Raw genomic sequence first — 144,179 nt, 5'->3', positions numbered from 1 at the left:
ATGCTGATGCTGACACAGAAGCCAAGGACCGGGAGACACCTCGTTCAAGCCTGCTATCACAAGCAGCTACATTATATAACTTCTTTCATAAAAGGAGCAAAAACTTCAAACTCCACTTTAGTTAGTTCTATTCCAGGCCTCACTCTTCAGATAGTTAGCAACCTTGCTCTAAATTCCAGGCTGAATCTACTATCTATAGTTAGGGCAACACTGTAGTTCAAATATTAGAAATCATTATCTTGCCACTTTTTGATGAAAGAGAAAGAAAAGTTTAATTGCGTCTTCCTCCTACTAGCCTGCACAAATAAGCATAGTTTAGAGAGAACTAGTTAGATTTAATAGAATCATTTATTAAGTTCCAGTCATAATATCTGTTGAGATGTATTAAGAGCAATGACTTCGCCTAAGTTTTGAAGAACAAAATGGGTCTTGCAGAACTTCCACTGGAGGTGCTTTGGAAGCAGCTGCCCTTGGCTTTCCGAGGGAATCTATAGGTAGCAAAATGACAGCACTTCTACAGGAAGCATATGTGACAGCAGTTACTGAGGGACCATAAACAGAAAACCTAACAATACCATTTCAACACAAACACGTTTCAAACTGGAATGCAATTTAACCGCAAGATTGACATTAAATGGACATAAGACACAGTCCAAATAAGGTAGATGTAAACACTTGTGCTGATTTCAATATTAGTTTGGAAGACCCTTTTAGTGCATACAAAGAAAATTGGCAGAGAAGGAGATAACAGCAGAGAGAGAGAAATTTAAGCTATTCAATCATTATGAGCATGAAAGAAGAGAGGAATTAAAGAGTAGTGCACCAGAACTCGGCAGCTTTAGCAGTTTGACTACTTTACTGTAAAATACTTCTTGGGCAAGTCTTCCTATACCTAATTCCTCATTTGTAGCCCACACCATCTGTAGTTCATCACCCTATCGTACAGATGAACTATTAACAAGTCAAAGGAGGCTAGACCATCACTAACAGAACAGGAAGTTCAAAAGGACGCAAGTACAAAAGGGAGATACTATTTCCAGTCCTGAAAGTTGGTCTACCTTGACAATACTGTATCTAGTTGAAGATATATAGCTAGTTCAGGTATCGCTAAACCACAGTCAATTGAGCATTGCCTAAAGGAATTATGTCCCCATTTATGTCAGATATATACCTAGCTTTTTTAAGCTCTTTAGACAAGCCTAACAAAAGGTTCCATGAAACAGAAATTTCTTTTTAAGTATCCATTTTGCATTGGTTCATAGAACTGTCTCACCATATGGTTACTCATTATTTTTAAAGATGTATAAGACGCAGAATAGCACACCATTAGAAAACAGTAGAAATACATAGACGATTAAAAGAAAGGCATATGGAGAAAACATGAACAGAAAAGCCGGAGGAAAGGAGAAATGCAAAATAATCAACACAGACAGATCCTATGTGATTTCAAGAGCTGACTATAATCTTGTAGACACAAAACTCTTGCAGTACCACTGTCTAGCTGTGCATACTCATTTTGAGAGTAAAAGTGTTAGCACAGCATAATTTTAACAATTAAGCCATGTGTGTCCCTTCATTTTTATTTTTAAATTGTACAGAATACAAAGATTTGTGTTGCATAAATACATTCTGAATAGGCTGCTTAATTGGTACTGTAAGTCTAATACATCAGCTGCCTGGGGATCTGGAGAACAGCCAAGCATCCTCAGTTCAGCATGTACACTAGCTCTGTCTGTTCTTTTTGTAGCATAAAGGGACTTCAGCTGCTATACCTTACAGATACGATTAATGCACCTTCTGTGAAATTTGCCTTATAAAACCCTTCCCCAGTCCATTACAGCTGATTTTCATTTTAGCAAATGGTTTAACACTTAAAAGAGCAGATCAGTTCTTCACAAAATTCTGGATTGAAAAGCAGCCTGTACAAAACATTCAGTTTCCTTTCAAAGCAAAGAGCAGAAGTCCAGCGACTACTGAAATACCTATCTTAAGCCTTTGCATGAGTATGACGGCATTTCTGATCGTTCATAGCAAGGATATCACACACACATTCCTGGTCTTCACTTTTTCCAGTCATCTGCGAGCGCTCTGGAGTTTAATCCTTAATTTGGTCATGACTGGGTTAGATAATATAAAAGCAGAGCAGCAGCAAAACTACTTAGAAAACTAATTGATGTTCAACACTGTTTTAAGTCACATTTCTAGAAGCCCCTGACCAGGCAGCTATTTCATGCAAAGCTATCTCTGAATTCTACCTGTACAATTCTAATCTCCAAATTAAGACTATGACTAATTTTTGCATATTCCAGGCATAGCTCCTCCAGCAATAGAAATTGGAAGTATTTGGTTAGCTGAGACAACTCCTGCCTTATTATTTGTCCTGTCTTATATTTTTCTATCCTCCAAATTTTTTTTTTTTAATTAAAAATTTTTTAAAAGATCACTCTGAATTGTGACTATTTACCAGTCCTTCCCAGACTGGCATGACCAATGATGTTATGGGACATTTGCTCTTTATTCCATCGATCAAGCATTTCATGAAGTTCTGAGAATAACTGAATTCTGGACAAACCCAAGATGGGCCCGAGTTGAAGTGCTTTTCCATATGATAGTAAATCTCTGATAAGTACTCTTTGAGTATGTTTGTAGCAAAAACATTGAAGCTTTAAAATTCAGACCTTGGAACTCAGTAGAACTTGCCCTGAATGCCAGTCAAAAATTTTTAGCTCTCCCAGATGGTAAGATACTTGGCTCTTTATCCCATAGTGATTTATTTTATTAGCATTATGTGAGAAGTACAGGGCGACTAAAGACTTCTTTGTCATTTATACTCCTAAACAAAGGCAATAATTCTGTTTCTCCTCAACTAGAAAGGAGAGATGCCACATGAAGCCAGTGATCAGATAATATATGTTTTAGCACTGTCTGCAAGTTACCTTTTTCCTATCAGATTTCTTTACAAATGAAGCTGTGTTACAGCTTCTATTTTGCAAAAGCTTAAATTTAAACATGCATATGCTGAGAACATTCCCAATACCACAGTGGGTAACAATGCATTACAGTGTGTCAGGTAAAGCTGAAACAGCTTGATAGGATCTTTGGAAAACAAACGGAATAGCACAGGTTTATGACAAGGCAGAATTTCATCCTCTGTGTGTATATATATTAAAAAAAAAACAAATCTGATCACACAAACAACTTTTTCCTGTTTATTTTCCTAAAGTAGTAATTAGCGTAAGTATTCCTGAAAGGTGAATTTTGGATTCAAGTACTTTAAATATTTGTCAAAGGTAACTTCTAATTATATTATGGATTTGTGTGAAATACTTAGATTCAATTGAAGAAGACAAACAACATTTTCTGTAATTAATCATTACAGTTTAAATACTGATGTCAGAATATTAGATATTTACAAGGCCCTGCTCATTGACTTTCAAATACAAAATTTGCAAACAATTGTAATGAAGAAATCAATTCCAGAATTATATAGTATTTCATGAACAGTAATGCTTTCAAAGTATGACCATGTATTTGTAAGAACTTTTTTTTTTTTTTTTTTTTAAATATAACTGATGTACCCAGCATGGCTTCAAAGTGACCCACTGGCAAAAGGCCCATGTGCTTGAATATTAAGTACTAGGAGAAGGCTTTATAAAACATGAACACCACTGCAAAACTATATGCTTCACTGGATTTTAAAAACTGTACGCTGTCCTAGAATTTACATTAATACAGTAGCTTAATTAAAGCCTCGTTAACAAGTATCACATGTAAGTACTGTGACTTGTACAGAATTTAATTTAGAGCTATTCAGAAATACCAGCTGCAAGAAACAGTGTATTTTCTTACAAAAATCCTGCCAAAGGGCTTGTGAGAAAATCTGCGTACTCTTATGGATAGTAATAGGCATTTCCAATTTCTGAACCAAAGGATGAACCTGCAGAAACTGTTAATCAGTCTTCTACCTGATCCTATTACAAATATTTATCATCATGTGAATACTCTGAACTCTATTTTGCTTTTGAGACATCTAAAAATGAACTGTTCAGTTTTAAATGTATCAAATAGCAAAATACTGGCATGTTTTTCAGTTTTACTTGAACAGTGTATTCTATGAGAACAAATATTTTTCCTGCGGCACTTCATGTTTTCCTCGGTTTGTATACAGGTTGGCATGCTCTGCATCACAACTGTTTCACAAACAGGAAACAATGAAATTCATTTACTAAATTATCAAACTGTTGTTTATATAGGAAAATAACTTACCTTGCAAACCTGACTTATGAACAACTGTTCATTCTAGAGATCTGGCAAGTGTAAAATTGCTGTTACAGAACTACAGGGTTTGAGCAGCAAGCTGCTGTTACAAATAAGTATGTACGGCAAGCCAAAATACTAAGAAACAACACCCAATATTGAAGGAGGCCATGTAAATAAGCAACTCTTATTTTAAAAGAGCAATTCTTCTATGACTATTGATAAAGTGTTAGAGTACTTCAATATTGTAACAAGTGCCCTACAGATTATCATTTCAGCTGCAGTTCAAAACAGTAATAAGTTTGTCCCGGCCATAGACAAACTAGCCTTACTCTTCTCCAATTTTTCTGCCTAATCACCTCATATGTAAGGATTGAATAGAGTAATATTCACTTTAGTGAGTACAGCTACCAAAATTTTCAAGCTTAGACACCTACATTAGACAACCAAATCCATTTTCAGGCATCAGAATAAACAACTGGATTTTCCAGTGAATTGGTCACCTGCACATCTCCCCCACAAAACCCAAGAACTGAAGCCACTTCCTGCACTCTGTCTCTTCGGTATCCAGTAAATTGCCTACTAACTTGTAGTTTCAGCATAATGTTTTTCATATCATATGCTGAGGAGCCAGAAATGAATCAGCCTGACTTACAGGTAGTCTTTCAGGATGTCAATTAAGCAAAAAAAATCAGGCACTTGCTTTGACTAGAATATACACAAAGTCCCCTAATGAAATCGAAAGAGTGAACAGAGGTATTCATCAAGTTACTATTCCATGTTGTGTTATAGCCACTTTAAACTGATGAGACAGGTGGCATACGGTATCAACCATTCCCAGGGTTTTGCAGTTATGTTTATGAAAGGTTAACAGCAGGCACTAATACGAGTATCATGACTCTTTTCAGGCAGTAGGTGAAACCTTGAAGAAAAAGTGGCTCTGTCTTCACAAAAGTGACCTGACCTTTGCTTTGGTGGGTTTTTACTCTGCAAGAAAAAAGCACTGCATGCTTTCCTATGCATCCTTTCTAGCTGAGAAACTATTTTGTTCTAGCATTCAGCACGAAAGGACTACATTTTATGAAAGTCAAATAGCATGTTATTAGTGCTAGCGAATGATAGCTCCACACCTCATACAAGAAACAAGCCTCAGACTTGTAATATGTCATACGAATCATGAAAAGAACAAATACGTAATTGGCCAAGAACCTTTGATATGCTTAGCAATTAGAAATAACTTCTCACCGAATAAAATATATTTAAATGAATTTTACAGTCCTTTGCAGTTCTTTGGATATCAAAGGAATCACAAATCCAGCATGCTTATGATTTATTACACTTTTGCTATGAGAATTTCTTGCAGCATGCAAAGAACTCTTTGTAGGGTAACTGTGATGTGTTGCACAAATAAGCTAACATAACATTGACCTGATAATTGAAAAAAATCTGTTCTAAAAATGCAATAGTAAGTACATGTTTTTACCTGCAATTGCTGATGAAATGTTTCTGAAACTTAGTTTATTGTAAGCAAGTGTTTTCTGTTGGACACAGAATACAGTGCTAGTCAGAGTAATTCTTATCATACAACGCAGCAGTAAAAAACTCCTTTTGTTTATAGGCTTTTAAGTATTTCAATATATTTAAGTCTAGTGTAAAATGCTGCTTTCATGGAGCCAGATCCTGCAGTCTTCGCACAGCTAAAACTTTGATAGCTTTGCGAGTGTAATAGTACAAACATGTCTGGGATCCTCGCACAATACCGTTCTGCTATTATGCTTTATGTATATGCTCAGATAGCCTCTCTCCCTTGCAGGAGTATGAGAGATCAAAAGAAACCTGTGTGAACTTGAGAAGATAAATACACTTTTTAAAATAAAGACAGTATGGCTTTAAAGAGAATATGGCACACAATGCTAGCGCATTTGGTGCTTGGCTAATGCATTACAATTAAATGATGTTAAAATATTCAACCTTCTCTTGAATAATTACAATGTACTAAGTGAATTTTAAGAAAGTGAAGTTCAAAAAAAATCTTTACAGAAATTTCAATAACATTTACCTTTTTCCAGAGACCTGTAGCAATGTCTATGATGGCAGTATTTGGCTCCTTATAGCCTGTAAGTGAAAGAAACTGTTTAGATGATATAAACTGCTTTTTTTTTTTTTAAGTGTTACTAGAAGTATAAACACTTTGGGCCCAATCCTACAGGTTACTTTTCAAATTTAACTTCAGGGAGAGTTTGCCTCAGTGAATAAACTGCAAGGATCTGCGCTTTATTTGCCCAAACGGCTTGAATTTACCTTTCACGGGGGAAAAAAAGTGCATTTCAGCTGTCAACTTTCGGGTAGCTACAACCCAGTAGCAGCTGAACGAAGGGAGGGAAGCCATCCCGCAGCTCCTTGCCCTGTGGAGACCGACCCCGCGCTGCCGAGCGCGCAAACCCTTCGGCCGGCAGCGAGGCGCCGCGAGGCCCGGCCAGAGCGAGGCCGCGCCGCCATCCCGCCAACCTCGCCGGGGCGGCGCCTGCCGGCCGCGCTTACACCCCAGCGGCGTGGTGCGTTCACGGCTTCACTGATTTTTATTTTTATTATTTTGTTCTTTTTTTTTTTTTTTTTTAACAACAGTGTTTGGGTGGTCTCCTTTCAGCCAAGCTTCGCTTCCAGCTCTTAACACCAGCACTTGCCGCGGGGGCTGCTCGGGGCTGTGATTGCGTAACCTGACACGCGCCGTTGTTGATTTCGCTGTTGTAGGGCAAAGGCGCTAGGGCGGCCGATAAGGCTGTTGCCATGGTGATGAAGGAGCTTCCGAGGGAGGAGTCCGCGGAGGAAAAGCCCCTCCTTACTATGACATCACAGGTGGGCGGACCGCTGCGCTCTGAGGCGGCAGCTGACATATGTTGAAGCTGACAGAAGGCCGTTGCGGCGGCACCGAGGCGGTAACGGCTCCGGCCTGACCGAGCGGGCTGCTGCCGCTCGAGCAGAGGCAAAACAAAACAAAAACGAACAAAAAAAGCCTTCCCCCTAAAAATGCCACCCACCAAAATTGAGGGGGAAAAATAATAATAATAAAAAGAACAAACTCATCTGCTCTTTAGCTTTCCAAATTGGTGTATTTTAGTTTTAGTGATTCTACTTGAATTTTTCTGCTAGATCTCAAGTAACTATATTTCATCACAAGTAACTATTATTTCATCACTGAGTAAGATGGAAAAAATAGCTTGTGGTAAATAACTTAATCACTCGCTTTCTTTTTTTAAAAGATGTTTTGACCTGAAAATTTAACAAAAACGCATTTTTTCCCTAAAAAAAGTGATTTGTAGAAAGCACAGTATACATATGTCAGTTACCAGGTTATCTAAAAACTGATTTAAAGTGTCAATTATTATTCATGCTGTCAGTATTCATGCAACTTAAGTATTCATTTATGGTGCATATATAAAATAAGAAACCACTTTATAGGAGTATCATTTTAAATATTTCAAATGCCTTTAAGTTTTCACTAGGTTTTCACCCCTGTTGCAAGTTGGAATTTTTATTTTGCACACCTCATTGTCTTCATTTTTACAAATTCAGTCAATGAAAGGACATAACTTCATCATACTGAACTTTATAGCGTTAGAGTAACCATCAAGCGTTAGATGGTTTCATCAGTTTATTGAAGACACCAGCTGAGGCACTGCTGTAAAATACAGTGGTTCCATCTCACTGCAAAAGTTGATTTTATTCCCTGCTGTTGCTATAATATATATGAATTTGTTTCTCAAGTAAGTGCTGTAAGAGACTACAGTGACACTATCATTCAGTACTTCCGATTTGGATAATTCAAGAAAAGTTATTATTTGTATAGCAATAGCCATTTACTTAGTTTACTGGTTAATATTTAGCACACATGTTATTCCTATGTGACAGTAGGTTTAACAGAAGTAATTTCACCACATGGTTATTCTTACATGAGAGTCTTCAACAAGACCTACGGTCCTGTTTTATTCTTTTGACACTTTAGGATAAACACTACTTTACTTTTTGAAACTATTTATGATGCACAGAATGCCAGCACATACTTGTCTTATAGAATAGACAAAATATACTGTGCTCATACAACAGAATGGTAAATACTATTTCTATACTTTGGAAGCCAGGTCTGGCAATTTCCTCCTCAACCCCTGTTGAACACCATGTTCCACTTGTGGTGAACTCTAATGTCTATAAAGTCATTGCACAAAGGAAAAGGATGCTCTTTAATGCCTCATTTCTAATTGCATACTAGAGTGGTTGATGAACAATTAGAAACCAGCATGAGATATGCACCCCTCCCTCCCCCCACCCAAAAAAAATAATAACTGCAAAACTTCCATTGGCTTCCTCGGGGCCAGGAGTTTGGCCTGGACTCATTACATGTTTGATGCACCATTTGTAGTGGTTGTCTGTCAGTTTATTCAGCAATAGTCTATGATAAAAAAAGTAAAATGCTTGTGTCTGTTAGTGTAATTTCTTCCACTAAACACAAGTACCTACTCCCCTGCTATGCACCAAAGGGGTGCAGAAGCCAAAAAGCAAGCAGAATCAAGGGAAAAAGTGAGTATTTTCCATAGTCATCTCTGCATCATGTATGTGCGATGTGCAGTTGTACAACCATATTGCATACATCATTCATATCCTAATTGTCTGACTGTGGTGTGGTTTTAAGATGCTGTTTCCTTAGTATGTCTGTGAAAACCTTGTGTCAAGATCCTTCATTCAGAATAGCACACTGCTGTATTGCAATATACATTTAGTCATCGCCAGTCTTTGTCTCAGTTGTTTACATGATGAAACAGATGGATGTGGTTGCAGCTCAGAGTGCAATATGCAGGTTCCAAATTGGCTAGAAACGAGCTTCCCAAGCCAGATCAAATTAGGTCATCTGAATAAGGCCTGGTCTTTCCAAAGTGATCATCACCACTGAACCCAGTAGAGGCATGCGATATTTACATAAATTGCATCTCTTTGGAAGTAATTAAATACATTAGGCATCTATGTTGTGTCACCTCTCAGTAGAGCTAACAAGGATTTTGCAAGTAAAATGCAAGGATCAAGCCCCAAGAGAAGAATATTTACTTTTAGAGAAGCAAATAATGTGAAATCTCCTATTACCAAAGCCTTTGCTGAATGGAGAACTTACAGCATCTGAATATGGAAGCAGACTCCACAGGAAACATAAGTGGAATCTGAGGTACAAAGAAGAGAGGCTAAATCCTTGTTTTCTGTGAGAAAGAGTCATAATGTATGGAGGCCCCTGAAGGCAATTTTTAAGTGATGTCTTTCTCTTCCTCTGTAAAATATTATAAGTATATCCAACACAGAACAAGTCATATATATATATTCACATTTTATTATGCTCCTAGCTGAGCTCCACTTGTAAAATATGACGCTTGTTTGTTGACACAAACACTATGAATTAAGTTTTGGTGAAATTTCCAATTCACAAGTTATTTATATCATCTGGAATTATTTTATATAATCATACATGGATGGAAGTCTTTAGATAGCATGAACCAGAAAAGCCCTGCAGACTCCAGTGGGGTTATGCTGATATATGGCAACTGGGAATCTTGACTATTATTCCAACATAAACAAGTATACTACAATAAGCAGAGGCATTTTCTTGGTAATTTAATATGCATTTCATTATTTTCTGTGACTATCTCAATTATTTTCAATGACTGTCACTTTATTGGTATAAAAAAAGGCATTCAGTAGTTGCCAAATTTAATGCATCAAGCATCAGTACGGAGTGGGCTTTCAGTACTAATAGGATTTTGTAGAATATAACTCTACACTATGTTGCTGTCTCCTTTATCTTGTTAAGATAATTCAGAAGAGACAGAGACAAATGAAAAAGGGTACTTCTGATATGAATAGAACCTAGATAAAGAGAAAGAAAGTTTACTGAAAGTTCAAAGATTAACAGAAAGTTAATCTGTGGAAAAAAATATACTGCTAACTGAAGCTAAGGTATGAGAAAGTTGTGCATGAAAGGATTTGAATTCCAAAGAAAGATTTCATTTTAACCCTCTTTGCATCTTCTTTGCGTTTCTCAGCAGGAAAAATGCTCACTTGAGAATTATTATCTAATAAGAATTTTAAAGCTAAATATTCCCTGAAGTCAAAGTTTAATTGTACAGTCAGCTATGAAATTCCCAATTTACTACAGGTCAGTGCACTTCAAAAGATCTGATTCAGTGAAGTACTTTGATGCACACTTGAAGTTTAAAACATGATGAACTGCTTTATTGAGCAGGGAAAAAAAAGTTTAAGTGCTTTGCCCATCTGATTTTAAACAAATAGCTCTCAGAGTGTCATGAGATTTATTTGTCCTGGATTCATCACACCTAATTTAGATGTCTCAGAGTACATAAATTGAGAGCTTAGTCATGGTAGGATCCCTATAATGATAACAGAAAGGCAAGACCTGCAGAAGGTGATTCATGTCCAAGATGGTCCCATGGCAAATATACCCTCTGGGATATGGAAGTCCATGAAAAATGGACCCATAGGAAGAATAAATGCAAATTATTTCTTGAAAGCTATCCCCTCTGTTCTGTTTACATCTGAAAAATGAGAACTGCCTACTTCAAATTTATATGAAGTACACAGATATTGCTCAGAATACTGTTTTGATACTGACTGAATAAAGTTTAAGTTGTTATTGTAATTCATTTTAGAACTTGAACTGGAAAATAGGAACTTGGGAAGTCAAAATTAAGTTATTAGTAGAAAAAGAATGTGCTGAAATAGATCCTTTCCAATGAAAAATACAGGTGACAGAAATTTTCCAGTAAAGATGTTTCATGATTATACCCCAATTAACTCAGATACTTTTTCCTTATTAAAAGAAAAAGACTATGCATAATCTATCCATGAGACATTACATATCATTAATGGGAACAACTTTCTTGGAAGAAAACAACTTAATTTACATGCCATTGGTTGATGCAGGCACATTTATATTCGCTCAAGGCTTATAAGAAAGACACAAACATTTCCAGTGTACATTTCCTGTGAGACTCGGGTGATCTGTCAAATGCTTCCTTTCAACTTCATTAAGGAAGCAGAATAAAAGCAGCCAAGCTTCAGCTCCCATTGGGGCCAGCAGGTTTTATGACGTGTGTGTCAAGGGCTCACTGTCTGAATTGAATTGCATAATCATGATTTTCCATCTAAAAGTTAATAGTTGTATTTGTTCCCAATCAATCATGTCCTCAATAAGCTTCTTAGCATTAGACTTAGAGTCCACCCTGTAAGTGTTTACTAAATAACATTAGAACAGAATGGCAGAAAGTTGTAGTCAATATAGTTGCTTCCCTTCTCTTTTATACCAATATAAAACAAAAGATAACTCCATTTCATCTAATAGATATACATCAGTGTAAAAAAAAACCTAAAAAAAGGCATAAAATCATGCCTACTGTAGATAATGATAATTAACTTTGGACTACACTGATTCACTTTACATCCAATCTGCCCTCCATAGACAGTGGTAGTTTCCCCACTGATTTTAGCAGGGCTAGTCCTATGATCATATTTTTATATTCTTTTTAAGGATTAATGATTATAGAAAATATCATTAATGAATTTCTCAAATCAGTCTACTTCTATTTATTATAAAAGGTTTAATTAGTTTAGCAGAGACCACTTAAGTATTAGTCAAGTCTATCTTCCCATCTGTTAATTAAAAATGGGTAAATACAAGGAGAGTAAAAAAGAAAATACAAATTATGTAAATGGATCCTTAGCAGTACAAGTATTAATTGATTCTTTATCTCCAAGTTAAATACTGTTCAACATTTTTATTATTGCATTTAGGGCAGTATATATCATTTCAGCAGGAATGTTCTTATGAGAATAAAGAAAGTTGCCTTGACAATATGTTAAAAAGTCAGAAACTGGCTGCTTGCCTGAAGTTAAACAGATTTATCTGCCCCATAAACTAAATAGATTTTTCCATGAAAAAACAGTTATTTTAAATTACCATGAAAATTGACAGTGGATTTTTTCCATAAAATAAAAAAGTAACCATATTGTTTTAAAACCATGTTTTAAAGTGCCCTACTGTTCCATAGGCACAGAAAGATTTGGACAAACAATTCATTATAATACATTATGCTAACTTAACCCTGCTTTTTATTCATGAACTATTTGTGAATAGGAGCCCATTTGCAGAGAGACTGTAGATTCTTCATTCATAACAAATACTCTAGGTAAAAATATACTATCCTTTGAAAGGTTTGCAAACCATGTACCCACAATTGCCCTATTCAACAAACCTTGCTATTTGTACAATGAAACTGTTCTACCGCACACTAAGTTCTGCAAATGCGCACACAGCTTTCAAGTTTCAAGCTTTTCAAGCTGCAAAAACATTTCAAAGCAAACACACATGCAGTGACATAACCCTACGGAGAAAGGCTGTATAACTTAGCAGGAAGTTGTGACTTGCTCCTATGACTGCCCACAGTAATGCATCCAAAAAACCCCACAGCCTTATTCTAGATATACTGTGCTTTGAAAGAAAACCCACAGAAAGGACAGGAGAATCAAGGCAATTTGAAAGAAGTTACAGCCTATGTACAGAAGTACAGCAAGGGTACAGTAAGACGACTTTTGTTGCCTGGGAAGTTGGCACAGGGCATTTTCAGCACAGCTGCAAATTAGTAGGAATGACATGAGCTTTACAAAAGGGACATTTTGTGATAAGCCATAGTATTTTTGACACTGTTTAATTCTTCTCCATCTTTACAGTCTTCACACTGCTATAGCATGAAAATCTGGGCTTAAAAATAAGCAGCACTAGCGCATCTTTCCTCTAAATTGCCATTTGATTATGAACCATTCTCAAAATAGTACATAAAGCTATATATAATCCACCAGTGCAGAAATTCTCAGATTTATCTATGGATCACTGGCAGTTCACACAGCATTTTACATGCAACTCAGTTCTGTGTGCTGATTGTCATCTTTACTTTCAGAAGATGAAAAGTATTAGCAAGTTCTAAAAGCATTAAATGATTTTTTACTATTTTATGAGAAATAACTACAGTGGCCCTAGAGATGTGATAAGATTATAAAGAGTATACACAACATGAGTGAGAAAAGGACTCCTCTAGTTTTCATCCTCTGAACCTTACTTAAAAGCATCTGAGAACTGTGGTTCCCCAAGTTGGACTTCCTCTTCAGTGGGAGTTTCCACACAATGAATGATGCAGAAACTAGAATCTATCCACATGAGTAACCACTTGTCCTCTGTGGGTACTATCATGAGGTTTCTGACCCTCCAGGTCTCCCTCAGTATAAGCTACTCCAGTTCAGGGCTTTCTCAACAGATAATACTGGATTCTGTAGCCTTCCCATTTGGCAAGACTGTCCCAACCTGCATTTACTCAGCTTAAGCATGAAATTTATTAATCATTCAGTTAACTAGTAGGCCATTTTAGGAGACTAGGTATTTAGGAGACTAGGTATTTTCATAAACTACTTTATTAGTATTACAGAAATGACTTATTTTGTCATTTCTTAGTGACTATATTACTTCAAGGATATCTAAGCATTCTCAAGGCTTAGTTAATTTTGTCTTTGAACACCCTTGTAGGTTAATTCTCCAGTTTAGATAAGGGGAAGGGGTGAGGCTAAGACAAAATCCACATGGTGACACCACAGAGGTAATATATGACCACGTTAGGGGAGGGGAGAGAGGGGAAGAAAAAAGGCAGGAGGCACATCTCCTGACTTTTGATAAACAGCTTTTAATTCAAATGTGTGTAAAACATGTAGATGTTAATGCAAAAGACAGACTTACAGTAAGTCATGCTTTCATATGACTAGTAAAGGCCAGACTGTCAGTCACTGCTTTGTCAAAATGTGACAGCAAGAGCAACTTCTCCTTCTCCTATGGCTCTGATCCAGCAAGGCACTTAAGCATATGCTTAACCTTGAGTTTTGCAGGACATGCTTAAGTGCTCTGCTGGAATGAGGCCAAAATGCAGGAGCCAGATACAACTGCAGTTTCTGTGTTGGGGTACTGCTCCCTTTTAGTTTCCATAGGGAGACCAAGAGCAACAGGGGGGAAGAGTTGGTGAACTGTGAGATATTAAGTTGCCCATCACAGCTTCACACTAATCTGCAGTTACAGAGATGGGATGCAACTGTGACACAGCAATCATGGCAATAGTTCTCACCAATCAGTGCAACTACCATTAATGGAGATGCAACATAAGCACATTATCATTTAAGCTTGACTTAGGTGACAAGCATAGGTTTTAAACAACACAGCTGGCATGTGAATTTAGATATCCAATATAGCGTCTATAGTAATCTTCCCTCAACTTCTCTGCCTTCACACAAGTAATTGGTCAGTTGTTAACATTAAGCCTCAGGGGATCACTTACCTTGTGTGATTTTAGGGATGATATTGTCACCTCTGATTCATAGGACACTACACACACCTCCTGCCACTTAGCAACAAAGTACCAGTTACCACCTGCCACTGGAGACCAGTCTTCACAGATGCAGCAACACCATACTGCTCTTTGCAGGAGAGTGAAATGAGTTGTCTCAGTTTTAGAGCTTCCCATAAGTCATATTGGGTGAAAGTCACTTATGCTGTATGCCCTGTATATTGATTCTCTGTTCTCATGAGAACCAAATATTTGGCTGGCATGCCAGTTTTGTTTGGACATAAATTCATATTAGAGTGATAGAAAAGAATTATGACCCTGGCACAGGAAGGATGCAAAAAGGTCAAGCAGTGATCACACTAAACAGCAGCCAATAATGGGGGGGTTAACTATGAAATACTTATAGACCTATTAGAAAAGTGGGTGAGAAAAACATACCTCATGCAATCTGAGCTTTAGCACTAGATTAGTGGGGTTTTTGTTTGGTTGGGTTTTTTTAAAGAAGTTCCTTTTCCAAGCCTACCTCAGTGAGCAGAAAGGAAGGTATTCCAATTCTTATCCTGCCAAGATAACAACCCATAGATGGGCCTGGAAGGCTAGCATATCTAGAAGTAGTTATATTTTATAGAACAAGAACCTCAGTCTGTGGTTGTGATTCCCATTTATCAGTCTCCAGAAATAGCTAGTTAGTGGAAATGAATTCACAGTGTGTGCCAGATACGTATGGAGAAGCTATCTATCAAGAAAACATTGCTATATATCATACAAATCAGTTACTGATTGAAGTTAATTCATGCTTTAGGAGATACCTCCGATTCAGAAGAGCAGTGCAGCACTGACAAACCAGTTAAACCAATTAACTTACCTGCTTGTCTTTGTCTCATACTAGCCACAGAAAAGCTCCTCGGAGCAGGGTTCAAAGATGCAATTTCTTCACTAGAAAATCTGAGTTAACAAGTTCCTGCTTTCTCCCATGCTGACAATTCATTACTACACTATGAGCTTTTTAAGTTGGATCAAGTGACTGATCCAGTTAGTAGCCCAACCACATAACTGTTCACACCAGCACACTGCTGGGCAGAGGTGCAGCCCCAGAACCAGTGCCCTGGAGCAGCCTTACTACTCAATCAATCACAAATGGATGACCCAATAGCAGTGTGGGGCTTCCTGAATTAATTCCTTGAGTAGCTCAATCAGCTTCAGGTGATAAAATGGGTGGAATCCAATCCAGCCTGGCTTTCATGCCTAATTACATCTAAATTTTAGGTGCCAGCTGAACCAGCCTTACTAAAATAAGTTCCACATATAGTCAATGGGAAAGCTAGGTGCCTTTGAAAGCCTCCTCAGGGAGAGCCTAAATTAGGCAGGCAGGATCTCCCTCTAGAGACACTTTTATAAGCATCTACCTCTCCGTATTGACAATGGAAAGAATTTAGGCACTTAATTTTAGAGAACTAGTTCACTATGTGCTCAAAACATAGGTGCTAATTAGCTGCCTGTGTCTGACTGAACCCCCCCAATATAGCTTCCAAGTCATGTAGCTTAAAAGCTATTATGTAATGCCCTACTAACATTTAAAATATAAAAAAAAAAAAAAAGAAAAAGCAGTATGTATTCTGCACTGCAAACAGACCAAGAGTCAGGAATAGAATAAGAGAGGATTTAAGAAGGTGATGTCAGGACCATACCTTACTCGCAGCTTCAGCATCTCCTGGTATTCGCCATGGCATAACCCCAGTGCTGGAGGAACAGCAAGCGGGCAAAACGCCTGTAGCCACGAGCAAGGCCAGTTGTTGAGGCCAAACACAACAAACTGCAGCTGTGACACTCACTAAGGAGCTGCTCTTCTTGACCCATTGCCCGAGCACCAGGGACGCTCCAGCACCTAACAGCCCGAGTTCCTCTGTGCAAACACTTCACAGCAGAGCCTTGCCAACACATTTTTTTTTTTTTTTAAAGTCAGGCTACTGCCTAGATGCTCCATCACTCTCTTATTACCATGCAAATTGTACATTACGAACAAAGCAGAAATGAAGCCATACTGGCTGCTTAATACCTGCAGGGTCTCACATTCTCCCTCACACAGGGAAACGCAAACACTAAAAGCAGCACCACAAGAGGCACCTGTGTTAAAACCACAAAGCAAAGGCCTCAGGGCTGAGCAGAAACCCAGTTTCTGGGGGAGGGCAGAGCTGCCACCACAGCCCCAGGAGCAGCCCCAGGGCCCTGAGCCGGCCGAGGAGAGGCCCTAGGGACAGGCCCAACAGGTCACCAGGAGGGGCTTGGCCACGCAAGGTGCTCCTGCAGGGGGACAACATGGCCATGGTGACTGCAGGGGGGAGGAGAGAGGTGCTGGGCAGGTGACCAGGGGAAGCCACAGCCAGGCTGGGCGCTGGCTAAAGGGAAGAAAACCCCCTCTCCCAACCACCGCTGCTCCTCTTCCACAGCAGGGCCTCCCCTCCTGCCCCAGCACACCCACAGCTTGATTTTTGACCCCAAACCAGTCACTCCAGACCCTTCCCTCAGGCTGGCACCTACCCCAGCAGCCCTGTGCCCCCCTCAGGCCAAGCACCAGAGGGGGAAACCACAGAGAGACACCTCCCTCCATAGCAGCAGCCCCAAGGCCATGGCTCACCCCAGCACTGGAGAAGGGAGAGCCCAGCAGCACAGCCCCTAGGGTGACAGGTAATAAGCCCTCGTAGAGGTAAATGCACACAGCTGGGGACAGGCCCCGCCGGGGCAGGGGGCACGGGGAGCAGCTGTGGGGCCGCCCGTGGGGCACTGAGGGGGAGCCGCGCCAGGGCACTGCCGCTGCCACCCTTGCTGCGGGGCTGATGCCCGGCCCTTCCCTCAGGGCTCGGCCAAACCCTCCTCCTTTCGAGGATATCTAAGCAGCGGGGCTGTCATCGGCCTCCAGGGGACATTTCTTAACAGCCAGCGTCTCTCTCAAAGCACCCAAATCCGCAGTTACGCTTCTAGGGATGGAAGAGTACGACAGCACCGCTTAGGCGAGATGCAGCGCTGTTTTCTGTCGCGCTGCCTGGTGGCAAAGGGCAGCTACATAAGACAATAGCAGAAACCAGCTACAAAAATTCATTTGAATCTGAAAGGATGGCTTTTATATTATCGTTGAGACTTTGCAGATGTATTAGCAGCAGCGAGTATCACCCCCTATAAAATTTTCACTATCCTTCCGTTAAAGGAGTGTATTTTAATTAAAATGGATTTATAAAGAAAAATTAAGTTCTTAGAGACATTATGAGAACTTATGGCACTCCCCAGCTAAATTTAGTATTCGGAAGCCAATAATTTCTCAGACGCGGCCTGCCCAGCTCGGCAATATTGCGCGCACCGGCGCCGTGCGGCGATGGCGCCCGCGTCCCCCAGCCCCGCGCGATGCTGCGCGGCTCTCTGCAGCTCCCCGCGCTCCTCTGGTCCGCCACGGTGATGCTGCGCAGCCGTGCAGTGGTGCCAGCCTTGATTCATGAATGTTTTAAAGCGTTCTCCGATATTCATCCTGAAAGGTGCTTGAGAACCATAAATTATTGCTTTAATATAGATAATAGTTTTCATCTCATGAATGTTTTATAACGCTGCTCCAAATTCATGCCTGATATAGCTCTAATAACTTAAGTGGAGTTAAAGCAGGGATAAATTTGTCCCAAAGTATGAGGCAGTGAAATGGCATTCGAAGCGTGAGGCGGAGGGCTCCCTGCATGGCATCGCGTACGCACCGCAGCCAGAAACCTGCCCCGCTGCCCGCTTACCTACACCAAAAAGATCAGCTTGTGGCATTCTTTAAACTCTCCGAGGTCTGATATGTTGTGAAATGCCTGCTTCATGTCAAAAATATGTATCTAGTATGTCATATTGCTATACATATGCAGGTGGTATTTACTAAGAATTAGTAGACTTGATCTATTTTTTACTTGATGTAATTTTTATCTGTTTTGCCCCAGATATTTCAGTTGAAAGCAGATTATTTTTCCCAGGAATAATCCTTATACTAAGACATTCCTACAACTTTGAGTTGTTAGTCGGGGAGCATAGTGCAGAGAATTGGAAGGGATCCTCTGGGCCACAGTCCACTTCTCAAAGGCAACCACATCATAAAAAGCCATGTAGAAAGCTTATCGAACACCATTTTACACAGTTAGGCTTTCTGACCCCCTGCCCTAAAAGAAGACTGTTCATACACTTCACTGCTATGGAAGTTAGACAGATTCATGTAATTTCCAGGCAAAATCTATTCATGGCCAGTTTATATAATTTTGTTCCTGTGCCAGCCTTCTTCAATAGTTGAAAAAGTTTTTCTGAAGTGTCGTTTAACCTCTGCTGTCCTTTTATGTATACATGAAGAAGAATTATATTCCTACTCAGTCTTCATTTTGTTAGCTTAAACAAGTCCATGTGTTTCAGTCTCCCTGTGTAACGGGCTCTCTATTCATCTCATCATCTGTGTGGCCCATCTCCGAGAAGTTTAGTGGGTATATTCACAGAGTGAGTGGGCCAGAGACAATCTATTTGTTTTCTAATTAAACAAAAATGATGCAAATGCAGCAGAAAGATGAAACAACTTAGTGAAAATTAAATCTTGGTATTTGCTGGCAAAACTTATAATGAAGAAGTGGAAAACGCCATCAATCTTCCAGTTTGATGGCAAAAGTTTATCAAGGGACTGTGAGCAATGCACGACCAGTACCAAACTAATGAAGGCCTCTTGCTGACCAGATCTTCCTTACATAAACAACATAATAAAGAAATGACTGGGGAGGTGGCAGCCAGCTGTGAGAAAAAGAAATATTTGCCAGATATCTACTACTTAATATTACAGATGAACCTTGGAGAAATTCAGATCTATTTGGATTATAGTCCTTTCCCCATCCATGATTCTGATCCTCAGCATCACTGCTGCTCCTCCCAGAGTTTATCCTCTCACCCTCCCAAGAGATTTACAATAAACTGCCTCTCCAGTTGGTCTTCAGATCTTCTATTCTTTGCTGTCTCCAATTAGTGAACTTGGCTGTTTTGGTTCTCTTAATCCTTCTTCCCTCCCTTCTCCCCCCATTCTTTCTTATTAAAAAAAAGTCCCATGGAATGTAATGGGAAACTTGAGAAGCATCCAAATCCTACACGATAATCTCTCCTATAGCACCCTTAAAGATACAGAAACAACAGTAGTATTTCTTATGAAGTTTTTATATTTACAATGATTCCTATAAAACCTCTGCTTTTATTCCTCCCAAATGGCAGAGGACTTTTCTTTAATATCACAAAATAAATCACTGAAGATCCAGCTGATCTAGTGGCTTTCACAGTCTTTCTGCTGGATGTTATGTTCACCAAGATACGTAACTTCACCATTGCAAAAGTCCAGCAGCTGTCATTGATGCTAGTTCCTACAATATGATGAGTAAATGCAAGAGGGAGAATGTATTGGTGTAATTTTGGCTGATTTATGAAGCTGATCACAGAGAAAGAACATTTAAACTATTAAGAGTAATTTGGATAATGATTAGCTAGGCGTCCACCTTCATTTTTTTCACCGATAGAAATGATTAAAATACTATCACCAAATTGTAGTTAGAAAAATACATACGTGGAGTATGCAGAGACATACTAGGTCCTCATAAGTCTTAAATATCAATATTAGATAAAAGTATACCTCTGGAGATAATGTGGGCAAGCAGAGCCACCTTTAATGCAAATCAAAGGTGTGCCGCTGGTAGAAACACAATTTCCAATCAAACATTGAGATGTACCAGATTTAGCAAGTAACTTCTGGGTTTTGAATGAGACATGAGGCTGAGTGATTAATTTGGAAAGAGTTAAAAAACCACATGATTAATTCCTTTGTAATGTGCATCCGCATTCTGGTTTCAGCATATGCAGAATTTGAGTTTGGGAAGCTGCATCACTGCCAGGTTTCTGAAGGAAGTGCCCCCATTTGCACGTTCCGCTACACACAGTTGGGCAAGCAATCACTCATCTGTCTTCCATGTTACTCATGTAAATTGCTATTTCAGTGCAAAAATATAAAGTTCTAGGCCTCTGAATGACTGCACGTATTATATAATCAGCTGGCTTTAGGTACCAGCATAAATGTTTGACACACCAAAATAATGTACATGCTCCTTTTTATTTCAACAGCTCCACTATTTACTAGGGACTTTGTAATACAAAAAACAAGTGCCTAACATCACTGAATGTAATCTCTTTTGCTGTAATATGTTTAGAGGCAACCCTGGCATAGCTAAATGCCTATTAACAGAGGTCAAATGAGGATGAGTTTTGCCAGCATCCTAAATTTAAAAGTTCAACTGAGAGAAAATTTTGAAAATTCAGCAGAGGAAAAGCAGAGAGAAGGGAAGGGAGAGGAGGAGGAGAGGAGAGAAGATAAAAGTAAAGCTGAAAGAGTTCCAGATAAAAGAAACAGAAGGAGGGAAAACACGTTTTCCCATTACTAAAGATAGAGTAAATGCAGGCCACACCGTCAGATGTCATCCAGCAATGTCAGCTTAGGCCTTGATCCTCCAAACAAACAGGGATAGATTGCAGAGAAGGTACTTTCATTTTGGAGACTATTTTGCTGTTTTGTCTTTTTAATCCCTAATATGTGAAATAATAGCCTGTAATGTAGAGATTCCTTTTAGGTAGCAGAAAATCAACACATTCATGCAATTACAATGAAAAGGAAAACTGCTCATAAATACAAAGTCTTCACGCAGTCAGAACTCATCCAGGAAGTTCATGAATTCACCAGGGTCCATCCACTGTCATTCATATGTCTTTGCATTGCAGAGAAGTGTCTTATGTCTCAGCGGGTTATTGTTTAATGGGCTAATGCACATCTTCTGGATGAAAGGGTGCTGTGGAAGTTCTGTGGAGGAGTATGTTACAGGTGAAAAAATGAGTACTTCCAAATACTAAAAAAAGCCCTGCTTAGTCTCTTGGTGATAGAGAAGGCCAACTTCACCCATTGATTTGAAGGGAATTATATCAGGCCTTGAATATTTTAGCCCATAAGCAATACTATATATATGCTATAGAAGAACCGCCTTGCTGCTTTATTTTTGTGCAGTTTGTAAAATTGGAATATAATTTTGCCCAAAAAGAGCAACTGAAGTTTTTTATTTTGAGCACAGAGCTATTTGTACATCTCCTAATTGATGCAACATCTTACTCTCTCACACAACCAAAAATAAAGCACATCATATTGTAAGAAAATGTTTTATTTTTTTAAATATTGCTTTAAATTCTGCATCCCAACAATGCTCTTTGACTCTGTAATTTTTTGTTGCTAGCTGGTGAATGAGCAACAAGAAAGTAGACCCCTTCTGAGCCCCTCCATTGATGACTTTCTCTGTGAAACTAAACCAGAAGCTGTTGCAAGGCCTGTAACATCAAATACAGCAGGTAACCAAAATTCTTTATTATCCCTCAATAAGGAGAAATAATTTCAGTTTCATCTTAGTTCTGGTACTTTTTGTCAAGTGATTTCTTTTGGTCTCTTAAAAAGATTTGTTACTATTTTCACAAAATTACAAGCTGGTCTTAAATTATGACTTGACTAATCTATTACTAGAAAAACTTTGTTCATTATCTTTGAATGCAGATCTGTTGAGATCCAAATCACATGTTTTCTAGCAGATCTCCAGTGCTGAGAAAAAGGGAACCTGTTGAAGTTCAACAGGGAGAACATACCAGCTCAGCAAATCCTCAGTCTGTTGTTTTCACAAAATTTTAACCCATGGGTAAGCTACATTTAGGTCAATTTTTAACTGGACTCATTCCTTATTTTAGAAAGATTTGCTTTAATGAAAAATTGGACGAGATGTCAGGGGACGGAGAATAGCTATCAAAAGAATTTATCCAGGCTACATTCCTTTCCCCACTGAAAAGAATACATTTATTGCTGGTTTCAGAGGTTTTAATCGCGAAAAGATCTAACAAATTTCTTAGCTGCTTTGTGATTTGGTGAGATAGTAGAACAGAAATAAAAAGGAAGAGAAAATCCTGAATGCATTCTGAATTCAGAAAGGTATATTGTCTTTTAGAAGTGTTTTTAGAAATTGGCCTCCTCTGTTGAGCGTTTGTGCCAAGGTAATCAAAGCAGTTGAGCTGGTCAACTGAGAAACAATATAGGTAATAGCACTGTTATGTTCTATGGCTATCTCATAAAACTTGACTTGTTAGAAGCCATTTAATTAAAATCTATATAGATGCAAATTTTTAAAATGAATAATTATCAGTGGTATGATTATCTTCCCATCTAATTAATATGCGTCTCAAGCAAAATGCAGGTTTTAATAACAAAAAGTGGAACATTGAATTAAATGAAGAATTGTAAATACTATTTTTCTTTTGATTTAACTAAAGATACTACAGGGATGAATATAAATACTTCAGGTCATTTAAGACTTGTATTCATTGTAAAAAAATTTAAGTATCTGTAGCTCCTATACCTGCCTTGAATATCTATCAGATTTGGGGGTGGTTAATCACATTTTTAATAACAAAATTAAACTTTGTTGTTCTATGAAGATTGGTGAAGTTCAGTGATTTACCAAGAACACAGATAAAGCACTGCAAGTGATTATACAAAATGATCCGTCAAAAACACCCACCCTATAGGCTGATAAAAAAGGAAAGGAGTTTTGCTATGTTTTATGAGCTAAATCATTTTAAATGTTACTTTTTAAACAACTAGCAAATGAAAAAATCAGACTGAAGCATGCCTTATATACTGATATAGTCCTATAATAGAGATATCAATAGAATTTATTACCGTATCTGTCAATGTTTATCCCCCAAAAGACAAAAAGCAACAAGCAACAACAGTAGAAACAATTACTAAGCACACTGTTATTCCTTTTTGACCTAAACCTAGGCAAATTTGGGGCAATTCAGACTGTTTCCTGGAAGAGAAAATTATGTTATAGTCTTCTGTGCTATAGTCTTTTGTTATTTCTTGGGCATGTCCTGTTAATTATAAAAATATTTAGTGTCGTGTTTCTTTCAATACAGCAAAAGTCTTTGCTGTCACAATCTCAAGCCCCTTCCAGTCAGGCTGTAGACTCACAGCTCTCTCCTTCTAAGGATCATTTTCGGAGCACTAGGTCTGACCGTGTTTGCAGCTTTTCTAGCATGACTGCTTCTTCCTCGCCTTTCATGTATTTTCTGCCTCTCATACAGACACTCTCCAGAAAATCGTGACATGTATTGCTCTTTGCCACCTTTTAACCCATGGGCAAACGCTACTTAGGTCTTGCTTTCTCCAGTTCCTTTCTTAACTATGGAAAGATTAATTTGCATTAACTCTGCAATTTGTTTTGTCCAGCAACATGTTCCAGTATTTGTGGTGGAGTCTGCTTCTATATACAGTTCTCTTACATTAACGACAGAAAACACATTTTAGACTATGATTTTTAGAGCAGCATAAAAGAGGCCAATTTCTCAATGAACTGACGAGAGCTAAGCATCCAAATCTGCTCTGTAGTTTTTAAGCTTTGTCCAGAAACACTGAGAACACAAATATCATATCATTTTTACCATAAATGAATAGTTCTAGGACACTAAGATGAGTTGCATAAGTAGGACAAGAAAGATTAGTTCAGAACATTATTTTTTTCAGGAAGATTTTTTTTAAAAGATATTTAAAATGGTTGTTTAATGAAAATAAGCATAATTTAGCATCTCTGAAAAACATTTTTGAATGTGAAATGTTAGAGACAGCTGTCCATTCCTCAATTTTTTTCCATAATGGCATGTGGTACATCAGTAGTGTCCTAAGCAGCTGTTACCACTACCTGATAAGCTATTAAGACTAAATCATACTTTATCTGCAAGCTCAGTTTTACCAGAAACTCTCCCATCATAAGAAAAGCTGTGGACTAAGAGTTTCAAAAGTGACTAGTTATTTGCGGTATCTAAGAAGATGTCTTAAGACAGCCTGATTTTCAGAGGGAAAGCCTTTTATGCAAATCAAGTTTTTTTAAACTGAATCAAGCTAAGCACCTAAAATTACTAGTCATATTTGAATATGCTAGCCATCATCTTTAGTCAGGAAATAAACACTTACTATAGTCAAATGCAGATATATTAACTTAGTAATTTCTTTTCCAATTAAAATATAGATTAACAAATGTAAGCTATTTGAATTAAAGCAACATTGAATTCTAACATTTTGTCTCTAAGTGTTATCAACAGCTTTGGATCTCTTGGATCTTAGTGAACCTGTCTTACAAACCCAAAACAAAGCAAAGAAATCAGAGAATGCATCAAGAGGTGAAGGCTTAAAAGCTTCAACCCACAGAAAGAAGACAGACAATTCTGACCTTATCAAAGTGGATACTGAGCAGAAAGTCCAGACTGTTAGAGTTTCAGACAAGTCTTCACTAGATTTAGGTAAGAGTGTAGTTATTTTATCAGTGCTACCCAGCCTTGCTTAGCACAAATTCCTCCTTGTTACTATCACAAAATAACAAGAAAGACCAGAATTTTCATTTCATCACACTTTAGCAGGGAGTGTAAACTTTGTTCCACATTGTAAACCACTGTCATTGTAAGCACATTTTGCCAACAGCTTGAAAATTCTACTGTTGGGGATAACGTAAAGGATACTTGGGGAAGAATATCTATTTACTATTTTTGATACATTTTACTACAAATTTAACACACTTCTCTCCTGAAGATGTATCTTCTTTCATCATTTCTATGTCTTTGTCATTATAGCTATTAAGTTAAACATGCATATAAGGATTTGCATGCCACCTGAATGGCTTCTCTCAAAAAAAGAATTTAAGCATGGTCAATAAAATGGTAGAAGAATCTATAGAGGTATCATGAGAAGCTGGAATAGGACCCAAATCAGAGGCAGCTCACATTGGGTGTCCTTTTCAGAACTGCAGATGTCAAAAATACACATTGTATTTGTAATATAGTGCTTTATCTAGACATACCAGAGAAAAAAAATTCCATTCTTGACAGAAGAGCTATGTTCATACAGACTGAAAAAAAAAAAAAAAAGCCAGCACAACTCAGTATCCTGCCAAGCACCATCCACAGATGAGCTTTGGAAAAGGTGAATTTAATTCAGTTACATCCAAACTGAATTACTTGCATTTCAAGTGAGAAATTTGCAAGGTAAATATAATTTATATCAAGGTAGCAAAATTTCCATTCATCAGCACAGAAATTATTTTAGAGAACTTTATTTTCAGACAGGAGCTGAACATCTGATTTTTGCAAAGCAAGGCAGACATATGACTGAATAATATCAGTTGCCTACACAGTCATTTTACATGGTAGTCACTAGAAGAAGCTACATTTTTACAAATTGACCTAATTTTTTTAATTAGAAAATTAAAAATGTCAAATATTATCACAGAGCTATTATAATTTTATCAACAGATATAAATTATATATAAACCACTGGCTTTAAGTCAAGAGTTCCAGTCATATTCTGACTATGAATGCTTTATTTTATGGCCATTAAAATCTAGATTCAGAAAAATGATGCTAATTCTCAAGTATTTTCAGAGCATTTCTGCTAGAAAGCTGTACAACATTCTTGTGGATTGGACCTTGATTAAAACATTCTTTCAAAACTTAGCTTCACAATTTCCTCTACAACCTACATTTAACAGAAGAGAGAAAATTCTCTGCAGTAGATTCTTTAACAGATTTATGTCTTCTTTTCCTGTTTTTCAGTTCATGTTCAGACACGGCTAGAGAAATGGGATGAGGTGAATTTTCATGGAGACAGGAGCAGCAAGGGCCACCCATCTACAGAACGAACATCATCATCCAGAGCTCCATCAAAAGAGCTTTTATGGTACAACATTTTGCTTTCCTTACAAAAATATTTCTAGTCCAGCTCGCTTAATTCACAGAAATGATAGCTTTATGGCAAGTCATAATGTTATTAAATCTGTTATGATTACATTAACAGTGTTCAGGCAGACATTTTAGACTATGTTATAAGCAAGTGCACCATAAGATGACATTTTCCCAGCAATTTTTAAAGATTTGAAAAGTAGCATGTGCAATTACTAAACAAATGGTGGTGAGAATTCTACAGACAGATACAATGATCTAAAAACAACTAGAAAAATGTGAGTAAAATGGGTAAAATAGGTACTTGGCAGTGATTTGTCCATCACTGGCTGTCCAGTGCAAATTCTTTGACACCAAGAGGGCAGAAGTTACTGGACGAGGCACGAGAAAATATCCAAGCCAAATACTACCTCTCTCACAACGTTCAGCTGAAGTCGCAGATGGTATAAATGAGGGAAGAACTGGGCTTTGCCTTTCAGAACAGTTCATGCATTGCTTAATTCTGCTGCCTTCTTGGTGTGTAAGCTACAGTCATTCACTGCATTATTCATGAGCATAACTAGCATTAGCATTGTCATACTCTTGAACCAGTTTTCTGACCAACTGATGCTGAGCCTGTATTTTGCCCTGCCTTTTACTGAGTGTTTCATTAGCTTCGAGCTTTGCGCAAGAGTTTTGGTCAGTTAACCTGATTGTTCTACAGGGTTTCATTTTCTAAGAAGGAAGAATACTAGGATATTGTGCCACAAAGAAGTGCATGAGCCAAGTTGAAGTCAGGTATTATGGTGATTGATTCTCAGACACTGACTCCTGTTATGGTCTTGTGATGTTGCCTAACGTTTGTGTGCCTCATTCTCCTTTGCTAAAAATTGAAGTATAGTGGCACAGGCAAAGTCTCCAATCCATTATACTAGTTTCATACCAATAGACATCCAGGGCTCTACTGGTGAATCAGGCCCAACTCTGTTCTGTTGTATTGACTAGTGTCTGCTCAGGACTGAAAAGCATAGCAGTGGGAATACTGAGAAAGGTGCAGGCACTTTTGACATCTGCAAGTTAAAGAATTCAGCTAAAAAATAGCCCAATTAGTCAGTGTATGCTTATGAAACTGGTAGACAGAAGGCAGTGTTTTTAGCACGCAATGATGAATATGTAATGCATTATTTATAGGTCCACGGAAAACAGATCACAGTCTGAGCTGACTAATGTCAAGAGTGCCTTGGATTCTGATTCAACATCAGACTTAGAACTAGCACCTGCAACACAGGTAAGACAATTTAGCAGATTCAGGAACATAAAAAAAGCAAATGGGAACTGTCCCACTGGCTAACTATTCACATTCTGGAATAACTATTTAAGGGATATTTTCAGGATCATCAGTTAAAAGACTCATACAGCTGAATCTTCACACAGCTTCCCAATTAAGATTTTAGAAGCTGAAATAACTGTGTCAGCATCTCAGTATTCAGTATTTAATGCTGCAGTGAACTGTGACCCTCCTGTACAGAGAGAAAGACTTCAAACTAGAATTTGCATCTTCTTTCCCTTCCTCCAGTTCTGAAATTCTAACCTCTAATGGTTCCCTCTCCTTGTTAGATACATTTTCTCAAGGTCTCTTGGTCAACCAGGAATCCCCAGAATTGGGAAACTGCTAAGGAATACAGGAAGGAATCCTTAGGCCAGTGCTCATTAGCAGTTCATCTCCACAGGTGGAGTGGCAGTGTGGTCACATGAATTTCTCCTGCTAAAAAAGCACCTCTAATATGGTGGGCTGCAGGCTGAAGGTTTGTAGATTTTCCCAATTTTGGTGTCATATGGTATATTGGACAGGACTTTCTAGAAGTGATTATTTAAAGATTTATGGTGATATATATATATATATATATACGCACACATACATACAGATATGTGTGTGTACAAACATACATTTATATCTGCATTCACATAGTTCAGGTTGCTTATACACCCTCTTTTCTGGCATATCCTGCTTTTTATTTCTTAACTGAACAATTTCAAGTTCAGTCAATGCCATTGGCAAGGGGGAGAGAAAGTTTTTTGGTGGATTCAGTTTTAGTTGAAAATAATTTTCTTCTCCTCCACCACTATTTTTAGGCCTGGACTTCAAAACTTTTCTGTCAGATGGAAAATCAGGAAATTAATGGAAATTAATAGCCCCATTTTGAAAATGGAGGAATGAGACACCAATATTCTGAGTGTCTTTCCTGAGATCATGTGGCAGGTTTTGCAGAAATAGAAAATAGAACCCAGTTCTCAGGATTCATTCCTGTGTTTTGGTTAGGGAATAATCCTCCTTTCCTTCCCTGCTGTCTCTACATTACAAACAGGATTTTTTTTTCCCCTTTGGAAGTCCTAACACTTGTTCTAATGCATGAAATCTTCTGTTTCTGTACAGTAGATTTATACATCTTAGTAATGGAAAAAAAAACTATTTCATAGTACAGTCCATTTCCATGGACACCATGTTTTCACATGCTTTGTCCAGCTTATTTTTAGGTACCCCTAAACCCTTTTTAGGAGGATATTCCTCAGCCTAGTAAATCTAAATGTCAGGAAGTTTATGTTCAACCTAGATGTGTGTAAATCAAGCGGACAGTCACAGAATTTAATTGCTGTGGCATTCTGTAAATGCAATTGCAAATCTATATAATGTCTCTACTTTATAGGGTCTCTTACCTATTTATCTTCCAGTAGAATAACTGCATAAGCAAAAATCTCCATTTTTAATTCAGAATAGGTTCAGTCAGTTCAGACTCCATACTGTTTTGTAAAATGGTTGGTATATCAAGATAAAAAAATGTTAAGTTGAATTGACCAACTTGAAACAGAAGTGGAGTATAAAATTCTTACCTATTGGCCAGGTATATTTTATGTTTTGTTTTCTTTTATCATTTCTCATAAGCAGCACTTTTTTCAATCTTGTGATCCACTCAAGTCATGAAACATTGTTGAACTGTTAATTAGCGGTGCAAACAATTGACTTGAGGACCACCTTCTGAGACCACCTTCTTATTCTTGATAGTTTACCAAGAAATTTAGTATTTTCAACCAGCTTATGCTTGAACTGTCAAAGTTGTCACTTCCTAACAACCAGGCTCATCTGTCTTGATAGAATTCTTAATAGCCTGCTTGTAAAAGAAATCACATTCAAGCTTTTATCAAAGCATACATTTTCCATATTTTGTCCTCTATAGATCTTGTCTACCTCATTCAAGGGTAATCTTCACATATGCAACAGATCCCGCCATACCCTAAAGCTTTCAGCTTGTAAAACTTGCTGCAGTTTGTCATCAGCAGTTTCTGAGACAATCAATCACCTTCATCATTCATCTTTGACATGTAGCTTTATGTTCCTCAAAGTGAAATGCTAAGTAAGTGGTTCCAGTTTTCCCATTGTCATTAAAGTCATGCAATCTTCTTAACTAAATCCTGTGTTTACCTGCATTTGTACCAATACAAAATTACAAAAGCAAGCTTTGAATTAATAAGGAAAAAATGTATTTGAAGGCTGGAATGGGCAGTAGCAAGGTAGCTGTCATTGAATGTGGCCTTCTTCCTTCTCAATATTCTGCTCACAGCATATGCTACCCAATATTAACTTTTAAAATGTATTGGCCAAGTGTCTTTGTTGTTCCTGTTATTGGTCATCCTGGCAAGTTCCTTTTTACAGTTTTATTGGCATTGAGATATCCTGGAGTGTTTGGGGTTTCTTGAAGATTTATTTTCTCTTTGATAATTACAAACTGCAGTGGTAGATAATGTTTTTAATATGTTCAATTGTGCATGCATAAATTCTGCTCATGTTTGCACACGCTAAATACAATTTCAAACTTGGGCCTCTCACTCAAGGTATTCTAGGTATTTTATTGTGCACTCGGAGTGCATATATAGACACCCTGCCATACTAAAAAAATGTACCTAATTCTGATATCTCAACACTCTTAGGCCAAGATATAGCCCAAAGCTTGTAAATCTTGGAAAACTGTAGTTTCGCACAGCAATATTTAGACTGCATAATTTATTCTCCACTTTTCCCAAATAGCTATAATAAGACTAATGGGCCCAGCTCTTCTTGGATGTGCCAATTACTCTAACAAAATGAGGAGTTACTAGGGAGAGATTTAGCTCATTATTTGAAAACCTGCTCAAAAGTTAAGACTACAATTTAAGCCTCTCACCAACAGTTAAGGTCCAACAGCACATAAGCAGACAACAAGTGCAGGAAAGTGTGCGCAAATGCATTGGAATGGAAGATTTTGTCCCTGAAGACAGCAGCCAGTGATCAGCTACAGCACCTCCGCTGTAGAGTGGTGAGCATATCAAACCGCAGCGTACGCAGACTGTCCATGCCTCCGACATACCCATTCCACCCTGACCCATACCCCACCTTGGGCTCCCCTTAGCAGATGTGGCTGCAGAGTCCCGCTCCATCACCAGCTGGAGAGACGAAGTTCTTCAGTGCTGGCACTCCATTCCCATCCCCTCTCTTCCTGCACTAGTGAAAGGCAGCATGCCTGTTATATGCGGGGTCTTTCATTTCTGGATATCACAACTCAGAATATGACTCTGCATTGTCTGTATGTGAATGCAGTTTATGGGGGTTCTGTCAATAACATCTTTTTCCCCTCTGGCTGAAGGCAGGTGTGCATTTAATGGAGGAGAAGGTGTATTTGCGTGGGGATTATGGGGGGAGAATGTGTGTGCTCCAACAGGTGGCAGAGGAAAGGACGTCTGCGCTTCTTTCTCCTCTTCCCTTTTTCCCTTCCACTGCCTCAGCGAGGTCACCCTCCCCTTCTAGAGACTAATCAGTCTGAAAACAATGATTTACAGTATTGTCTTTGACCTAAGGAAATTACAATCACTGGAAACGAAAGATTCAAAAGTTGAGGTAATCAAACATTTTACAAGAGTCAACTCATAAATAACGAAAAGGCTAGGAACATAATTAATGTCTGTCAACACAGTTTTGTGTCAAGAAAACTCAAATTCATTCTTTGGTCAGATTACAAGTTCGGCTGATAAATGTTGCTGTGTGAGCTTCTGCAAGATGTTTGACTTAGCACACCATATTCTGATTTTAAAATTAGCACCATACAGTATGAATAAAGCAGTGTTAAATGAATTAAAACTGGCTAACTTAAGTTCTCAAGAAGAACAGTGATTTGCCAGGTATCATAATCATATGGGGGTTTCTTCTGTGAATCCAAAGAGAAACTGTGACCTTCAATATTAGTGAGCTGAAAGTAGATATGTCAATAAATACATAAGTCATTCCTGATAAAATTTGCACATGACACAAAAGTTGAATGAAAAAAATGTACACAAGGGAGACATAAAAATGACCTGGTGATCGAGACACCTGTATAAATACATATTTTAATACAGTCACTTGAAAAGTCATGCATTTCGGAGTGAGAATGCAGGCTCTACATACAACAGTACGCTGGAAGGCAGTTCTGGCAAGGATCTATGGCTCATAGTACACAGGGATGTCAACATGAGCTCCCTGTGCAATACGGTAACAAGAAGAGCATCTACAAACATGCAAAATCAGTAGATCATATGTATCTATACAGGAGACTTCTGTATACAGTATAGACAAGATGGATACTGGAATACAGTGTTCACTTTTGCTGTCTGTATTGTAAAATGGCTATAAAAATTAAAGAGGGTGAGTAAAAATGCCACAAAAAAGGTTGAAATCTGAATAAAATGCCTCATAATGAGATATTTAAGGTCTCAGTTTCTTTAGGTCATTAAAAGACAACTAAAAGCTGATTTCAGTCATTAGTATATTTGCACAGAGAAAATAACAGGTACTAAAAAGTGCTTTAAACTACTGGAGAAAGAACAAGAATTGATAGCTGGAAACAGAGGCCAGAGAAGTTAAAAGTAATAAGGGAAGCAAGGAGGGCAATTAAACAAATTTCCAAACAAGGTGATAAGATGACGGTCTCTTGATAATTTTAAATTAAATCCAGGCACCTTTCTCAATGACATATATTCCAGACAACCTCAGCTCACTCTCTGTGGAATGTCAGTTCGCTCGTATAGATGTCTGAGTGACAAATCCAGTTGTGTGATATACAGACAAATTGACTGTTTGAACCAGTCATCTCTTCCGCCCTAAATTCTATTAATCAGTAAAGTATGGGGTTTGTGTACAGGGATTGCTTTTTAACACATTTTCAATGACAACCTGAAATCTCCTACTGCCTTTTTCAAAAGAAAAAAAAATACATTTGCCAAACAACATAGAACACTGGTGGTAGACGTGAAAACAGAAGCAATATATCCTGCCTCCTCGGTGTGGACCTTCCCTCAAACCCTATGTTTCATGCCACTTTGCAAGTCCAGAAGCCAGCACAGAACATAAAACAACGCACAGGGTGCCCCTCTTTACCAAACGCTTCCCACAGAATTTGTGCTGTGCTGCTCTATACTAACCCTATGTTTGCTCAACCCAATATACATTTCATTCATTAATGTCTACCTGAGAACCTCAAGATTCAGGAACAAAACAGACACTTTAGGGCTAGACTGAAAAAGGAATGTCATCTTTCTAATTTAATAAAGTGTATGCACACCCAGACATGCATGTTCTGACCAGGCCTTGTACGTTATTTATATGAACACCTAGGAATGTGCAACAGGGCACATTCCAACACTTGCAGATACAGCCCAATGCATTTGAAGTGAGAAAAATTATTCCTTTTAGGAATATGGTTCATTGTAATTGAATATTATAAGTATAGTCATCAGAAATATAATGACATAAATTAATGCAATTGAGACCATGGGCAGGCAAATGGCTAATGAGCTTAACCTCTGACAAACAGAAGGGAAGAGATTAGCAGGCAGAGCTGTATTTCGCAAGGCTAGGCCACTTTGTGCTTTTCCCTGCCATCACTGAACACTGGTTTTGTACTGTGCCTTTTGTGCAAAAAGCGTAAATAAAATGCTTTAAATAAAAGAGTAGGGAGAAACTGGTTATGTGCTTCCAATGGGAATGACTGAAAGTAAGGCACAGAAGAGAGCTACTGATTGTAAAAAAGAATGATTTGTCCCTCCAGTGAAATTCATAACAAATCTGGCTCTCCAATGTGATCTCAAGCTAGAATCTGGAAGAGAAACACAAAATGTACAGGGAAAATGAGATGCTTTCTTCTTGGAGCATAGTGAATGGAATGCATTGCCACAGTCAAAATGCAGTAATAGAAACAATCAAGGTGAAATTTTTAACAAAATAGCCAGCTATTCCCTTTTTAGACCAACTCCTGCACTGTCTTTTCTTGGATAGCTCTTTAGCTGTCTTTGACATATCTGAATTTTGAGGGAAAAGAAAACTCTAGAGAAGATAAATTACTCTGCTGACCATAAGGAATGATATCTGCTACAACGTGAGAGACAGTTCAGAGGAATTCATGCAGGGACAGAGCTAGCTTTGCCCAAGATGAGAGCCACTTTGGGCTCTAGAGAATTAGGGTAGGAAATAACTCAGAAATTTGGAATAGGGTGTATAATCCTTTTCTGATTTATTCTTTTCTTCTTTTTTTTTTTAGGCACGATCAACTAAGGAGCAGCGCTGGGGAGGGCCTCTCCTCTCTAGAAATCACTCTTTGGAGGAGGAATTCGAAAGAGCAAAGGCAGCTGTTGAGGTATTACTTTGGGTTTTTTTTTTCATTTTCAGCTAATGTTCAATGGATTTCATATTCATCTTGCAGCACAAGTAGAAGAGAAAGCTGGAACTAGATTATTCAAAGCACAGAAAAAGATACATTTCATGCAGTTACTCATTTAAAATAGCAGTTTCTCCCTTAACAAAAAATAGAACCTTAGCTATAAATAGAGATGAGCCAGAACCAATTCTATAAGCTAGATTTTGTCTTGCTGTAGTGGGTGAAGAAAAATTCCCCATAAATGTAAGTACTTCCAAACTCAGTATGTGAGTGAACAAAATCTTTTCCCTGTGACTGAATGTGCACAGTCAGTTATTTCAGCTCAGGATAGGCAGAACTGGAATCTGAACTCAGAGGCACACCAAGTCTTTCCATCCACATTGAAACTGGAATTCAGAATCATTTATAAACAGAATAATTACTTGCTTTAATGGGTGAGTAAATGCATCTACAGCAGTAACCATGCACCAATGCATTTTTATAATGGTATAAAGTTAAGCACAGAAGTATTCTCTTTTCCAGACAGATGGATTTAGTTCAAAAAGGTGCAGGTATTCTGCTAGTTCTCCTATTGCAATTCTGTTTTTACCCTAACTTGTACTTTTCTAACATAAAAAAAGCCTCTCGAGTGTTGTTCTATACCACCACTGCCAATTGAAATCCTGAGTCTAGAGACAAGGTGGCTTACAGTTTTTTTGACAGAAGCCAGTAAAGATATAGATACAACCACTGATCCTGAGCATACTGTCATCTCTGGGGTTCAGTCAGTAACCCCGTCGCCACAAACAGCCAAGACAGCTGCATCCCACTGAGGACAAAATCCAGGCTGAAGTACACAACAGCCACTGAAATAAGTTTTTTAATAGGAAGGATGTAGCTGTGACATTGCCTCCTCAAACATAATTATTTTTAGTGTGTCCTGCAGCCTCACTAGCTTCCAAACATCTAAGAAACTTTGGGGAAGTTTGGGTTTAGATATAAATTTTAGTGGGTGTATCTTAATCCTGCTCTAACTCGAGATTTACACTATTGTAATTCTAGTGTTGTCAGTTGAATTATTTATTTTAGATGAATATTTGTTTACTGAAAACAAAAGTAGGCCCAAATCATATGCTGGCTTCTAACTAGAAATGGAACTCCTCATTTAAGAAATTAATTTGCAGGGTTTGTTCATAATGTGATAAAGTAAGACTGTGGGGTTTCTACCATTATTTCATAGAACCCTGCTACTTGTAAAACAGTTCTTGTCTTGGCTTACAAGGCTAAAATGAACACAATCAGTAATAAGTGAGCTGTTTTATAAACTGTACTCTGAATGCATTTCTCTTGTATTTTTTGAGTGCATCCATTTTCCTGGTCAAATAGATTCTTTATAAACAACTGCTTGTGATGCACAATAGGTTTGACGTTGCACATCATATACATTTGCTACTGGCAGGAAAGGAGAGACTTGCTTTCCGATTGCCACTGTTTAAAATTCTCTAGATGTTCCTAATCGCACTGCAGACTGATCCTTAAGGTAGGACACGTTGTGCTGTAATCTGTGATTCAGGCACAGGGAATTTGATCATGAACATTATCCGCGTTACAGTTAGTGGTTAAGCAAGTGGTGTCAGTACTCTTGCAATGGGCAGAAACTACGCGTAATGCAAAGTTCCTAGACATTCAACAGAAAGAAAAATATGTTAAGGCTAATAACAGATTACAAGACATTACTGAATTTCTTTACAGAGTAAAGTAAGGAGAGGAATATATTGTAAAACAAGCCTGCACATTAAAAAGGTCACTCTGAGGCAACAAAGACAGATTATTAAGATGCTTTAATGTAGTCTGGAAAACAGCTATTAAAAAGAATCTAATTAAATGTTTCCCTAACTGTGTAGCTGGCAGTCTAAGTAATTCCTTCTGCTTAAAATAGAAACTTGTACCAGGTAGTTAAAATGTAAAGGAAAGGATGCTTCAAGACCTTATAGAGCAGTTATTTTCATTTGCATATGAAAAGAATTGAAATTTCATCCTAGCCAAAATGCAGTGGTAAGAAAGCTAGAGTGATTGAAATAAATTGTAGCCCATCTCAGAAAGATTAGTGCTTTCTTAAGAAGAGAATGGATACAGTTCAAAAATTCATCTTTTAGGCTTTGGATGTTTCTGTTATATTCTTCAATTGAGAAAGCTCCAAGTGGTAAGATTAGCCAGAAAACTGATCAGGAAAAGGAAGCAAATCTCAGGTTCTTTGTGGCCTATTTTGAAAGGAATTAATTAACAATTCAGTAAATTAAGATGCCAAACTATCCTCCACCCAATATTCACTTTAGAGCTTTGGGAATGGTCTTAAGATGTCAAACCCTGAGATTAATGAAGATCTGTGAGGTAATTTTTTCTTAAGAAGGCTTAAAGATATTTATGCCATTGGGGAATCTTTAAAGAATAAAGAGGTAAGTAATTTAGCTTTATTACTAGAGAGGGTCCAGATTCATTTGCAATGATTGGGTCCTCGCAGACGTGGCTATTTTTTCTGTCCTGCTAGAAACTAAATTTGATTGTTGCATTGTCCATTTGCTCTATATGTGAGGAAAGCTCAGATAGCCTGAAATCTTCATGATTTCCAAGTATCATAACAAATATGTTTTAAAATAATCTTTATAATAATTAGCTGTGTTTTTACCTCTACAATTGTTATTTTTGAATTTTTAAAAATTGCCACGGCAGGGAGTCAGATCCACAAAAATCTCTAGCTATATTCTGTTAAAATGATTGCTTCACCCTCCACTCTCCAATTGTTAATGAGTTAGAATAAATAAAAATGAAACCAGGACAGTGCAAAAACTCCAAATGAAAAATTTCCCTGCTGTAGAGATTAGGTCATATATGCCACGCTATTTTGCAGGTTTATAGAAAAGAAACTTCAAGCCGTCCATCTCGGCATCATTTTATATACAACGCAATGTCACATGAGCCCTCTGCAGTATAATATACTGTTATGAAGCATCAGAACATATTACAGCTAAATTACGTGACAATAGAGGGAGGAAGATAGGATTAAATTATTTTAGCTTAGGGAAACATAGTCCAAAACCATCAGCTTTGTGGTTTACATTAATATTTGTTAGAATCCTTTCCATAAGTATGATATTCCAGTCTCACTATTTCTACCTCCCTGTTGGATCTTCTCAAGAGTGCCTAAATCACATTTTAAATTGGGACCTAAGAGCTTGAGTCATTTGGATGCATCTTACTTGGCATTCTCTATAAAATCACAATGGGGATCTTTGTCTTGATATAAATTTGTTATATCTGAACTTTACTAAAGATGAATACTTCAAATTTTGTTTTGAGAAAATACCAGCTAAGAAAACTTTATGTAGCTAGCACACAAATATAATTCTTTTTGCGTCTTTCACATGAAAGAGTATGTTGATGCAGTAATTCATGGGGGAAAAAATAAAACAACCATGGAACCTTTGTTTTTTCTGCATGGGTCAAGAAGGAACATTGCAAATTAATTTCTAGCAATACAGGACTGCCAAAATTCTAATCTAAAAATGATGAAAACAACAGGTAAGTTTAGAAATTACCCATCAATATTCAGAAAGTGCCCCCTCTTCATTGCATCCTAGGAAATAAACAGCCTGGGAATATTTTGCCTCCCTTTTGTTTAACTGTTTCAGCATATTTTTCAATGCTAACAAGAGTAAAAATAGCCTCTTCCACAAAAGGCAGAATATTATGCATGTAAGGAGTCAGATGGTAAGAAACATTTTTCGTGGTTGTCATTCCATTTAAATGCTACAGATGATCCGAGAATGTGTTAAATGTGTTCAACTGCTCTGAAACCTTTTGGTATGGCCAAAGTAATTCATCACCATTAAGACAGCAGAAGCATTGAAATGAAGTAATTGGCACCAGTCACATCGCAAAAAGAGTTAGAATTAGATCTAGGAGTCTTGACCCAGAGCCAGATTTTCAGAAGTACTCAATATTAATTTAAGCCACTTGCTCCTGAAGTCAATGGTAAAACTGCCACTAATGTCAGTTGAAAAAGACTTAGCCCTTTAACAAAGACTGCCTGACATTTATGGTCCTCTTCTTCATGAACATTAAAATGCTCTGCTATTAACATTGTTAATTGTCATGGAAATATTATGGCATTTTATCAGGTGCCGTAACTGAGCATGACCCAGCCGTTCAATGCAGCTTTGCCTTCCCAGTTTCAGAAACCCGTATCCTGGCACAGTAAGAGGTGTGGAACTTACTTATCAGGTGCCAGGACCCCATATGCCACATGTATTTAGGAAGCTGTACCTGGTGCAGGAGTCCTAAACTGGAAGAGAACCTGCAGTCCTCCTCTGCACATTGGAAGTGTCTCTCCTAATCAGTCCCTGCACTGAGAAAAGGTACAGTCCCCAACTACAGACTTTCACAGCAGGTCCTATCCTGTCAGGTGACTGGACATACACCGGAGCTTCTAGATCCTGTACCTGTGATCCTGTGATCTAGTACATAGGATCTTCCATGTCACACCTTCAGAAAACAGAGGTATGAATACAACCCTATTCGTATCAGCATCACAGACACATTTATTTCTCTGGTAGCGTAGTCTGATGAAATTCTGAGAGATTTTCAAGAGAAAGTGCATACTATGATATGCTTCTGTATTCCTTTTTTTCCAAATGCCTCCATTATGACTGCGTGCTGTATGGATGTAGATAAGCTTATGTTTCAACCAATACAAATTCCCAAATGTTCTCTTGAAACCCTACAACAGGAAGAAGAAGGAGAAAACAAGAGTTACTTAACACAGGGTTATGCCATAGAGATATCTCAACGCTTTAGCTGGTATTACATAATAATTAAATATTCTGCACTGTACATTTGTCTAAGGTAAAAACATTCTATTAGTCACCATAAACTTGGTAAGGTAGATAAGAGAGACATAATTTCACTAGCTTCCGATTAATAAGAAGATGAGTAAGCTATAACGCACTTTTTATTAGTATCTAAGAGTCAAGGGCTTGGTCTTCCACAACACCGTAAAAGGAGACGTCAGACCACTGAACTCCCCTAGCCTTTGCTCTTTGGTATCAAGGCCATCAACAGTTCAGGTTCAGTTGTGGGAAACAGCCCTCCACACATTTCCATGACAACTACACCTTTGAGGGTTTATCATAAGACGAAAAGCAAAACCAAAACCACACGAACTACACACAAGGTCTATGCAAGGCTCGCTTCCTTCCCTGGCAGTCACATATGGGACTCAACCCCATTTGGCCCAAACAGGAAAATCTCTAGTCATAGTTAGAAAATAACAGTTGGGTCCTAGCACTTGAGTATAGGCCTTACAGCAAAGCTGGTCGTCTCCCCATTATATTTTCCCTCCACTTTTGACTCACCATAAATAGACATTAGGCATGGCTGCTTGAATCTGTAGTAATTAATTAACCTTCTAAGTAGGGTATGCACACCGTGAGCTTCTGTATGAGTTATAAACATGTAATTAAACAGCAGAATTTGGCCCATTCATCTTAAGACCTAAAAAAAATTATTATATGCTTACTTATTATGTGCAAAAATAGAAGGCAAGTGATTTAATGTTTCCCAGACAGTGGGTCATATAAGTGATTTTTGCAGGAAAAAAAAGAAAGCAAAAATTCTAATATAAATATCAAAGAATGGACATGTTTATCCATTAGTTCTAGGAGTTACTCCATTTAAAAAGGCATTTTTAATTAATTCTAAGTAGTTATATTAGTCTGTGGGAAAGGGAAATTTCCACTCCTTGACCTCATCCTGAATCTCAAAATTACTCCTAGTAAAAACACAGTCAAATAACCCTTTTTCAACACAGTGCAGACTTGCACTGAATACAAAATAATTCATGGAGACATTTGTTGGACAATATCGTCTGAGGGATTCAAATGCCTCTGGTCATGGCTGATAAGAGTAAAAGGGAGCAATCTGAATCATAATTCTGGTCTTTTCAATCCCTAAATAGATGTTTCACTACAACCTCAGAACTATTTAAAAGGTTGTATTTCCTTCAAATTTGGAATGAAAACAAATTTTGAAACCTCAGAAGCTGTTGTGCAACAGAGTTATTATCTGCTGCTCACTTCTGCTCACATTATTATGAAAAGAAGAGTATAATCTCCTCTCCAGGAGTGAATGATTCACAGTAGTTTTCTGAGTCACAGAGGAACACAGCAGGTACCTTCACATATCCCGTAATTGAATAATACAGAGAAGTCGGAGTGTCCTAGAAGGAAGTGCTGGCTATCAGCAGGCGGATGATACAGTAAGAGCACAGGAGAAATGCTTGTTGGGTTCCTGGAGAGGGGGTGCACATTGCCGTTTTTAAACAGCTTTGTGATTTACAACAATTGCACCTAATGTTTGTGAGTGAAAGTCCTCCTAACCCTTTACACGAAGTCTCAGATACTCTCACTGCCAACTCGTTCTGGATCTGTTAATGGTCTGTGCTTTCCTTTCCCTGAGCGCCTAAGAAGGAGGGTTGTGGCAAGTCATGCAATCACAGATACGCTCTTGTGCTTGAAATGATGCTGGGCGGTGGAGTAATAGCACAGAGTGATCAGTCTTGTAGTGAAGATTCAGACAAAACTATCTGGACCAGTTTCTAATACCTTTAAGTCATTTTGATTAGTATCTTTCTCTCAAATTGTTCTGTCTAAACCTCAGTGGAATTATTTGTGCTATTAAGTATCTTTGATATAGGTAAGGTGAGAACCTATGTCTTCAGTGGCATCAGTTCACTGAAGTCCTGGCCGTCCCCTTGCAGGCCCTTTGCAAAGGCTCAGAGCGCTGAGCATACATGCTTCTGTAGAACTACTTTTCTGTGCTTATGCCAACACATGGAGGCTGAAAAAATAGCACCTGAACTTGGATTCCCCCATCTTGGTTTTTGTTGGCCTGTTTCTGCTTCTTGGCATCATTTTCTAGCAAACACAGTGGTTCCCTCATTCTGGTTGATACATGTCCTAAATCTCATTCTTATTTCATTATTTCTGTGTCTTTCCTATATGTATTTTTTCCCTTTTGTCCTTGAGCTCAACGTTATCAGTACTGTACTATTTATGAGCTCTTACAGCTTCCTCTCACCATTATACAGTATATGATGCAATATTAGGATTTCTCCGTTCTGTCAAAAGGCCTTGTTTGCACTAATGCTTTGTCATTTCTCTTTTACATAGTTGAAAATGATGCTGAGTCTACCAAAGTGGGATACTGGTTGTCTTTTAAACTGTTTTATCTGTTGTTATTCCTTAGCATGTGTGCTTAGTTGATTTCTTTTCTCTCTTTTTTTTTTTTTGGAAGAGAACTAACAGCATTCATTTCCTTCAAATTTTATGTAACAATTTACTGTTAGAGTCAATGAGATGCAGTGTAAGCTGCTGCAAATCCCACTTCCCATAGAACATATGCTCTCTCTGAGATAAAGGGCTTTATGTTAAAGAAACACATAACAATGTAAGAGACAAAATTTAGTTATATAGAATTCCAAATTTGTGCTGTAGTATTTCAGGCAGTATGATTATTCATAGAATGAATACTGCTTCGCTAGAATCAGACCACTGGTAAAAATAAGTTAAAAGCTTACTAGGTTTTTAAAGTTTCATTGTTGATTTTCTTCCTCTTTTCTCTTTTTCTTCTAGTCAGACACAGAATTTTGGGATAAGATGCAAGCAGAATGGGAAGAAATGGCTCGCAGGAACTGGATTTCAGAGAACCAGGAAACACCAGGGCAAGTCACCATCTCAACCATTGAGAAGGTAACAGAGTTTTTTAATACAGCACATCCTTGCCATATTTAGATGAGCCACTCAGCTATTCAAGGGAACCCAGGAAAGTCTTCCCAGACATGGAAGCTAACTTTTGTCCAAGAGTTCGGCCTCTTTAAAAGTGCCTATGAGAAGGGTGGATTTAAAAGACTTTACCACAGTGAGAATGTATTTAGACTTGCATTCTCTCTGACTGAATTTGGCCATAAAGATCACAAAGGAAACTGCTGGATACGGGGCACTTTTGAAGATAGGCACTTAAGTAAGAGGACCAACTACTAAAAAATCTGGTCTGGAAAGTTCAAACACTGCCAAGGATAAAAACGATAGAGAGTCTGTCTCTCTCCTTCATTCCCTCTATTGTATGTTTTAATTTGACTTATATTATGTAGTTGATATTAATGTACACCCTTCACTTTGCAGTGGCAGAAAGGAAACTTTGCTGTCCTAATAGATATTTTGACCTATGAGCGAGCCGTTATTAGGCTAACATTTGCATTGATTTCTTTCCCCAAAAACACATTGTCTGAAAGCACATCCTTTTCAGATATATCTGACTGGACCTCTTTATCCAGCCCAAAATGGATCAGTACCTCACAACTGAGTAAAATTTAAAGGAATCCCAAAATAAATTCAGGGGCTTGCAAAACTGTTCTATATTTTGGAAGTTAATTGAAGGTTTCAGGATACTGACTGAACAGACATCAGGTTACAAGCCCCATAGGGTAACCCCCTGATGCATGTTTTTCACCATCAAATCCAGTGTACTGAGCACATGCAGTCAGTGTGAGTTGTTGCCATTAGCTTTGATGGGAGCAGGACAGCCTGACACATGAGTATCAGTAAGTGTAACTTCAGAGCTAAAGTAAAGAGACGAGTAATGTAAATGTCCAGTGACGCTGCCTGACGTGAATGATTTTTAAAAATTTTAAATTTAAATTTCATAGAGTAGTTCCTTCCTTCTTCATACAACAAAGGATCTTTACATCCAGGTGGAAAACAATGAGTCATTTAATTTTACAGAGTTGTCATTCCTTGCTACAGCGCTTCATCATGGGTCTATTAACTCTCTTCTCCAGGGCTATTATTTTCATACTGAAAATCCTTTCAAAGACTGGCCTGGTGCTTTTGAGGAAGGACTGAAAAAAATGAAAGAAGGGGACCTGCCAGTTACAATCTTATACCTGGAGGCTGCCATCCTACAAGAACCCAATGATGCAGAGGTAGTCACTCTTGTGCCTTTTATTCACAAAGCAAAAGGGGACTCCCTTTAGCATGCAGCGATGGAATAGTTTCATGGCCTAAACCTGTGATAGTCATGAGTGAATGAAACAGACTGAACAGCAGTGGTGGTTTTGGAATAGCATATGCCTTGAAATAAATTAAGGAGAGCTCTTAATATGATGAGACTCTGTTTTTGAAACTGTAGGAATTCCAAGTTCTCATTTAAAAGCTTTCAAAATGGACAATATTTCAAGCTTTTCATTCTTTTCCTGATGTTTTCAAACTATCTATTAAACGCTTACTGAAAAGATGAACATCTTTGATTTAACAAGAATGCTGACAAATTTTTTAAAGTTGCATCAGTTTCCAATACTGATGTTTTCAATGGGTGTATATTTAAAGTCTGTTCTCTGTGAAACCTGAAAAATATTTACAGTATGTGTATCTAGATCTCTTTGAATCTATTGCTACACTAAAATAAGCAGCAGCATTTTGAAAAGCAGAGGTAATTCTCAGACCCTCTAGAATCCCTTAGACCTGTACAACAAAATAATTGTTCATCATTTTCTGCAAAAGTCTAGTGACAGCAGAATCCACTTTAAATGTACAGTAACGCATTTGAGAAACCAGTATGTCTTCTTACACTGAGAGGATGCCTTTGCATCCATTGCTTATGAATGTTGTGAAGCCCAAAGATACTCAAAAACGGCACTGATTTGTACTGTTGGTATGCTTGCAATAGAAATCTATATTTAGCCAGTGCTGGCCAGATCTGCTACTTTATTCACCCCACTGTTTAACAGTGGTATTAGTCTGTAACTCTGCTTGCACTTGGGTACGTATAACAAATAATACAGTGATGATTATTTTTGCAGGCCTGGCAGTTCCTGGGCATAACGCAGGCAGAGAATGAAAATGAGCAGGCAGCCATTGTCGCCCTCCAAAGGTAGATGAAGATAATTGCTAAATAAGGGGTCTGATCAGTAATTAGGTAATGGAAGCCTATGTATATTTAACCTCACACTTGCCTTGTAACTTCAAGCATTTACTTAACTAAGGAAAGCATTGACACAGGTATAGAAATCTCCACAGTGACTTCAGAGGCACGAATATTTGTATTTATATATTTAATCTATGCAATATTTAATCTAAAAATTTAATTAGATGCACAAAAGTTACATGGCCTGACAAACATGAATTAGGCATAATGCAAATAAAGTGCCTTTTCAATATTCTAGCCACTTGGCATATTTTCCATCGTCTGTCCTTTAATCAAGAAGTTTCTTAATTGGAATGAACTCCTTTCAGCTGCTGAATACTAAACTGAGAACATTTTTAGGTTGATAGAGATGTAAAGATCATGGTAGGCTTGTATGTAAAACGTCAGTTCCAAATTATCAGTATTATTATTACCTTACTGTAGTGGGTGTTCATGTTTCCACTTGAACAAAGTACCCTCTCCAAATTTAATTGCATTAGCAATTTAACCATCAAGTCATTTCGCCTAAGGATACTTCAATTACTATAACTCATTTATATGTAACTTATTAGTTTACCTGGATAGGAATCCAAGGGATTGTCTGATTTGGGGCTTGCTCATCCCCACCGTTTTAAAACAAGCAACAGTAATATTCACAAAATAGGCTAGATTCTGTTCTCAGTTAACGGTGTATAGCTGGAGAAAGACTACTGGAGTTGACTGGCTCTAGCTTTATCAAAGAATAATTGAGAATTCAGCATGACTGAGAAGATCAATAGGAATGGAAGAGATTTTGTCTTCAAAATACCTTTTCGTATAGCTGAAAGTCTTTAATTAAATTGTTCAACTTGAGTTTACACAAAGCTGCTCTTCGTGTACGGGGCAGATACTATAAAAATGAATCTACCCATGTTTACTATAAAAATGAATCTGCCCAACCAAAAGGATGAGAATAAAACCTGTGTACATATGTTTATGTATGTGTGTGCTTACACACAAGTGTGTGCATGCAAGTGCATGTGAGTGTGTAACACACTTACCACATAAAAATAAGACCAAGTCCCTTCTTTGAAAGCATGACTGGGTAGATCTTATCTGTGTGAGTGATTTTTGGAAGAATTCAAGAGTTGTGTGTGGCTAAAAAAATCCCTCAAAATATTTTTATTTTCTGCCTAGGTGCTTGGAGCTACAGCCAAACAACCTAAAAGCTCTGATGGCACTCGCTGTAAGTTATACTAACACTGGCCATCAACAAGAGGCCTATCAAGCTCTAAGAAACTGGATAAAGCAAAATCCAAAATACAAGTATATAGTGAAAAGCAAAAAAGGGTCCCCAGCACTTACCAGGAGAATGTCTAAGACATCAGATGAAAGGTAAATGCAGCATAAATCCTGATGGTGGAAACTTTAATGACATCACTAGAAGCAATTTTATGTGCTGTGCCCTTACCCCGTAGAAGTCCAGCCTGTTCCCTTTGGCAGAAACTCAAAGACTCAGTTGGTAGCAGCAGCCAACACAGGACATTTGGTTTAGGAACTGCTGGCTGTATGTTGTACCACCCCTGGAATTTAAAAAGAATTACAGCTAAAAAAGAGATGCTTCCCCTCAACTCCCATCATTTTCCTCTGATCCCACTTAGCCTGTCCACTGCCTCTGCGTTCCCACATCCTCACTCTTCTTCCACTTCCAAATCTGTGCTATGCCTGTATCCTGCTCTGTGTGTGTTTGCTCTTCCTATGATTCACCATATTGCCTGTATCCCAGCCTAGCCACTGGAATCCAGGAATAGCTGTTCTGCGGTGGGCCATGGCTTCAGTCTCACTAGCAATATTGGGAAGTAGCATCTGCTTGTTTAAAAGCCATTTCAGTTCTAAGCAAAGAGGCAGCGTAGTCATTTTTTCTGACCTCAGCCTAGCATACTGTAATAGGAGCTGGCAGCCATTTTAAATAACAAAAACAATTCATGAGTTGGCAGCCTTTCCTCATGTTTTCATAAGACCAATAAATAAGTATCTCAGAATTGTGAGATGCATAATAAAGTCACTAAAGGCATAAACACCATTCATAGACCCAAAATGCTGGGATTATCTCACGGCATGTCATTCGGAAGACAGGCCTTATATTTTACCCTTATCACTAACAAGCCTTGGGTTGACAAGATCATTTAGAATAAGCAAAAATAAAATATGCAAGTTTTGCTTAATTGCTAAGTGTGTTATTCTGCTTTGGCCTCATCAAAAACTGGTGTCAGTGGGAAGATTTTATGAAGCCTGTAGTGGGAACAGAAGCCTTAAATTTTGTCATCTTTCCTCAGGGGTCTTGGCTAGTCACTCTATCTGTGCCTTTTGAGAATGATTACTATTTTAGCTACTCCCGAATCCTTTTACATCTAGGAACTCATCCAGTTTTAATAGCTTTCATAAGCCTTTATGTTATCTTGCCTGGATTCATAGTTGCACTTTGACTTTACCATATAGGTAAACTCTGATATTCTGCAAATGAGTTTACAACAGCAGCTGAAAGTAAATCTGTGCCATACTGATAGTGAAGAAGCTTATTTTCAAATTTTAAGAGTGTATTACTGCTGATACATCCAGTGCAAGGATTTTAATTTCTGGCTATGCAATCAATATTGCAACATTTGCAAAGAACGGTAAGATGCAGCTTGATATTATTTTTCACCCTTGTCTAGCTCATTACTTGAAGAAGTAAAGGATTTGTACCTGGAGGCGGCTCACCAGAATGGTGATATGATAGACCCTGACTTGCAGACAGGACTTGGAGTTCTTTTCCACCTGAATGGAGAATTTAACAGAGCAATAGATGCATTTAGTGCTGCTTTAACTGTTCGGCCAGAGGTAATTTTATGCTTTTATGTTTTTAAGAGTTTAGTTTTACAGGCTGTTTTCTGTCTCCTCTCTTGAACAGGCCAATATTAATGAGATGTCACTTCAGCCATTAAAATTTTAACACCTGAAATAGAAATGTTAATCACAAGACAGTCCCATTTATAACAGATTTATGCATGTCCAAGTTTTAGCTGTGTGCTGATTAATTGTGCTCGTTATATGGCGCTGTCTATAATCATGAATCAGACCTTCACATTCCATGTCAATTAGGAGAAGATACTATTATTTTCTGCACTCTTCCTTACTTTGAGGAAGAAAAAAAAAAGCTATTATGTCCCTGCTTGACACCTACAGTAGAAAACTCTCATTTTCTCACCAGGACTATACATTATGGAACCGACTTGGAGCAACTTTGGCAAATGGGGATCGAAGTGAAGAAGCTGTTGAGGCCTATACACGTGCTTTAGAAATACAGCCTGGCTTCATTAGGTCCAGATACAATTTAGGGATAAGTTGCATCAACCTAGGAGCATACAGGTAAGTTACAAAAATGTATAAACAAAAAAGTCAGGGGTCATATAAACATCTACGAAGTGAAAACTCATTTTCTAGCTAGAGCTATCTATGAGGCTATATTCTGATTTTTTGTCTTCATCTCAACTATTGCAAAAATTTTGAATGATATTTTACAAAGCAATGATGTTTTTCTCAAATCCACTAAGAAAGCAACGATACTTTTCTCAGATCCACACATTCTGTTTAATGGAACTACATAATTTCTATTAAAAACAGATGAATCTCTCATTCAGGAAGCTGCTTAAGTAGTTTTTTAGCTCTAAGTGCAAGTACTCTTATTATAATCAGTGGGATTATTCTCACACTTAAAGTTAGTCCTGTGCTTAGGAACTTTTCCGAAAGAAAATTTGAGTGTCCATCCTTAGGAGGGAAACTTCAGTTAAATTGTTTCAAGTATCTAATCCTCTGAAAGACACTTTTAATACGTCCCTCAGGAATCAAGGATGATATTCCAGGCCTCTATAAGAAGGGTCCCAAGTGACAGTTAAGATGAAGGGGAACTATACAGCAGTAAGAACAATTTCCCCAGACGTATGAATAGACTGAGCTCTGCATTGCTACAAGCCCTTTTTCTAACAAACAATAAGCAATAACAGTTTGTCCACTCGTTTAAGGCAAATCAGACAAGAATAACACAAAGAGACTGCAATGAACTGCCTTGTAAAATAATGTATTTGATTTTAGCATGGTATTTTAGAAAGCTTTACACCAGTCTTTAAGCATATTATCTTGCATGTTTCTTTTTTCTTCTTCCCTGCAGAGAGGCTGTCAGCAATTTTCTCACTGCTCTCAGTTTGCAAAGAAAGAGCAGGAACCAACAGCAGGTTCCCCATCCTGCTCTATCAGGCAATATCTGGGCAGCACTCCGAATTGCTCTGTCTATGATGGACCAACCAGAACTATTTCAAGCTGCCAATGTGGGTGATCTAGACATTCTGTTAAGAGCTTTTAACCTAGAGCCGTAATAAAAAATATCCACAAAGTGATTAAGTTGTATTAGGAACTAGAGAACTCTTCTATGACTTATCTCAAAATGACCACGTTTTCCAAAAGATCATGGCTGTAGATCGGTAGGGGGAATTCTCCTGGACATGACTCAAAAAGGAGAAGTTCAAAAGCACAAAATATTGTAAATAGGTTCAAAGTCAAACGATTGAAATGGATTGCAGCTAATCTGACAAAGCCCTGAACTAGATGACGCAGTCATTTCTGAAGAATCTTCATCCCATGCAAGCTATATCGCTATGTATACACACAGCTATACAAAGAAAAATATATTAGGAACAAACCTAGATAATCGTTCTTGCACATTAGAATGGTGAGCAACGCATCCAAGGAATCTGCTTAGTAGCTCATTGCACTATGCTGACGCCACTTTTCGCTACCACAGGGATTCCCTATCCTTTGGTTTCTTTCTTGAAAAGTCTTCTCAAGGTCCATCTTTAAGATAGCTCTGAAAATAAATGCATGTAAAATGGATGCATTTTGTTTTGACTATATTTATTAGTTGGCAGTCAACAAGAGCTTTGCTTCTGAAGGTTCCTTGATTGAATCTGGGCCCAATTCTGCAGGCTCATAGTGTTGCAAACTACGTGGGATGTAACAAGAACATTGTACATGGAGGTCTCATGGGATTAGACCATTTACTTACCGGAAGGACAAATGTTGCAAGCAGAAGCAGTAATTTGCACTAAAATTTTTGTTGTTTAAACCAGCTATCTCCGATCTTGGAAAGAGTATGTCTTCTACAAAGGCGCTTGTAGCAGGATCTGCACCAGTCTATGTACTTATGCACTTTAATCTTTCTTTCTGTAAAATAATGCTATGCTTTTATTTTTATTTTAATTAGTAACAACAAAATATACAGGATAGCCTTGTTGGCATAGAGGACCAAATACCATTTCCTGAAATGCGATTATAAGGTTTTCAATATGTTTTAAAAAATGCAGATACAAATAATATCTCTTGGAAAGACTATTTTATTATGCATCTACCTGGTATGGCACACATACATGCTGTATGTGAATTATATCATTTCAAAAGATAATAAGCCTGCAGATTTCTATTACAAATAAAGAAAAACTTCACAGGAATCAATGCCTGCAGACCATGCTCAAGGGAAAATTTTCCCTGAAAAGAAAAGATTGGTCTATATACGGATTGTAGGACTGGGACTAAGATTTGATCCTTTTTGCTCTTATGGCAAGCTGTAGCAAAACTCTCAGTGACCTCCATGATAGCAAACCAAATCCTTATCCAAATCCATCAGTATTTGTAGCTGCCTCCCCCCCCACAAAAAAAATCTTAGTTTAGCTGGATTGGATGAATGGCAAACGGTATTTGGGTGGCAGAGTGAGGGTGGAGAATGCACTGCCTCATGATGAAGGAATCGATTTGGGTGTAGTGCAAACATGTTTAGTTCAAGGTGAATGTGTTAGTCAAAGAAAGGAATAGAAAATTTTCAGGAGTTAATTTTCAGTTGCTGTTATTTTAATAAGTTGCTGATATTATTCCTAAATAGTGAAAGAAAAAAATTTAATTGAACAGCGAATGTTTTGGTACACAGTCAGGAATGTAACATACAGGGTATGTACTGGAATGTGTTAAAGTGGGAAAAACAGCACATTTCCTACAAGCAGCATAAAGAAAAAAAAATCAGTCCAATTATCTGTATCAAAAAGAAAAATCCAAATGCACAAATCACAGAGAAAGAAACTCTGGGGGAATTAGGCAGTTTCACCAGTACAAATCTAAAGTTTCTTGCAGCTGTATGTTATTTTGAGCAACCACTTAAAGGAAACTTGCATGTAAGATAGTCTAATCACTGCATCTAATCACCAAGTGTAATTTGTCAAATAAAAATAATCAATTCTCATTAAAATAAAAGGCTTACCCGTCACCCCCTTCCACAGAACAGAGGTGCTGAAACAGCTCCAGGAATTTTTGAATAGTGCTTTTTTAATTCATTGTCAATATATATTCCTATTTATCTATCAAGCACATAACGGAGTCCTGCAGTGTTTCCCTAAGGACTGGATATCAAGGACTGAGACTGGGAATGTCATTTTAGCTGAAGCGGGCTTGCTGTATGCATATCTGCTGACAACAGTTTGCTCTTTTGCTTTGACAGCGATGTGTGATGACAGTCCTGTATTGATAAGGCAGAGCAGAAGGTGCAGTGCAATTGAATCTGGAAAAGTGATAAGAGAGAAAGGAGGCAGCTTTGAGAAGAGGCTGTAAAGCAAAGGCATATGTGCTTAGATTTTGCTTGATGCCCTGCCATCACAAATGTTCTTCTAGAATATCCTCTGTGCTATGGTGTAGGATAATTAGTGCTTATCCGGAGGATTTAGATGTTCAAGAGCTTTATTTCTGTGCCTCTCAAATCAACAAACTTCACTGCTTGACTTGTCAGAGTCAGAATGACCATGGACACGCGTAATACGGATGACAGTTCACTAAACCTATTTTTCTCCAGAATGTGTATGAGTAATGTGGCAATTTTGTTAGATATCACTCGGACCCGGCATTAAAATCTAACGTAACTCCTAGCCCTGCAAAAAGAACAGACAAAGTAGGTAGCTCTCAATTTATCCCGGGATGCGCTGCTCAGAACTGCATGCATCTGCTAACACGTGCACACCAACATTACTGGTACCAGCAGAATTGCCTGCATAAACCCAGAAAAAAATCACTGGGGCTAAACTCTGCCTCCCAAGGGTATCCTCAGGCCTCCAAATTCATCCCAAGCACAGCAGGTCTGCCGCACAGGGGCCAGGCGATGAAAAGCCTGTCAAAAGAGCTTGTGCAGACCCTGGGAGATTATCCCATCTTTCTCTCCCGTTTTAGATAGTCTGTAGCCAGTTAACCACAGACTGCTGACCAAGGTGTTGTGCAAGGGAAAGACTAGAGCAGACTTAGGCTCAAAGGGAAGGGTGGCACACCTCCTCCTGCTCCGCTAGACACCAGGTCAGGCCCGGTTTGTGCAGGAGAGCGGCTGGTGACTGAGCTCTCCACACAAATAGGACAGGCTTGCTTATGCTAAGTAGTCCTTGGTAATCCTGGGGACACTGCTGTGTATGCTTCAATATCCTGGTTTTTTACCTTCTTCCTTAAGCCCCTACTGCCAAGCACTGTCAGTACAGAAGGCAGGATTAGATCTTGCTTTGGTCTTACCCCCTCATGGTGTTTCTTACGTATTCAGTGGCAAGGATGTGTGTTTGCCTGTAACAGCAAGAGGAAACCTGTGAGGAGGCTGGAGCATATTAACACCCTGAAGAGGAAAAGCATCTACTTGTACTTGTAACCAGGCACGAGGTAGGATAAATAAGCAGGGTGCTGAACTGTAGCAGATTGAGCCTATGAGTGACAGACAGGAAATCTGGGTCCTGTTCTCAGTGCTCCCTTGGAGCTCAACCAAGTCGCAGTCTCCTTCCGTCCCCGACTTGCCCAGGTGCGCAAGGAAGGAAGAAGGGGAAGTAACAGCCATTGCATGCGATGGCTCTATATGAGAGCAGAGTAATTCTGTCATCTCACAGACCATTCGTGTGGGTGAGGTTGCCCCTTCTGTAAATTCAGAGAAGGTGAAACACGACAACTGTGCAACTGCTCAGGAGTAAGTAAGGAAGCAGTTTTGCACTGCAACTAGCAATTTCAGCAGAAAAGAGAACCTAAGACATTTCAGGATTAGGACTGTACAGTATGCATGTGATACCAAATGAAAGGGCTGCAATGGTTTATCATCATCTCCCCATCCTGCTTCCCCTTCTTGTTACTCCCCTCTTTCTCTAGAAGTGACTTATCACTTCCAGGTAATTGATTCCAGGTTGTTGAGTCTTTCTTCTATTTTATATATTTAATGCAGTTAAAAATGCTTTCCTAACCCCAGCTTTCCTAACCCTCTCCTCTGCAAAGCTTTATGAATATTTATGACCTGTAAGTCTGATCCATCAAGCTGCTGAACACTCAAATCCTGCAGACTTCACAGGAGTGTTCAGCACTTTGCATGATCGGATCATGTGCATGCATTCAGTTACCGGATCAGGGCTGACCTCTGAGAGCATTGCTCATGCTGAACAGCCACTGGATATGGAATAAGACTTCTCAATGAAAGAAAGCAATGAGCAAAGCTCATTTCTTGCTGATCTCTTTAAACTGCAATGACTAAATTCCTTGTTGCAAGAGACTGGTTTATGTCAGTTTAAAATATCAATTTGATTTTTAGGTAAACACATACACATAAATGTATCTAATGGTATTTTCTTAATATCTGCTAAATCACAGCAGTTGTAAAAATATTGAGGGGGAGGTTCAAATAACACAAAACCTCACATATGACAATACTGCATGCAACTATATTAACAAATAACCATATTGAAATATTAACCCAAAGCATGGTGTAATACTACTTGCATATACATTTATGGAATGCATGCATAAGGCCCACACATAGGGTATTCTTAAACTATTGATTGGTATTTTCTATGGGATATTTAAAAAGCACTTTGCATCTTCTAAACACAAAACTGGAATTGTTCATGTTATGTAGATCAACATAGAGCACTTTTTAAATCCCATCCTTCTGTTGTGGATTTCATGCTTTCTTCAGGTGTTTAATTAATGACAGAAATCCATAGTAATAGCTTTTGCAGACATGTTTTGAATATCCTCTTAAGAACTAAGAAGATGAATATATGCAGCTTTCACAACGAAGCTGGGTTTTTGGCTTTTCACATTCTCTTCACAAGCCTAAACCAGATGTCACCAAACCAGAGAAAAAGATGCCAAGAACCATCGAAACAGATAGCTATTGTTTTGGTCTACATGTACCACAGCCAAGCTTTGCAAATTTGTCCACTAGCTCTGAAGGTGGCTAAGTGTCCAGCTATCCTGTTTGAAATACGCAGACCTTAAACTTCACAGGATCTGAGTAACTGCTGCATCCGCTTGTTTTGCTGATGCTTCGCTCAGCTGAAAGCTCAGAACATGAAGTTAGGCACTAAGAGCTAACACGTCACTTGAGAAAACCTGGGCCTGCCTGTCAGATGGAGAGGAGGACGCTGACAACACCAACAGATCAGCTGGGTGATGCCATGAACATCTGTAGCGCAAAGGCCTTCAGAACCCCAAAGCGAGTGTTACAGGCGTAACAACTTACAACGTTACTGCATCATTGCCTGCTGGAGCCAGTGAGAATCGGACTGAATCACAGATTGGTTGTAGATCTGTCTCATCTCAATGTGCATCTGCAAAATGACACACTAGTTACTTAGCATGAATAACCTGCACAGCTGACAAATGGAGGATTCTAGTCACCCATGCTCTCAGCTTAGCAGTCTGTACAGTGAATTTATATCATAAATGTTTATAAGATACAATACTGAGTATTCACAGATAGAAGCGATACACAAAACGCACTGCACGTTGTGAAAAAAAAACTGGTGGGTATGCAATACAGTATTATCTGCTACTCAAACCTCATCTAGACTAGAAATCAGATTTCTATATAATAGTTTTATTACTGGACTGTTAAAATATATCAGAAAAAAAAGAAAGAAAAAAAAAAGAAAGAAAAAAAAGAAAGAAAAAAAAGAGGAGTACCGCACATGAAGAGACCACTGATGCTTTGAACAACCCTAGACAAAATGAGAAAGAATCCACAGAAGGATGAAAAGTCTCAACACACAAAGCAATAGGTGCTAGGCAGGGGGGAGAGACAGTCAAAAGGAACCTAAAGTTTCCTAAAATCAGCTGTAATTTTACAAACGCTTGCACATGTGACATCCCATTGAGCAAGCTTGCATGGTCAAGACTTAATGTGCTTTGATCTTTTTTCCCTTTCCACATTTATAGAATGGCCCTGACATTGGCTAAATCTTTAATTTAAAGAGCCTTTTTAATATCAGTAACCTATTGTAAATTCAGAAAAATCAAAACATTTATATATATTTTATATATCAGAGTATAACATATCTAGAATAAACTAAAATATATAGTTTTGAAAGGCAGTCTGTGCAGCTTCTTCTATATGCTGTAAACTGTTTGAAAACCTTTGCAGTCTTGCATCAGCTTCCTTGGCTTTATTTTTAAGCCAACATACAGGAAAGAAGAGATCATAGGGTTTGCAAAGACTTTTGCCCAGGCCATCCAAAAAGCCCTGTTCCTGCAAAGACTCGCACTGCTCACTTAACTTTACCCGCTGAATAGTCCCTGAAGTTAAGTGTTCGCGCAAGGCTTAGCAGCAAGCGGGCAGCGGATGGAGAGGTGGGAGTTCGGCCCTACGCTCGAATGTTTACATTCCGTTTTAAAGGTTCATATTGACCCAGACTGACAATCTGCGTCTGTAAGTACATACGGAGCAAAAGATTAGTTTCTTACAGCAGGTAACTTCGCCTCTGTATATTTAGTGCATTATCAGCTGTATATAATATTAAACACAGACCTGCAGTTTACCGATGCTTTAATTTGATGTTTCCTTGCACTGCTCTTTAAAATAACCTGTTTCCTCAGAAATGAACTATGTGCATATTGGATGTGTTAAATTTATTAAGCTTATAGATTACTATTTGCAGAGCACCACAGTTCATGTAGTATTTTTGTACTGTAATGGCGGCATGCCTTCCTTTGGGTTTCCAGTGTGGGTTCTTTTCCACATATTAAACTGTATTTATTTACCTGTATTTATAACTGTGCAATTTTTAAATATGTTTTAAAAATAAACTTTGTCTGTGGCTTCAAATATTTCAAAATTTCTTTTGGATTTTAAGATGGTTTTGACTATAATTACTTAAAATGAAAGGAGGGACCTACATCTCTAAGTGAAATAAAGGATTTTTTTAATATGAGGTCTTCTTTCCTATTCTTTATGAAATAGATGTGCTTCTGTGCTTAAAAATTAAACCCAGAAGAAGCTTCTTCCTTATCAGCAGATTTTTTTAATAAACCCATCAAGTTACTCTGAGGTGTTTCCTTTTTTAATCACTTATTTTTATTCCAACAGCACACTGATCAATTATGCATACAGCTGGAATTTATACCAGCTGAGGACTGGCTCAAACAATTTTGCACATACACTTCATAGGAGGAAAAAGGAAAAGTCTATCAGATTTTTTCCTGCAGATCAGGTAACTGCACACTTAAAACAGAAGTAATATTACAATACATCTTTCTGAAAAAATGAAAAATGAAGTCAATTTTCAGTGACTGACAGACTTGCAAAGAAAAGTCAAATGTAAAATTATAAATGTAAAATGCAAAATAAGGAAATCAAGCCCATACTGTGGAATTTGAATGCAAGAACTTCAGAATCTTGCTCTTCACAATGTCAGGAAAGTATTTCTTCAAGAAAACATGCAATTTCATTTATTCTGATATGAGAAAGAGCTTTTCTTTGTAACTACATCCTGTCTAGTGCAAGCTAACACAGAAAATCCAGGGACTTCAAAAGAAAAAGTCAGAGAGATTCAGGGCCTTATTCTAAACGTTCATAAAAGTATTTTGCACCATTATTCAAGCAAGTTCCCATATCCCTTAGGGGCAGTTAGCTAGTGGTGACTTCAGGTTTGGCGTTCGTGCAAAGACGTGGAAGTGCTGAGAGAGCAGGCGTGACATCTTTTTCGGGCCTTTGCTACGGGGCACTGGGAGCACAGACACGAGACAAGAAGGGGAGAGAAGATTCAGATGTGCCACTGTGGACAGAGCAGGGAGCAACCAGTGAGGGGCTGTGACAACTCCAGCAAAGGGCTACTGAGAAAGCAAGCCAAAGTGGAGATGGGTCTGGGGCCTGATACCCTCAGTGGACACGTGGGTCTGTCCAGAAAAAAAAATAGCAGATACAGTCACGCTGTGCCTGTCGAAAGAAAGCCCTGTCAGAAAAGCTAATAGGAATTGCTGCCTATGGCTTTAACTAAAACAGCCGCTCCTAAAGCAGAAAAGGCAACAGGAGCTAAAAACATACTACACCTGAGGATGCAAGTAATCGTGCTTGACAGTGGCGTATTTTGCCCAGAGACGTTAAGGTTAGTTTAGTTCATGCTGCTCAAATGTGCCAGCAAAGAAGTAGCAGTAACGTCCATTAGTTATTTGCTCCGTAGTGAGCATGAACCAGGAACACGGTATGTTGTCCTGAAGGCAAATGAATGGAGCGGTTGGAAAGAAAGCATTAGTGCCAAATGCTATGTACAAAGCGCTGCTCAAATAAATCACTGGGAAGGACAGTGGTAAAGTCGTCTGAAAATATAATCACCTACTCCACACAGGCTGTCAGCTGTACGCTATCTTTCTTCGATATTTTTACGGCACTCACCTTCCCTCATCGTAGCACCAATGCCTCACTTACTCACATTACACTTGCAGCACACCTGAGACACAGCGCTGCTATTTTCTGTTTTAGTGAGGGGGAACAGCACAAAGCTGGATGGGAAATGACAACGCTCTTCTACATCAATGTTGTCGACTCATGTTTTTCCAAGAACATCAACTGGCTTAAAAGTTGCAAACAAAAAATTCATTTCAGTTTAAATCCTATTTTATAGTTTTGCCATGTTTTATATTCACTCAGGGTTGGGGTGTTTTGCATCCATAGAGTTACCATGAGTCACGAGAAACCAAGAATCTCACAAAAATTTTTGCTCCCTGTGCAGGTCTTTTATTAAAATACCAAATACCATAACAACTGAAAGTAAGAAAAGAGGCAGCATCAAAACATTCTCACTCTATTCTTCTTAAGGTTGGACAGAAAAGAAAGAGGCAAAAATCTACACAATCACAAGATGTGTAAATATTTCTTTTTAATTTAAAACAGTTGCAACAATGTCATTCACAACCTTTCTCATCTCAAACACTCTCCAAATTGTTAACAGTGCTTCAAGCAAACAATTCTGAATGGTGCAAAATCAACTTGTACAGACACTTCCAGGATACAACAGTAAAACCTCAGAAAACTGAAAGGAAATCAGAAACTGATCTCAGTCATTAACGGAGGAGGGGGGATGGAAAGAGAATAAAAAGTTTTATCCAGTTACATATTTTGCATAGTCTTTCAATGCATGAAAAGAGCAAAGAAAATAAGGATGGCTGCCACCAGGACGGAAAACAAAAGGAATGAATTGGAGATACTTCTAAAACACTCTAATGAGCTCCAGTTGCATCCAGACCCAGAATTTGCATGACAGCTCAGGAAGGCTGCCTGAACTAAAGAAACTAGACTGATTCCGGTTTAGGTTGTACCAATGTAAGTCAGGAGTTATACTACTGAACCCAGCAGAATCACAAGTGATAGGAGTCCAAAAACATCCGGATTTGTTTTAAACAATAGCTTTGAATAAATTAAAATATGATCCTAATTATATTTTAGCTAGGAAGATTAAAAAGGACTCTGTGTCTACATGTGTTTTGGAGAGCAGAGACTGTGGCTCAGAATGAGGCTCTACTGGAAATCCAGCGTGCAGTGAGAAACGGGAAGAGAAATGGAAAGAAAGAGGAAATGTTGCTGAGTTTTTCTTCCTTCCACTCTCCTAACCTAAAATGCGTCACACAAAAATGTAAAATCAGTCCTAGAAATAAGTGCATTATTTGCTGTCAGCCCCTGGATTGCCATAGTTTTCAGGCGAGATTGTCTCAAACAGCTCACAGTGATCTTTCCCCCCCCATCCTTTTTTGGGAAGAAGCTCAAAGTACACCCAAAACTCTCTTACACTCATTGCAGTAGCCAGACACATGGAGATTCCTGTCAGCTATTGCTCAGGTTGCGCACTAAGGCCTGGCCCAGCACAGTCAGGCACATACAACTTCTGGCATAGAAAGTAATCCCAGCCTCAGATATTACTCATCTCTCCATTACAGCCTGTTTTACTGTGAATTCTGCAGGCCCCAAAAAACCCCAAAACAAAAAATAAAAACCTCTTTCCTAAGTTAGGCTGAAGAGTCAGGAGGTGCATCCTGCTCCCCCAGAGCTGCTGATGTTCTTCACCCATATCCCATCACAAGAGTGAAATGACTCAACTGGTCATTTGATAAAGGAGGGAAGCTGTGACTTTGGGAGATTAAAAAAAAAAAAGATCCTCAAACAGATGATTTTCAAGTACCACATTTTAAAAAAATCTGTAAGTCTTTCCTCTAGACTGCTCCCTGCACTTCTGACCCGCCTGCTAGCTTAGGCTGGTGGTACTCTAGAGTGCTGAAGTCACCTACCACTGCCAGATAACGGCCTTCCCCTTTAGTTTACCTTTTCCAGCTTATTACCTGCCAGCTTTCTAAGCGTGCCTGACATTAACTGAAATCAACAGCAGTCCCACAGCCACTCAGTTTCAGCATGTACCTGACTCTGTTTGGAAGAGTCCAAGCTCCATCCTTAATCCTGTGAGACCAGCCACGCTTCCAGGTGAATAATGAACACAGGAACAACTCTGTTGCCTTTTACTTACCCACAGTCTCTGAATAAAGCGTAATGGTCACCAGATAGTTTGTAAATAGCCCTTTAAGTTCATGAGGCAAGAAGGAGGCTGTTGTGTTGAACTTCCTTGGAATATAACTGGGCATTAAAAAAAAAGAGAGAGAGAGAGGCCTTTGAACTTCTTTACCGCCAGGAAAAAAAAAGTACAAATAAAGCTATATAAAAGTCTTTCTCTTCACTTTAAATACAAGAAATGTCACCACACAATTTGCTAATCCCACTTTCTCAAATGTGGCACTTCTTGGTGAAAGATACAAATACTAAAAAACCTGGAAGAAGGAGAAAATTTGCCAGCAGCTTTTATTTTGTCCAGAACTGGTGGCTCGGAAATTACAAGGCAGCTGAATCGCACAGGAGCCACTTATCAATGTGCTGAACACCATTCCTGAGCGTCAGTAGATACAGGCAGCTTTCCCAGCAATTCGGCACCATTGACACTCTACAGAATCATTGCACTAGAATTTCTCTCATCATCTTCTAAGATCAGAGTCCAATTTAAAAAAAACAACAAAAAAAACCCTACTGTGTTTTTCTGCTCTGCACGAGGCTGTATGGCCAGAGGGAGAACTCTCCCCCTCCCACCCCCCAAAGTTGGAAAAAATAAAATGCCTTACTCTTAACCAGATTTTTGAGTTCTCTTTTGTAGTGTGTAGCTGCCTGGATTTTGCTATTAAACTTGCAGGCTTTCACTGCAGAGAAGATGTAATTACGCCTCCCTGCCTCTCTCGCACTCTGTAAGGAGAATTTTTTTTTTTTTTTGACTGTTCCAGTTTATTTTGAGGGTTCAGTAAAATTATGTGAGGTAACTCCACCAACTGCCTCTAAGCAGTAGCCAACACACTGTGAACCTTTGGGGTTTTTTTGGAATCATGAAATGTTTCACCTTTACCACTGTATTTTTTTCCAGAATAAATGTTTTTAATTACAATTTGAAAACCCACAGATATACTCTTCCCTGTGATATCAACCAAAACAAACCAAACGAAAAAAATAGGGCAGGAAAGGCCAGCTCCTACCTACCCACCCCTTCTTCCCTGCCAAAGAAAATACAAACACCCTTATAGAAGGTGCCTGTTGAAGAGGTCATATTATTGGTGTTTGCAAGTTTCCACAAAGCTGAAATATCATTACAAGGCATAGTTTTTGTTTCTTTAAAAGGGGAAAGGGTGGAGAATCAATAAATCAGCAATTTTACTAAGCAACATCTCCCACTCATGGTTCAAACTTAAAGATATAAGCCACCTTTGGTGGAAAGCAGAATTATACTGCAAGTACTTTGCCAGGGAGTTGATTTCAGTAGGAGTGTCAATGTTTTAGATGCAAATTTCCCCGCAACAAATAGTGGGACACTAATACCATCGTTAGCTCCTTCAGCAGAAAATAAATTTAAGTAATAGTCTTGCTCTTCCTGAGCTGTATGCATTTACTTTTAAAGTCAGTGCTTCTTTTAGCCATTTGTAATCCCGAATCTGTTGGAAGAAGTTATAAGAGCAAAACAAACATTCAAGAGAAGATGGAGAAACCTTCCTCTGTAAAAATGAAATCCACTATTTCTCTTTGGCAGAAAACATACATGTCACTGACAGGAGATCACTTCCATCTCCATTATGTTGTTAAGTTTAGGCATCGAAAATGCAAAACAAAACACTACATGACTGATTTCCAACAGAGAGAGCTATAGTCAACTTTTCTTATTGTAATGAAAATAATATCTCATATGAGACATATTCTGCTTTGAAGAAGAGTCACAGATCCCCTCCCTTTCACTTCATATGGGATATGATTTCCCTAAGTGGTCTGGACTCTGATTGAAAGCAGGGGCTCCCAGTTACCACGGACACAAGTATTTCTTCAAGGCCTTCAAAGGACACACGGACTGAACAGGCAAGAGTTGGGCTGAACCGACTTGTTTCTGTTCAATTCTGAAACATGTTTTCTCCACACGCTAGCTGCAGACTATGCCAGTAATCTACATGGTCTTCAAGGTATCCTTTAAAGTGTATAAATTTAAAACAACCTATTGTACATCTCCTAATAGAAATCTTCCCTCTAATACTTAAGAAGGCATCCATTGACTGTTCTTAAATAAACTATAAATATCCCATGTTTTCCTTTGCTTTTTGGCAGTCCAAAGGCTAGTTTTTTTGTTGGTTTTAGATTTTATCTTTTCTTGAACGTTTTTTGGCAGGTTAAAAAGGCTATGGCTTCATAAGGCCAGGTAATAGATCTGAGGTCTAACTTGGTATCCTGTGATAAAAATAAATGTAGCCCAGGTCTTTGGGAGGTCGTTCTGAGGCACAGACTCTAAGGTCATTGTAGATCACCCATCTGAAACAAAAACAAGATTAATTAAATTCCACATGTATAAAAATCATCAAGAGTTTATCAGGGACTTCTCAGACCCAAACTTCAAGGAGCTTAAAATCTAAATTTAGGTATCACAACAAGAACAAAAGGACAGAGAAACAGCTGAAGCAGGTTTGCCTGCAGAGTCAGCAATTGAAAAGGAAGAGTGATGTACAGAGGGATGTGTAGTTAGGGTTTAAATGAAGGAAAATCAAGGATCCCCAGTGCCAAACAATAGGAACATATCAAAACCACAGCCAAGATCTGTGTACCAGCCAAAATCCACAGTACTAGTGTTACTGGTACTAATATCAGTCCACAGTTTGTGGGTTCCTATTGATAGGGAGTGATAGAAAGTTGGGGGAAGCTCAAATAAACAAAGCCAGGTACAAAACAGACGCCCCAAAGTGAGGGGAACAGTTTTGGGATAGCAAGCATAGGAGAGCCAATGATACGTATCAGCACAGACCTTGGCATAATTAATGCAGACTCAGTACATAAGCAATCAATAACAAAATCAATCTCCCTTCAAAATATTCATAACCTTCATTTCACTGGTGGGAAATGTATACATGGTAACAACACGCGTGTTTACTCCGCAGTGCAGAACACCCTGCTCTACATAGATGCACATTACATAGAAAGCATTTGCTCATCTTTGTATTTCTCTCCAAATTCCACTCACCTTCCTTCTTTTTTGAGATGACAAACATAGTGGCCACTCATTGTGGATGTTCCCATGTGGCTGATGAACCCAAACAGCTCATATCCTGTTTAACAAATACAAATGAGAGCATAAGTCTTTCATTGCTGATGCTGCAACATGGAGCCAGGGAAACCCTTTTCTTTCTAAAACTAGAGAAACACCTGAGCACTTCTAAATCAGACTCTGCACCTCCACAGTTTACACTGCTGAGCTTTATGTACTTTACATAGCACTCAGATTCACTGTCAAACATTAACACACCCAAATCAAACCCACACAGATCTATGCACATACAGCAGGGCTGTGATCACAGACACTGCTACAAGAGAGAAAACAGCAGCGATTCATTCCCAGTTCACAGAGAGCACCACCACATAAAGTGCCAGATATGGTGTTCATTCTGCACACAGATTAGCTGTGTTTATGAATGCGATCACAAGTCCCCTATAAATCAAACAAAAATGGAAGTGCTAACCTTCATCAGCCCTTAAGAGAGAGGACAGGAAAGAAACCTCTTCCTTTAGTAAGAGGACAATTTTTGTGCTCAGATCTCTGGAGAACTCAGCATTCGTTCTTGCTCCCCACCCATTCATAACATTCACCAAGATTACCACTGAGAGTAAAAGGGTACCTTCTTTCAGGGTACTGCATAAGGACAGAGGCCTGGATTTTGGTGGAGAGGGTATTCTGGAGCCATTTTACAGTATCGTGTTGGTTATCAGGATTTCAGGCACTCAATAAATGGTCTCAGTCTATAAAGGCTAAGTACCATAAAAAATAATTATTCCAAATCTTTATTACCTAATGATAAATAATGTTTCCCATGTCTCCAAGAGACTTAAGGTTGATCTTTATAATGTCAGAAACAAAGAAATGAGCATTCCTATATAATAATAGCAACCACAGAAACAAAATCAAATTGCTTGTTAATAATTTTTGGGAGACTATTAAGGCCAAGATAGTTTAGGGACAAGTGTGGAACATACACACTACAGTTATTAGAATAGGTGACTAAAGACACTTCAAAAAACATAGTTATGTATTATCTTTATCCTAGCTTAACCACTCTGCTGTTGTATTGTAGTGCATTTAGATCTACAACAGGTTTTTCGCCTACTTCACAGCTTTGACTGCTGTACAAAAGCCCCATCTTGTGGTTTGTTGAGCAGCAGTAGTAGTAAGAGCTATGACTTGCGATCTCAGAGAAAAAACATCACCCAAAAGTACATGAACATATGCAGGATACAAATTATACCTGCCATATGTAAACTGTGGAATTTGGTTCAAGGGATTATCAAATCCCCCATCAGACCACAGGAGGACACACACTCAGGTGATCTGTAACAGCAGTGTTTTTATCTTTGGGATGTTCAACCTTAAAGGAATTCAGCACTCTAGGGTTTTTTTTGTCCTTCTTTTATCTTATATCAATAGAAGAAAAATTAAAGCTAGAGCAGGACAGACTCTTATGCCGTGGCAACAAGAAATTTGAGCTCAGGTTGTACAACAAATCCAGGGAAACAGTTTTCTGAGCTAACACAGCCCACAGAGTGTAGCAACCCCATAGAGTCAGACTCAGCTTCAGAACTGGAGTATATTTACTGGGAGTAAATTGTCTGGGTCATGTCCAAAAAACACAAGGACTACCTTCAAAACTGAAGGGAGTTCTATGAATGGTATAAGTGTGATATAACAGCATGATAATCAATGATAAGCTGAAGGAGAACTTACTTCCAGGCCCATCTTTGATCCTGGATTCCTCTGACCCTGTCGCTGCGAGGATGTTGGCATTAACATTATTCTCCATATCCATCATGTCCAAAGCAGACTCGCTTTCTTCCTCAGGCTCAGGGTGGCTGAAGATCCATTCCAGTGCGCGCTCCAAATTGTTGTTCTGTGAGTCAAACAAGCAAAAGAGCAGCCTTTAATACCTTCTCTAGCATCATGCTACCACTTATATACCGGTCTCTGAACAGAATAAGGACCATGTTCAACAGCACTTGAAACATATAAGGCATATACTCTACCTCCATGGAAAGAGTATTCAGCATCGCACTCTGAAAAAGCTTGACAGATGGAAATGAAATCCTCCCACAACTATTCCCCATGGCCCCCGGGTTTGCATCCTCAACATATATAGTCCTTAGGCAGCCAGGACATTTCTCAACAGATGGTAGAAAAATGTAAGTCCTCCTCACTTTCCCCTCCACATTTTAATATTCATGTGAAACACATAAGCCACTCTTCCCCCAACCTAACCCAACCAAGTTGGGCATCCTGCTTTTCCAGAATGGTTCCATGTGCATCATCCACTATCTGGATTTGACTTTCATATGTGTATTTCACAGGCTCCAATATGCAAATGTGCAAAGCATATCATATGAAACAAAACCTAAATGCTCCCAATAACTCATGGAACTCACTGTCGTCTTCAGTGCTTGAATTGCTACATTTCTTTGGAAGCCCATGGAAACGATAATGGCAACCATCTCTTCGGGAGGTTGGTTATCTAGTCCAACAGCTCCTAAACCAGTCACTCCAGTGGAAGCAACCCCTCCAAAAGCAGATACGGCCAATGGTTCCGCAAAATCTGGAACAAATAAACATTCATTATTTCATTCTTTTATCTCACTGAATTGAAAATTCAGCAACCAACACACAAACAAACAACAAACAAGACCTCAAAAGCAGCCCTGAAATCAATGTAGAGTTCATTTCGCTGGCCCAGTTGGAACTTTGGTGTGTGGACAGTCTTAAAAACAGCAAGATGAACATGGACATTACAAAGTATCTAGGTGGACATTCTCTCACTGAGCAGGCTGGAACAGCTCAGCACATGACAAAAGTGAAACTGCGGCAAAGTAGCAAAGATTGATGTGGAAGCAATGACAAGACCAGAATAGTAGACAACCCACCTGATACACATATAGATGTAAAATGAACTCTAAGTCCATAGCTGAAGTGATGTGTCAGTGAAGCCAAGGTCATACTCCTTCTGCATTTTTACAAGCAACACAAAAGCACACACTGAAATGCAACCTCAACCAAATCCAGAGTTCCCTGGAGATGGAGTGCTCAGGTATGCTCAGTACTGAATCACTGGTTCAAACTCTGCATGGATAAGATGCAGGAAGGGTAGACTACATAGCAGCCCTGTCCATCAGTAGATGGACAACCAAATTGGGCTTGTTCTAAGTACAACATGAATGCTCTGAGTCTGAGCTAGGGAAGGCTGATACGAAAGAAAAGCATCTGGGCCACAAGACTCTGTGTACTCACAATCGGTCACATTTGCAGCACAGACCTAACCAAAGGGTGGAAAACAGAGAGCTGGCCTACACCATCAGTGAGGACAGGAGACACTACTTCTGATGTAACTTTGGTTTGTTATCCTTTTCTAGGCAAAGGATGCCAAATAATGGTCAAGATCTGCATATCCTAGGAGCAGCTGAGGACATACCATTCACATCTCCAGGTTTCTTGGGGCAGGGAAGGGTACCATCATTTATCTGTCACACATTATAAAACTTTTACTTGCTGCCAAGATGCAGAACCAGGAGTTACCTTACAACTTCTGACCACTGACCTGGTTCTTCCATGTGTGCAATGATCCAGTTGAAAGCCACTTCAGCACCCAGGTTGCCCGTATAATATACAGCTTTCCGACATGCTTCCAAAGGAAAACCCATCTCTGCCAGTTGCATAACTGCAGACTCATCAATATCTAAAGCTGCAAGAAAGGACGCGAAATAAAAAAAGTCTAATTCCATCTATTTTATAGTATTTCTCATTGTCATTCATGGTGCCATATGTTACATTACATACTGATTGGATTTGTTTTAGTACTGTAATAAACCAACACTCATTAGAAAGCAGCCTTGTGCAAAGCATTGTAGTTTTTTTTATGAATTTACTGATAATCTTTTGTCTCAGTAATTTATCCAGATCCCTAAACCTTGATGAATTCTTAGAGGACTTTATTTATACAAATAAATATTTTATTTATACAAATAAATAGTTTATTTATACAAAACTCACCACTGGATTTCAAGAGGGTGGATATGTTAGGTACTGACCTTATCTAGAGGTGGGAGCCAAAAGCAATCACCTCTCAAAGGCAGGATCTTGCAGGTAAGAGAAACAACAGCTGCTGGATCTAGCAGTCTCCAGTTGAACTTCATCTCTGAGTGACGGGCTGACAGCTTCAGCTGAGATCAGAGTTCAGAAGGAGCCAGGATCAAGCAGCTGTGATCCCCAGAACTGCAAGACTCCACTGATCAGCAGCATCTTGCAGATGATGACCCATAGCTCCTGCTCAGGCCTGCTCTGCTTTGAACACCAGCAGAAACTCGGCCAGTCCTTCTCCCCAGGAGAGGTGGTACCCCCCCTCTGTCACACAGCACCGCATTTCAACATGGTCTCTCTTCTGGGGCTTTTAGCTTAGAGCAGTATTTCTTCCACTGACTCTGCTGACACTTGGAAAAATCAATTTGTCCCGACAGCAATGCCGATACTATGGAGCACTATTACAAGGATGCTCCCAGTGTTCTCACTCTCTCTGTCTCTCTCTCATTGATAAATTGCCATTGGAAGCAGTGCAGAAAACATCCTGTGCAGAAATACTGCTGGTAAGAATAAAAGTTGCCAACATTGCAAATATTAGAAAGACACATTACAGATATCTGCAACCCTCACCACTAAAAACGCGGCAAAAAACATACTAACAGCAACAGGAGAAGGACCAGATTACATTTTAGACTCCATTTAGACTCCAGCATAAATCATTACATATACGCTACTGACTTTTTGCCCTAAGCGAAAGGCAGCTATTGCTCATGCTCTGCAACTATTTTCAGATACAGAGTTCTGATGTATGTATGCTTATAGCCATTGACACTAACAGCAAAGCACAGAACACCACCACTGCAATACAGAGAAAAAAAAGCAACGTTAACCATAAAATAGTATCTTTGCTGTTTAATAGTTAATTTAAAATTATTGTGAAATGATCATCCAAATCTCCTTAGAGCAGGACAGATATGCATGACAACTAATAAATCATAGATACACGGGTTTTCTTTTCTCATTAAGATCCACTTGGAAAGGACTTGATGGTTAAGATAAAGTGCACTATTTCTTCTGTCTGGGAATTAGCAGAGTACCAGAGTCAAAGGGGTGTTTCATGAGGTAACTTGCCCTTTTTGTACAGCAGCTCCAGCTGCTTCACCCTACAAATCACAACTGAAATAAGTTTCTGCTAAAATCCCGATAACGTCAATTTAGAAGTATAGCAGAGTCAGAAATGAAAGTTAAAATCAAATCTTTTCTCTTCAGCTAAAGTTTAGATAAAACATGAAGGAGTTTTCAAGCCTAGAGAGGTACTACTTGGCATTCAACATACTTAGCCAACTATTAATTTAAGGATCCATCCAAAGTCCAATGGAGTTAGCAGAAACCTTTCTATTAACTTCAGTCTCATCTTACATATGTGTAAATAAATTTAACTTTTAAATCTAAAAAGAAACCTACTTGCTACAGATAAAGGTATAGGCATAGAATAATAGTGTCTTTCTTCCAATAAATGACTGTAAATTTGCAGTTAAAATATAATCAAAACCTGTATGTGAGTTAGCATCTTCCAATCTGCTAATAACTATTTTGTTATACATAAGTATATTAGATTTCATATTCAAAACAACTACAGATAGAGCAACAGGCCATATTTTGGCAACTGATGCTACTACAGATTCTTAGGAGTCCAGCACACACGCAAGCAAATGCTGACCAAGTACAAACGCCAAGTGCCATTTAGAAGCATGCAAGCAAAGCTTCATGCATCTCTATGCAGACAGAGTAGCCATTAACTGAGCAAAAGCAAGGCAATTTGTTTAAGCAGCTGAAATGTCAGTGTCAGAAAAATGATATACATACACTCCATGAAATGGTTCATCATATGATCTGAAAATTGAGAAAGGAAAAAAAAGGGGGGGGGGAGTAAAGTGACTTAAGTGAAGGCTGAGAAGATTCATATGAGAGAGAACAAAATCTGTATTTTTAAGTCATAGAAACATTTGATCTCACACAGGCAGTGCATGAACATCCTTACAGCCCTGATGTTTTGCCCTGAATAAGACTGGGGATATTTCTGCCCAGTAATTTCCCTAACTCAGCTCAGAGCAAAGCAACGCTGGTACAATAAACCGGTAGGAAATAAGAGTTGATGACTGACCTAAAACAACTTAAGCAAGAATCCATTTAAATGAGGTACTATCATCCATGCACTTAAACTAAAACTAGGTCAGTCTATTGAGCAAGAGGTTTAAAGGAAGAATGGGCCTTGGTAAGGAACTACAGATGAGGGACAAAAAAACCTTCAGAGAGCTGAATTTTTGCATAGCCTTTGGTCTGACACACAGTTTCAGGCACTGGTTTTCTTTCACAGGCATAAAGCTTGATACGGTGCCACCACTATTATAAATATCCAAGTAAATGGGGCATTCATGTCACGAGAATAATTGCACGACTTTGGTATCCTACTAAATATTGAGGCACCCAAACTTAAGTCATCTGGAGGATATTGTAAAGACCTGGCTCTAAGGTCACTGTATAAAAATGTGATTTTACTAGCTGCAAAATATTTCATTGTCCAGAGAAATCCAGGGAACGAGGAAGGAAGAAATTCTAATATTCTTTGTTCTGAACATTAGTGTAAAAGAAATAGCGTTTAAGAAAAAAACAGCATGGTATGTTAATCACTCATTCTTTCTGCTTTATAACCATTTTAGTCAGGTGTTTAACATCAGCTCCTTGAGGCAGGGCTTTTTTTAATGGGCTGTACAGCCCTATGCACATCCAGAGAAGTGAACCACGCACACACAGCTGCTAGGTCATACTGCAAACAATTTTTGAAATTTTAAATGAATAACATTTTGAATCTTAATCTATGCCCAGACAGCTGTTTTATTAAACTGTACTCCTTTGTGCATTAAATTTCACGGTACTGTAAATTAATCTGTTCAGCAGAAAAGCTATGTTGTTCCACCTTGAACCACAGTGTTTCATGTGATCCAAGCCAACTTCGAGACAGAACAGAAGACCATCTGCTCAGAACTATATTAAAATCCTACAGCAAATACCTTAATACCTGACAGATTTTACAAGTCCTTCAGACCAGGAAGGATCACATTCTGTACACAAGGGAGTGACATGAGCTGATTTAGCTACAGTACCACTTAGACTATTTTATCATCAGGTTTTAGAAAAATTTTAGCACAAAAGTGCTCTTAAGGTAATAGCAAATTAGTAACACCTCCTAAGAAATGAGTAGGTTAAAGCTCCACTCCACTTCTGACACCTATCATGAGACCCAGCGCAGGGTTCTGAGATGAAGTTATTTGCACCAGGCTTTGGGAAGTGCACAATGACTTTACTGAAAGGGAACCATGAACACGCTCTGAAAGTCAATGCTGTCTAAATGTGGCTGATTTTCATAAACCTAGAGGTCTTCAGACTCTTCTCTACCCATTTAAGTCCTAGACACCAATAAAGGTTCAATAAGGATGAGCACAAGGACTTCATCCTTAAGAAAGAATAATCATCCATGCAAATAGGAGCTATGGAGTAATTCTGTATGTAAAGATAAAAAAAATTAAACGCAGTGCAAGCTGATCTCCACTGAACAGCATCATGGTGTTGCACCACGACAAGGCGAGATAAGTAGGAAACTACAGCCAGCAAAGCAAGTGAAACAATCTAGTTCACAAAATATGATTTTTATCTTCGGACACAGCAATTTCCAACATGTACGGACTACTTGGAGAGAGGCCAAAGCAACAACAACAATCATAAATCCTGAAAACATCATCCAAACTGCAAAGCTGGAAGAACTAGGGTTGTTAAGTAGAGAAGAAAAGGCTGTGGGGAGATGTAACAGTGTTCAATTACAGAAGTGTGGAACTGCTTTTTATCTGCAGCTCTGAAGGGTAAAGATGAAAGGAATCAGTATGTGCTAGAGGGAGAGAGGATAAACGGTGAGATCAGGAGAACAGAAGTCAGTACCTTTGGGATCATCAGGAATGATAATGGGAGGAGCAACATCTGGAAGTTCCTCCTCTCCAGGCTGGAGACCCATGGCCCTTAGGTGGTTGATGTCCAGTATGTCTGGCATCTCTATAGAAACATCTACAAAAGTAGAGAAACAGGCTAATGTTATGAATCCAGCAAAATGACCACATAGCACAAACCCACCCCTTCAGAGAGAGGACTCTGACTCACAAGCTATAAACACAGTCAGGATTCTCCTTCTGAAAACAGTTATTTGAGAAGTTTCGAATGCTAAAGCACAATTTAACTAGAAGGCCAGACTACATAAACCTGTCTTTTAACTCCACACACCTGAAGGTTTAGTTTAATCTAAAATAATCTCAACTTAAAATAAAGATAAAGAAGAAAATGATGACTCAGACCAGGTCCTCATTATAGATGTATGTATATAGACATGTATAGGTGTTATAGGATATCTTGGACAGAATAGGAAAAAGGTAAGCATAAAAGGCACATACCAAGCTTTTTGGGTACCCAGTCAAGGCCAAAGGTGAACTTCTTTATCTGTACCACTAAGTACTCAGGAAATGAAGCAAAACGAGAAGTTCTGGGAAGCACCAGAAATAAAATTCAGTGAAGCAAAGCAACAAAAATCTCAACAAATATATATTTCAATACCTCATGCACACTGAGATGAGTAACTTTATGCCTGAGTAAGATGAATGGTGATGGATTTTATAAACATAAGTGAGAACCTAAATTTCACAAAAGAGTATGTTTTCAAGTACAGTGAAGTACACTACCAGTAGTTGCTTTCTATACATTCATGTTCTGAATGTCAGCCCAAGCCCTCGCGGAAGTTCTGCTTATAGAAAGAGCATAGAAAACAACTGTAAATAGTAAATTAAACTTGTTTACAGAAGTTGTTCCAAAGTTGAATGTTGGGAAGTAAATTTTGAATGACATATTGGCATGGGCATGGGCTTAAAAAGGAGCTTGTACAGAATGTAACAACAATGAAATCTGCATTTTTTTTTAAATTGTCTTTCTAATAACAGTAACATTGTCCATGAGTTATTAGTCCATCTATAAAGCACTTACTCAAAGAGAACAAAGGTGTCATTTTTTCATATGAAAGTGCTATATAAAATATCTACATGATATTGTTACTGAACTACTTTGATATTTACCCAAATAGGGGATGACTTCTGAGTATAAAGGGACCTCTGATTTTTGCCTACTTTGTGAAGAGGTGAGAATTAATCTTGAACATAATGTAACGTTATGTGTACCCCATTATCCATGCTGACATTTTTCCAGATTTAGACTCCTGCACCCTTCCTTCTACCTACCATTTGCATACACCACCCTTTTTTCTAATTAACTTTACACTGAATAAAATAAGGTAAATGCATCACTAATATAATCCCTTCCTTCCATAATATTTTCTAAAGATTTTCTAGAACTTTCCAGCTAAATTCTAGCTAGTTTCTAGCTAAACTTTCTAAAACTTTCTAGCTAAATTCTAGTTAACTCCACCTTGCAATTTTAGTAAATGTATGATCTGCAGCAGAAAATTTTGAATGTTAAACAAGACAGACAGTTCTTCTTTATCTTTGAATGCATTTAAAGACCATGGGGATGAGGAAGAGCTAAACTACAAACTAATCCTGGATCTATTTAAATATTAGAATATTCTTGCAGCATACACATTTACAGTTAATACACAAAACCTTTAGAATTCTGCTGCATTCTCTCTGCCAATTTCTCTGCATTCTCTCTGTCCCTATTTTCAATACAATGTCATCAGTGAAACTGTACGCTAAGAGAGCAGTGAGTCACTGATATGTAAAGTGAGCTAAAAATACCTAAGTACCTAGCCACAGCAAACCAATTGCAGAGCCCAGTTTTCAACCACACCTTGCTGTGGAACTATAAAAGCAGAACCCAATAAGGGACTAACTCTTAGTCCCACCAAGAAATATTGCCCCTGAAAATTGCACTGAGCTCTACCTGCTGTCCTATCTCTTCTTAATGCTTTCTAAACATTTCTAAGTCCAAGATGCTCTTGGTTATGTCTTTTATCTACCTGAATATAAACACATCAGGTATGTTCCTTCTTTTATATGTCCATCTTGTACCATGGCACCATACAAGTTACAGCAATCAAGTTTAACAGATGCAACCAAGCACTGTAGCATGCAGAGGTGGATAGGCTGAAATCCACACATAATATATAATGTAAAACATAATAAAAACATAAACAAAGTTTTCAGTATAGTGTGTCGCAAATGCAAAAATCTCCATCCATCTAAAGAAGCTGCTTACACAAGAACTACAACTTCTGTTCACTTCACCCTGTTCTGTCTCCATTCAATGCCCTTCAGCATTTTTAGTCAAAGGATGACATCAAGAGACCAAGCACAGAGATCCAGACTATGTATTTTACAGCACAATACAGAGCTCTAGCACTAGCTAATACATGGTATCCGATTTTAAAATGCGGGCAGACAATTAAGTCACAAGATACCAGACCATATCACCCCTCGGAGTTTGACAGTTGAGAACAATTTAGTTCCTGCTCAGCTGGTCATTACGACTCTCGTCAAGGTTGACCTGCACATAATGCTTATAAGCCCCAGCACTAACAGAATCCCGTAGCCTGCTGTGCCTTTGGCTATTCCTCACTGCATTGTGTCCAGGTGGCAAGATAAGCACAGAGCACTACTATACAGGTTTTTAACAGGCAGCCAGACACTTACTTAACTCCTGCAGATTTTGCTTGAAGAGCACTGCTCCAGAAGTCGTCTACATTGTTTGGTTCAGAAAAGGCCTGCAGACACGCGCTAAATGGGACCTTGGCACGGACAAGCTCTGGTGGGGCTCTCCTAGCAGCTTCTGCTTCTCGCCTCTTCAGTTCATAGGCTATTAATTCATCTGAGAAACATACATGACACTAAAAGCTAAATGAACACTGTCATGGCTATGATGCACCTCTCTGCAGTGTTAGTTTTACAGGTTTTAGAAGTACAAAGTCCTACCTACCAATAAAAACTTCTACATGGCTCTAGCTGGGCATCAAAGCTTTTTGTCTATATTGGGGTCAGGGAGCCACACTTGAAACCGCTCTTTAAGGTTTCTGTTCACGGTGAAAACACACAACTGGAAATACTTGGGGACGGGTTATTAAAACCTTGCCATGATAACCACAATCCTGTATTAATAGTAATACCACCAACCCACTTTATCAGCTCAATCTGCCCTGGAAAATTATTGCTGTCCATCTCTGCTATCTGGCATTCTAGACAGGACAGGGTTTTGTATGATCTAGATAGTGTCCCGATACTGGCAAGATGAGCAGCATCATATGGTAAATTCATAAACTGATATAACTCCTGAGCTATGACCTGGAAATAACACACTCTTTTATAAGCAAGAAAACCATCATGGAAACTGATGAAAAAAGAACGAGAAATTCTCCAAAACTTAAACTTTCAAATCAAAATGGTCTCTTTTAAATGTATCAGCCAGTTCAAAGAGTTATGGGTGAGGTGAAAAGCAGTAGGGGAATTGTCTGCCTTGTGCCATTTCAGAGGTTCTGATCAAATTATCAGAATAGTTCCTCTTGTCTTTAAAAATTTATTAAACAATAGAGGTTATGAAGGAAACGAGGCAGCCAGGATAATTTCCAGATCCTATCCCCCTTCTAGTGCTCATCTGATATCCCCTTCACTTCCACATCAAGCATACATTTATTATCTTGGCCGGTAAGACTCTTCACAACTTCACCACCAACTGCATAAACAACCAACATCTGTCAGTTCCTCCCTCCCTCCCTCTTCCAAGTCTCCTAACCTTCCTCAGCCACCTTCTCCTTTAAAAACAATTATGTGCTCTCAGGCAGCTCACATGCATGAAAAAACATTCCTGTACATAAAATAGATGTTTGCCACTTCATCCTCCTTCCCACCTCTCCTAAAGCTCACAATACTCAGTTTGTGCACCTTGGCTTTATAGATGACAAACTAGCTATACCTCCTCTTCTCTATTTATCACAAAACCAGAAAGCTTATAATCTATCTCTAACACACACAAAGCAGGTTTTTTACAATATTCATTGGCTAGTATGTTCAGTTCCTTCTTCTATTCCTTAAGGGAAAAAAAAAAATATATATATATATATTTTAATACTGGTTCACTGTCCAGAACAAAGGGGATCTAATCCTAACCGGGACCTTTGGGTGCATGTGTGCACGCACATGTGCACATGCACACACACACACAAAGCAAAATAAATAACGTTTGCTAATAAATGTATTGCTCAAACCACAAGCGGTGTGGCACATCCCCAGGTCAAATCTGGGTTAAGTTTTGTAATCACAAGTCTCTGACATCTTATCACACAAATTGCTACAATTCTTGGTGATACATTCTGGAGTGGTGACTCTTCCAATGATCCCACAGTTTTCAGAAGAAATCTGTCCAAAAATTTGCCAACAGTATCCAGGTAGAATCCTGTTTTCCAACAAATATAAGCAGGGACTCTAAAGCCATAAACTGATATGTGCTAAAAATTACACTTAAAAGCCCAACAAAATAACCTTCCTCCCAGATTAGTTCACTGGCTTGATTTACCACATGGCCCTGAACCATTGTATCTGTATAAAGAAACCTCATAAGAGTAAGGGTAAGAACTTCATACACTTTGCCACCAACAAGCACATTCAGGAGGCCACAACCTCATTCTCTCATAGTTGAGAGTCACCAGAAACTCAGTCAACGGACCTGTTCTTTTCCTTTACCTTTATTTGTGGCTGCCTCCATGGCAACTGGTAATTGCATGATATAGTCCACCCTCTCAGTGTAGCGGACCTTTCTGGACTGGCAGCATTGTGTGCGTTCTTCCACCAGGAACCGGAAAACATCACTGGGGTTTTCTGAACCAACAGGATTCCTCTGAAGGGAACAGTAGAGTCAGTCACTCGAGTGGTGATCATTCATACGAACAGAGAATCCAAAGCATGCTGGTTGTTTATGGTGAGCACAGAGACACCATCCTTGCACCCACACCTGACAGCTCAGCTTGCACTTTTTTTCATGCAGGATTCCTGCACCCACAGATAATCCCACTGAAATCCCCAGCGTCCATGTATGCAGCAGTATCTTTCTACGCATAGTAACTTGCAGGGTGTAGACCTAACAAATCTGATCAACTGAGCGAACAAGGTGAACAGAAGATGGTAGGAAGATGGCAGGTTATAACAAAGAGAGAGAGCTCAGTTAAATACCATGGAGCATCCTTTTAGCAAATACAATTGCTCCTAGCACTCTGAACCTGCACTGAAACAGAACAAGCAACGTGTAGTTAATTACCAAATGGAAATGTCATACAAATAATACAGCTCCTCTTTATTGTTCATGTTAGTGTCTGCTTATCAGGCAAAAAGCTGAAAAATGTTTCCCAACAACCCTATAATCAGTACATGGGTTTTTGGAATGCGGAACATTATGCATGCAAATGTGAATAACTTCATCCAGAATGTATCACATGAATAAACAACCTTGAGTCTTGGGCAAATGGGAAAAGGAAGGAGGAAGGATGGACAAGAAAAAAAATGCTTTAAATCAGAATCAGATATCTCTGTAAACTTTCTTTTCAGGAAGACAGAATTAAAATTCACAGAACTGGGTCTTTTGCATACAGCATTGAGCTGAAACTCAGTGGAACTAACGTTTTATACAGAAATATTCAGCTAACGAATAGGCGCTGCTTTCGGCAGGGGAGTCCTTCCTCCTGTAATGACTCAATGACATATAGCTGGCATTTGCAAAGGAGCTGGACATGGTGACTACTTTGCTCCTGATGACGATATAAATTTGGAATAATAATACCTGATCCATTTAATATTCCAAGACAGAATTTGTTGGTAAACACATGGACAGCACGTAATCATAAACTGAACAGCAATTTAAGAGGACAATCACATATTTTTAAGTCTTATAGCTTGTTCAGTGATGCTTGACTTTTCTATACCTCTTGCAGTTTTATCAGCAGCATTGGCCCTGTGTGTGGTCATGCAAGGGTCTGAAGTAATGAGAAGAGAGAATAAAAAAAAATGGTTTCTAAACCAAAATACATTTAAATTGGTGCAATTTTCTATATATGCAAAGCTATTAAAAAAAAAGTCATTCACATAATATCTCAGTCCACATTACCTAATACCATATTACCTAATATAAGCAGACAAGAAGAAGCAATTATCCAGATTGTCTCACCTCTACTAGATTTATAAGATGAAGGAAAAATTCCTGTGCGTCTTGTTGTCTATTAGAGGAAAATTCTGGGTGACCTTTACTTATAAAAGCCTTAAACATTCGGGGAGATATTCCATTGTGTTGAGGCTAAAAATAAATGAAAGAAAGAGAAACCTTTTTAAGAAGTATTTTTATTCATTCCTGGACCAAATAACCGAAAGTCACTCCACTAGATCTATCTGTGGCCCATTTCTGGCACTAGAGAAATGGTAGCTTCAGTTTCATCTGGATTTCCATTTTAATAAAAATGAAAAGGGTTCTGAAACATGATTTGGGCGCTTTATGTTTTTTGAATTATTTCCTGCAGCTTTCACTCTATCTGATTTTTCTATGGCATTTGCGAGTTAAAAGAGGTCACTGAAGATTTGCTAAGGGACAGTAGTTTTCCGAAAGGCCACATGACTATACTGTTTGCTAACATTTGACATTCCTTTCAGACCTCTGTTCATCTTTTAAAGTATGTGGGCATTGAAGCACTTTGATCTATCAGCTAGCAGCTTTACTCAGGACAAAAACCTTTCCAGCAATCTCTAAAGAATCAAGCAGAGAGCAACTAATGTGCACAGCATGCATTTGCACATGGGTAGTTAAGAACAGACATGAATTTGCTGTTTGCAGGTGTTGCTCATGTTTAAGGACCAGAACATACTGCCTTTAGCCATTCAGTAGGAAGGATTTACTCCAGTAGGAAACTATGCCAAATCAGAAAATATCTAGCTTGCAAGAGAGTCCTTGCTTTGACTTTCTCATTCTTTACCCATGCCACATTAAGGAGCTTTATTTTTTCTTTTTCTCTTAAATTGCATCCTCAAGAATGCACTGGATAATATCACTTTTAAATACCACTTTTGAAATGGTCAGAACCCTTAATTTGGATTTGCCCTCATCCTCCATAAGAATAATTTCCAAAACAGTCCAAGCAGAAGTGTAGCCTTTATGTTAGGTCAGAGGGTTGGCGGTTAAATACTAAGCCAACCTCAGTCCTCACTGCAGTTGCACTATCATCCCAGTATAAAAATAGAAAAAGCAGCATGAAATGGAAGGCACATAAAGCACACACTGAAAGATCTAAATTTTATTCTTGGTTTCACCAGGGTAAGGTAGTTCTCAATCAATGGAAATCAGAAGCAGATTTTCAGTCTCAATGCTTTTTCAACTTCTGGCAATACACCAGCAACCTCATTAGGCTAAGATGTTCTTTAAAGGCCCTGTAGAGACACAGAGTTGCAGTACTGCTTGCATAAAGAGATGTTCTAGGGATTTCTGAATGTTGGGTTATGTATCACTTCAGTGTCCTCAATTGCCTTTCATCACAGCTAGGACTGGGGAGAGAAATACTAAGAACAACTCAAATTACTATATACCTGGCCTCTTTCTATGTCAGAAGCAAGGACACTGCAAGGTGGCACATTTGCCCTGACGTCTAATGCAATGTGTTTGGAGTTAAGTCATGTTTACATCTCTACACCTTTTATTCAGCCATTTGAGCAGGAAGAACAGAAATGTGCCGCGTGTAAGAATCACACCCTTCATAACCTTTTCCACCTGAAGGGCATGAAAATAAGAGAAGAAGTGGTAAAGCTCTAAACAGAAAATCAAGTCCTAGATAAAGACTCTTGAAGCTTTGAGCCTGCTTTATGTTAAAGTGGGTCCAGGAAAACTGCTGCCATTCCCAAACTGAACTCCTGTGCTGAAAAGAAGATTTTAGCTCCCCACAGAACCAAGAATATTTATAGAATACCTAGCATAAATTCCCCATCAACAGTTGCAAAACAGTTTAGCTAAATATAGACTGTGCTGGACCACTGCAGATCTCACATGAATGCTTTTACAGGCAACAACTCCCCAAAACTTTGGATGAAATCCAAAGAACCAGAGAGCGAGAGAACTTCTTTGCACATAGGAGGGGAAAAAAAAAGTAAAAGAATAAAAATAAAATGAATAATTGATTTTACAGACACAAAGCAGAAGCACTTGAAAATGGTGAAGGCCTAAAATTCCATGCAATTTTATTTATTATAAATGTCAGTACAACTATCTGGATGGTAAAATACAATCTGTATGTATATCAGCACTATTGTGGAGAAAAGTTCCTAATTTTGCAAGTCCAGAGTGAAGAAGGCAGGAAATATCTATACTTGAACTTTTCTAAATAAATCTTCAATACAGTAAGAATGAAAGCAGTGAAAGCTGTTTCAAACCCTAATACATGTTACTAATTGCTTGATAAGGAAGTTATCTGATGCATGTAACTACAACTTAATTGAACTGAAATTATGAACAATACAAGTATTCTCAGATGCCAGTAGATGGCTACTACTAACTGCCTGGCAGAGATTTATACTACCTGTCATTAAAAAGTTCTCAGTACTTCATTACATATTGCTAGTAGTCACTGCTGGGGTAAACATTAAGGTGTAGTTTTATTCTAAGGGTTTATTTTCCTGAGCTTCCAGTGTATTATTCTTCACTGATATCCTGTATGTGTTTACAAAGCAGGCCAGACTATACATAATTTAATGTGAGGAGTCTGTTGAAAGCTATCCCACCATTCCTTAGTGGCAGTGATTCACTGATGGTTTTAAACTTTATTTAAAGGAAACACGAGCAGGATTCCTCAGTTTCTCCAGAACAATGAATAGCTATGGTGCAAAGCAATTGCTCAAGAGACATGGGGCTTTCATCTGTGTACCAGATGATCTTTGTCCAAAATCTCCCTGGTATTCTAATTTTAGAAGGAGAAATCCCTGTATCAATAACTGATGAAGGTAGAGTAAAATATCAATTTCCATGGAAACTATCACCATGTTTCTGTGATAGAAGTGTGCACAACTTTTACTGTCTCTAAAAATATAACTTGGTATCAAAGATACTTTTTCCATGAAAAAAAGCTCTTTTCTACATACAGTATTTTCAATATTGGTTATTAGTTGACCTCTCCTTTCCAAATATTCCATCTTTGGAATCTTTGGTTTGACTTCACGTGCTGCCTGGGGTCACAGTACCAGACGTCGGCAAGGACACAGGTACAATCTAGCACCTATTTTTCCAGCATCCCTCTAAACAAAATGTTTTGAGGTAGATAGTAAAACAACTCTAAAATCAACAAATTCACCTGGGTGGATAACACTGTCCCAGTAACTAATGTTTTGCTTAAATGCATCACTAGAGGGAAAACAAAGGCAAATTCATAAGTAGCAGAGTTTAAACAGAGGGGTGAAACCTGAATTAACGTTATTCTCGCTCTGCAAAGGCAGGGGAAATGTACAACAACTCGCAAGAGAGGAAACTTTTCCACCACACCACTAAGCTGCTGACATCTTTTCTTCACAAAAGTGAGCAAGAAGAGGTAAAAAGATAAACCAGGCAATGAAGCAGGCCCCATGAACTTTGTGGACACAAATAGATCGGTTGTGTCTTGGTCAAAAACTATCCTTACTGTTAAAATCAAAAGACTGGAGGGCAAAGAGAACATGAATACGCTTCCTGATGATTACAAGTATTCATTGCTGAAGGAGGAAAAAACCATAGATAAATGAAGATACAGGTCTATGGATGCTACAATGCCAAACACACATTTTGAAGCATAAGAAAACCAGGCAACTTTCATGCTGCAGAACAGCACAAAAGCAATACTAAGATTAAAAACCAACAATACTGGTGTTTCTGAAGCTATATATCAACCAGATACTGAGCCAAATATCTGTTCTGCTGCAAAATTACTGCCAATTACAGCAAAAACAGAAGGACAGCCTCCTATTGGTAGCACTCATTATGACAGAGAAACAAAATCCTTTATTATACAAACATGGGAAAAAAATTTCTTTCCTCACCCAGTTCCTCTCTCCTTTGTGTATGGCACCTTAGCTACACGATACTTCCCTCAGTCTATCTTTGTTCTGAAACTGCCTGTTCTCAGAAAGCTGATTCCAAGTTTTTTCTGTTGTGAATTATTACAAATCAGGAAATATATACTTTTCCCCCCCCCAGGATGTCCAGCAATTAGAGTTTCAATTTGTATCCAAAACCACACCTGCTACCGTGTTTTCAGGTTAGATCCCACAGGTACAGATAGGCTTCTGCAAGATTTTTGTACCATGAAATAATACTCGAACTGATCCCCAGTGGATTTGGCTCTGAATGGCACCTCCTTCACAGGCATGAAAAACTCCGGCACCACTAAATTCTATGCTATCTGGAAAGCTTCTCCTGAAATCAGGTGGAATTTTGTCAGACACTTCACTGGAGACAGCTTCTTTAGGTCTTTATATTTCTTTTGGGAACTCAGGATTTAGAAGTTTGCTTCTGAATACTCAGGACTCTCTAAACAACGTGCTTTTGTCCCTCAGAGAAGACCAACATAAGTTATGAGTTCTGTGAACTTTTGCACTTATCGCTGGAGCAGCAGAATACTTTAATAGCAGAACCAATGGTTGCCTTAATGCTTTGCACAAATAGCCCCTGACTAATATATTCCTGACTAGAATCCTGCACATTCCACCTTGCTAAGCATCCCATGCTGGATCCACCCGTGCTCTCCGATGCCCAGCACCTGTTCCCTTTTCTCGGGATATCACTTTTACCTAGTTACCAGGCTGCACAAGCTCATTCAAATACCTTGTGTTCTTCTTTCATCACCTGCTCAATAAGCTCAGATTTCACGGGTGGCTTAGAGTACTGGCCTGAAAGGAGGCCATGTCCCAATTTAGCCCTGTAGGGAAGAGAAGGGAAAGAGAGGGGGAAAAAATAAAAATAAAAATCAAACACATAGGAGATAAAACAGAAAATAAGAGAAGATATTCTTCCAGGGAAAAAAGAAATTTACTGTGTTTGACCTCCTGAGAAAACATCTTTATCTGCAATTAAGGAGGCAGGGCTTCACACTGCACCCTATGCCAGATCTCACTTGCTGAGATGCTCTTTTGTCCTGCCATTACATTATTTAGATTCTATTTAACTTGACAGATTAAATCATTGAAAAGCGTCACTTACATCTGAGTGTTGAAATCTTGTGTTGGATCAAGTGGGGAGTAGTCAAATATTCTTGGAAGGTTTCCCACATACCTGGACAGCAAGAACAAAGCAGAAACATTCAAATATCACAGTGAGATTTACTCAGGGATACCCTAACAGATATTGCAGTGATATTTCAGCAAGCTCCCACTGTGCTGGCAAGTCAAACTTTGCATCACGGCAATGACTTAATCTAGCCCTAGTGAGTGTTTCTATCATGGAAAAATCATAGTAAAGAAGCCAGGAAGTGGACATTTAAGTTTTGTTTATTCGCTTCTAGCCAGAGAGAAAGCAAATGAACTGTTATTCATCTGAGATTTAAATTCTACTCCATGATCTGATCTATTCTCTCAGTTCTCCATCTCTAAGCATTTCTCTGCCTCAAAGGGGATAACTAGATAACAAACTTACTTTTAGCAGCTTCCATTCCAATGAATGTTATTTACCATAATTAAGCCTCTAAACATCTTCATGAAATAATTACAGGATGGTGAAAAGCAGAGATACTAAGAGGTTTTGCTCAAAACCACAGAACTGGGTTGAGAACCAAGGTACTTCCCAGTCCTAACTAACTTTGCCAACTAAATTCCAAATTTACATCAGGACCAAAATACAAAGAAAAGTTTCTATTGAGCAACTTCCTGAGAGAAATGAAGGCTAACGCCTGACAACAAACACTGAAGTATCTATTGTCTTAGTCAGTTTTCCAAAAAGCAAAGTTTTTAGTAGCCCTTTTTATCTGAGCTTTGCTTCATTTCAGCACAACAGGCTAGCTAGGCAGGGCCATGTTGAAAGAAGGCATCTAAGTTCTACTGGATCCATCTTTCATTAAGGATCTCCACTGCTGTATTGATAGTAAATGCTCCAGGCAACTCTAAGGATCATGCTACAGTAAACAACCTCCCTTAGTAAAGTCCATCCTGATGCTTTTTTCTAAAATGGAGGTATAAAAGCTGGCACTTAATGAGTCTACAGGCTGTGCTCCATATGGCTAACAAAGTAAACAAAACCAGGTTTTCTACCTCTTCTTTTCCAGAAGGCAATTGCTACATGAAAACCTGGGAGGCCTTCCAAGATCTAAAAGCATTACTTCCAGAACACACACTACTTCATTGTGGAATAAAAGAACACTCTGAATGTTATTGCAAACCATAGACTGTCCTTCAAAAAAAGGCTTCTCTCCTTGGAGTGATCAGTGTTCAGCTTTGATTGATAAGAATATTTTATTTTCTTCTGTTGTGCCTGTGATGAATGACAGGCAGACACAAGCAAAAATGCTTTTATTCTTTTTCTTTTTTAATTATTCAGCAGAAGAATATGCTTACGCTACCCTTCTTATGAAATGAGATTTTTTTAATACAAATTTTAATCAAAAATGCCTCTAGCTGATATACTTTCCCTCTTCTTAGCCATGCCTGTATGCAAAAAGTGCATTGTTTTACATTAGCATGAATCAATATTAACATGGTTGTACCAATATAATATGTTTGCATGAATGACACTGTATGAATAGAATTTGTATTCTTGCAGCTATATGAAGGCATGGGCCAGTCGGGGAAAAAAAAAACAAAAAACAAAAAAAACCCCAACCACAACACTAGCTGATGTGATACTGATCTATAAATAAAAAACAGGGACAGGGCAATTCAGTTTGCAAGGTGGCATATGATTCCCCACCACTGAAACCAAAGCAAGTTTTGATTTCCAAAGCAGATGGGGTTTTGAGCTCCAACCTTTTCCATAACAGAACAATACAATCACTACTTCTAAGTGGTCACTGAACTAACAGAAAGAGATCTGTTTGCAGGAGAGGTAAGAATTAAAATACCATTTTGCTCAGAAAAACAGAGATTGGGGAATGCAGAAGTTGGTAACAAAAGCTGTCTTGGAACTACTTACGCTCGCTGGAACTCTGGGATGCTGAAAATGGCTTGCATGACAGCATTGAGGTAGCAGCTATTTCCAAGGTTCTTCATGCCAGTGTATCCTGGGCCATACATGGGCTTGAGTTTCATGCCAGCTTCCTGAATTACTTCCCATTCAGAGACTCTTGGTTTGATGTCATTATCTCTTAGCCCATTCTCTGTCTGAAAGCAACAAGAATGTTCTCTTAAAAAAAAAAGAAAAACACACCTTCAGCCACAATTATTATGATGCTACTATCATTATCACCAACTTTGTGATCTATATTCTAGAAAAGAGCAGCCAAATCAATGGGGAAAGGGAAGTAAATGCCCCACGTAGGGGAAGAGAGCAGGACCAGAACACTGGCAGCTTGCTCTTCCAGCACTGCCCTGTCTGTACAATTAGCTCTTTACTGCAGAGCACTGGGTCTTTGAGTGTTTCTAGTTGGGACCTCAGCCCCAGTGGGGAGTCCCTCTTCTCTCAGGGTTGTGAACTCAAACCTCAGCATTAAAAACACTTCATTTTTTCAGGTTTTGTATTCCATTCACAATGGCCAGGAATAGCTGTTCCTCCAGCAAATGGTCCAAGCAAATAAAAAAAATGAAAGCTGGAGATCCAAGAACTCTTCCCTTCATTCACATGGGAAAGCCCAAATTTGCGATGTTGAAGTTTCTCCCATTCAAAGCTCAGCCTTCAGCTTGTATGGACACAGCTTGTTGGTACAGGTCACTATCCTGTCACTTACTGCTAGCACTACTACACGCCTTCAAGCTGAAGGAGCCCTATTTGCAACAAATAGGACCCTGTTTGCCCAAGCCCCTTTCTGGTACACCATACCATAGTCCACACTGCCTTCTAGACTGAGGGACAGTATGTATATTTGGGGTTTGTAATATATTTATTAACAAGACCTACATTTAAATTTATGATTTGATATAAATAACCTTGCAATCATGTTTTTACTTATCCATTACTTAGCTTATTTTTGCCTAAGACCTTTTCTGTTTACACATGCAATAGACTTTCTTCCATGAACTGTATCACTCACTAATTAAATATTTCAGATATTCTTCTCTAATTGAATGAGTTCTCTCATCTTTGAAGAAAATGGTACATAACACACTACAAGCGAAGCATGTAAACTACAGACTACAAACTCTTTTGGAAGGCAATTTTCAGATTTGGGTTTTAGGATTCACTCTGTATCAGGGCACAGAGAATAAGACATGGACAGACTGGTAGAACTCTTTATAAAACTAAATACCATCATAACAGTCTCTTGTAATCACACAAATATAAGCTACAGGTATGACCTTTCTGCTGTCCCCACCCCACCCCCATCTAGAAGAGTGAACAACAATCTAAATAAAAGATGGATTTCATACCACTTGCATCTGCAGCATATCAATTCCAAAATGTGCCAAATGTTTTGCTATATGCGGATCTAAAACCGGCTCCTCTTCATCAAAGGAATAGACATCTACAAAAGCAAAGAAAAGTAGATGACAACTTGCACCAAATGTTATCCCTTATCTTTGATAACCAACATTGCATTCTCAGTACAAGAGCACCTTTACAAAATGCCTTACTCACATTTGCCAGGTTCGGTTAGGATCTGCAGAAAAATGCACGCATACAGACCCGTACAGCTTAGTAAGTACCTTAAATTTCCACACCTCAACTACTCTCCTTAAAAGGAATTACATTCCCTTGACGAGCGAGCGACACCCCCATAGATTAAAACCTAAGTCTAAGAATATTTACAATTATTACAGTATTTTTCCCCCCAAAATAAGTAGGGCAAACAAGGAACGGCGCACACAACGTTCTCAGATACGTGGCTACATTTTGATTATGGCAACAAGAAATTCTGAGTTGTTATGGAGCTATCAGATACACGCTGACACATTAAAACTGTTGGTATATGAAGCCAACTGACTACTGCCAACGGTATTTTAATTTCTATTACAGCTCAAGGAATCCTCTTATGCCCTTTTTCTGTGGAGATGCAGGAAGAATTGAGAAATGCCTGCAAATTCAAGTGATTGATAGGTTCTTTATTAGCAATAACTTGGACTTGGAAGATTGATCTCACTGATAGAGCGAAAGGCTGGTTTGGTGACTGGGGTGTCTTACTTTATTGCATGGGAGATTGGGGTTTCAGTTCTACCTCTATCAGAGGTCCTTATGGCCTTAGGTAAACTCGCAAAGAAGATTTGGCAGGGCTAAGTTCAAACTGAGGAAAGAAGTAATATATCCAGTGATGATGTTTTCCTTAGGAAACCAAGTTTAATAAATCCAACAGAAGGACAAAAAGAAGAGAAGAACTCATTTCAGTGTTAACCAAGCAAGTCCCATCATGAAGCTGAGTCCAGAGCAGTTTTCACCTACTCGAGCATATAATAATAAAGCTGCAGGCATCATGCATGTACACGAGTGATAAGATATGCACAAGTGAGACCTGAACAGGCCTTTCATCTTCTCTCTTCTCTGCCTTCTTCCTCTGCAGTGTATGACCAGACTTCCCTGCTCTCGTTTCCCCTCATACCAAAACCCAGAATCCCCTGCCCCTCTGCCAGTCTATCTGCACTTCTCTCAGCCAAGTTTTCTTCATGCCCGGTGGAGTATCACATTGTAACCCTGCCACATATGACTAGTCCTAGCTTGACAGAGAAACCTGAGCCAGAAGAAAGGATTAATAAGCTGGGGAGAAGAGAGCAAGAACCCAGACAAAGGCTGTTCACAGCATAAATACCACTTTTGAAGAGTCCTCATCTTGCCCTCTCCTGGCAGCTACAGACCTTGGCTATGACTCAGCCCATCACCTGTATAAGACTCTAACTAGAAGGCAGTGTCCTTGAAGAGTGCTAGTATCAAACCCCATGCTGAAATGACAGGCTGAGGGTTAGCCCGTGTTCTAGGACGTAACGCAACTTTTAAAGTTTACTGGCCCTATGAAAAACATTCAATCTCTCAAACCAAGGAATGGTGCTCATGAGTCATGCTGCCAGCTGCTGATTAGCCATCGCTCCCTCTATTAACGGATGTCCTGGGTGACCTGCCCGGCATGCATGTGGCTGTAGCTGCACATCTGCTGGAATTCCATTGTATGGTAGCAAGTGTTCCCAGAAGACACTACAGGTCATCCATACACAAGAGCTCACAACATTCCCATAGTCTTCTGATGAGGTCACTGCACGGCCAAAAAACCCTGCAAAGTTCAAACACCTATCAGAGTGAGATTACACATCAACTGATCTTGGGTGACCGCCTTTAACATGGAAGCTTGGATTTTATTTTTCCTTAGCTCTGGCAACTGAAGACAGAGCAACCATCTGAGACTGCTGGCCCAGAGCAACAGAAATGGAACACAAGATACACATTAATCTTTGCTCAATCCCTGCTTTTGTGTCATATACTTTAATACATTCATCTGTGTGGGCAACTTAACCTCATGAGAGAGAGAAGAATCCACCTATTTCAAAAAAATCAGAGAGCAGCTAATTAAAGCAAGAACATAAGAGCCCCAAAGACAGGTCTGGAGTGCTTTGATACAGACTCTGGTAGATACAGCATGTAGACAGGTCGGCAAATGTAATGAACAAAACCTGGTATCACATCCGTGGGAAAGGGAAGGGGGAGAGAGGAACAGAAGAAAAAAAACACAGTGTATTATTAAACAGAGAATAATTACTACCATGGTACGAAAAGAAAAATGACATTGTAAAGCACACAATGCTATCTGTACATCCTTTTCTTCCAGAGTTCAAGATTTATGCCTATTCTGGCTGTATAGGCATCACTCCGTTCCACTTAAAATAAAAGAGGCAACGGTAGGACTGTCCCTTAAGAAACAAGTTCCCCAGGATCCCCCAAAGAATCTGACAATTGCTGAGACTGGCATTCACAAAGCAACTCATTGAAGTATCTCTTCGATAGGGCCTCCTACTTCCAACCCTTGTTCTATTCTTTAGTCCTCAAACCAGTTTCAGACATGTGACCTCAAAACAACTTGAAAAGAAATCTAGTGGCATTGTCAAGAGAGCTAGGAGGGTAGCAGTCTGCCATGAAGTACTCAAATTAGAGAAGTATGCAACTTTTCTGGCAACTTTTCTGGCAACTTTTCTGACTCTCTTGTGCATTTTGTCTGAGATCCCAGACTGGAAGCTAGAAGTTCGGGTTCAATTTCTGAGCTGGTCCCAGATCTATTTGTTGACAAAAGGCTAAATAATGGGGCTAATGCCCCAGAACCTTTCACAATTTATGCAACACAGATTTCCTGAGAAAAGATGAAAAGTTCTCCCGCCTATGCCGCTGCTCGCTCTGTGCATAAGTAGTGTAGGAATAAGTGGAGTATTGCCAACACCTTTTTTGCCTTCTCACTGGTGTGAAAAAAGAATAAGTCAGCAGAAGGTCTAACATTTATTACTCCTCTACCCTCACCTCTTCACCCCCAGCCCAGGGAAGCAGGAAGCAGACAGACTTTGAGTCACATTCAGCCATGGAGCTTCTTTTCTGAGGCTCATCTGTCATCCAGCCCTATAGAGCAGTTATGATTACCATTGCAATATAGATCAGAGAGAGCAATTACTGAAAAGGAAATGAGGAGAGGTGGGGGAAGGGAGTCTTTTCTATAGGGAAACAAAGTTAACGTCATCCAGAACAAGAACAAAGGCCTGTGGAGAACAGCTGCTGCCCCCCATTCAGAGGGAAGGATGACAGCCTGTCCTTTGTTATCCCAAAGGCCACCTAGGACAGGAAGCAGCTGATAAGTGGGAGGCAGAAGGGGAACAGCCATAGGAAACAAGTACGCCTGCTAAAGATGCCAAAAATCCCATTGAAACAAACACTAAAGAATATTCTGTTTCTTTTCTAGATGAGTTTGAAATCTGCAGCTGGGTAAATCCTAAATACCTTCAATATTTGAGAGATTCAGACAGAAATCATCCAAGACTGAGCTCACACAAGGAAGCAATATTTCATCTGGGAGAGAAGAGAATGAATTTTGCTCAATGATTCTGTGGCACAGCTGGGTGAATCTGACTACAGTATCTTTTCCCTGAAACTCACTAAGACTTAAAAGATGAAAAATCCTCACTGATGCGTATAAAAAAGAGGCTGCTCCAAACAGCTCTTTTTCATCCATATGGCCACGAGCACTAGAAAACAAATATAATCATGGTATCTGTTCTTCTGCTTTTTTATTACTCCTTAGAGTAATGAGCTCCTTAGCGCTGCAGAAAAGGATCTCTTTGCTTATGACTTTTTCAGCTCATGTTTATGCTCTGCCTAATCCTCACACACCATAATTCTCTCCACAGTGACACTGTAGAATGTCATGCTTGGCATACGCAAACACGGATACTTCTATAGCTTTTTTCCCTCTTAGAATCTTCAGGCTTTTTACAAACGAGCATCACAGCAGCCCCATGAAGATGAGCATTCATTAGACTGAACAAAATGTTACTGAACCAACAAGGAAAAATGGCATGATTTCCATAACAAAACAAAAAAGAAAAGAAAAGAAAAGAAAAAACACACACCACAAACAGACATGCTGATAAGAATGGAGTTTTCTGCCTGTTACTCTGCTGTTACTTCTGTGTTACATAAGATTGAACCATTTGCCCTAATTTGCATAGCAAATGTAGCAGAATTGAAAAATATTGGTTCTCAAGACTCTAGTGTTTCAGAACACCATTCTTCCCAATCTATTATGGATCTACCATTAGACAAAACCAAAAACCCATTTGCATCATATATAAAACAGGAGGAGTGGAGTATGTAAAAAAGGCAAGGGCTTTGGCTTTCTCCAAATGGAGTGTGCTCCCCCCCTCCCCAGGATTCACGAAGTCATGGAGTTTCCTTTCCATATCAGACTCTCAAATATTTACACTGGAGGCACAAATCCACTTGATAATGGATATACACCATTAGTGTCATGCACAAAAGATACCCCATCTCAGAACCTGCCAGGCAGCTGACCTGCTCCGTCAGGAGTGATGGTTCCCAACTTGACTGCCAGGGGATACCCCATCTCCTTGTAGTGTTCCAGTGCATGACCGTTTCCCCCACTGCCATCAAAGAACCACTTCCCACACAGCACTGAACCATCTGTCAGGTTTAGCCACAGATTTTCCCGCAGGTCACATTTTGAGCACTTCCAACCACTGTAAGAGAAAACAAGGAAAAAAAATAAGTAATAAGTAAGGCATGAACCAGTCCTGCATTCCCAAATCATTACGGCAGGTCAAATCAAACATACATGCCCAGCCAAGAGGCATGTAAGAAAATTGTTGGCCGAGTTGTTGGCTTTAATTCTTTTATTCTGGACTGCGCTGGCCAGCCTACAATGAACAAACCTTGCTACCCTCACCTGGGGGGAATTCTAACACCATTGTCTAACTGTACAAGTGTCTTGGCATGTTTAGATGCCTGTAGTTCTTCTTCCCAGGAGTCAGGGTCCTGCTTCCTGTAGGGTGATTTTGCGCTGAGGAGTGCATCACAAGCTATTGTCACCTGGAAAACAAAGATATGTTAAACTCGAAATCTAATACAATTCAGTGACTGGACAGAAGCTGGCGCTCAGTCCACTTGCTAAACACATACATAACTGGATATCAGTAGAATATTTATATGCTTAAATATGCAAGTATTCTGCTAGATTGCAGTTATTACCATTATTATTATAGCAGGAGAGCAAGCACAACAAAACATGCTGTGTGACTTTCCCTGGGACAAGCTGGCATCACATTAAGGGTAGGAATAAAGGATGTAAAAGAAAATCCAAGAAATAAAGACAGAACAGACTTTTTAAAATGCCGGTCCCTCTATTAAAGCTGGTAAGGAGAGGCCCTTATGTAAAAACAAGCATAACACACAAAAAAACAAAAGACAATCTGGTTAAAAATGGAAGTGAGAGACAATTACTATCATCAGCTTCACACACTCACTGACCAGAGCTGGTAACTCTTCTATGTTTGGTAATGAGATTTCATAGTGATCAGGAAATATAACAAGCTTCGCTTCATCTTCATATTCAAAGTCATCACTGCTTAGATCACCATTTGTCTCTAGATCTGGAAAACAAGACGTGAAACATTAGGAGATGGTCCCAAGATCAAGGTTCCTAAACCATGGCAGCGGTACAACTATGAAGCATCGCCTGCCTGACAGCCGTCTGGAAGCTGACACTGTCAGTAATTTTTTCTGGCCAGAATGTTTGTGAAATCCTGACCCATGCTAAAACGTGACCACTTCTGCCAGGGGGTGTGCCAAGGACCAAAACGATCTTCTTAATCTAAACCCCATTCACAAGCACGTTTGGTCTGGCCCCTCTCCAAGCACAAGCATTGTTGCACTTTGGGCAGCATCTAACAAAATTCTGCTCATTTTGGACAAAATCAGGATGCAAGACTGTTGTGCTTTTTACCCAGGACCTTGAATCACTTTACAATTTGGAGACAAGGTCACACTACCTAAGCCTAAATTGCAGAAAAAGGACGATGCACTTCTGTTTTGGCTCCCCATATTGTCCAGATCACAGATTTGGCTGAAATATGCTTGGGCTCCCAACCAGCTTGTACCTCTGGCCCTTCCTCTCATGAAGTTGGCTGTGGTCATGTTCCCACATGCCACCCATAGTCTCAAGCAGTTAGAGCAAGTACAGTTATACCAGCATTATCTCAGTCTTGCCAACTCCACTCTGTAACCAGGGTAACTATATCTGTTATAACAATATGAACTCATAAAACTTTCCTTTGAAGATCAGACTTAGTGTTTGTGAGTACTCTTATTCCAGTGTGAGGATGATTTTCTCACTTAAATACAAGCCTTGCTCAAGCAACATTAGCTAAAGTGGAGAACATTCTTGTCCAGTAAGAAGTCCACCCAGAAAGAGGCCAGGAAGGTATACAAATAAAACATATGGCTAGTGTTTACATCTCAGGCTTTATCAAAAACATAACTATCCCATATGGACATGACTGAGTTAATAAAAATCTTGCTCAGTTTCTCCCAGGACAACTGAAGAAGTTAAAACCAAACATGCATATGCTGTACCAGGCACATTTCACAAGATTCAACCACAAGGAGAGACAGACTGGGCAAGGATGGGAGCATCCAGGAAAGTAGGAACTACCATATTCCTATATACCAGACAGTCACTGGTAGAAGAAAGTTTGACCAAGAAAGAAAATGAATTAGCAATAGCTAAAGCTGGCCCTAATTTGCACTCCAAGCACATGCATATACTTAACAAGCGATTCAATACTAAACAAGCATTGGCAGCAACCACTGTACCCATGGAATGTTTGAAAACTCAAATGTATATTCTGGAGTGAAGTGAAGATTCAGGAAACTAAGCTTTCTATTTATTCACAGAACAGTAACAGTATGAACAGCCCAAGTGATAAAATAACTATATTAAATATAAAAAAAAAAATTAACTTGACCTGGAAAGATCACCTCTTGAGAAGAACATAGACCAGTTTCCATTCAATTCTTGACCTACCTGCTGCACCAGTCACTCCTGAGGGGTGACAACACCCACCATCAGTGACTTTTGGTGACATGACCTCTTGCTCAACAGCGACTGACCAAATGTCCCTCCCACCAGCTGAGTCCAGACACCAAGGCAACAATTTTTTTTTATACCGAAAGCACAGCGTTTATAAAGAAGAAAAATTAACTTGTTACTAATTCCCTGAATCACACTTCTTTGCATAAGGATCCTTTCCCTAACTGCAGCCTAATACAAATAACCACCAACCTTGCTTTCCTTCAGGCTTCTTTCACAATTTGTATTACAATCTTGTGCTTTGAAAAAAGGAGAGAATCTCAACAGATGCAGTTCTTCCAGCCTGCATCTGAAAGCTCTTTTGCATGTTTTCAAGCTGCTGATACATATGGCAACACATCACACAGAGGTTTCACACAGTGCCCAGAAATTTGATGGTGGCCAGCACAGCAAATCTGAAAATACTGACTACCATCTAAATATGACAGAGGTTTCATTTCATGCAGGTTCCTCAAATAGGATAAAAACTCAGTGTATATCCAGACAGGCTTAAAGGCAGCAAATGCCTCTTCCAGGTCTTGCAGTCACACACTTTGCTCAGCCACCAGAGGGAACCTGAGGACAGCTCACATCAGCCATTAATTGTTATTGGTAGACACGTGTAAGGCTCACTGGTATTTTTATTGCCTTATAATATTGGTATCATAAGTTTTTAGTATATTCAATCAGCTATATAAAAGCAGCAGCGATATAGGTTCAAGATTCAGACACACACTTCACTTCATCTCATAAGCTGGATAATGACAGTAGTGACTTTATTGCTACTGACCTGACCTGAGTTTGAACCAGTGATCCAGAGATGAAAGACTGGGTATCCTATTAGCAAGCATCCTCTGCCATTTAAGGACATCACACACTTAGGAGCATCCAGCCTTTTGTGTGCAAAGGGAAGAGAAGGAAAGTTCCTTTTTACCTCTTCAGGCTTCATACCATTCAGATTATTAGAAAAGTAGAAAATGATGCCCTCTCAGCATAGCCATTCCGGATGTCTGACACACCAATATGGCAGCATCACAGTTCTTATTTTAAAGAAAGATACACACAGCATTATAACAGTTCCAGAAAAAGACATGAGGATTCAACTGGCAATTCCACTTTTAAAAGCAACCATGCAAAGTTGGTACATTTCCACTCCATACACCTACTCCCTCTGAATCAGAATTACAAGAACCAATGCATTTTGGCAATTAGCACTCTGAATATACTTAATTTTTCAGAGTTCAAATCCAGTACATAAGACTGGAAGGGACTTCTAAGGTCACTGACTCAAATCTCTTCATACAGCAGACAACCACATAAATTAATCCCTTTTGCGGACTGTCAGACAGACCCCTTAATGATGTCAAGTTGAGAACCCTAAAAACGCTACTCATTCTTTCAGATCTTGGCCTCTATGTGCTGAGAGCCCCAGCTGCTAAGTTTAGTTAGAAGTTCTACCTGCATTCTATTCACTGCACCTCTGCAAGGGCCAACAGAGCCAAGAAAGCATGAGCTTAGATATAATGAATAGAAACAGATACCTTTAACAGTAGGCAATGGAGTCCACACTAAGTGAGGCAGAGGTTCACCCCAAAGCCACTATCACTGGCCACCACGTGTTGTCTGCAGAGAGTTTCAAACTTGGATTTTAAAACTAGAGTGGAGTTTGAGAGAGGAACAAGAGTAACCATGGGAAAGAGGGACAGGGGGAGATTTACTTTAACTTGCAAAACAAAAATGCAATTGAAAATGACTATAACACAAGTAGCATTGAATACTATGAAGCTTCACTGTGCTTCACACATGGCTGTTTCCTGGACAAGGTTGACCTTCCAAGATGCCAAGGCACTGTGTGTAAAGGAATCCAATAATGGCTTTACTTCAGTTCTGAGACCTCAGACTGCTGCAATACAACCAACTGGTTTGCAATCTTTTTAAAGAGCTGACAGCTTGGTGGTGAATGTCCACATGATAATGTTCCCCTTCTAGGCGACTAGGAGCTCTACAGTGCCGAGTCAGAGTCCCAAGCAAACGCTGTGGTCACTAAAACAAAGTGTCCATAGGCCATAAGTGTTGTGTTGGGAGGCCAGGACAACAGGGAAAGCAAAATAACAGACACATTAAAACGGAGGCTGGACTGACGTTATTTTGGGCAAGCAGTCAGTAGAGTAAATTTCCTCCACAGATGACTTTAGTGACAGCGAGAAGTGCACTGCTGCTGGACTGACTGAAAACAGCAGCTGGAGGTGTAAGACAGAGTACTGCAAACCAACCTGCTGGTGGGGAAGAGACAGCGTGAACATGCCCAGATCAGATTTAGACAAGTTACCAACTGACTGCACTAATAATAGTGGCACAAGGAGATTCCAGACAGGACCCCCAAACAGGATTTCCTGTCCACGTGGATGTGTATGTCTGTGAAAGGGAACACAAATGTGAAAATTGAATGAGGATGTTGACTAACAAGCCTGCAACTAATTTTGAAACCCTAGAAAGTCATCTGAGGAATTTGGGCTTGACCCTGCTCTCACTGAAAGCAATGGACAAATTTGTATTGATGTGAAAGTGGAGGATTGGGTCTTTAAATCAAATCATTTCTTCCTGAAGCCTCTAAATCACCATAATTCCAGCAGCACTTTGTAAACTATAAGCTATTCAGTTTACATGTCTTCAGTCACATCTAAAAAAACCCAACCTCATTAGAGGAACTATAAAAACAAAGAAGATAAATAATAAATAAACTTTATAGCCATAACATTCTCATTTATGGAGAAAGGAAAAGCAATACTCACTAACAGGATCACTTGCATCATTCACTATATGTAGGATCACATTCATCTTGCTACTCTCCGAAGCATTAATATGCTGTTCTTATTACTAGATAGGTACCTCACCCTTTGGGTTTCTAGCACAGTCATACATTAAACAAGGAAAACTGAACCACCAAGCTTAAAATTCTTAACTGTTTTGCTAGCAACATTAGGTTTTGTTAATCTAGCCTACTTTCCACAGCTCCACTTAAAACAGCAAACTGCTAAGACTCCATTCGTGTGAGGTCTCTGCTCACCCTTCTCAAGCTCAGCTCAACTCAAGCTTAGACGGCAAAACCAGAAAGCAACAGGTTCACTCGTGTTCTAACCAGTTCCACTGTTACTGTTGTAACAATGTGCCACACCACTGGCACAACTTTATCGGGCTAAGATTTAAAAATATTGCCAGAAAGCACTCAAATCAGCCTAAATCACTATTTTTTCACTCACAGATTTGTCCCTACTCTATATGTGCTTACTTGCATAAACATAAACTACCAGTGATGAAAGTCCTCTTCGGAAGCTTGGAAAACAAAAACATCCCTACTGAAAAGAGGGTTCTGCCTCTGGCTACTATTAGAGCTAGGAGAGCTAAGTGGAGCTTTGGTAAGATCCAGTATGGCCACTCTTTCAAATGGTCTTTACACTTCGAGTTACAGTTGTAGGTATAACTGGATTCACTGCCGTAGGCAGGCAGGCGCATCCAAGAAAAGCTCAGCAAGTTTACATGTTCTTCCAGGCTCGCTAAGTGAAAGTTTGCTCTTCCTTTCTGAGGTCTTCTCTGTGACAAGCCATGTGTCATGGATACTGTTCCTCACTGACACTCCTTTCACCACCAATTACCATCCTCAAGATCTGCTGGCAGAGTTGTTCATCCGAGTACTTCAAAACAGTTAATTCATGATCTAAGTTAGCTCTGCCTTTGCTCAAAACTGAGCTCGCACAGATTGCTCCCCCAGCAGATACAGTTATGGTAACTGATCTGGAAGAAGACATCTGTCCACAGCTAAGTTTTATGACAGCCACCTTACCAGCTCTGTTTAGCCTAGAGTCCAGTCCCTGGCACGGGTCAATAGGCACCCAGGAAGAGGGTATTAGAACAGGGCAAACATGTAGCGATTCTTCCCTAGGTGTGTACCTCCTAGCTTCCAGCCATCTATCTGTAGCTCAGGGACTTCTCATACCACTAGTTGTATCTATGTCATTGTGTCAGAGTCATTTCCAGAACTTTACATCATGAACTAGTCAAGTGCTTTTAAACTTCATTTATATTTTCATTTATATTCATACTCATTTATATTTTAGCATCTAAAACATTATGTGGTGATGAATTCCACAATTTAATTACTTGTTACAGGAAAAGGTACTTCCTCTGCTTGTTTTCCTTGCTGTCAGATAATTTTATTAGGAGACACCTAATTTTTGCAGTATGAGAAATAATAATATTCTTTCCCTATTCACTTTCTCCAGGCTGCTCATGATTTTTACACATCTCCATCATATTTTCTCCCTTCAGTCTTCTCTTTCTCCAGTCTGAAAAGTCAGACAGAGAGCCTTTTATCAGCTAGAAGCTATTCCACATCTCTCACCTTGTTGCCCTTCTCTGTTCCTTTCCTAGTTATGCTAAGATTTTTCTGGTTGTGGGAGTTTTTGTTGTTTTTTTGGAGAGAAAGAGAGAGAGTGAGAGAAAGCAAGAGCGTGTGCAAGACAGACTGCACGCGACAGATACTGCATACACCTCTGGTTACTCTGTTCAAAACACAGGCTCACTTCTCATTTATAAAGCAGAATAATAGAAAACAAAATAGAAAACATCACTCTATTCCTAATGTTTCATTTGATTTTTTGCTGCTGCTAACTACTGAGCTGGTATTTTCAGAGAACTATCGACACCGAGTCTCAAGACTACTTTTCCAAACAATAACAGCTAATTTAGACCCCATCACTGGGCACACACAAAGAGCTTCTCCTCTTGCATGTCATGTTTTGCATTTTTCAACATTTACTTCATCTATTGTTTAGTTACTCAGTAGCACACATTAAAAAGCACTTTTAGATTTATCTCCTGGATATTTTGATATCAATCATCAAAATCTGTCACCTCATTTTTCAATCACTTTCCATATCATTTATGATCACATTAATTCTTCATCATTACAATATTATGAAGGTCTTCACTGATAGCTTCTGGCGGTAGCAGGTCCAGGGGCACCCTGCTTTCTACTGTGAGAAGTGGGCCTCCACTCCCATCAATACAAGGATCTTCCCTCTTATTTCAAAAAACAGCAACAACAACAAAAAACATAGTTTGTTCTGTAATTGCTCTTATCCATGGATACATATCCATGTATCAAAGTATTCTAGCAGACCTGGAAACATTAGTTCACTTTGTAAAAGCCACAATGCTTTTTTTCCATTCTGTCATATTTATACAACTTTCTATTAGTTCTGCTCCTTACTTTTTCTTCCAGATATGAATATGAAGTTTAATATGAAAATTAAACTTACTGATGACACTTTTCCTGGTCCCATCATGCCCTTTTTCAAAACCACTGTCACATTTACCATACTGTAGCTGATTTGAGCAAGAGGTTACATACCACAGAAAGCCATCCAGCAATTTCTTATCTGAGCTGCTTCAAAAGCGATGTGGAATACTATCTGGTCCTATCAATTAATTTCTTTTCACTTTACATATTTGATCTAAAACTTCTTTGCATGATAGTCGCACATATTGACAAGCACAAAATAGCTTTAAACTTCCTAGCGTAGGTAACAAAGCAATGAGGATACTACTCCATGCGCTTTGGTGCAGACAGTCTGCTTTACATACCACCCCAAATCCCCAGAAAGCCAGGACAATCTGAGCTAAAGTTACCAGATCCCCACTGCCTCGCAATACCTGAACAAGCTAGATTAAAGACAATTTACACATTTCTACCTACAATGTTGTTATGCCTCCTGATTACAACACAGAACTCCTACAGATAACAGTCTCCACCCTTCTCCAAAAAAAATCTCACACACACACACTTCACTATGGATCTGTCAATATTTGGCAAAAAATAAAGCTTACAGTGTGACTCAACCAGCCTGTGTTTCTATTGTATTTGCGGGATAGCAGCAGTGCTGGAAATCAATCAATGAGCATCCAAAAGATGTTTTCCTAATACCTAAGAGATTGAAAGGGGTTTAATAGCCTTAATAGCCTTACATCAAAGAGGATTATAAGCAGCAATGCAACAAATGCCCAAGCTGGACTGACTTTGAACACAAAGCTTAATTCTCTGGGCCTTCAGGGATTTATTCAGATGGAGACACCTAGAAACACAGTGATGTTAAAGTTACCATTGAACATTGCCTATTCTTGTCTAACGAAGTAAACCCTAAATGGCATGTATATATATGGGCTGATGACAGCCAGCTTAGTGCAAACCTCTATCACAGATCTCCAAGGTCACAGTGAGAAAGAGAAAGCTAAAAAGTTCAGTTCAGTTGAGAAGACAGGCAGTTCTGAACCAGTGAGGAAGCAGCCCTGTAGAGAGGGCCAGTGGGTTAAGAGATGAGATAACAAATTTTGCTAATCGCCTCTGCTGTCGCTTGCAACTCAGTCAACATAGCTGACTGCCATGTGCTTTCATTTCCTCAAATATGAGTAGTCAGGAATAATTCTTCACTCATTTCTTTAAGTATGGCAAAAAAAAAAAAAAACAGATCCAAAGTACTGGATACAGAGCATTTGGATACGTTGGAAATACTACCTCAAGGACCAGTGCAGACAGTTGATACCATTTTACTTCCAGGCAGCAGGGATTACAGAGAGGACTACAGCAGAACAGATCAGATGAGATAAATTTTCACAAATGCATCAGATTCCAGAAGTCCTGGATTAAATAGCGACAGTTCAGTGGGCTAAATCCATCCCAGTGAAACTGCACTGCCTTCATAAATTAACTGGGACCAAGACAGTTGAAACTACTGCACCAGATCTACTCAGTGGGAGCAAAATGTTCATGTACAAGGATGGAATTTAAGAACTCCTCCAATACGGCGTATCAGAGACACGAAGCCACGTACAATGCGTGCTGGTATACCACAATGAGCCTCAAAGGTATGCAGTAAATCAGCAAGAATAAAGTTGACTGTGTTTTTGCACTTCTTGTTTACACTCACGTTGCTAACACTATACAACCATTGCTGCATTGCAGCCAGCTTTGTTTTTGAATCAACCAATAATTGTCCAGTGAGAAACATTATTTTTGATATAAACTAATAGTAAACGGCATTTAGAACCAGCATTTGTCAATTCACTCCTCATTAAATGGTTTCTTCCTACAAAAAGAGTTTCATCTGTTTATGACCCATCTTACTAAGACTTCTCTTCTCTAAGCTCTCCTCGCAAAACTTACTCCAGACGTTAACAACAACAACAATTTAATCAATCACAATCTGCAAGGGCTTCTTAGGGACACATTCCACAGATCAAAGCAATTCCAATGAGAGGCCATGCTATTGTTCCCCCCTAGCCATAAGAGCTGGCAATTGTAATGAAAATATTTAACCTCTTCGTCACCAGAAGAAAAATTCACTTATTTGCTGTTGGTACAGAAAGAATAAACAATGTAAGACTCAGAAAACTACCACAAGGGGTGGGATGAGGGAGGATACAGGCATTGCAGCAAGTTCCCCCATACATATCTATGAGGCCCTCAGGTTTTCTAGACAATCTGAATCAACTGATATCAAAGAAAACCAGGTTTTGATGAAAGAGATACATCAAGAAAACTATGCTTTCTGTAAAGTGAGGGGATAATGGTGGACATAACAGAATAGGAACTCATAAAAGAGGGAGGTGATATACGTACTGCTGCATTCATCACAGGAGAGACCAGAACAATCACTTAAGAGCGTTTACCTGTGTAATAACGTCAGTGAAGTGAAAACAACCCTTCCTGTGAACAGCTGCTGAGCAGAACAGTGCCACACTGGGGCCCTGCTATATCGAAGCATTAAGTACAGATAAATGTTTTAATAAAAAGGTGTTATGTGAATATTATAAACAGAGGGAAGGGACAGAACTAATCAAAAAGCATCTATCAAGCTTTAAACTGCTGGAGGATAGTTGAGGGGCCAATTTAGCTTAAAATAAATGTTTCATTAATATGTACATTTATTTCCAAATACACATCAAAATTCCTAAGAATTACTTATTGCTTGGACAAACTTTAAAAACTAAAATGAAAAAGGAAAAAAAAACTCAGAAAAAGAAAACCCACAAGGAGCCCCAAAGCCAGACACAATGGTGAACAGAACCCAAGTACGCATGCAGACAGGGTCAGGAAGGGATTGTGCAAAAGCAGCTGTTCACAATACCTAAAAATAGCTTAGCATTCCTCCTTTTTGGTAAAGCTCCACCAGATGCCCCTGGTACCTTCTGGAAAAGAGAAAGAGACAATTAAAAATCCATCAAGTGAAACAAAAGTGAATCAGTCACAACTCCACACCTTCACCATTTCTGAGAGGCAAAACAGATCTGTTCATGATCCCTCTGTTAAATGACAGCCCTTACTGAGAAAGAATGCAAATTCTCTTCATTCACCTCTGACAAGGAGACTCGACTCATCGCTGCTTGCCACCCTTAAGGAGTGAGAAAGTAAGCCACCATCCGAATCCTTTCACTTTCCTCTACTAGCAATTAAGCAGAGCATGTCTAATGGTGACTGCTGTCCTGTTATCAAGATGGGACATGGAGTATCACTCAGACCTCCCACCACCGGATGCCTACAGTATTTCTTAATGACTAAAGCTAGAAAAAAAGAAAAAAAAGAAATTGGAATAAAAGATTCAATATTCCATAACAATTTTCAGTATGACCACTTCACTGTGATCCCTTAGCTCAGCTAATTTTCTTCTATCCAGAAAAAAAATCCCTGTCAGTCAGAATCTAAGCCTGCTTCCATTAATATCAATCCAAGTTATGACCATGCTCTGTTAGTATTAGAGAGTATGGAGGAAACCTGGCAAAACCCAAGCAACAGTTCAGGGGGGATTATTTTTTTTTTAATATAGTTAAACTACACATCAAGAGATAGTAACTTCCCACACATTCCACTGACACTCATTTTCAAGCATCAATTTCTCAGTTCCAAATAGCTCAGATTACTGGGTAAAATGATAGTAGCTGAACAAACGTATAAGTCAATGCACTCACTATTACATGTTGTCTATTTAAGCTGTTCATTAACATGCGTTATTAAATCAAATCACTAAATAACCTCTGTAGCTATAATGTCAACATGATTTATTATATAGTCTATAATGTCAGTGTAAGTGGTGAGGTTGTTAGGTGACTTTTTTTTTTTTTTTTTTGATAATATTGGGATACAACAGGTGGAGAGAAACCAGCCAAGAACCTGTCAGCCTAGGGAAAGTTCATGTTTGCCTCTGCTCTTCGGTAGGTGAAACGGTCACATATTTTGGGTGGTTCCCTTCACCACATAAATAAAGCTTTGGCCAAAGCAAACTGCTTGAATCATCAGTAAGGTCTTGTAGGCCATAGGAAATTTTTCCATTCTTAGAAAGAGCAGATGCCAACTAATACTCCTTGGCTGCACTTAAGAACAAAACCTATTATCCCTACAGATGAACCCTATGGAAAGGGAGTCAGGGATGCAATGCCAGCAATAAAAAAAATACATCATTTTCCTCAGTGAAGTGAAAAATAACAAAACATTCTTTTTTTTTTTTTTTAAATACTACTGGAATTTAACAAGTGGAAAGAGATTAGCCAAGCAATCTGTTCTTATTCTAAAATAGCAGCATCAAGATACAGTACAAACTGAGTATAAATACAAAAATATTATAATACACACATCCCCAAGATCAGAACTTCATAACTAAGAAATATTGTTTCCAATACTGGGAAGCTCCATTTGAATTTTGATGACTCCAAGCAGAATGTTAGGAAAGTCATTAAGACCAGAAGTCTCAAAGAAGCAGCATTCACATGGAGTGTTTCTATCACTGATAGCCTAACATTAAATGCTTCAGCTTGATTTTCCAAATTGCTGAATATTTCTAAACTAGAGCTGCAGATGCCCAATATTCCTGAAAAAATCAGGACCTAACAGTTTTTGCCTCAGTTTCTCCACCTCTCAGACAGCACTGAACATGTTCCTCATTCAGTTAGAATTCAAAATTCTTTTGTAACAGATGTGACACATGCAGCAAACGGGAGTCTGCACAATGCATCAGCTTTGGCATTAGATTCCGTTTGTGATGTTTCTCATACAAGGTGTCAGTTGTCCTATTTTACATTTCCATAATCTGCATCGACTGCTAAGTTTTTAAAACACAACTGTCATTGTATGATATCCGGGAACCCACCACTGCAGTAAATTTCATACTACTCTGTCCAGTGTTTTCAACAGGGCCTGAGGTATCACTATAGCACCAAGCTAAACCTCCACCCTGGGCTGAATACTACTGGGCAGTCATATACAACAGTCATATACTATAGCAGAGTGGCTGATTTCAAAATTCTGAAAAGTGAAATTCTCCAAAAAAAATCCATTTTGTTGATTTAGTTAAGGATTTTACCAGAGGGTGCTCCATAACTTGCTCTAGCAGACATTTCTGATGACTGAGCAGATGTCCCTGGTGCTGATCTGCTGCTGGCAGACACTGTAGCTCTACTTATGCCAATGGATTGAAGATCTGACCCTTGTTTTCTAATTAAATTGTGCCAGGATACATAACTGACATTTATTCCAAACACCTTTGGAAGCAAACAAGGATTTCTGCAGCAATGCACTGTGTTCTGCAAGCACGATGCCAAGGGAACCACAAGCTAAAACAGCAGCCTGGCCAAAAGAATTCTAAGACAGTACATCCAATGCCTTTGGCTTTACTGTATCATACACCATCAAAAGCTTGGCTTAAAAAAACAAAACTACAGTGTAGCATGTGCCAGACCCTTCATAAGACTGTTTCAGTGAAGGCCTGATGTTTCACATTGCTCAGAAGAAAACTTGGATAGTGAGTAAGAAGCAATAGTCATGGTAATCAAAATCCAGAGCTAACATATGAGGAATCCTATCTATGGCCCATGTTAGATGACAAAATCATCACCCGTACTGTATAGTCAGAACCTCTTCCACACCATGTGATCCAGTGCACCAGCGTATCCCTCCCCCCCTCCCCCCAAACACACACATCCTGCCCCTCTGCTACATCACAATTCACAAGAAGAAAAATAGCATCCACTGAACTAGTTCAATCAAAGGTGTACTCTGAACTGAACAACTATCAGTATATTTGTTTCTCCCTTTTGGACTTCTTCAGTCAAATCCTTACCCAGGAAAGGGTTTTCTGAGGCCTCATTTTAATCCCAGTTTACTTTAAAATTGAAAATTCCCAGGTCACTTTGGATGACCAATGCTGGAAGAAATTTACATACAAGGAACCCTGACATGATTTCTGCCCACCTGTCTCTAGTCAGAGATATCATCCTTCAAGAGTGCTAAATTCAGAACTATTGCTAAAACTAGACTAGGTTCTACGAGAACTTACAGTTAACAATGTGAAGGAAATGTAGTTATCACTCTTACAAGGAGAGGCAATTCTAAAATATAACAAACACCACCACCAACTCCAACCTGGGGGACATGTCATCTGCCTCACCATAACTCATCAGACAAAATATGAATAGTCATCCACCAGAAATAAATTAAGTCATCCGGGCACCAGGGCCTTCATCACCCAGGGGAATCACTGCTGTAGAATGAAAAACAGGAAATAGTCTGTCCCGCTCTGAGCAGCTATTTTAGGCCCTCTAACTGGCCAAAAGACACAGAGCTCACAGGAGAATGAACCAGAAGCAAACTCAGTGCCTTCCATATAGCTCAGATCAGAAGTCTTTAAGAGCTTTTCAAAGACACCAGACAAATCACAGAGAAACAGATGTTATGAAACACTGGTTATAAATTACTGTTAATATGCAGTGACATTATGGAAGAACAGTGAACAGGAAGTTTGTACGTATACATCCATGTGTGGGAGGGTGTAACACTGTCCGCAGGCAATGTCTGGATCTAGAATCCAGTATCAGTTTAAGCTGAGTTTTAAATCACAGGCCAGGCTGGGATTAAGGCTCGTGATTTAAATCCTAGGATGAAAAGAAATCCTGACACCTTGAGCTGAAACGTCACATAAAAAAAGCCTCAGAAGCTTCCAGCCAAATCTGAACCAAAACCAGTAAATCTACACTTCAAAGGCAGGTTGCTAAAAAGTATTTAGTTACATACAATATGTATACAATACGCGGAAGCATGTAGTAAAGAATCAGTAGAAGTGGGGCAATTACCTGCATCTTTGGGCAACAAGCTGCCTTTAAGAACTGGTCCTTTAGAGCTTGTGATTCAGCACAGAAGTGAAATTATATGATGCGTTGGGATCCAAGAACCTGAATCTGACAGCCAACCCCAAATACAAGCATGTTCAGTTCTGTCATTCAAAATTTGGTCTATATCCAAAATGCGTCATCTAAACAAGCAAAAGAGACCCAAGAACTGCCTGGGGTAGTCAGTTGGGAAACCACAAATCTCACCTCTATCACATGTCGTTTCAGATGCATATATACACACTGTCCTGTTTTCCGGTAATGCCTTTCAATGTGTTCCCTTCCAAATCCCAGAAACGTGTTCATGCACACATAGAGACCTCCTTCAGAATCCTAAAAGGAATGACACAAACAGTTACAGCAGAGAAGGAAGTGAACAGGATAGGAAGGGATCAGCAAGCAGAAAAATCAAAGAATTGCAGACCCTGCCTGCAATCAACCAAGAACTTAAAACATGACTTTCATAGCACAGAACAGCGTTTACATTATCAGCCCTCTAAGAACCTTCCACACCCTATCACAGCACATAGCAACTCATTGAAATGGGTTACTTTAAAGCTACAGACTAGTGAGTATCCAAACTGGAGGTCTAAAGTTGGTCTTGAAAAATTCCACTTGATTGCCCAATCCATGAGGGAACTGTAAGCATGGAAAATTGTAAGGCATAGAAACAATGAAGCATAAACATTTTTTTGAAATAGCAAAGCTTTTGGGGGCCACTTGATTGCAAGAATAACATTCCAAATTGGAAGCGGTGCAGAACTGGTGGTTCAGAACCGGATTCAGGCACAACTTCTGCTGTTGATCACAATCTTATCTGAGAAAAGTAGATCTCACAAGTGACCTCATGGCTCTTAGAACTGGGTAACAAGGAAATCGGCAAGTATTTGGGAAACATTTTTCAGTACCTATCAGAGATTTGCTCTACCCATGCAATCAGAGTGCTTGGAGGCAAGGGCACTACAAAGGAAATGTAAAGATACATATTCCTGGTATTGATTACAAAGGCTGACATTCTGGTAACATAACCTGGCAGGAGTCCCATTACTTTTTGCTCCCCCAAAAGCTGGGTGTTGATGGGTTTGCATCACTGCCAGACCTCTCCTACATCATTCAGACTGCCAGGAGGACATTCAGTCACATGGCCCATAGGTGTTGGATCAATTTTTCAAGCCCTCTTTAGTGCACATTGTTTTGAAGAGATGGTGCATAACAAAGAATGGGCTTTTTAGAAGCACTGTGACCTTCCTTCTATTGTGAACTTTTTTGTGCTGTTGGATGGTACAGAACACCCCATGTTCAATTCACCAAGAACAACATGAGCTGAACTCATCTATAGGCACCTTAGGGGAAAAAAAAAAAATCAGGATCTCCATAACAAGTCACCAATAGTTTCTAAAAGACATTTGTTAGGAACGTACATGCAATTATGTATTGATTGAGAATTGTTACAGCAACAATTGCATATAGAGGCAGATCCTATACAGCAAAAAACAGTGATCAAAACTGTAGTTAGGAAATGTAAACACCAAATTACTTTATAAACCATCTGATTAACCAAAGGTCACTCAAAGGCTCACAGAAGAGCGCAAGTCACCAGATGTATGCAAAACCAACAACTTTGACAGGGTACTTTCCCACACTGTGACACATAAAAGATACTTAAAAGTCAGGTATACCTTTCTCCAAAGTTTTGGAAGGCAGCAGTCTCTACTCTACTTCTGACCCCAGCCAGTCCCCTCTCTCAGAGTGAGCACAGAGCTGCCCATCCTGCCATGGCAGACATCACATGAATTAGGCTCTCTCCTATCCTGTGGACTGGAACAAGTAGCAGAGGACAGGCAGATCTCCACCACTTTCCTAACCAGCGCCTTATTCACAGGTCCCTTCTCTTCCAGAAAAGGAGGCTGAAGGGCTGATTGTGTTAAGCAGTTCTTGCTCATTTAAGAGCAGACACAAATCAGCTGAGGCCTGACAAGTCTCTCCTCTCCCAATACTGCCCCAAAAATCAGGTTTGAATGTGCCGCTCTAAACCCAGTTAATTCTCCCCAACTCTTTTTAAACACTGTACTGAGTATATTTACTGACTGTAAAACTTGAAGAAATCTGAACTTCAAGCTGACCTGCCACCTTCATCCATACATGAATGCTATTTTTTAAGACATGCTCATTTGTATCAACACTACTAAAGGACTGAAGAACTGGCTCTTAAACACCAGCAAATACTGGTACTTCTGCAGTGGCAAGCAGAAGCCACGGACCTGGAGAACAGAACAAGAACCAGCAGAGCTGGGAGAGGACAGGAAAGAAGGAGAGATCAGAGAACGATATTTGATTGCAAGACTAGAAAATATCCCAGTCTCTTCTGGTTTTCTTAATGTGAGCCAAAACAGATGAGCTCTGGCTTTTCAGATTTAGCTGAATGACAAACACATAATGAACCACGCAGCCCTTGCTTTACCTACCTCAAAAGGACAAAAAGTTGAACTGAGCATTTCAGGATTCAAATCTGTGAACTGAAGCAAGTGTTTAGAGTGTATGTCATTCAAACTTAACATATACCGTGAAGTCATTCAATCAGCATCTAGATATTACGATGGTCTCTCCACAGAGCAAATAATAAACTCTCTAGCCATCTCATTTCTGATCCACATAACACCCAAGATTCTATTTAAAAAACAATTCCTTTAAATTGGAAATCCTCTAAGCCTTCAGAACAAGGCCACTATCTACAATTGTGCTCAAAAGTAATAAAGCACTTAAAAGAAAATTCCACATCTGGTATTTAAAATGTACATAATATACAATAATGTTTAAAATACAGCCTGTGTATTTTAAACAAGTCCACACACTCTTACACAGATTTATCTAGTTTAAGGCCAGTAACACCTTGGCTCTCTGCTTTTACATCCTGTATTCCAAACCATCATGTATTATCTCTTTCTCTGAAAAAGTCAAGGATGTTTCCTCTACAAGAAAATCCTGTAGATATCCAGCCTATACTAAAAAAAAAAAAAAAACAACCTGTATTGTCAGTCTAGGGATCTCAGGAACTTTGTTTACAATTTTGTTTTCTTAGAGACCATTCTCTCTTTCTTTGGAGGGAACCCAAGACAGGACAGAACTTTTTTCTGATAAGCAGCCTATGACAACAATCTGACACTTTCAGTATACAAGCTAAATGTAGAATCTGAGTAAGTTGGTTGTGGTTACTAACAAAACAGTTATTTCTCCTGGAGAGAGCAAGCAGGCTATTCTTTCACCCAACCTGCAAAGAAGTGGACACAACATTCAAAAGCCTAAAAGGTCACAGCAAAACGGGGCAAAGGCTCTCCCCCATGTAAAAAAGCCACCCTTGCATAAGGCTGCAAAAAAGATTACACGCCTGTTTGGTGCTCAAAGCACACTTGACTGTGATCTAAGACAGGCTTTGTGCTGGTGAATTTAACTCAACTGAGAACACAACCAGTTCTGGAAGGAACAGTATTTCTACATAGCTGTAGCATGTAAATCTTTGTAACTGATGCTCATTTTAAAAGTGCGTGAATGTTTATGCTGGAGAAAGCTAACATATCCAAAGCACCAAAGACCCTATTTTATAGCAGAAAAATATAACCTCATGTCCTGAGAGACAGAAGTAGGAATTTTAGCATTTTCTTCTCTCTCGCCTCAGCATGTAGTGGGCTTAGTATGAAGTTTAGGACAGAGCAATATATGGACATTGTTTTCTCTTACTGCTCCAGTCTCAAGGCATTATTAGGACAGAAGCTTGTACTTACTGCTCCGGCTACAGGCCATAATCCCTACGCAGAAGGCCCATCCACTCAAGAGTAGACTGGTCTTCTTACCCTCCAAGCAGAAGAAAACATGATTGCTCTTCACTGCATTTCTTCCTGTTTTTTGCTGCTTAGATAGTCCCAGCCACAGTATGCCTAGTGCTTTATTAATAGGGAGACATACTGTCCACACCACAGAGGAAAGTATTTTAAAAAAAAAAAATCGGCTCTTTTTACTTATTTAGATAATATTTTATGCTTTGCAAAGCTAGGAGGAGGAAGCAAAGGGACAAGGAATCCACAGAGACAAAATGCTGGAATGAGACAGTCACTTCCTCCCAGGCCTTGAAGGGAAAAACAGAGCAAGGAAGCTGGTGGATGAGAGATCTGGCAAACACAAACACCAGTCCACAATGAAACTGAGTGAGATCAACATCTCACTTCACACAAGTTCATGGCACCAGACACCAAGAGCTTTCAAACACTACTAACCTGATCTAGATTTGAACTTATAACCTGTATCCCGTTACCAATCCCCAAGTCATTTAGTCCCCTCAGGGAAATATAGGGTTTAGCAGTTTCAGTTCCTGATGTGGCTCAGACAATAATGAATTTATAAAAGATCTATTGTGGTGATGTATATCTACTGACACAGCAAACAGTTACAGACTTGGGTGCAATGTCTGCAGCACAGCTGTTTGCTTTAGATCCACCAGAACAATGGTAAAATTTACTAATAAAGGTATCGGAGAAGGGAGTAAAATGGCAGCTCTAGTCTTCATGAGTCTCTATACCCCAAATATAAAGAATTAACAGTTTGTTCTTCCCATTAAAGATAATATAAAAAGTCCCAATAATGACAAAGGGTCGGTCACTGGAACCCCTGCATTCTGCAATATGTTCCCATAGAAATGTGTCCTGACAAAAGCAATGGCCATGCAGGCTCTATTCAGAGTGACTGTTCAACAGTAATCACCATTACTAATGTGGTGGTGGCCACAAGACTCCTGTTGTATAACCACAATCCAATCTTTAATGTATTTGAAAAGTTACAGGAACATTCCTAAAATACAAATATTGCACTGAAACCCACATTAGTGTAATTAAATGGCAGGCCTTTTATTTCAAGACTCTTCAAAAGGCTAAAAAAGAATAATGAGTTTCAGCTATGAATATTCGTCTGAACAACACACAATAATTTACCATGTAGAATAAAAAGAAAGCCTGTATCTCTCATGCACCAATACTACCTACAGCGAAACAGTGAGGAAAAAAACACAGCCAACTGACTGAATGCAAGAATACACAGAGGTTGCCTTGGCACAAGAGAGTCCACTTCCAAGCTTTCACCACAACAACTATAGTAATACTCCCTTCGGGGGGGGGGGGGGGAATCAACCTGCAAAGTGGATGCTGAAGACCAGGAATCTATCTAGTCACATTCAAAAGTACTATGGGGTTTGAATGCAGGCATAAGTCTGCTTTTTAGACAACTGTCCTCTTTCACCCAAAAGTGACAAGAAAGCAATGGCGAAAAAAGGAAAAGGAGAAAATGAATAGTAAGAAGAAGGTAAAACTGGGCATGCGGCAAAGAGGAGGAGAGGAGAGAACCAACAGAATCAGAAAAAAAGAACAGAACAAGACAGTCTTACACAAGTATTGGCATAAAAAAAATGTATAAACAGTGAAAACAAGCCATGAATTAAAGGAATTGGTGAAGGAGGAGAGACAGGAAAAGAAGAGCTGGGTCAAGCAGAAAAAGAAAGGAGAAACAATCTGGCAGGAGGAAAAAAAGAACAGGGCTTCCAGTAACTAGATTTCTAGCTACAAGTGAAAAATAAATCCCAGCCCCCTCCTCCCTTCATCCTTAAAAAAGGGGGGAAACAAATTTCAAAGTTACTATTTTATCACGTTGTGATAGCAGTATGCAAAATACTGAACAGCTTGAAGAAAGAAAACATCACTGAAATCAAAAATGTATCAGGATTCTGGGGTTCAGATGTTATGTGGAAAACTAGATAAAGTTATAACAACAAATATATCGGAGTTTTGCAAGGTTTAAAATCCTCAAGGTCTTGGGTTAAACGCTACTTACTAGGCATTATGCAGAATATTTTCCTAAGAGCATATTATTATTTCATGACTGCTTAACAAAGGTATCCGCTCTCTCCCTTGTAGCTTCTGATACTGGACACTCTCAGAGATGGGCACACGGACACAAGTCCAATCCAGTACAGCATTTCCAACATTTCATTTGAAGAAAAAAGCCACAAGGGCCAGCCAGACACCAAAATGAAACCAAACCATCATTCTAAGACATGGTTCTAGATGTCATTCATGTACACAAGCCCTACAGGACTCCAGACCAGGACACACATCATTCTGAAGCAGCATCGTGTACAAGTCACATTCACGGCAGCAACAAGGCTTCAAGGTAAGTGTGCAGATATGATGACAAAACTAACATGAGGTCATGGGGACTCGTGACCTACGCCAAGGAATAAAGAACTTACACCCAGCAATCAGCACTGTCTGTGATTGTATCATCCAGGTGCGATTTGTGTAGGTCACTGACAGAGACAGCTCAGATCCAACAGGGTTTATTAGCTCAAGCCTAGTACCACAACTCAAGCAGTGTGACCTGTACTGCTTCCATGGTACCTTAGATTTAGAGACAGTTTGATGAGTTTTGCACTGTGCAGAGTCCTAGCTGTACAGTTCTGTCGGTCACGAAGCCAACACTGTGTTTCCAGAACAGAAGAGGTCACAGGAAACCTAATGGCGCTCCACAGAGACTCAGCAGAGCTCCAGATGGGTTATGAGCTCATCTGCATCTCTCCAGCACTACAGGTACCTTACTATCAAAGTCTCACCACTACTCAAAAAATTCCAGCCCATCATTACTCTGGTAACAGCAAGTTAGCTAAAGTTCAGTCAGTCATGGAAATGGAGAGAAAGGCCAGTTAGATCCAGATTTAGATCAAACCCACAGAAGTGTACTATGCACACACACTCTGGTTGTTCTTCAAAGCTGCATGGTATTTTCTCCTTTGTGAACAACTGCAAGTACAAGCGTCACTGATTTAACAATTCTCTAGCTTTGGAAGACTGGAAATAGCAGTAATAATTAAGTTAACCCTAGTGTCCTAGTGTACTCCCAGCCTGCAATGAACTCACCCATCAGACTTCCCAGGATCGTCTTGGGATGTAGTGCTGCTCAGATTTTATGAATTAGTATCCATCACCAAACAGCAATTCACTGTATAAATAATTTGGAGTTATTTTGCAACTAGAACAAAATAATTTGCCAGGAATACTCAAGTTGCCTGGGTGTAGTCAATCCTCTTATTTTTATTTCCTCACTGCTGCTCCCATCCCATCAATATAAACAAGATACCTGCCTATCCTTCCCAATCAGAGGCCCAGTGACTTTCTAATTTTCTTCAAGGAATATTGGCCAAAGGAACAGCCAGATAGGATATACTTCCTGCTAGAAAATTACATACAGCATGGTCACTGATGTCCATTACCCACTGCAAACTCTCAAGGATTTCAGTCTCAACTGTACTGTCTGATAAACAGCAGAGCATTAGCACAGTTTAGCCTTTGGGAATTGTCCTAACATAACCACTACAAACTTCCCAAGCCACAAAAATGAAGTTAGCAAGATCCACACAGGAAGTTTTTGTCAGCAGCAAGATTTTCCAGCAGTGTGAGGCCAAGCTTTAAGCTGCTCAAACAAACACAATCCTGTAATCTACAGAAACCAGACTGCTTGGTCCCATAGCTGTGTTGGACTCATGACCTACGCTGTAGTTGTAACATCCAATGCCCTTTCTGTACTCCAGTTTATATCCCTTTTCTGGCAATCATCTCTCCCTCTGATATGTCTGGTCTTAAACGATCAGAGGTTTTGGGGAAAGGGATCCCATTTAAATGTGGAATTTCCCACTGACTCCTGTACTTCTGTATAGATAACAAGCTCCGCAGTGGACAAAAGATTATGTAAATACAATCTTTCTGCTTCCCACGTTCTGCTGAACAATACAAAGTCAAGTTCAGCTGCCAACAAAGGAAGAGAGGTCGCAGCAGACAAAATAACAGAGAGAAGAAACCTGCATCAGAGCAGCACAGATACAGGAAAGAAAACCATCACCAGAAGGGACTGTGCATCAGGTCCCAAGAATGAGAAGTACAGGATTTGATCATTCAATTTGTCAGAAAGTGGTAGGCTAGTACAGCTTCTGGGGCCAGTCACTAGAGGGAGCAATACTCACACCAGGCCTTGCTTGTATTTTGTAGGCTGCCTTCCTTCCCTTCTGAATTCCAGTATAAAGAATCAAAGGTTAATTGGAGTAGAAGCCCTCATCAGGGAAACACAGTTTTTCTAGAAGCCACCAAAAAAAGAGAGTAATTAAAAATTAAGTCATATAAAGGCACATTTTCTAATCTTCTGAGACTAGCAAACTAAAAACTGTCAATAGGGCTCTCGAACGCACAGAAACTCTTCTCCTGTTCCTCCTGTCTTTTCTGGAGACTAACCCTAGTACATTTTGCTGGAAATAGGCCAAATCTAAGGACATGAATTTTAGATTTCAGAAAAGCATTGAGTTGACTCGCTCATTTATCTAGTGGCCCTTTTAACAATACTACTTTTCTGACAAGATCACTGTGCTGGTATTAATCCACTTGGAAAAAAATATACCAAATATCCACTTGTACCTCTCCTACGCTCACACTTCTGAAATCTCGAAACTAGTGACGCTCTTTGTAGCACAGTTCAAAGTCTCCATTGTTCTCAGATCTTTACTCAGGGAAATAAGATTTAAAACTCACTGAAAGAGAATGGCGAGTCAAGAGATGCTGAGAAAGAGGAGTGAAACCACCTCTATCTACTAGAACGTGGATCTTCAGTGACACTATACTGGTTAAATCCGGACAAGAAGACACAACCAACAGACTGACAAAAGACTCTGCAAAAGCAACGTATTGCGGCGCATTTAAATTCACACAACAGGAACTAAAAGATGAAGCCACTCACACACAGTACCTCATTTTCCTTGGCACCCCTTGACCAAACAGCTCTGGTTTTGACTATCCCACTGGACCTCCTGGTCTTTTTCAAAATTGCTGGAGAATCCTTCTCTATAATAATAGCACTTCGCACCCTAATACCCATAGATCTGACAGCGTTTACTGTATTTTAAAGATCGCAATACTCCCTTGCAGGGAAGGTAATAATATACCTTGCATTGAGCTGACTCCAAACAGAGAAGTGCTGAAGTTTCAAGTTTAACAAAGAACATATTTGAAATGGCAAAATGAGAAGAGGCAAGGAAATACTGAGAAATAAGCTTACAATGGAAAACACCTCCTCAGCTGACAAAGTTATCTGGAATTTTACTATTGACAATAAATCCCAGAGGATATGTTTTTAACATTGATTGTTTGCTTTAATATTATAGGGGAGAAAAATGCGCCTCTTTCAAAAAGAAGCAGACACCTCAATAGGAAGTCGCTCACTTAGGTTATACATAGTTGACCTAGGAAAATAAGTCACTAAGCCAACCTAATACAAAGCATACAGAGATAAACACCTTTCTTTAGCCAAAGGAACAATCTGTGTGTATCCTTATTTCACCTTCCTTCTGGATGGAAGACTCTAAAAACAAAGTTTTGCCATTTTCAAATTTGCAAATGATGGTGTTTTACCCCCAAAAGCACATATTTGTCTTTTAGAATCAGCTATCCTAGAAGCAATACCCAAATATCTGTTATATGACATGGGAATAATAAATACATTTTCTGAGACAAGTCTTTTACCCAACTAAGTTGAGGACCAGTGCAGGCTGAAAAGCTGTGGAAAACTAGACAATAGAAACTGAGCCTAATATAATTTTTACTGGTATTGCATGGGTTCAATCAGAGCCTTTTGCCCAGTGAATACCTTTAAAGAAAAAGTCTCTAATGGCTGAGGACAACATTTTCAAAAACCTGAATCTCTTCCCAGTAAAGTGAATGGGATGAAACATTTTTGAAAATCACACCTGGTGATTCCAGCTCCTTTTACTATGTTTATACATAGCTTTTGTTAAGTTTATTTGAGCTCTGCTCAAATGCTTTATGTTTTGCTCAAATACATTGTTTTGCTAAAAAAAAAAAAAAAAAAAAGCTTTTGCTGTGTTTATTTGACATTTGCTGGGGGGAGAGGTGTTAATTAATGCTTTTTAATTTGTAGCAGAAATTGATATCCCTTCCTACGGGTTAAAGGAAACTTTTTATAAACCGTAAGGTCCAAGAAGCCTAAAAGTGCTATTTCTAGTGTTCACCCAAGCAGAAATTTGAAGAAAAGATTGTGGTATATTGATTTCCCCCCTCCCCAGCCTTATTTAGTATATAATGCAATTAGTGCCTCTGCAGTAGAGTCTGATCTGGCAATTTTAATCAGACCGCCTCCCGGTACAGTCAGGGCTGCTGGGTGACACTTGAGATCTGAAGAGTGCGGGTAAAAATAACCTCTGCTCAACAAGACATGATGAACACCAAACAGCTGAGTCACCTTTGAAACCAATTTTGATTTTTTGTATTAGAGGGAAATATTAAAGAGGGAGGGATAAAGTACTCAAAAATCCATCTCAAACGTATCTTTCATTGACTATGCTGTCATGTATGCTGAGCTTCCTTGAGATTGCTGTCACTGACTTTAACTTTACGTCAATACGGAGCGCTCAATCGCCGCTGAGAAACCTCGGCTTAATGTAGAGAAGCAACTTTTAAAAAAATTTCGACTCCATTTAAAAAGTGTAATTTCTAAACACCTGTTTCTTACGCAGTACCCACTCGATATTTATTAATGTTTCCAATGTTTTCAAAGTTAAAAACGAGTAAGGCCCCAAACCTGCAACAGAATATGTGCATCTGCAGAGCTTGTGGATGCTTTGCAAGACAACCAAAACGTGATAGAAAGTTACCGTGCATCAAACATTCATTTAACAACAAACTAAATAAGCTAGTGGGAAAATACAAGTTCTCTGAAGTCCAGTGATGTAACTGAAACCCCGGGAGGGAAAGTACTTCAGGAAGACTTTCACACTGATTTTCAGGTTGAACCTTTTCTTTGAAGACTTCCTTAAAAAGATCTCAAACGGGAGCATAAGCAGCGATACGGCAAGCAAGCGGAACCACCGGCTTGCTTCTAGCCGAGAATACGCGGCCGGGAACGGCAGCTCCTCCTGCTTCTTGCTCTCTCGGGGCGAAAGCAAGAGCGAGGGAGCCGGCGGGAGAGCACGCGCAGCCCGGATCGCCAGGGGCTATTCCCCGGGCGGTAAGTTTCCCGGAAAACACAGCATTCTCGTGTCTGATCGGGCATTTCAAGTGCCCCGGCGAGGAAGAATCGCACCGCACCGCGCCCGCCGCGCCGGCACCTCCCGCCATGCCGGCGGCCGCCAGCCGGGGCGCCGCGGGCCGCGCAGGGAAACGCGGCCGAGGAGGGGGCGAGGGGAGCGGGGCGCGGGCAGGCCGAGGCCTGGCGGAGGGGCAGGTCGGCAGCCGGCGGCGGCGGCTTCGCTGCACTCACGGGCGAGTCGTAGGAGAAGGCGCACTCCGTCTTGTAGACCCGGTCCCCGGACTTGGGCACCCGGATCGTGGGCATGTAGGGCACCAGCAGCTCGCCCACGTCCCCCGCGGCCATCCGCGCGTCGCCGCCGCCGAAGAGCGCGGCCCGCTGCATGCTCGCTCGCTCGCTGCCTGCGGCCGGCCGACGGCGAGCGGGCGCGGGCAATGGAGGCGGCGGGCAGCCGGGCCCGGGGCAGGGCGCGGCGGCGGGCGGCGGCGGGAGCCGGGCCCGGGGGAGGGGAGGGGAGAGGAGAGGAGGGGGGAGGGAAGATGCTATTTTTACTCCAATGGCAGCAGGAGCGGCACCAGCTGCGGCGGTACTTCGGGGTCCCGGCGAGGGCGGGAAGGAGGGGCCGGGGAGGCGGGCGGCCCTCGCCGGCGACCCCCGAGAGGCGCCTCCCGGGCGCCGCCGGCTGCCGCCCCCCCCCGCCCCGGGCAGCCCCGCCCCGCCGCGAGCCACGGGCGACCGTTACGGGGCGGCGGGCGCTGAGGGGCCGCCGCGCCCCTCCCCCACGCCCCCCTTAGCTGCGACGCGGCGCAGGTTTCATCCCGCTTTGTCTCTACATGTACGAGCACCTTTGTCACAACCCCGCTGCGGGAGCTGTCGTATGTCAGCATAACCAGGAAGGGCTCCTACCTTAACGGCTTATAATCTATCTCGGCAAAGCCAAATAGCTGCTGAGGCGGCAGTTGTTGGGATGCGAGAGAAGCAAGGCGCAGCAGAGCCCGACGACTCCGCTCGAGATGGCGCTGGACGCCAGTGGCTGTGCCACGACCTGAACGCAGACCTCTGCGATGAGGGACAGCGCCTTAAGTCTAAACTGACCTCTTCTGACTTGTGCTGTGGTTCTCCTCACCTTGACAGAATACCGGTAGCGGTAGAGCAACAGAGAGAAGTAACTAAAAGTAGAAGAACACTCGAAATCGTGATTTTTTCCAAACAGTATCTAATAGATCACTGCATATGCCTGACAGGATTAGCAGCAGCAGGATTAAAGAAAAGACTGATCCGTTTAAAATTAAGCCATATAATTTAGATGAGTGGCCTTCCAGCTGTAGTTGACATTATGTCCAAGGGTTCATGGACCACTTCCAAGTAGGTGACTGAAAAATCAAAGTTCATATCACTTAACAGCAATCTCTACATGTGTGACCTTTGCTAGAACCACTTTTTACCTCAAAAACCAAAAGTTCAAAAAGTGGTTCTGAATTAACAGTAGAGCTGAAAAATCATGAGTTTGTATCCAGCAATAAAGAAACAGGCTGCAAGTGTAAGCTAACCAGTGTAGTCTGTTCTCAGTAATTTTTCAAGCAAAATCAAAAACGTTGGGAACTCTGAAATACTGAGAGCAAAATATGAGCTCAATGGAATGGCTTTAGACTTACCCAAGAATGGAATTTACATCAAAGAATCATAAAATAAGAAGTCCAAAATCAATTGGAGTACTAGTGTTTGGCAGTGCTAGGAAACAGCAAATGAGGCTGTTTACTTCAAATATTCTATGTACTATTGCTCAATATAATGAAAGAAATTCATTAGTTTTTAGCAGCCTGAAACCACAAGATGACCAGGGTTTGCTAAAGAAGTTGGGCTTACTTCCTTTAAAAAAAGTGGAAATTTCAACATGGACAGGTAATTTAGGGCCACAAACTCTAAGGAAGGCACAGCCCTTCACTCTGTTATGTGATTTAAAGCTAGAGGAATACTATGGCCCTTAGAACCTGAGGAAACATATCCCTCTAGTGGCAAAAGCCTGTCAGATAAATAGAGTAACCTATTTATTCACTACTTCAAAAGCAGTATAGAAAAATAGCTGAACAGTTTTGAAAATGCATGGCAGGTATGTATATGAATGTCCTCACATGCAGCTTAAAACAACTAATGTTAGCCCAGAAGGTACTTGTTCATTGATGTCAGGTATATTAAATCATCAAGGAATGCCATTCTTACAAACATGACAGTAGGCAGCCTCCTCTTGAAGAGCTCTTAAATAATTGTTTCAGATGTAAGAATATTCTTATTTGATCTTTAGTAAAGGCCTAACTTCTGCTAACATCTGCAAACTGATTGTTACAAAGTTGATTTTGAATACTCTTTTGAATACTCCTCAGAGAAATGTGAAGTAACAACATGCAAATAAGTAAAAAAGTTTGTAATACTAACTAGATTTCAAAGCATCTTGTTTGCATCTGAAGTCTTATTGTTCCTATCTATTTGCCTTATTTGGTATTCTCTGTATGTAACTTCTATATCTTTACTAACATGCAGCAATTGACTAGATAAGTATTACAACTGTATCAGGATCATTCTTCATTTACACCTTCTTTAATTTCTTATTTTATTGATATTAAAAAAAAAATCAATAGAGATAGGATTTTAAATACAATTTATAGCCCTACCAGCTAGGCAGACCAGATCATTCTAGACTATAATTATGAATATTCAGCATTCTGTTTATGCAACATCCTGGATCTCTATTTGCCTTGTTCCCCTTAAGTATTTCTTAATTTGTTCCTGATTAGCAATAGTTGGATAGCACACTTCTACTCAACTTTTTGAAGAAACTCTTTTGTTTTGCTTTTTTGATTCCAACTCACCTTAGAAAAGAAGCCTTTAAGGTACCCTAAATGTTACCAGAAAGAGGATTGTCTTTTTCATCTTTGAAGTCTCTTATATGGTCTCTCTATATTAAATATATTGGGAGTATAAAGTTTGAAAATTTCATCTTGAGATTGTTATTTAAGACATATTTGTACATACTAAAAACTGTGTAATCACACAGCAGAAGATGGTATCTGTTTACCTAACAGTGATCTGATCCTTTAAAAAAAAAAAAAAAAAAATCATTAATTAATGTCTACCTATGCAGTTCTCTGGCTTGATCCTTGCTCTTCAGACTTCAAGCAATCCTTCCGTAACAATTTCCATGAAGCAGTTTACTATTTTTCCCATCTTCATCTTACTAAACCTATTACAGGAAGAAGAAAACTCTCTGTTTAGCAACAGTATCAGTAACTTCACTAAATTGCTAAAAATATTAGACATACAGCAGTTACTAGGAAAATACTTAGTTTCATATTTGTCCACTTAGATTCTTCCTAATAACAAAGCAAGTTCTACGTGACAGACCATAGACTTTAGAACTAAGAGCGGTAGGATATTTTCAAGAGTACACAAAAGACTTAAACTTACAAAAACCCTTAATGGCATAAGACTTGAATTTATATACACCACATACTTTTAAATGTTTAAGAACTTTTCATTTGCTTTCTAGTCCTACAGATGACAGTACAGATAGTAACTGTTACAGGTTTAGGCAAGTGCTTCTTTGGCCTTCTCAAAACACAGGTAATATCTGACGTAATAAAATCAAAGCCTCATTAAAAATTAAAGACAATCCTCCCCACGACTACTAGGCATGCATTTCTCTAAGTTACCTGATATTCATTTTTAAAATGAAAATTATGTAACATAAAGGGTAGGTACCTCTCAGTAAGAGTTTTTTGAAATATTAACATATTACAGAGCACTGACTTTGTTTAAATCTGCCTCAGTGAAGACACTTTCTGCCACAAAGGGAGTATGTGGCTCCATTTTAGATCCATTAGAAAAGGAAGCAGGTATTATAGGAAATGTTCTGGTTGTGTTTTTAAACCTCACTTAAAAAAAAAAAGTATCAAAAGAACAGAGCAATGCAGCAAGATGTTTTAGAAAGAGCACCTTTTGGATGATGTAGACAAAGGGGGAAGTGTCCAGTTCAGAAAGAGGCACAGAAGTAAGCCTTGCCTTTTTTTTTTTTCTTGCCTTTTTTTTTTTTAGAGAGACTCAAAAAAGTCTTTTAGAGACAGACGGTAGAGAAGGAGGTGGGACTGGAAAAACTGGGAGAACAGACAGGCATAAATTATGCATGATCTTAAAACTAAGAGGAAAAGTTTAAAAGTGGTGATAAAATAACTAAGGAAGAAGCAGCATGGCTGACACTATCAGAGAGTAAGGGTATTAACAATAATACAGGGAAAACAACAGCTGACTTTGAACAAGATGCAAGTTTGGAACAAAGAGTGAAAGCCTGGTTTGAGTCCAGGTAATGAGAAAGATAGCATTTGTCTACAGTGACAATATTCCAAAGACCTAAAAACTTTTTTCTTAGTTCATTTTCCACAGATTGTCACAAGGCATCATAAAAGAAAAGAGCCTTCAGTTGCTTGTACCTTTCATTTAAAAGTTTAGGTACAAGAAATCACATGATGGATACTAACATTATCAAGCTGCTTCACACAGATTAGTCACAAAGCCCATTTTATGTTGATGCTCTGGAGAAAAAGAGTAACTGCTAGCAACTGACATGAACTTACTAATCAGACAAAAGGCCTTAACCTTTTAGCAGCTTAACTGCCACAGCTTCTTTCAAATTACTGGAATCAACAAAAAATGATATATTTTTTTAATTTAATTCAGTGAACAGCAGGATGTATATTGCATAATTCAGTCACAATTTGTTGGTATGCATTTAAAACCTTGCATACTGTCTTAGGACTGCTTAATTGTCAGGTGTGGCTTTCAGAGAGTCGTCAGTAAGATTTTTATCGGGTGTTTCATAATGATACCAAGGTCCATCTCCCCTTGCTCTCATTAGTCTGCGTGCCTCCAACTCCATCAGCCTTTAGAAAAAAGAAAGAAAGAAAGAAAAGAAAGAGTCAATGAACACGCAGGTTGGGGTTTTTTTGATGACATCAATGTTTAATAGTAACAGCGCATTGCTGACGACAGCAATGAGTTCAATATCTACATTTATAAATACTACCGAAACATAGGTAACATCAAAATATGAAGAGTTCAACTAGAACATGAAATATTACATCCTTCTGTTTCATTTTTTTTTCCAGCAAACCGTCTCACAAAACAGTAATAAAAATACTTGCAGGAGTTCTGGTAGTTTCTTGCTTAATAAGGGGTTCCACAGTTTTTAATGTAGCTTTCAGCCAAAAATAAATAGGTGAAGAAAAAAAACCAGAGTTGATCATGATGGTAGATGGACCTACTTTATCTTGGTCCCAATAGCAACATTTCATGAAACTCAGACGTTCTTCTATTACCACAGTTTAAGTAAGTATAAAATGAACTCAGTGCAACAGAGTCACCTGCTGCCCACAAAATTTTCAACAGCAGACAGGAACATGACCAGCCTGGTAAACTGTGTTATTCGGCTACTCAGTTAAGCTGTGAGCAGTGGCAGAGGCACAAGAGCTGTCCATTTTCTCATTTTACAAACACAGAGCCACAACTTTACAAACGTGAACCATTTTGAAGAGGTACTGTTGTTTTAAAAGGCTGCCCTTGGATTGTCCCAGTTCCGGTAATCTTAATACTGAGAAGGCAGGGACTACAGATACTGTAACTTTCACTTCCACGCCAGACAGCGCAGCAAGCGCTCAGGGTCAAGTGATGCATGAGCAAGCAGGTACATTACGTCAGCATCCAACTCTGCATTTTAAGCAAAATACAAGAGTGAACTACAGCACGTATCCTCTTTTAAAATCTTCTCAACTATATACCATACCTCATTTCAGTTTTCTTCGCTTCAATATCAAGCAGAGCCATGGCTTTCTCATAATCTTTTTCAGGGGGGTCGAGGAGGTAACGAGCTATCCAACGACTTATAGGGTGCTAGCAAATATAAGAGCATAGATTATTCACATCATTCCCAAATAAAATGTCATTATACATAAATCATATTGCATGTTCACAATCCTGAAAACGTGATCAACTCTGAGTACTGCTATTCAAATCATAATAGTAAAGTTAAAAACATACTCAACTTTTTATAAGATCAGAGCCCTAAAAATTTACATTTCATTTGCTTATTTTGATGCCAAGATAATCTGCAGAAGAATACTCTGTAGCAAAATTAAAAACAAGTTAATGGAAGAGATGTAATGTATTTTGGTTTTATTGAAATTAAGTTCCTTAAACTGTCACTGGAATCGCAAGAAGTGGACTCCAAACCTCTTGCTGTAATCAGTAACATTTTGAAGTACTGCTTCCACACAGAATCCATTGTACTGGGAACAAAAGATTACATGAGTTACAACAGTCATAATAGTACTGCTGAATTCAATCACTTTCCAGCAAAAACAAAGAGCTTGCACCAAGAAGCCAGGGACTCATTTTAAGAAAATAAAATGAAGTGAAAAAACCATGACCTCAAGTTTTCTGACTATAAAACCCTTTTAATTTTACACTTAAAAGCATGAGAGATATTGGACTTTGAAACAATGCTAGCAAATAATACAGAAGTAAGGGATGTCACTTTAAACTCCAGTATCTTAAGAGCTGTAGCTCTAGAGCAAAAAAGAGACAGACAAAAACTGGATGCCAGGAGTAAAGAGAAATTCTGTTCGTGACTCATGCAGACTGCTCTTACTATTTAGGAATATTAGAAAAGAATTCTTGGCATATAGCTTCAGCAGTTTACTTGCATATAATTGCAGATCATTTGCATCTACTTCTGTCAATAAACAGATTCCCTACAGCAATATGCATGTTTCATAAAGTTAAAACAGCAAGTTTGCCAAAATTATTATTGGACAATTCAAGTGATATCAGCCTACTCTGATATCCAATTAAAAAGATATGGCCATCCCCATTGTCATACTCCACACATTTTCCTCCCCAGACTAATGTTAAGAGGAAGGCTATCCCTAATACAAGTTACACTCACTTTGTAGTATTCCCAATACTCTGGAACGTAACCTTCGGGAATCTCTGCAAGTTCAGCCTCACCTGACAGGGAAAGGAGGGGAGGAACATATCATACAAGTAATCTTTGAAGTACCACATATTCTGCTTTCCACATAAAAAACAACACTATTTCACATGGAGAGTACTCCCTCCATTTGAACTCTCTTCAGAAAAATTGAACTTCTTGTATTTTTTCAGACACTTCACACTATATGCATCTAGCTCATAGATTTTAAACCACATGACCAAAGGGTGAAATTAGCAACTATACAGAAGAAATAACTAAGATCAAGTCCATACAAATGCCCATTTAAAATATATGGGTTGAAAGTATGTTTTTCTATAATCTCTCAACTAAATCAATTCAATAGTAATTATTACAGTAATATATTTAAAAGAAAGATTGCCAGGCAGAATTGGGTTTTTTTGCTAGCTAACACCACATAATTACAGCGTATGCAGCGTTCTTATAGAAGTATGTAAAACCAGATAAGATGACTCCTCATTGGAATACAGCAGAACTGGTCACTGAACGTCACTGATGTTTGAAAAACTAGCACAGAAGTATTACGATTACTCTCCATTTGAATCTGATGGTTTTTTTAAAATGTGGAAAGCTTTTACAAAAATCAACAACTACAGAAAAAGAAAAACTGGGAATATCCTCTATGTATTTATACAATATTACCATAGGACTATTTCACCATAGGACAATATTACCATGTTAGGACTATTTCATGATCTTCCAAAGAGCAAACCATAGAAGAGCTGGATTTTCTACCCAGCATGCATAATTTCCATTTACCCATTTAATAATTTTCACTGTGTACTTACATTAAGCATGACAGAGCACTCACCAATGAAGATGTTCACATAAGTTATGAACAATGCCGCTGGTATCCCAGTCAAAAATATATAGAATCTCTGCATAGGGGATAAAAAGAAAAAGAAAAAAAACAACAAGAAAGAGATTGAGAAATTCAGCAGCCTGACAAAATTAAGATGAAGTTAGTCTGAAAATTATATAACATAGCCAATAAGACTAAGACTTGTACTTGTAGGTGGTAGGAATGTTGAATGTAAAGCTACACTGTTGATTAAAATGAGTTAATTAACAAACTAGAATACAGAAATAGCAATGCTGTATCAGTCCACAGGCCCATTTAGTTCAGCATTCAGTCTTCCAGAGAGGTCAGTCTCTGAAAAAGCAGAGAGCAGTGCCTTCCCTGAATGCTGTCCCAGCATCTTTTGATATCTGGTTTCAGCATTTCACCGTAATGCAATATAATGCAACATAAAACAATCACTGTCAGCTTTGATAACCGGGGAAGACAGATAAAGCTAGGCAATTACTCTAAAATAGTACCAGGTTGGCAGCTACCCTTCATAATGGGCTTTATCCAAACCCTACCTTTTCAGCAGTTAACTCGGATCAGGCTTCCTAACTCTGGATCTCTGGTGTTAGTGGACTAGATAACTGAAGGCAAACCCTGCAGTAGAGTAACCCAATACGGTTTAAAAAGGAGAATAAACTGGAAGGTATTTGCAAATTATGCAAATGTGAACGCTAATACAACATTAATCAATGTACCAAACACAATCTTTACCATTTAGCTAATCTTGTATCTTTTTGCTTCATCTGTCCCGATTTTACAGCATATAACAATAAATCATTTAGGAAGAGGACTGGAAACTCTTGTTTATGTGACTAGTGCCAACCACACTTTAGATGCTGGCATATAAGATAATTATATTTTAGATATTCCTACGTAATTTTCAAGTGATTTGTTACACTAAATCTAACATGTATTTTAAACTCACCAACAAGTTCAAAAATCGAGAGTCATAAAAACTTGTTGCCTTGATAATAAACATTCTTTTCCCATGGCTGCTGTGTCGTATAGGAGCTGAAAAGTAAACCAAAGTATTACAGTTTTTCTCTCCCTTTTGCGATTGTATCCAGGATAAGGTCAACAACTGAGACAGGAGGGAGGGAGAGAGGGATAAAATAAAATAAATTAAGAAAAAGCATGCAGCAGTGGTCAGGTAATTTTGAATGGTTTTCTTGAGGATATCAATACATCTAAAAGATTGCCTGAGATAATTTCCTTTTAAGCTAGAATGAATGTATTTTTTTCCTGACTTAATCTATAGATCTGTATTTCCACCTGTAAGTCTCAACAAATAAGTTAACTGAATATAATTATTTATCCCCAGTGCCAAGCAAATTCACAGAGCGGCATATTGGAAAGTTTGGCCTTTCACAAATTTTGATGCTTGTTCTACCAGAGAAATGGCACTAGATGCGTTAGATCCCCTCCTGACCGGACCTTCCCGCCCTTGAACCGAGCTCCCCGCAAACGGCAGAGCGCGGTGCAAGCCGTCACCGCCTCGCCGCGCCTCACGTCCGCCCCGGCGGCGCGGCGCAGCTTAGGGACCGCACCGGCCCCGCGGAAGAAGGCGACGCCTGCAGCTGCCGCCGCTTCTCGGCAGCTTCTCGAGGCCGCTCCAAGAGCTCCGCCCTGCCCGAGCGGCTGCAGCAGGGAAGCCCAACGCCGGGGCCGCGGCCGGGCCTGCGCTCCCGGCTCCCCGTCCCCCCAGCAAGGGCAGCGGCCGCGCGGCCCCCGGGCTCCTCACAGGGGCGCCGTCCCCGCCTCCGCTCCCCAAGGTCACCTCGCCGCCGGGACGCCCGCCCGCCCCCTCCCCACCGCCGCCGCCGCGGCCCTACCGACGGCGCCGGGGAGCCGGGCGGCCCCAGCGAGTCGGACGCCGCCGGCCGCGCCGGCCGCAGCCCGCCGAGCTCCCCAGGCTGCCGCCGCCCGCAGCAGCAGGCTCATGGCCGCCATGGCTGAGACTGGCGGGGGGGCGGGGCCGGTACAACCCTTCCCCACAGCGAGGATGAAGCTAGGGGGCGGCCATCTTGGGGCCGGGCACGTCGCCCCGCCTCCTTCCGGCGCCCTGGCGGGAAGCCGCCGAGCATTGTGGGAGGGGCGGCGGGTGTCATGGCAGCCGCCATGGCGATGGCGGCCCTGTGCCGGCGCTTCACGGGCACGCTGAGGGTGTCAGGAGCGCTGCAGGCCTCGCCGGCCGCCTGCCTGCCCGGGTAGGCGCCGGAGGGAGCCCGCTGCTTCCTGGGGGTGCTGGGGCGTGGGGCCGCTCTCAGGGCGGGGGCGGCGGGGACGGGCCCGCGGAAGCGCTTAGCCCGAGCTGCCGCCGCGGCCGCAGCCGGTCCCCGGGAAGAAGCAGCCCTCACCGCGCCGCGCCGCCTTCTCCCCGTTAGACTGGGCCGTGGCCGAGACTGAGCGGGGGGCGGCTCGGCCGTTTGCAGCGGGCTCGGCGAGGTAGCCCGGACCCCTGGGAAAACAAGCTCCTGACAGAGCGCGAAACAGGCTTTCCAGGTGTTTGCGTTTCCCAAAACTCTGTCGATTTTTGAAGCTTGCCGAGTGGTTCATAGTGTAAGGTATCGCGTAAGCTTAATATTAAGAGTTTCCCCGTTTGTATTGCTGCTTTGCAGTCCTTATTGTGTTTTTGCTTGTAACGTTTACTTATTTTCATGTTTATACCACAGTTTTAGTGTTTTTGATGTTTCGTTTCAGTCAGCATAGGAGCCCGTTCCTGTATTGTGTTGCTCAAATTTATTCAAATACTTTTTTTAAAAAAAATTCAGATTATTATCTCTAAATATGCATAGATAAATGAGATAAAAGGAGTAGAAGAGAAAACAAACACAGAGATGCCATATTTTCATGAAGAACTCAATCCACATCTTTTGCCCTGAACCCTGCCATTTTTGTGTCTGGGACAATATCTGCCTTTACGAATAGAGAAGAGAGGAATGTTTTCACTTAGCTGAATATTATTTTTCCTATCATGTATACTTTTTGCTTTAATTTTTGTGTAGGTTAATGCCGAACCTATTCCAGAAGAACCTAGCAAAAGTCGAGCCCCTCCATCATTTGAAGTTTCTGCACACTACTTTGTCTCGGAAAGGTCTGGAGGAGTTTTTTGATGATCCCCAAAACTGGGGAGAAAAAACAGTAAAGTCGGGTGAGCTATATATAGCTTTTCTGATTGTGTCTTTGAGCCAATTGTGTTCAGCTGAAATCTGACCTATTTTGCATTGTAAGAGTATTCATAGTTACATGAAACTTTTATATATATATGTTTACTTGCGTATATTTATGTGCTAATACATCTTTATACTTGTTAACTTTCTTTTCTTCTTTGTGTATTTTGTGTTTATATGAGTAAGTAACTATTATGCAGCAAAATATTTGGCTGTAAATCACCTGCCTTGCTCTTATGTGATACTAGCTCACAGAAGAAACATTCTTTGTTCAAATATACTGTTGAAAAATAAACTATCTTGTCTTTTTATTTCAATGTAGGGATTCACCCTGTAGCTTTCTCGTCTTCATCCTCTTACAAACACATCTGAACAATACATAAGTCATTGCACTGAATGTATATTCAAAGCAAATTTGAGTATACACAAGGATAGTTTTTCAAGCGGTAATATTTTTAATTATTAGTTCCTATTTGTTGGGTTAGCTGGGTCTGCAAAGGATGTATACTTTTTCAGAGAAAGCAACTATATTCTGTTAGACTGATTTTTTTTTTTTGATAACTTTTATAGGAGATGCATGGAATATAAAGCAGCTAAGGGGCAAGAGTAGTGAAGATTTGCACAAACTTTGGTAAGTAAGCTTCAGTGAAGTAGCTTCTCATCTTTTAAAGCAGCTCTGCAGATTTTATGAAAATGTGACTGCATTAGTCTGCCGTACAGCACCACGTGCTTAAATCTGCTTTGGTCTTGGCGCAGCCCAAATTCTAATACTAGTTAGAATATGAAAGCTGTAATGCAGGTGGTAGTGTTGTAGTTGTGTCCAGTACAAAGGGTTCCGGTTTGGCACAAAGAGGTCAAGTTTGATACTGTAGAATCCTGAACTTCGAAGTTCTTCAAACTACAGAAAAAAATTTGGTTGGAAGGGACCTCTGGAGCTCATCTAGTCCAACCTCCTGTTTCAGGCAGCCTAACCACTGAAAATTAGATCAGGTTGCTCAGGTCTGTGTCCATTCAAGTTTTGAAAATCTCTGAGGCTGGAGCTTGCACCGCTTCTCTAGGCAACCTATGCCATGGCTAAACTACTACTTAATTATTACTGTGGACGTATCTATATATATATAGATATATATTTTTTTTACTTCTATCCAACTGGTTCCCTTATTGCAATTTATGACTGCTATGTCTTGTCCTTTTGCTGTGCACCTGTAAGAAGAGTCTGGCTCTGTTTTCTATGTAACCCAGTAGTGCAAGACTGCTGTTAACCTCTTCTCCCTCCCCGCCGCTGCCTTTTGTCCAGGTTAAATAAACCCATCTCCCTCAGCCTCTCCTCATGTCATGTACATCAGCCCTGCCCTGCCCTCCGCACCTCTGCCAGACTCTCTCCACTCGTCAGCATCTTTTTGTCTCTCTTTATGGAGCTCACAGGTATAGGATATGGGATTGCAGGTTGGACCATTGTGCTCTATCCAGCAGGGTAGTGAGTGAATAATTGCCAGTGGATCTAGAAATTATTTTTGAAGTACTGCTATGCTTTTTGATCTAGGTATGTCCTACTGAAGGAAAAAAACATGCTTTTAACTTTAGAACAAGAATCAAAGCGACAACACAGGCCAATGCCGAGTCCAGAACGATTAGAAAAGGTAACTTTTTCATATGAGCTAAAAATGTAACTCTACATAAAACGGTTGAGTGAAAGGTGAAACCTTTGCAAGCTTGTTAAAGACCATTTTTTAAGTTATCCCATTTTGAGTATGAGCATAAACAAATGTGCTCAAGCAACACTGTGGGAAAGGCATTTCTACTTGTTATATATGGTTGTTATGAAATATTTTACTATCTTCATTCCCTGAAACTGCCTTTGAGGATTTCTAGAAACACTTCCTGTTCAAGTTATAACCTTCTCTGTATTCTTATTGTTCACTTTTTTTTTTTCCAGCTTCCAACTGTTGCTAGCTTTTTGCCTCCGAGATTGTCTTCTCCAAACTCGTGTTCTTTGGTTCTTTGCTGTTCCCTCTTTTGCATTATCATGATTCGGACACTGACTTATTAAATTCTTCCCTCTATATCTTTACAATTGAAAACTTAATTTACTTATCAGTCCTCTGTCATTTCTGTGCTGGTGTCTCACAGCTGTAAATCTCCACTCTGACTGTCCAGTTAAATAATCTAGCTGTTTAACGAGATATCTGAGAATGTATTATATGTCCATTTATCCAAATTCATTTTGGTAAAACCTGAAATTTCCCTTTTTCTGAATTTCTTTCTCTGGTTAATTGTGTGGCTCTATTTACCATAACATGCATCTGCATGATTTTTGTCGTCTTAGTCATGCATGCATTTATTTGGCCTCCTAATCTTGTCCATTTGTCACTGTACTTATAAATTATGGAAGATCTAGTATAAAACTTTCCTCTAGATCTCCCACTGGATCTTATTATCATTTATCATAATACTGTTCCTCAACTGTCTTTTGTGATTCCCATCCTGAACAGTATTTTCTGTTCAGTGCCACCTGCACCACCCATGTTCAGCAGCTATGAATCATGGTAGTACTTGTATTGGGAGGGATTTTTTTTTATTTTTTAAATAAAGGGTCCCAATGCTTCATAAGTCAAATCTGCTTTTTTGAGCCTAACCCCAAAATGAACAGGCAACCAGTAAGAAGATAAGCAGCAGTTTAATACTATAATTGCACTGAGACAAAATACAGCAATCGGCTTATTAAAATTAGCTCTGCCAGCTTCCCAGAGGGTTTAACATGTTGCCATGTGTAATGTGCGCTATAGTAATCTTATGAGACAGACTTGCCTAAAAACCTTCAACTCAAATGTCATAATTTGGTCAATGTAGCTTTCTAATCAACTAACAGACACCGAGACTGTAACCAGACTCCAAAGTACAAACTAAAATAACACGTAGCCATCACAGACGGTCTGACAGAAATATGGATAGCTTATCTTCTCTTTGTTTCTCCTACTTCCTTTCCTCTCCTGCCTCAGAGCTTTCCATACTTCTAGCATCAGGCGTTATAGCTGGCTTTGAGTCTTAGCCAGCTAGTCTTTAACGAATATTCAGACTGTCAGTTATTTCATCTATGTTCTGCTTGTAACCTAGATAGCTTTTTAAAACACCTATTCTGTAGTATTCTAGTACACAGTGCTGTAGTATATTACATAGGTCTTACTAAGCTGTTTCACTTAGTCCACAAATGTGAGGTTACTTATGATGGAACTTTTAGTATATTTTACCTATGTCTTTCCTTTAAATTTTGTCTAAAAGATCTTCACTTGAGATTTTTTTAAGTTGTCAGATTGTATTTTGTTGGCCCATCCTGAAACTATTTCCTATCTTCAGGTAGAAAAATCTATGAAAAGAATAGATTTGGTTGTCAGAGAAAGAGAAGATGCTTTGAGGCTTTTACAAACTGGCCAGGAAAAACCAGTACCTGGCGAGTGGAGACAGGACTTCTTAGGACGCACCTACTGGTACGGAAAAGAGAATTTTTGTTTTATATGTTTGAAGTTTTCTTGTGGTATTTCTCTTTACAAGAAAAAACATCCTTCTGATCTAATCAGGAAAGGATGCATGTAAAAGGAAGCATGTTTACTAGTCAGCTTTCAGATGCTTTTTGATATGTTATGTTGCTGTAACCGTTGATAAATAATTCTGTCACTAAACACCACCCTTAAACATAACAGAGGTAGTTCCATGAAAATAATACAGTTTCTGTATTGAGAGGACGTCTGTTACTGTGGTGATTCCATAACGTGTATCCATAAACCACCGAGTACTGTTCAGCTTGAACCATCTTGGAGGTTCCTAGTTTAAGGTAATATCCACATACTGAGGGACAACTGTTGTGACTGCATCTCCCGGAGTATTGAATGAGATGATACATAAGTATATGTTGGAATTTCCTACTAGTCTTGACAGATATTTAATTTTGTTAACTTTAACTTTCTACCTTAAAACTATTTAGTGTCCAGATACTTTGAATAATCTGTAATTTCAGGTGATGACACTGAGGTCCCTGGCAGGAACTGCTATTTCATTACAAACAGTGTTATACCCTTATTGTATTGGCATTTGAAGCAGTCTGTGCAATTTAGCTCTGTGGTAAAAGTGTAGGTAACAAAAGGTCACACGTTATTGTAATGATGAATTTTGAATACTTTATCTATAAAATATAAATCAATAGAGTACCAAATATACTAACCACTAGATTTATATCGCTGTAGATAAGGCTTCTGCACATCTCTTTTCACTTGGAAACAGTGCCCACAAAGAAGGGTTTGCCCATTTATTTGAAAGTCCGGCCCCCAGTTAAAGCAGTGGGTGGGTGGGCACCACACAGAAAGGTCTCGAAGCACAAGCAGATACTCTGCAGTACACACAGAGTGGGTCTGGCAATCTGGATGCATTGGAGACTGTAGGTAAGTCTGTACAAGCCATCTGTGCAGCCCATATGCAAGGGAAATCCCAAACAGAAATAATGGAGTCTTATATTTAGAGGGAAAGTCTTCTGTTGCTCAAGCAGTTTTGCACTTGACATGACACTCAAACACTGGCATTAAAAAACTGTGGTAGAAGCAAAGATCTCTTCACAGATCGGTTTGCTCACAACTCTTTAAAATTAATTTCTTAGAAGGAATAACTTCTAAAAATATAAATGCAAAGAATTGCTATCTATGTTGTGCCATCTCTTCAAAGGTCTGTGGTTTTTGAAGTGAGATGCCTTTTTCCAGAAAGGCGCTGAGCTACAGATGAGATGTACAGAGTTACAAATCAAGCCAACAGTGGAAATGAGAGTAAATGTCTAAATACAAGTTCTGCGACCTGCCAATCAGACCACTTTATCCTCCTACAGTAACCAAGGAGAAGTCTGGTAGAATCCAAGAATGAAGATGCAAAGTATACATTGTGTAATCAAGTTCATTTATCTTTAACAGGTATACTTACAAGGAGTGGCCAATACCATGGTACTTGAACAAAAAATACAAAAAAAGGAAATTCTTTTACTTACCTCATGTAAATCGCTTCATCAGGTAAAAAGTTTTTTTTTTTTTTTGACATCGAAAATTATTTTCTGATCTGTTCCTCCATCATCCTCCTTCCACTTTGCAAAGAAAAAACAACAATGGTCTATTTTTTACAGCTAGTAGACCAAAAACAAGGCTTTAATAATCTCACAATGCCTGTTTCCTAGAAAATTTGCCAAAGGGTTCAAAAGTTAAACGAAGGGGGCAGAGGCTAAAGACCTGGGGGACTTGCTCTGTTTCTTTTTCCTGTTCCCGTCTTAGTTGTTAAGAGATCTAGCTATCACATTATGTGGGAAGCACCTAATAGCCTCCCAAAGCTTATAATTTCTGTAGCATTCAAAAACAGAAGAGTATTCCATTTTGCAAGCAAAAACCACTTCTGCTTATCGAAAGCAAATTAACTCTGAAACGAGCAGTCACTAGGAGCCTCTATTTGGTTAGGGGTGTGAAACTGCTGTTTACCTCTACAATCCTCCCCAGTTCTCTCCTTGTTAAATGATCTCTTACCTTGCCTCAGATCCTTCTCCACCTCTCCCTTGATGATGTCGTTTCCTCATTCAGCCTTCAGGACTCTAGTCTCTGCTCCGTCCTCTTTTTTTCCCTTTCCCCATGTCCACCTAGTGTGACTGCAGCCATTTACCACTGACTGCTAAATCTGTATGGATCCTCGTTTGAAGTCCTTGTTCCAAGCCCTCTCACATGGAATATCTGATAGCATATCTGATAGGTAAATAGTATCCTTAATAAGCTCAGTTTGGCAAAAGTGAAGTAGAACATCACATACTATATGGATAAAATAAACTAGAAAAAAATTAAGCTATCTAAAAGCTAACCACACTAATGTCTTTGTTTCAGGCTCAGACTTGAAAAACACTTACGTAGAAGGGCAAGAAGGCAAAATCTAGAGAAGAAGAAGCAGAAGCTTTTAGAAAAGAAGTTCCCTCACCTTGCGGTGAAGTCTCAGAGCCAGTAAGCTGCTGGAAGAGCACAGCAGCCACTTGTTTGACTGTGACTGTAACGTGAAACTAAAGTTCTGAAACCAGTGAATAAGTTGACTGAGCTTTCCTGAGAGTATCCATCTTTTTATTATCTCACAAAGCTTGACCAAAATTAAATTGTGATCTGGAATTAAAGAGCAGCTTTGGAACATGCATCAAAAATTGATCCTAATAGTTGTTTCTAAAAGTGTTTGAAAATTGACAAATTAAAAAGTGAAAGTGAAGCATACATAATGAACAGTAAAAAGAAGCAGTTGCCTGCCCGATGGGAGTATAAAATGTAGGGATATTTACCCCATTTAGTTTTAACAACTGTGCATTAAAACTAGACAGAAAACAGGAGGACCTCTAAAGGTTACATACTATCCTCTTTCCACGTCTATCAGCTACAGGCATGTCACTTAAGTTGTGCTTTCTAAATGCCTACGGAAATACACTGTAGTAAATGAACTTCAGCATGCTCCAAGGAACTCTTGCCCTACTTCGTCTGGCTTGTTAGAAAGTATTGAATATTTGGCATGTGAGCTTTTAACAATGGAGTCTTTATACCTAGATTTCTAGATACCTATGACAAATTCAGACATTTGGGCAATGTTCTTCACTGTGTACAAAGTGTTTGTAGTAAGACTGACAAGCTTCTGTGAAATTAAGGTAGAAAGGTAAAAACTCTTACTGATCACTACTGTCACTTGATGGTAAATATTCTTCATGAAAGCTTTTACCTGCAACTGCAATTTAGAATAAAGTCACCTTTTACACAAATACCAGTCTTTCAGGAAGCAAAAGTGCTGTGCAATGTAATCTGATAAAACGGCAGAAACTCCAAGGGAATTAAATAACTGCAGGCTAAGCACACCCACCCACTCTTCAGCTATTCCTTTGCAGCACCCCCACTTCATAAACAGCAACAAATACTCTCTTTACAGAGGTAAGAAAAACCTATCAAGTGTTTTGCTCTAGATATGCTGCTAGAGCATTCATGGATATTATTATCATACTGTCATTCTTTTAAGAAGATACGTACAGAAGATAATAGTTAATGGACATACTGAACCCTAAGCCTGACACAGAAGAAAACTAAAATGCATAATCAATTCAGGAAGAGAAGCCCCCCAAAATCCTAGTATTTCACTGATGCTGGAATAACTTCATGAAGCATTACACTGGTCTGATGTAAAACCTAAGATACAAGTCTTGTTGACTTTCCACCATCCCAGCTTTCTTTTATGTTCTGCTTGAATGCAAACTAGACTAGGCCGCATTCTTCTATTATAACTGTAGTTGGTGACTGTGTCACTACCAGTAGCCCACTTAAGTTTGCCTCATTTTATGAGAAGTGTGTTTTGTCAACAGCTTTGAAAAGTCTGGAGCAAACAACTCTGATTCAAGAACAAAGTAATGGTCATCATGGTATCACAAAAGCAGACTGTTTTGATAAATTATTTTATTGTTTAGAGGTAATGCATAACTATTTTCAAGGAAAGAGTCCATCATTATTAATCAAGGAGTCCTTTAGGGTACCCAGAACTTAGCAGTATTGTTTACATTTTTTTTTAAACAGTTATATGCTATTTGGTTTTCCAAAGCTTTTAAGATAACTTAAAACTTAGGTTTTAAGCGAAAACTTAATTGTGTCCCGATACAGAACATCACGCAGTTGTAAAATAAAGTAAGATTAACAGCAACATAAAGCTGCATCCTGACAGCCAGTTCCTGCTGAAAAAAACCCTCCTACTTCCTCTGCCCCTGAGTGCACACTCCCTTTGCAAAATACAGGCACTTACTACCCTGCTATGAGCCAGCTGAGGGAGCTAAACCAGCAAGAAACAAGTAGGAACTGCCCCTTTCAGTTAACAGCTAGCTGCAAAATGTCAAGCCACATCCTGAGGTCTTCTATGACTGTTCTCCTAGTTTTGGAGAGGCAATTTTCTGCCTTAACGTCCCTGTCTCTAAGTGATGCTTCTCACCTACATCACAAAGGCATTCAGCATATTATATACATTCTTACAAATCAGGTGGAAAGTATTAACTGTTTACCAAAATGAAATTGCTCCATAACAGAACAATTAACAAACCAGTGCATAATATAACATTCTCTAACTGGAATGTAACATTTTCATTAGAGTTTACACTGAACTGAGTCACCCATAGCAAATTAGAAACTACAGAAATACTTTCCATTTTTAAAACAAATGAGTAACTGTTTCTCTGCAAGTACTCACAAAACTGCTCAAATGTGAAAGCCAATTTTATTTTTTAAGAGGGAAATAAGAGCAATTTAAGGCCAAAGTTATCAGCGAGGAAGACTAATATGTGAAAGTAGACAAGAGATTTTTAATAAACTTGATGCACAGGCATTTGCAAGGTTATGCCTCTATCTATTAGCTAACCTGTAAAGTTGTTCACAGGAAAAGATATTAGCGAAAATAGACATTTATACAAAAATTATAAAAATGCTTGTTATACGAATTATTGCTTTACAAGGGATGTAAACATCCTTTTTTCTATGATAGTACCAATTAGGGCTCTCAAAATTTCTAGTTTGTTAAAATGGAACTTGAATTATGCAAAAAACCCAATATAAAATTTCTACAAAAAAGAGTCCATCCCATTCCTGAGTATGCTAAAGCTATAAAATAGAAGGAGTGATGGGGAGACAGCAGTTTTCACAGTAAAAAGTTTAAGGGCATTTTCTTTCTACACACTGTTTCCCTCCTTCTTCATATTCTTGTTTAGAAATCCACATCTGTTGAAAAGTACCCTACAAAAAAAGTAAAACAAATTAAGGCTAAGTAAAACATGATTAGCTTTTCACAGAAGGAAAAAGAAAAGTCTTTACATTAAATGTGGTAAAAGGACTTGACTCCTGCTTAAGTACGTTTTCCTTTGTCTTTTATATTGCTAGTGATTAAACTGAAGTTGGGACTTTGCAGCACCAAAAGCCGATTTCCATCTCCCTTTCCAAATACTGCTAAATGCACCTCCACAAACCACTGAAGTGCTCCGTAACTTGTACCGCTAAGCTCAGGGATATGATGCAGAAACAAGTTCACCACTTCTATGATATACAACATATTACTTCTAGACATCTTATTTCAAGCCTGTACATTGCCCATTAAAAACAGAAGACAACAAATAATTAGTTTTTGGATTTAAAACTCACAGTGGCTTGTTTTTTTAGGTAGATTTGCTTTACCTTACCACAACCACAGACAGGATAGTGACTGCGGCAGCAGCATGAACTCTTCAATTCACACACACATGGAATTAATTTTTTGGGCAGCAAGTGCTGCTTAGCATAGCAACATAGTAACATAGATTTACTAACCAAAGAAGCCAAAATGGAACCACCAATCCATGAACTGAACCTCCGCTCCACTGTTGTGTTGTTTGCTATCAATTTCAGGCGCATGCTCTGAATAGAAAAGGATATTAAAAAAAGAAAAAAAATCAGATAAAAATTGCAGGCTGGAGCCCTTTAAGAGCCCGAGGACAGCACAAATAACTTGGTGTGTATATACCAACATGCGAGTGAAAAAGACCTATTTTATTAGACTTGCAGTAGCACTCACCAGCTCTGTATCTAGAACTCAAGTATGGCCATACACAAACAGAAGTATATGTGCCCTTATATCTTCTCTACGAACAGGGACCAGCAACAAATGCTTAAGGCTAAGAATAAGGCAGGTAAAGAACAATCCTACTCACAGCATATACTGTTATCTCTAGCAGAGGACTACCTGAAGTGTACAGTGGGACCAAAATGAATTAATTTCAACAATATTAAGCATCTAGTTCCTTTTTGAACCCATTCATTCTTTTTCTTTCAAGATGCCTTGTAGCAATGAATTATATGGTTTAAACATATTGTATTTCTACTGATAATTTCAGTGGATTCTCCCTCATCTATTTTAAGCAGCAGTGAATAACTGTACCTTTCTCAGCCTTTCATAACACTTATGATTTCAAGAGTCCCCATAAATTGAACATTTTTATTGAATATGGGAATTCAAGAAATATCATATTTTATACCAAGGCAAGTTCTCAAGAATACTGTGCAATGGTATTAATACTTTCTTTGACACCGAGTAAAAATTACAGGTATATTAAATCACCAGTTTGCTATCTATGAGTAGGATGTGTTGCCTGTAGAATCCAGGAAGAACAATTCCTGTTGCAAAGTGACAGGAGCTCAAGCAGAATGACTAAATGTGCCTCAAGTTAGTCAGCAACACTTCAGGAGAGAGGCCATCAAGGGAAGGAGTGACAATTGCCTAGGTTCAGTTACAGAGCTTAGAATCACAACCTGAAAGCGCGAATGGAGAAGTAGTTCAGCAGGACTGATGAATGAAGTAGTTTTCTTCTTTTCTTTAGAAAGGCGGGAGATTTCTTCCCCCCCCCGAAATCTGTTCAGCTGTTGGGTTCCTAATTAAGTTAAAGCTACAATACATGCCTGTATATTTATATAGCAGAAAAGCAAAACGATGAGCAACTCAAAGCAGTAATTTTATAAGTTGTTTTACCGGTGGAGTTTTCTGAGACAGCTCTCTGTTCAATCTGTCTGTAAAACTCTGTATTAGAGTGTTTCCGCCTGCTACAATCACACTGCCATAGAGGCCCTAGAAAGAGAATAGTAACTCACAGTATTAACTCTGAAAGCATTTTGAAAACAATTTGTTTCACAGAATAGGGAAGAATGCCACATAAGTATATGTAATCAACAGCAATAATACATCACGTGATGCCCACAGTATTACCTCTACCAATCTAATTAATGTTTTTACCACATAAAAAAAAAATTTCAAGAGAACTTTAATATTAAACTATACAAGGAAGACAGAGGCAGTATGATTATGGATTCTCTGCTATGGAGAACCTTGCATCTACAGACACCTCCTATATCCTAAACTTTTGGTTCCCTAATAGCTGGATTTTCCAACCACAAAGGAAAAAGTACCCAACAGCACTGCAACAGTTTGCCATCTAATGCTGCAGTTAGCAAACACAAACCATGGCCTAGCCTATTCAGCCAGCCTGACATGCTAGTTAAGGGGCAAAATTCTCGAACCAACCCCTGGCAGACTATCATATCTGAATCTATCCAAATTGACACCTGAGAAAATGAGAACATAGTTTTAAAAGAGAAACTTTTCCTTTAAAACCTCTCCACTGCTACTCTCCCTCAAGAAGCCAGGTATGATTAGTTATCTTTAGAAAGTACATCTATCATCCTCAAAAATCTGAGGATAACAGTCGAAGTTGTGAACATAAAACGACTATCTGAAGGCAATCCAATGCACATTATGTAGTGCCAGCTATAAAACCTGGACATTAACTATTTACATACAGGTAGAGACACTGAGTAAGAGTCAGAAAACCTGACTCCGCATTTTGTAGGACAGAAACAGTAATCCTACATGTTTTTATATACAACTATGTCATATTTAAGGAATTATTTTAACAAGTTTATCAGTATCCTAGGAAGTCCACATTCTTCAGCAACAATGTTCCAGCCAAAAAAGATTTCAGCACAAAAATATCGATGCCTTAAATAATACACGTCTGACTAACACTTACCGGTCTGATGTCTATATCGCACATTCCAACGCTTGTTGTGACAACGTGGCTCACGCCCAACATCGTGTTACCAGATAAACCCTAAAATAAAATTAGCAGTCCACATGTCATTGCTTCAAAAGAGGAAGGCACATTATAGCTCTGAATGAACGAGTATTATTTACTAAAGAGGGAGCTAAACATTTCGGGGGGGGGGTTGGGGGGGGGAAATCCTTGTTTCCTATTCAGCTTATCACCAGCCGTTTCAAACTACATTTCCTCCTTTGTTACCCCAACTCTAATACAACACCACAGGTAAATCCGATGCCGAGGAGAGCCACACAGTGTGAATATATGCATACAAAGCAGGAAATTGAGAACATTGTACAAAAGGAAGCCATGTGATAAACTATTAATTTAAAGCCTTCATATTATTATCACATATCAAAGTTGTTTTACCTTTACATTGGAAGGGTCAAATAATCCCTCAGGAATTTTTAGACGCTCAGCACCAAAGTCACAGTTATAGCCGTTGGGAAACTCGTAATGAACTGTTGGCATCTGTGCCGCTACCCTGGAGCATTAGTCAGAAAGTAACACATTAAAATACAGCGTGAACAGTCTAGTAAGTTATCTACGTAGCATTATAAACTAAGTTTTCTAAGAGAACATTGTGATTAATATGACTTAAACCTTTGATAATATTGACTGTGATCTCATGCATCTTGAAATATCAAATAAAAAAAACAATCACCTGGATGTATATTGTATTCTTACCTCCAGAAATAAGCAAATTTTGTCTAATAACCTTCCTCTGTAATAAAGCCACCCAACAGCACATGCAAAACTCATGATTAATTTTACAAGGAGGAAAATAAAGTGACATACTGTTCATCATAGGTTGAATCTGACACTTGGAGGACAGAAGCTTGGAAGTCCTGAATGACACACTATGGAGATAAGAATAACTTTGTTACGAAGAATTTCAAGTTTATAACTTAATATAAATTATAGAATTGACCATGTCTAGGTGTTTTCTAGGTCTTGGAGAGGAAAACGTGATATCCTTGCAAACAAAGCTTCTTTATAGGACACCTAGCAGGAGAAAGGACCTACTTACATTACACATGTAGTTGTGCCAAGACCTCGTGACTTGGGGTAACTTCTCTTTTCTCTTCCAATTTGCTGGTGATCCCTCACGAACTGCCTCCTGAGATGGTAGGAAATATGAATATCAGTTAACCATTTAAGCCTCCCCCTGCAAAACAAACACTTAAAGTTACTTTCCCACCTTTGAAGCAATCATGTACGGAGGAATTATCTCTATGTTCATTTCCTGAAACAATTCTCGGCACTGCATAGTAATAAAGTCTCCTGCAAGTGGTGATTTCACAATACCTAAAAGACAGAAAATGAAAAATATCTGGAATGTACTGAAGTCACAGAATAAATTCTCCCAACAAACTATTTTCAGAGAACACCGGTTATTTCCTATTTAGGAGGACACACACATATTTAAAAACAGTAATAAAACTGTAAAAAACAGTAAAAAAGCTAACTCATCTTTAACACTGCACATGGATAATAACACAATGTTATTATCCCCAAAAATCTTTTACCTTGCTGAAGTACATATCCATCATGCACTGGAATAGCAGTGGTGTGCGTTGCTCCGCTATCCAAAATGAGACCTGTGGACCGCCCATTAGCAAAACTAGCCAAAATGATTAAGGAAAATATTTTAATTTTCACCTTGGAAAAGATGCCATCATAAAATTTGAGTATAACTAGGAACATGGACTCCGGTTTTTACTCCTTGGCTTTACAAATGGACTTGCCATTTTCTGGTGTGCATTTTCTTTCTACAAAGGAGTACATAACCTCACAGAGAGAACAGCATTTACCTTCTATCTGTAAACTAACTTGAGCTTTGGACATAAAAAGGTGACAACTCAAGTTAATACAGCAAGCTCCAATAATGCAGCAAGCTCCGAGTACATCCAACTCACTTAGTTTCTGAAGCTGAAAACATGTTATTAGTCTAAAATAATTACAAATTTCAACTTAGGGCTATGGGAACATCAAACTAACTATTGTATTTAGTAGTCAGCACAATGCCATCTCAGATGTGTAATATTCTTATCCATGCTATACAATGAAAAAAGAAACTGCCTCCAAGGAAAACAGTCAGACTGGAAGGACTTCAGAACTGAGCTCTAAGTTAAAGTTCAGAAATGGAAATTGCTTACTTCCTCTCTAAATGTTTATGGAAACATTACTTTGAAAGAAAAGGGTTAGAAATGTTTTTATACTAGGAATTACCCAGAAAAAGCTTACCACATTTTCTCAAAGAAAAAAAAAATTGGCTCAACATTCCAAAGGATACGCTGTTAGAACAGCAGTTTTACATAAGAAAAAAGCAGGGATGTTGTAGTGTTCAAACATCAGTTCAGTTAGTTTTTCACGCTTTGCTCTAGTATTCCACTAGAGGAAAAAGAAAAAAAAAAAAACACAAATAAGTGATCAAAATGAAGATGTTTATCCTGAGGATCATTAGAGCATGCTCAAGGAATGCTAACAAAATAAAAAGAAATAGTTACAATTATTAGAACCATGGTTTCAAATCATACCAAAATTCTACACAGACAGATTGCTAGAATTTTACTTCCTTAGAAACTTTTCCATTCCAATTCTATTACAAAAAGATTAATATTTATCTATTACATAAAATTAAAGGAATAGCAACTTAAAAATACAGGAAGACTTCTGATAAGCAAGGGTAAAAGAGATACACAACTTTACAATTATAATAAAGATTCCTTCAAACTTCTAGAGCTCTTCCAGTATCAGTCTCTCAAAAAACTCTAAAACAAGTAACATACCCACTTTGCAGGGGAAAGATTCAACCAAGCAAGTTATTTCATGTAAGAAAAATAAATCCAGATTTTCCTGTTTTCAAGGTATCTTCCTACAGTTCTACTGTACTTGTGATTAACCAAGGATATCTCAAATATTCAGCACATCACTGAAAAATAAAAGTCTTTTCTTCTATGCCAATTTAAAGTAAGATTAGTTCTGTGAGGGGAATTCTAATGGAAACCTCTACTGAGAGACATCCATCAAGCCATCAGACAGGCAATAACCATTTCAAATTCATCCATACTCCAGCAAAGCACAACCACCTTCTCAAATGGTGCATGAAAATCATGGCAGAGGTGGGTGTTGGTTTTGTTTTTAGCTACTTCAACCAAGTTTTTAGTTTTTACTACTGAAACCAAAAAATCATCTCAAGAACATCAGCCTGCTACAATTGAACAAAAAGCGATAAAGAAAATCCTACTCAAAGAGTTTATTAAAGAAGGACATAACTACAGTATGGCATGTTAACATTTTGTATTCAGATGTTAAGATCTGTCCTTTGAATGCTGGCCACAATAAAACGTGAGAATTAGTCTTTTTTTTTTTTTTTAAAAAAAGACATTTGTAATCATCCACTTCCCTTACCTTACAAGGCCATTTACAGAAATGAAGAGAGCCAAATTAAAATTTCTTCATTATAAATATTCTTCTCTGTCATGTAATATTAGTTGTCAAGCTAAAGGCAGTGAGAGATTTCCAATGACACTTTACTAAGCATAACTTTATTGTCCTAACATTTTTTCATTTTTATTCCAGGGAATAAAGTGAAACTTATTATTTTTTGCTTCTTTGCAATAAATTAAAAACAACAGTACATGGTAAATAGTTTTTGTGTCTTGTCATAGAAAGTATTTCAAATCAGGTTTTTTTAGGCATTTTTCTTAAACAAATTACTTTCCACAATCTGGAAAAGTACTTTAAAATTGTTACTTCCTCAGTTAAGTTTTAACACCTGTAATCTACAAGCCAGTATCAGATTTGCTCAAGACATGCATGTAAACTCAGCAAAAAGATGCAGTTAAGACTTTTCAAAAATGCAAAGTTGCTTTTACTCACTGGTGCTTCAGACATTAGAACAGGATGCAAACTTGCTTCAGATTTAATATGCATCTTGTATGTGTGATCCAGAATTGCCTGGAAACTATCCCAGTCTTCAACTGTAATAACATTGAAGCAAGCAGATTAGTTTTCTTCTAAGTTTTGTTCCACTTCATGTGTACATAAAGGTTCTGAGGTTTCTTTTTTGCTAGAACTCTTTAGTCCACAGCTATGCTCAGAAGACTTATACCCCCTTTAAAAGCTTTGCAAAATTCTATTCCTCTGTAAGTATCATGATCATAACATATTAAGAACTATGCTAAAAATCTATCAACATCGTAAACTAGCTATGCTTCACGCAACTAGTGTATCAGATATCTGTTCTTATGATTTATAGCCTCCACTTATAAGCATTACAGGAAACAGCTTCCAATCTATTTCCATAAATTACCCCCTTCTTCTTTTATCAAAATTTAAATCCAAGCCACCAAATAAGGAAGAACTCTACAAGCCTTCCCTTTCATCAGACAAATGATCACTGTCATATCAAAATTTGTTTAGAAGAAACAGATCCTTTACTTTTCAGTCCTGTTCTCCAAACTCCTGAAAGAAAAACACTTAAACATATAACAACTTTTTATACGAAAGCTATGACTTTTGCAGCCTAAGTAATGCTATTTTAAGAACAGATAGAAAAAGACAGAGCACCATACTCATTCCATTTTTTAAGGGTGAAATGGCCTCCATATTTTCCCGTGGAACTCTCAGGGCATTGGTGTCTATGTAATAAGTTGGGCCCCCTTGTTTGCCTTTGTCACCGTCTATCTCCATCAGAGTGCTGCCATTGTCCCTTTCTAGCACCACACCAATAGCTGTCGGAAAATCAACCTGTAAGGCAAAAGGTAAACAGTTCATGATGATTATTCATGTTTGGGGAGGATTGCTCATAAGATTCAGGTCTTTCATTATATAATACAGTAAAAATAAAAACCCCAACATATTCTGGAAACTTGTCAACTAACAAGTTTGATGGTATTGTAACAGGTTCTAAGGTAAGTTCTAATTTTCATGTTATATTTCAATCACAGAGATTCTCACCTTTGGACAGTCTTCACCCGCATAGCCTGCTCTGACTGTATACGAGCCGATGTCAAAAACAAGAGCCCCAACTTCATCTGTAAACAGTGTTAATACAGAGGTAGTCAACGGTTATCACACTCCATTACAGTCCTGACCTGACTTTTCCCTGCCCCCTGTCCATTGGGCTGGCAAGAAGAAAAAAAGCAAATCAAGGCATATTTCCAGTGCAAGGAGAAACTTTTCTATTCAGAACTCAAGTTACTGGAGAGCAATTACAAGACCGCCAACGGGGCTTTAACTGGGACGATACAGTAAGCTGCTTTGGCGTAAGTAAAAACGGTCACTTTAACAGGGAGAGAGAAGAGGCGGCTGCATCTGAACAGGTTACGAGAGCGAGCTTTCAAGAAGCGCCGAGAAGAGTCGCACGCAGCTGGAGGCCACGCGAGCGGCGCTCACGCAGCCCGCGGCTCGGCTCGGCCCGGCCGAGTGCAAAGTACCGCGGCGGAACGGCCCCGGGAGGGATGTAAACAAGGCCTTCGGCCTCCTTCTCCTCCTCCTCGCCGCGCACGCTGGCGCCGCGGACACGGCGGGGCCGGGAGGGCTCAGCGCCGCCGCGGGGGAGGCGGGAAGCGCCGGGGCGGCGCCGGGGGGGGGGGGGGGCAGGCTCGCACGCGCCGCCGCCGCCTCACGGGACGGCGCCAAGCTCAACGGTCGCGCAGGGGCGGGGCGGGCAACCGAGGCGGCGCCGGGCTCACCTCCGCCGTACACGCCGCCGCTCATGGCTACCGCTGGGCCCGCGCCGCGCTCCCCGGGCCCGGTGTCCGCTACCGCCGCCGCCGCGCCGGCTTCCTCGGCGATCCGGCAACAATAGCGCCTTCGTCCCTCTCGCCCCCGGCGGGCTCAGCCTAACCTGCAGGCCCGCTGCCTTCCCGCCAATGGGGAGCGCGGCCGCCGCTCGCCCGCCTACCGCGCGGCGCCCTGCCCAACGGCCGCCAGGGGAGAGCGGCCAATCGGGGCCGGAGGGAGGCGGGGCCAGGGCGCGGGGAGCCAATCCTGAGGCGGGAAGCGGCGGACGAGCGAGCAAGCGTAGGTGCAGCGTGCGGGGGGTGGGGGTGTGAGGGGGGCGGCGAGGCGGGGAGGCGTGAGGAGAGGGCCGC

The 144,179-nt window shown here is 39.4% G+C and overlaps 5 protein-coding genes across 7 annotated transcripts; 2 read left to right on the top strand and 3 right to left on the bottom strand.

Annotated features, from left to right (window-relative positions):
- The first annotated feature begins 7,029 nt into the window (after positions 1-7,029).
- On the top strand, positions 7,030-48,662 carry PEX5L (peroxisomal biogenesis factor 5 like). Its single transcript, XM_013939805.2, has 13 exons — positions 7,030-7,113; positions 21,995-22,106; positions 24,888-25,097; positions 26,403-26,526; positions 27,699-27,795; positions 34,109-34,204; positions 41,893-42,009; positions 43,098-43,241; positions 44,118-44,188; positions 45,398-45,595; positions 46,915-47,080; positions 47,451-47,608; positions 48,408-48,662. Exons 1-13 carry the CDS (start codon positions 7,045-7,047, stop codon positions 48,610-48,612), a joined length of 1,767 nt encoding a protein of 588 aa, XP_013795259.2. The 5' UTR covers positions 7,030-7,044; the 3' UTR covers positions 48,613-48,662.
- A 12,542-nt stretch (positions 48,663-61,204) lies between these two features.
- On the bottom strand, positions 61,205-115,699 carry USP13 (ubiquitin specific peptidase 13). Its single transcript, XM_067301642.1, has 21 exons — positions 115,547-115,699; positions 104,402-104,527; positions 100,168-100,228; positions 90,385-90,506; positions 89,804-89,946; positions 89,413-89,597; positions 84,813-84,907; positions 83,422-83,609; positions 81,502-81,573; positions 81,127-81,220; positions 76,471-76,596; positions 74,997-75,150; positions 72,957-73,131; positions 70,713-70,801; positions 70,210-70,332; positions 68,083-68,109; positions 65,738-65,881; positions 64,575-64,741; positions 63,883-64,045; positions 62,131-62,215; positions 61,205-61,427 (listed from the first exon to the last, which is right to left on the bottom strand). Exons 1-21 carry the CDS (start codon positions 115,697-115,699, stop codon positions 61,334-61,336), a joined length of 2,586 nt encoding a protein of 861 aa, XP_067157743.1. The 3' UTR covers positions 61,205-61,333.
- On the top strand, positions 115,184-135,191 carry MRPL47 (mitochondrial ribosomal protein L47). 3 transcript variants are annotated; one of them, XM_067301640.1, is made up of 7 exons: positions 115,184-115,294; positions 126,228-126,373; positions 126,963-127,023; positions 127,936-128,032; positions 129,747-129,877; positions 131,342-131,437; positions 132,287-135,191. In XM_067301640.1, exons 2-7 carry the CDS (start codon positions 126,232-126,234, stop codon positions 132,402-132,404), a joined length of 645 nt encoding a protein of 214 aa, XP_067157741.1. In that variant the 5' UTR covers positions 115,184-115,294; positions 126,228-126,231; the 3' UTR covers positions 132,405-135,191. The 3 variants fall into 3 exon arrangements, with proteins under 3 accessions (XP_067157741.1, XP_067157739.1, XP_013795229.1); XM_067301638.1 differs by lacking the exon at positions 115,184-115,294 and adding an exon at positions 125,229-125,429; XM_013939775.2 differs by lacking the exon at positions 115,184-115,294 and adding an exon at positions 125,557-125,786.
- NDUFB5 (NADH:ubiquinone oxidoreductase subunit B5) lies at positions 119,868-125,215 on the bottom strand. Its single transcript, XM_067301641.1, has 6 exons — positions 125,055-125,215; positions 124,148-124,233; positions 123,184-123,250; positions 122,307-122,368; positions 121,146-121,252; positions 119,868-120,246 (listed from the first exon to the last, which is right to left on the bottom strand). Exons 1-6 carry the CDS (start codon positions 125,170-125,172, stop codon positions 120,126-120,128), a joined length of 561 nt encoding a protein of 186 aa, XP_067157742.1. The 5' UTR covers positions 125,173-125,215; the 3' UTR covers positions 119,868-120,125.
- Positions 133,857-143,936, bottom strand: ACTL6A (actin like 6A). The gene is made up of 14 exons (XM_067301637.1): positions 143,778-143,936; positions 143,041-143,117; positions 142,656-142,830; positions 141,961-142,061; positions 140,372-140,469; positions 139,605-139,699; positions 139,277-139,383; positions 139,106-139,195; positions 138,874-138,935; positions 138,445-138,559; positions 138,007-138,087; positions 136,953-137,048; positions 135,758-135,844; positions 133,857-135,190 (listed from the first exon to the last, which is right to left on the bottom strand). Exons 1-14 carry the CDS (start codon positions 143,800-143,802, stop codon positions 135,110-135,112), a joined length of 1,290 nt encoding a protein of 429 aa, XP_067157738.1. The 5' UTR covers positions 143,803-143,936; the 3' UTR covers positions 133,857-135,109.
- Positions 143,937-144,179: the final 243 nt, after the last annotated feature.

Source organism: Apteryx mantelli, chromosome 9, assembly GCF_036417845.1.
Source record: "Apteryx mantelli isolate bAptMan1 chromosome 9, bAptMan1.hap1, whole genome shotgun sequence".
Lineage (NCBI taxonomy): Eukaryota > Metazoa > Chordata > Aves > Apterygiformes > Apterygidae > Apteryx > Apteryx mantelli.
Note: the sequence above shows the minus strand (reverse complement) of the source record. Positions and strands in the feature narration are given on the sequence as shown.

Coding starts and splice junctions, on each gene's coding strand:
- PEX5L (XM_013939805.2), top strand. CDS start 7,045: ATGGTGATGAAGGAGCTTCCGAGGGAGGAGTCCGCGGAGGAAAAGCCC. Junction 26,527..27,698: donor CCATCAAAAGAGCTTTTATG/GTACAACATTTT, acceptor CATTATTTATAG/GTCCACGGAAAACAGATCAC. Junction 27,796..34,108: donor AACTAGCACCTGCAACACAG/GTAAGACAATTT, acceptor TTTTTTTTTTAG/GCACGATCAACTAAGGAGCA.
- ACTL6A (XM_067301637.1), bottom strand. CDS start 143,802: ATGAGCGGCGGCGTGTACGGCGGAG. Junction 142,062..142,655: donor ACCCTTAAAAAATGGAATGA/GTATGGTGCTCT, acceptor ATGTTATTACAG/TTGAAGACTGGGATAGTTTC. Junction 137,049..138,006: donor GCGATATAGACATCAGACCG/GTAAGTGTTAGT, acceptor TTCTCTTTCTAG/GGCCTCTATGGCAGTGTGAT.
- USP13 (XM_067301642.1), bottom strand. CDS start 115,699: ATGCAGCGGGCCGCGCTCTTCGGCGGCGGCGACGCGCGGATGGCCGCG. Junction 73,132..74,996: donor GGAGGCAGCCACAAATAAAG/GTAAAGGAAAAG, acceptor TATGTTTCTCAG/ATGAATTAATAGCCTATGAA. Junction 62,216..63,882: donor GATCAAAGATGGGCCTGGAA/GTAAGTTCTCCT, acceptor TTTGTTAAACAG/GATATGAGCTGTTTGGGTTC.
- NDUFB5 (XM_067301641.1), bottom strand. CDS start 125,172: ATGGCGGCCATGAGCCTGCTGCTGCGGGCGGCGGCAGCCTGGGGAGCT. Junction 123,251..124,147: donor CTCGATTTTTGAACTTGTTG/GTGAGTTTAAAA, acceptor TCCCCTATGCAG/AGATTCTATATATTTTTGAC. Junction 120,247..121,145: donor GCGAAGAAAACTGAAATGAG/GTATGGTATATA, acceptor TTTTTTCTAAAG/GCTGATGGAGTTGGAGGCAC.
- MRPL47 (XM_067301638.1), top strand. CDS start 125,329: ATGGCAGCCGCCATGGCGATGGCGGCCCTGTGCCGGCGCTTCACGGGC. Junction 127,024..127,935: donor GAAGATTTGCACAAACTTTG/GTAAGTAAGCTT, acceptor TTTTTGATCTAG/GTATGTCCTACTGAAGGAAA. Junction 128,033..129,746: donor GTCCAGAACGATTAGAAAAG/GTAACTTTTTCA, acceptor TCCTATCTTCAG/GTAGAAAAATCTATGAAAAG.